The 144179-nt window shown below is 40.7% G+C and overlaps 2 protein-coding genes and 2 long non-coding RNA genes across 6 annotated transcripts; 1 reads left to right on the top strand and 3 right to left on the bottom strand.

Annotated features, from left to right (window-relative positions):
• Positions 1 to 31677: 31677 nt before the first annotated feature.
• On the bottom strand, positions 31678 to 35734 carry LOC114279833 (soluble inorganic pyrophosphatase 1). 2 transcript variants are annotated; one of them, XM_028222129.2, is made up of 10 exons: positions 35458 to 35734; positions 35280 to 35340; positions 34168 to 34279; positions 34034 to 34062; positions 33432 to 33497; positions 33109 to 33216; positions 32853 to 32918; positions 32620 to 32740; positions 32452 to 32533; positions 31678 to 31974 (listed from the first exon to the last, which is right to left on the bottom strand). In XM_028222129.2, exons 3-10 carry the CDS (start codon positions 34274 to 34276, stop codon positions 31932 to 31934), a joined length of 624 nt encoding a protein of 207 aa, XP_028077930.2. In that variant the 5' UTR covers positions 34277 to 34279; positions 35280 to 35340; positions 35458 to 35734; the 3' UTR covers positions 31678 to 31931. The 2 variants fall into 2 exon arrangements, with proteins under 2 accessions (XP_028077930.2, XP_082781351.1); XM_082925225.1 differs by having other exon boundaries at positions 35464 to 35626.
• Positions 35735 to 52944: 17210 nt separating this feature from the next.
• PRPL11 (plastid ribosomal protein l11) lies at positions 52945 to 59612 on the bottom strand. 2 transcript variants are annotated; one of them, XM_028222143.2, is made up of 4 exons: positions 59066 to 59612; positions 58797 to 58969; positions 58104 to 58167; positions 52945 to 53312 (listed from the first exon to the last, which is right to left on the bottom strand). In XM_028222143.2, the coding sequence occupies exons 1-4, from the start codon at positions 59310 to 59312 to the stop codon at positions 53104 to 53106; spliced, it is 693 nt and encodes a 230-aa protein (XP_028077944.1). In that variant the 5' UTR covers positions 59313 to 59612; the 3' UTR covers positions 52945 to 53103. The 2 variants fall into 2 exon arrangements, with proteins under 2 accessions (XP_028077944.1, XP_028077950.1); XM_028222149.2 differs by having other exon boundaries at positions 52945 to 53478; positions 59066 to 59419.
• Positions 59613 to 60362: 750 nt separating this feature from the next.
• LOC114279610 (uncharacterized) lies at positions 60363 to 63167 on the top strand. The gene is made up of 2 exons (XR_014365657.1): positions 60363 to 60757; positions 62809 to 63167. It is a non-coding gene; the product is annotated as an uncharacterized LOC114279610 (long non-coding RNA).
• A 46637-nt stretch (positions 63168 to 109804) lies between these two features.
• LOC114279864 (uncharacterized) lies at positions 109805 to 123104 on the bottom strand. Its single transcript, XR_003635411.2, has 3 exons — positions 121827 to 123104; positions 110194 to 110355; positions 109805 to 110107 (listed from the first exon to the last, which is right to left on the bottom strand). It is a non-coding gene; the product is annotated as an uncharacterized LOC114279864 (long non-coding RNA).
• Positions 123105 to 144179: the final 21075 nt, after the last annotated feature.

Genomic DNA, 144179 nt, shown 5'->3' with positions numbered 1-144179 from the left:
TGTTGCCATGACAGTATGCTTGCCATGCGGCTAAATGCTTATGTGATAAATTGTTTGAATGCCTGTGGGTTAAGGTTAGATTGTTTGAGTTGGAGAAACTCGTTGAAATCCATATTTTAGCCTACTTGCGAGTAGCAAATTCCAAAGTGTTTTCTAAAACAAACGGATATGCAATGCTTATTTCCAAATTAGGCAATCTAGTCTATACTTGTTTGTTGCGCGCATAACATAGTAATTCTAGGCTAATAAATGGAATAAGAACACATAACGTTTTCAAAATCGGATATCATGGTTAGTAGAGGCCGGTCTTCGGACCGGGCGAAAGGGGGTGCTCATAGCTGACCTTCCCCGATCGTACCCAAGCTCCCGAGCCGAGACAACTTCGGCGATGACAGACATGTGGCCTTCGGCACTGAGTCAGGGTTTCCTAAATTTCCCCATTAAAAAATATTTAGGTGGCGACTCTGTATCTAGCAAAGCAGTCCATGTTTGACACTTCTTTTCAAAAAATCCGTTTCTCAAAACGATTTGCCGGATTTGGACTCTTTGGTTCAAGATTAGGAACCGTGACAACAAATCGAGTCCGAACTGTAGTGAAGGCCCCACGCAGGCGCGTCTACACCTACAGCATCAGATAGAAATCAGCCATATTTAATATTAATATGGGACCAAATGTGGAAGTAGAATTTGAAATTTTGTCCAATGAGCCATGTATATATAGCATTACAAAACTTTACACATTATATTAATAACTGACACTATTCAGCCATTAATGACATACAAATATCCAAGATCATTAAAAAAAAGTCATATACAGGCTTGGTCCTATGGGACCTCAAAAGTAAACAAAAGAAAATTTATAAGCAAAGTCTTGCACATGAGACGTCCCTAGCAAACCTCACGTATCTGATATCCTTAACGGGTTCACTAGGGCTGAGGTTGGGCATCCTGCTGCTCACCTATATGCATATAAAACAAGAGTGAACTAATGCCCAATGAATAATTCCAAAGTAAAGGGGTTGAGTGACTGAGCCCCTTTTTAATAGATAAGCATATTGAATCAAATCAGTAAGCATTTTACATCAAAATGACCTGGGGTCCACTATGCAACAGAACGACCTTAGGTCCAACAGATAGCAGAATATACAATACAAGTTCAATCATTATTCAATAGAACGACCTTGGGCCCAACAGTGTACAGAATAACCTAAGGTCTAATAGTTAACAAACTCATTGATTGGATTCAGTTATCTCTTATCAGAATGCCCTTGGGTCCAATCATTTACAGTAGTATAATGGCCATTCACTTATTGCAATTGCATACCATTCATTCAGACTAGCTAGAGATTCATTCATATCATATCAGTCAATCATCATTCTTATCAGAGATCCAGAATAATCTTGGGTACACTTTATCAGATGCAGAAACAGCTTTAAGCCCAATTTAGATATATCGAGCAATCTCGCTGCATGATTTAGTAGTATATCGTTCAATCGGTTGGCAACTCATTCATATGTATCAAATCGTTGATTCAGAAAAACTTACCATATAAGGACAATCAGAAAATAAGGTATAAGTAAAATATCTTTACTGAGATATTACTCACAGTGTTCAATTGGCTGATTCATCCTCAAAGTTGACCCGACAAAATTCATAGCACATACGGAAATCAGGTCACAATACAATTCAATCTGTTTTTTAATTCAATTATCTTTCTTAGGCTTCTTTCTACCTCTTCAATTCGTTTAGAATGCTCAATGTATACCTAAGAGTGCTCAGAAATGTAAAAGAACGGAAAGTGAGAGATAAAACAACTTTTCAAAGTTTCCTGAAATAGGGCACTTTGCTCGAGCACAACATTGGTTGCTTGAGCGAACCCTTTGGTCTGCAAAAGTACTGGAAGCTTGAAATGTACGCTTGAGCAACAATTCCTTCGCTCGAGCAAACTGCTCAAATTCTAGAATTTTCATAAATCTGTTTGAGCTTGAAAATGCAACTCCAAGGCTCCAAACATGACATACTCTTGACTTCATAAACCTATTTATAAGCATAATTATTAGCTCAATTTACAAAATCAAAGCCTAAACTTGGGGAATTCACTATGCATGTCCCAAATCATTTCAAATTCTTTTTCATAACTTCAAAACTCATGCAATCAAGTTCCATAACTTCATGAATTATGCATTCATGTGAAATATAGTCTCTAATTTCATCTCAAATGGTATAAATGATACTCATATTCATGAGACTCGCCAAAATTATGCATGCATGTGTGATTCGATACCAAATTCTTCATGTTACGTTCATATCTTGCATTAAGTCACCAATTCTTCTTGAATTCTCACATTTTATGATTTCAATTTACAATTTGAGGTTCAATTGCTCTCCTAGAGCCTTCAACTCTTCCAATTAGCTAGAACTTGAGTGAATCTTCCAAATCTCCAAGCTTTGAGTTCAATCCCTCAAGCTTTCCCTTCTCTCCCTTGATTTCTCATTTTGTCTCTCTCTCTAGTGTGTAATCTCAATCAAGACTTGAAGATGAGCTCAAATATATGAGCTTAAACATTAATTAGTCCTATATATAGTGGGTGATTAGCTTAGACTAATCAATCTTGATTAAGGTTAAGCAATTACACTTATTTTAATCACTTTAATCTAATTATTTTGATCTGAATCAACTTTTAATTAAATTTTACTATAGGCTCCAAAAATTATGCTAATCATAATGATACCATCAGTTTCGGTTTATGCCGCTTCTATGGCCCTCAATTGCAGATTATAGCAGAATAGCAAATAGATTTTCCTACGATGGACAGATATAAATTTAAAAGTGCATATAATCACAGGCTTAGCATCCAAAATCATATTAAGCACATAATCACAAGTATAATTAAATATTAACGGCATAACAAAGAACGGGATTATCCCAAGCTGCTAGCTCAAAATATCAGAAAAGGGACTCTAGAAACACTAGGCTAAAAGTGAGCCACATTGCTTGTTCTGGACACTAGCAGCTTGTGCACCTACAATGGCCGCTTGAGCACCTGGTTTGGCCACCCAAGCGATGGCTGGTCTAACCTCTACTACATAACGGCCACTCGTGTGGCCCAATTCTACTGCTCATGTGGCCAGTTCTGGGACAATTTTGAGTTTTAAGGTGTTCGTAGGCTTCCGTTGTTCATTCTTACACCCAAGATAAAATTTATTAAAAGCGTTGAGCACTAAACAAGTGTGCTAATAGTTCAATCAACTAAACAATTATGTCAGGGCATCCGTATACATAGGCTCAAGTCGGGTTTTAAACCCGGGATGCTACTCTTATGTTAACATGTGTCCCTCCATGATCTTTCAACTTCTTCACTTCATGCTCCACGTTCTTTCATCTTCTCCATTCCATGCTCCATGTTCTTCCACTTTTTTATCACCTTTTCCACATATTTTTTCTCACTTTATAACTTCTTATAACCTCCAAATGAGCAGGAGAGTGTCATGTGTCCTTGTAGACACCCCATTTTTGACCGTCCTCAAGATTTGGTTGTGCTTGCAGGTACATCCAACCACAAGTTCGATTGCTCGTCGAGTACTCGACTTTCGCGGCGGAACGCCACAGGTTTGAGCTTTCTAAACCCTGTATCCTTTCTACCCTTTTTTTGGACCATGTGTTGGTCCTTTCAGCATGCTCCTCATGGTGCATTGCCGGCCACTCTCTACCACTGTCGGCCATGCATTTATCCCTGCCTGCCATTGATGATGCCTGCCGGCCATCAATAAGGCACTGCTGGCCACCACTGATGGCCGGCAGAATACCTTGTCTCAGCAGATTTCACGCCAGATCTTTTGAGCCAGCTGGTTTTCACTCATCCCTCCTCCATATGTATGGAGGGATGAATCCCTTTTCAAGCTTGTTTAACAAGCTTTGCATTGCATTCCTCTATATAAGGAGAGGCTCCTTCTCCCTTACAGAGGTTCAGCATTTTTTGAGAAGATATATCTCTCTCTATATTTCTCATTCTCTCTCTCTCTATTGTGTTTGTTTGTGCCTTAAAGTGCATTTTCCACCCACGTTTGCACTACAACACATAGTGATACACCACCATCTTTGAACTGAGGTTCTTGGGAGTGTTATTTGAGCTCTGAAAGTTGGTTTTTGGCCTCAGAGGTTGCTGGTTTCGAAGTTGAGCTTCAAGGGTGAGTGTTTTCCCCTTTTAAGCCTTTGTTTGAATACTATATTGGCCATCCTTTCATATTGTTTTAGGCCTTTCTTTCAACTAAAAAAAGTTCTGCATTTAAGTGCTTTTCGTGGTTGTTTAAGGCCTCTTTGGTGTTGAGGGTGTTCTTCCCTCTTGTGTGCCTTGTTTGGCCTTGTTTTGAACCATGTCTCAAGGCCTTTGAGTTAGTCTTTATTTGGCCTTTTAGCCACTGAAATCCAGTGGATTTTCAGTGGTAGACATGTGGTTTTGAGGCCTTAAATCAAAGGGGGTGATCCCCTCTCTTCTTGTTTTGTTTGCTTGTATTATTTGCCTATCAAATGAGCATGTATCTCTATACTCGTGAGGCATGGTGTAAGCTTGTTTTTGTGAGTTTTAGGTCTGACGTGACTCTGTTTTTGGCTGGTTTGGTTGTCTCTGGAGTGGCTCATGCACTTGTAGTGTAATTTTGCCTTGCTAGCCTAACATGCTCTATACTTTGATCCATTATTGTAGCATGTTTTGACTCTACTCCAGCAAGTTTTCACTCATGTTTTAGCTCTGTTTTGAGGCTTCTTGGTCGAATGATGCTTGTTATGCATGCTTGTGGTGCAATATCTTTGAGTTTTGAGGAATCTTGCATGCTTAACTTGAGGTATTTGCTTGTTTTGGCATCATTTAGAATGATATTTCAGAGAATATAGTGTTGTTGCACCACCATATTTTCCACTCTTTAAGTGCTCTTGAGAGTTATATCTTTATGCCTTATTTATGAGCCATTGCATGAGTCTCATTTCGTGCCTTTCAACCCATCATCTCAGTCCATTTTTACTACTGTTTTGGCCTGCATAGGGTCTGTTTGGGGTTGGCTTGGCCATTTGAGCATTGCCTTGCATGCCTCTAGTGTAATACACTTCACCAGCTTTGATGCTTAGGCCTTTCAACATGCATTACATGGTTTGTTTGCATGATTCGAAGTCATTTTGCATGTCATTTCAGTACTGGAACACACGCCATTATACTCCATGCTTCACTCTTGCAATGACTTTAGAGAGTTGTGTTTTGTGCCTTAAGCTTGGGCTAATATGCATGCATGTGTGTATAGTCCTTTGAGCTTCTGTCTTAACATGTTTTGCCACTGTTTTGGGCACGGTGTAACTCTGTTTTAAGCTGGTTTGGATGTTTGAGCAGTGTGATGCATGCTTGTGGTGTCATCTTCTTCACTAGCCTTCGTGTTCTTGGCCCCTTAACATGTTGTGCATGATTGCTTGCATGTTAGAATAGTGCATTTCATGTCAAGATTGGCATGTTGTTTGCATGTTTTGCATTGCGTTCAATCAGATGTCATATTGAACGCGAGGAAGATTGGTTCATTTCACACTTGAAGTGATGAAATGAGCCAATCTCCCTTAGTCTCCATTTCCTTTGATTCCTCATGATAAGGAGATGGTCTTGGTGTCTTATTTGTCATGCATTTATCGAAATTTGCACATGTTGGATCTTTGGCCATCATGCATCGAGATATATGATTGACGGTCTTGGATTCGATTATGCCTCCCCCTTGATGTTTCGAGGTGATATGGGGTGGCATAGTGCGTACATACCCTTGGGAGACCCTTCATTTTTTGTATTTTGTGTTCTGCTGCAGCTTGGTGTCACAGCACACCAGTGGCCGACACCCCTCTTATTGTTGGCCGGCAGTGCATTGTTGATGGCCGGCAGTGGCATCTCTGGCCGGCAGGAGGGTCGGCAGCAGCTCCTCATGGCCGGCAGGCCCCTGGTGCACTCAGCATGTTTTTGGTAAGATCCAGCAGCTAGTTCTCAAGGACACCCTACAGACAGAGCCTCTAAAGAGCATCCAGAGAGCTTTTCGAGACGGGAACCGAGCATGCATCTTCAACTTCTTCAAGGCAGAGCTGAGGCAGCCTAGTTTACATATTTTAATGCTTAGCATGAATTTGTAATTTAATTAATTCATTTGTTAATTAGTTAAAGTATTGTAATAATTAGCTTAGTGTTTGCTAGTTATTCAATTTGGTTGTGTAATAATTAGTCTAATTAGATTATTAGATTAGTTGTGTAGCTTAGTGTAGCTTTTATTTGGACCCTCCGTCGAGAGGGCGAATTTTGTAATAAGTGTGCGTGAGTGTGTGAATGTCTTCCAACCCCACGTTTTTCTCTCTTTTTCTTAATCGCTTACGATGGTTAGTTTTAGGTCATGTTTTGATTAGCATCCTTATGCTTGCATGTTTGCATACATTCATTCGTATTGCATTGTATTTCAATACTTACTTGAATACGTGTTCAACAGCATGTTATCAAGTTGCATTTCATATGTCATCTTAGAATAGCCGAGCCTATCTTAGTTTCATTTTGCATGTGTTGCCTTAGGCATTCTTGACATAGCTAGGATCATGCATTGATTACTAACTAGCTTTTGTTTTGGCTTGGAGTACACTGTAAGTCTTTATGCTTTAGCATCTTGCATGTGTGTAAGTGTTGCCATGATAGCATGATTGCCAAGAGGCTATTTTCTTAGATGATATAACTGCCTGAATGCCTATGGGTGAAGGTTGGATTACTTGAATTGGAACAATTCATCGAAATGCGAGTTTTAAGCCCACTTGATGGTGGCAAAATCATGTATTCTAAGCCCACTTGACAGTGGCAAATCCACTTCTTAGCCTACTTGCGAGTAGCATCTTCAAACCATTTTCAAACAAACAAACATGAGATGTTTTGTTCCAACTTAGGCGATCTAGTCTATACTTGTGTGTTGTGCGCATCACATAGTAATTCTACCTAATAACCGGAATAAGAACACATATGTTTTCAAAAAACAAGATATCATGTTAGTAAAGGCCGATCTTTAGATCGGGCAAGCGGGGGTGTTCATTGCATGACATTCCCCTCTAGTACCCAAGTTCCTGAGCCGAGGCAACTTTGGTGATGACGGACACATGGCCATAGGCACGAGTCAGGGTTTCCTAAATTCCCCAAAAATAAAACATTTAGGTGGCGACTCTGTATCTGGCAAAGTAGTTCATGTTTGGCACTTCTTTATAAAAATCAATTTTCCGAAACGATTTGCCGGATTTGGACTCTTTGGTGATTTATCGGTCTTGCATTGCACTTTGCGAGATTAGATTTAGAACCGTGACATTTAAGTCCGAACTGTAGTAGCTCAATGAACAAAACAGATTTTGCACCATTTTTTGCGCACGGAGCCTAGGACGTTCGGGCACGTCTACAGTCCTGAAAATGTTAATAATAATATAAATAAAAATAATAATTATTATTTTCATTTATGGTGCATACAAAATTGCAAAGTACCACCACTAGAAAATAAAGATAACATAAACATGTAATTTAATTTATGAAACTCCTATGTATGTGGTATGTGTTGCAAATCTAGAAATAATGTTCAACTGTAATGGAGCATAATTTCTTATGGTACAACTTCCTCTTATTTATATCCAAGAATATACAATCTCATGAAAGGTTTTCTTTGAGTTACCCGGCGCACGATGTCATCATGCTCTCAATCATGAAAATTAACGACACTAGTGACCAAACAGCCAACGGACAATGAATCTGACTTGGGATTGCAAGGGAAGCTATCTGCCCTTCTAATTTCTTTCACATATTGTTTTATCTTTATATAAGCGGAGCATGGATTTTTATTATTTACAGAGTATAGATTTTTATTATCTGAAAATGCATATTATGCATTATTATTCCGGGCATGAGAGATATTTTTATCATATATTATACCGGATCTTTATTATTTGCGGAATATAAGTTTTTGTGCATAACTATTATGGGCATGGAGATATTTTTATTATGTATTGTGCTAGATATTCATTATCTGCGGGTCATGAATTTTTCATGTTTAATTAATCTAAGAATGGAGATGTTTTATCATGTATTATGTCGAATCTTTGTTATCTGCATATCTCAAATTTTTATGTTTTATTATTCCGAACATGGAGATATTTTTATCATGTATTATGTCGGATTTTTATTACCTGTGAGCAAGAATTTTTAGTCATTATTTCGGGCATGGAGATATTGTTATCATGTATTGTGTTGTACCTTTTTTATCCACGGAGCATGAATTTTTATACCAGATTTGGATGGAGACCGTTACTTTAGTCAGATATGCAACCATACTTGGATGAAGACTATTATTTTGGTCACATATGTCACTAAACTTGGATGGAGACCATTATTTTTGTCAGATATGCTACTAGATTGAGATGAATTTTGCACTTCGTGGGTCATAAGGGCAAGATGAATTGCACTTCTGCCTGGTGATATGTGGAACTTGGGGGCAAAATGAATTGCTTTTCCCGTTGTTTTTTTGTGGATCACAAAGGTTAGACAAATTGCACTTCCCTTTGGTAATCAGTGACGAATTATGTTTTTCCTCGGCAATTCTTAGCTTGGCTAAGAAGCCCTAGCTTGGCTAGGCACTCTTTGGAATAAGTCCTAACCTCTTTGGAATAAGTCCTAAGGAGATTAGGCATTTCTGGAATAAGTCCTAATAAGGTTAGACGTTATCAGAATAAGCCCTAGATATATATCATTTTAGCCAAGCAACAATACACAGCTATTTTTGTTAGAATAATAACAAAAATCTTCCACTCTTTCACTAGCTCAAAGAGAATGAAAGCTTGGGGATAATTGAGAGGGAATAAAAATAACCACAAGAATTATGTGTGTCCCAACACCACCACGTGGTGTAGTTTTGGATTATCATATGTATGGCAGTTGTCAAATCCTGGTCAAACATTAGTGTTTTATATTGTGCAAAGCTCATCAAGAGGTAAGATCATATCGATATAGAAGTCCTAAATAACTAGAGATTGTTTAGGAAATGACTTTTGGAGCTCTCAAACTACTACCTAGGCACTAGTTATTATAAATAAACCGTACACCCAAGGGTCGAGGTACGTTGTACCTTCAATTTTTATTAATTTATATATTTTTAAAGCAACAAAATTACATAATATGGGATAGGGGCGGAGGACAACAAATCTGTTCCAAACTCACCTCATTGTTATCCCTACTCATCGTTATCGGCTACCATCACCAATGACTACCTCTGCCAATCACCTTTGGCCACCACTTCCCTCAACCGCTATCCACATCTCATTGGCAGTAACCGCCTTTGGCCATCACCTTTTCTTGAAAATCACTTTAGTCGGCCGATCGGCCATTATCTCTGACCATTGACAATCACTTTCGTCCAACATTTGTTGTCACCAATAAGTACCTCTACCCATTGCCAACTGCCTTTTACAGGTGGCAACAATTTTGCCACTACCTCCTGTGGCCAACAACCTCCTTTGACCACCATCTCCAACCATCAACAATCACCTCCTACAATTTCCATTTTCACTTGTTTTCAGAATAAATTTTAAAATATTGTGTGGAAGTGGATATGCAATACTCCTTCAATCCAAATGAGTCCTTGGGAATCACTCCAGTTGCGACCTAAAATATGAATAAAACTCTGGACAATGGTGTCGGAATTATCATTCCAGCGGTCTAATTAGTTTCAATAGAAGGGTTGGTCATTTATCATTGCTTGTGACTTGAGGTCTTAGCACATACCTTCTTCTCCAACCTCTCTCCTCCTTTTATTTAGTCACTCTTCTCGATCTTCACTCCATGCAGCTTAGCGCTTCATCGTCATCCTATCAGGGCCCATCCTCTTTTCCTTGAAAGAGACATTCTAGTCCCACTTGGTCGGTCCATGCTAACTTGCCCGACATATTTTACTCTTCTATTCATCATGGGTACTCTCAATTCAGCGTATCCTCTATATTGCCATGTATACTCGGAAAAGGTCCAACATCTGATGGGCTTGGGCTTTATTCAGCCCATCTGAGATGGGCTCGGATACTCTGTTGTCCATTCTTGATAATCATCATTCTCGGCCTCAACAACTGCCCCCCTAAACAGAGGGTCAACTTATATGCCAAGTGGTCTTCGTGCTCAGCTCCTGTTGGGCTGACTTCGTATAGATGTACTGCATTAATCATAATTTGTACCTAGAAATGCGAACGCATAGTGAACATGCTGTCACACCTGATACAATGGATGAGACCCGGTGGAGATAAGTAAAGCTTCATACCCCTTCTTCTTTTTCTGACTCTATTTATTATGATTCGAAAAATCTGCCGCCTTTGCCTTTTCACTTCCGAAAAGACTTTATTCTTCCACCTGTTCAATTTCAATCACTTTATTACAACTGCGACAACCCTCATTTGTTTAGACAATGTTCATTTTAATCTTGTAAGTCCTCTGAATCCTCATTTTTGTTTACTTTGTTCTTTTTCTGCTGATTTTTTTTTTTTTTTTATTTTGCTCCACCACCGGTCCATCCTTTTTGCCTTTGGTCTGTTCATCCTTCAACGTCTCCATGATAAACTATTTGAAAACCTTGCTTTCTGAGAGTTAATTTACCGGCTTCCACTGCCATTATTTTATTCCTAATGATGTTCAAATAGAGCTTATTGCAAACACAATGGTAGATATAGAGAGGGCGAACACCGATACCATAGGGTTTTCATTGCTAGATATTGCTAAGGGGGGAGTGCGATTTCTCCTACACCCGTTTCTTTGCACAGTTCTTCGATATTGGGGGTTGATTCCCTCATAGCCTAATGTCAATTTTTACTGAATAATCACGGGTATCATAGCACTTAACCACCGATTGTGAATCAATCTGGGCATTCCCTCTATAACGCACTACTACGCTCTTGCAAAATCATCTGGGCAACAAGGATGATTTTTTCTTAGGGCCAAGGATACAGATCAGCAACTGGTGACAATGCTTGCCAGCTTAAACATGGACGATGTCATGGTCCTGATGAGTCAAAATTGGGAATTTGGCCCAGAGGAGGACTGTTCAGACCCAATTCCTAGGCAAAAAGGAGAACCAAGTGGAAGAGTAACTTAACAGTTGTTTTCAATTCTATTTGGCTCTCAATGTATTAACAATTTTTACGTCCTTACTGGTAACAATCTAAAAAAGTTGATTGCCTCAGAAGTCAAACCTGTCTTGGCCCAAATCAAGACTGCTCTCGAATATATTGGTCCAAAAAATCTTGAAGGGCAAGGTCGTGCTACTCATATTCTCCTCAGATACGGCCCATCTTATTCTAGGTTTGTTGTTGCTGATCACATTCCCATTCCAGAAAGAGAACAACAGCTGACGGCTTTAGTTTTTGAAAGTTTCAATTTGAGGGACGTGGGAACCATTAAAGTAGCAGAAAGTGAGAGTAACAAATCAACTGCTGAAGCAGCCGATCAAGGTGCTGAAGCAAATGAAGGGGCAGATAATAGAGGTGCCGATCAAGCGTAGCAAGGCATTGATTCGACCATCGAGATCATCGAAGATGAAGAATCCAACCAACAACGTTTGGATTTAGTGTCTCCTACTCGAGCCGATTCGGTAGGCACTCAGAAAGAGGCTAATATATTCTTTGATTTTGATGATCTACCTGGGTCTAGAGCCAAAGAGATGGCAGGTGAGTCCCTTTTGCTTGCCCAATTTGCTTAGAAAAGAAATGCTGAGAAGATGGCGGCAAGAAGGAATGTGGGAGCCACTGGGAGCAATCAAGAGGTGCCCCTACCAGCGACGATTCAGACCGAAGAAATTACTCCTCTCCCCACTACTGTAGAGTCGGCACAACCAACTGAGCCACTAATCGAAGTAGCGGCCAATCAAAGGGGTGAGAAACACACTGCTGAGTTTACTTAGTCAGTTGAGTAGGCGATTGAGAAAAGACTAAGAGCCTCACCCACTTTGGATCTGGCGACACCGTTTACTATTTAACAGAAGATCAAGGGGTCGGCCCTCCCCATAGGCGCATCGATGGTGAAGGAGCTTGCCGTTGTGCTAAGTGTGGCTATAGCCATCACACTACCTTTGGACAAGATAGCGTTTCACATTGAGCTAGATGTCATTTCAATCGCTATGGCCACACAATCGGCCATTCTGGTGAGTTTGATCTCAACAAACATATCAGTCAATTTATTTATTATTCTTAACAAAAGCATTCTGTTTTGTAGACGAACAAGCGGATCGCGGAGATTGGCCGCCACCACCATAATGCCGTCGAGCTGATTAATCAACTCAAAGGTGAAGTGGCGGCCGAGCAGAGTAAAGCAAAGTTGGCAGCTGCTGAAGTGATGTAGAAAGTCAAGGTCGAAGCGAGAAGGGATGATGAAGAGTGTCTATGGCCGTCGCTAAAGAGGGAAAGGGGAAACATGTCGACTTGCTCCGATGCACCATCGAAGAAAGGGATAACCTTTTAGATGTTACTTTGAAAGAAACGAAGGCTAATCTGGAAAAGCTCGGAGCCAAGCTTCTGGCGGTGAAGATGGAAATGGAGGAGGCGTAGTCGGCGGGGACCAAAGCATTTGGAGATAGAGAATTGTCGACCATGGAGAAGAATGCCAACAACATCCCGAAGTTTGAGAATCGGGGCTTCAAACATGGTTGGCTCAAGGCACTGGCTGCCGCCCAGGTGACGTTAGACGTGTAGATTCCATTCAATCATGAAGTGTCAAGCCGTTATAGTCGAATCAGGAGTATATTCGACACCGAACACTTTTTAGACTAGGTTTTGGTTGTAATAGTCTTTTTGTTTATTTATTTTGTTCGTTTATTTTGTTTTATTTTTAGAATTGATATATTATGGTTGTTCTTGTAATGACTCAGATTCTAATTCATATCAAATTGGTATTGATTGGTTGGCAAATGAACTTCAAATCTTATAATTGAGGATTCTTGGGTGATGTTTGGAACCTTGATTGGAGCCTTAACAAAGTGTTTAGGCAAGATTAGATCAAAAGCCCCAAATTTGAGTTTTTGTTTTTGACCAGCCTTCACTCTTTTGCCCTTTTCTTTTTCCATACTTTGAATTTGGATGTAAGGCTAGAACCATTGGAAAGCTTGTTTCCAGGGCTTCGATTTAGACACTAGAATGACCTAAAATGGAGTCCGACTGAGACAGTTATACTTGTTTGAATTCTTAGTGCCTCTACTAGTTTTCTATAGGGTCGACACCAGTCTAGGAAGGGTCGACCCTCTTACGTTGCAGAATTTTTGTGTTGGTTGCTAGAAAATAGAGTCGACCCCCTCTTGTCGAAGGGTCGACACCCCCTGCTTGTCCCAGATTGTCTTTTCTACCTAAAGGGTCGACCCCCTTGCCCAAAGCGTCGACCCTTGCATTTTTTTTTTTCAGATTTTGGGGTTCAAATGGGCCCTACCTTTGGGGGGTTTCGGTCCTATTATTTTATTGACCTTAGGGATATTTCTTTACTACTATAAATAGGCTCCAAACATGGTTTCATTTCACTTTTCTCCTCTTTCCTCTCTCTCAAACCGTGAGCCTTTCTCATCTCTCTCTAAACCCAACTTTTTCCCACTTAGATTGCTAGATCTACTCATCTAGAAGCATCTTCTCACCTAGGTCTCTTGAGGAAGGTTGTAGAGCACGCCAACGGCTTTCAATCCATCTAAGCGGATCGTGTTTTCATTGAAGTTGAAACTTTGGGTTTCTCTCTCTCCTTGCTTAAGGTAGGGATTTTCCTTGCTTCTCTTCAATAATATTTTGTGGATAGATGTGTTATAATTTCTATTGCATAAAAACCTCATTTTGATGAGATTTTTATAAAAGACATGTGAAGGAAGCTAGGGTTTTTAATTTATGGAAGTTAAATTGATGATTTAAGTGAAATATAAAATGTTTGGGTTATGAGAATGTGGTTTTGTGTCAAATAGTAAAAAGCCCTAATTTATGTTTAACCCTAGTTATGAGATCAATATTGGGAATGAAGAAAGCTTCAATTGACATTTGATTTATGAAATTAAGTTTATGTTTTGTAGAGATGAAAATAGATAATGATGAATAATGGTTGGAAAATAACTATTGTACAGAAAAGGTTATTTTGAAGAAATTAAGATGTGAACTTAAATCAATTAATTGGGAATAATTTATGATGATTATTGTGTTGTGAAATTGAGTATGAAGATTTGATAATTTTGTGGAAAAGTTAAAAGACCATTGAAATATAAGAATTGAGAATGCTTCTAAAAATGCGCCAAATGCTCTTAGTGGATGAATTTTGTAATAAAAATAATGAATGTTATTGTTGGTTTTGTTGGGATTGTAACAACAAATGACTTGATGAATACTAGAGAATGGTGGAAAATAATGACTACATGTTCTTGAGCTAGTAAGTAATGGAAATGATGAATGAATGTGTTGGCTTTGCCCACAATTCATAACAAGCAATGACTTAAGAAATTGATGGATTGTAATGTTGCCGTGGGGTCTGTTTCCCGCCATATTTGAGCTGGCAAAGCGTAGCACTTAATAAAGGTTTCGTCTTCCTTCCGAAGTTGCGCCCAGTATAGAGTATGGGTTAATGAAATGTGTAAAGGTTCCGTGTTCCTTCCGGCTTGTAACCAGTAAAGCGTGAGGTTCCGCGTTCCTTCCGACTTGTGACCGATAAAGCATGAAGTTCTGCGTTCCTTCCGACTTGTGACCCGTAAAGTGTGAGGTTCCGCATTCCTTCCGGCTTGTGACCGGTAAAGCGTGTGGTACGATGTTAAGGCTTGGTAATGGAGCCGGTGGCCAATTTGGATTGTGTGAAATGATTATAATAAGATTTGTACATAGGTTTTTGAGATAATGGAAAGTGAATTATTTTGATTGGATAAAGTCGAATATATGGAATTGTATGGGTTCTTTTTGTGTGGATTAGAATGGGTTATAATGTGTTGTGACATGTAGGAGAATGACTCGTTTCTATGTTTGTAATTCTAGATAAAGTTAGCAAGGAATTCTTGAAAAGACTTTTTTATTTTGAATTATATATTTGATTGATACAGACACAAATGAAAGGGGTTTTTCTTTGAAAAGTTTTCATGAATTTCTTTATGAGAATGGTATTACCTATATGTATTGCAATTTGTGTATGAAAAGAACACAACGAATTTATGTTTATATCACTCTTTAGCATTTCATGATCACATATATCTAGGGATCTTATTGTTTAGAATCAGGGAAGGTTCCTACTGGACTTCGTGTTCATCCCAATTATTTTAACCATTTTTCAGGAGCGAAGTTTGGAACGCCGGATTAAGGATTGAAGAGTTTATTCTCTCTTATTTGTCATAGCGTAAATGAGAGATGTTTGTTGTAATGAGGGATTCTTGTGTAATTCAATGGGAACCTTGACTTGTATTATTGTTGTATTTATTCGAGGAGGAATAATATTATTGTTACTCCATGTGATGAGTAGTTGTAATTATAATTGTAGTTAATAAAATGGACTTGTACGGAAGGTTTTAGTTATATTTTCGAGTAATAAAACTTGCGGCGTAACAACTTGGTATCAGAGCATTAGGTTCGAATACCTTAGGCTCGTGGGAAGTGACTTTATGTCACAATGGGATTCCTAGGCTAGGATGGGAAGTTTACATGCCTTGTATGCCTTGTGTATATATGTGGTTATATGTGTATGGGATTAAGCTTCTAAGATATGACTAGTGACCATTGCACTCATCGAAATCCTTTTGGAACGACATCTGATCAATGGTTTTTCCACTTGGAGGTCCTTGAGCGCTATTGAACAAGTTGATATCTTAGTAGAATGATCCATATGTGCTCTATGTGCTTATGTGCTTAGGTGGTTTGTCATATATGGAAGTAGATACATGTATAGGCATATGTGTAACTCATGTATGGCGCGCGAGGTCTTGTGTAGAATATTTAAGTGTGGGTTAGACTTAATCTCTAACATCTTATGGGATCTAAGGATTGGAGTGACCCCAAATGGCGAAAAACTTTTGAAACTTAAAATCTTTGGCACAATGGGAATTGAGATGGGTGAGAATTTGGCTAGTTTGGAACTTAGTGGAAAATTTGTTTTAGAAAGTGAGTTAAATGAAGAGTTTTGAGGTAAATTAGACTGTGGATAGTAAGTGATAGAGGTTGTAATAATGGTGTTAAATCTATAGTGGTGGAGATAGTGACTTGAGGGTTGGTGATTTGTTATTAACGATTGAGATATTGAGTGCTAAAATTGCTTGCTCTCTAGAAATTATGGTGTGGTTATTTTATCACAGGTCTTGATGGCATAATAAATGCTCTTAGAAGAAGTTCTTGGAGTTAACTTGGGAGGCTATTATGGTTCAATGTAGCGTGTGACTAAAGTGTGTTGGATTGATTTGGTGAAGTCGGATCGGTGTTGGATTGATTGGTGAAGTCGGATTGGTGTGTCCTCATAGAAATCTGTGCTTGATAGTTTGAGAATCATTGATATTAATTCTAGTGGCTACTTTTGACTATGAATTAGAAGTTTGTAATGGTTGAGGGTATATATGAGTATTTTGGTTGGGCTTAGAAGGTGATTATGATAACATAGTTTCAAATATTGAGATGAAGATAAAATTTGGTTATTGTAGCTTGTTTATGAGGTTGATACATGTCAAATAAGTTGCCAATTGGGGTGTACATGTGGAGAGTTTCTCGAGTAAGAGTTATCTTAATTTTTTTTTATTTTGGGAGCTTAAGCTTTTGATTTAGTTTACCGTTGTACTATGAGTATGGAGGAGATCTCTGGTTGCTAGTGGGTCAGTGTAGCATTACCATTGCGCTTGGTTTTATGTTTGTCCAATCTTGAATGTTTGGAGTTAGCTCGGATTCATGGGTACTTGGTTTCCCTTAGTAAAAGAGGACGATTCCTTACCTGTGGGAATAAAATAAATTTGTGAGGTGCTTACTTGATAGGAGATAGGATCTATTAGTTGGTCTAAGGGATTGTATCGTTGTTTAGTACTATGTGGATGGTGTCAGTAGGTTATTGTTAAGTATAAGTTGGGCATTGTGAATCACGATAGTACCAATGTAGTGTTGTGTGATAATTTTAGGGTAAGCTCCATGGTGTGTTGGGTTTAAAGAATAGGTGTTGATGTGAGTTGGCTTGTCGACTTGGAGTGCTGAAATATGGTTTGATTGTATACCTAATTGTGAAAGAGCCCTGAATGGACTTAGAACATATTATTGAAAGTTTTTGGTGAATGCCACGTCAGAGAAAAACTAGTTGGGTTGGTGTTGAAAGGTTGTGTAGGGTGATGGTAATTATTAGTGGCAAGTTTATTAATTGTTGTGTGGAAAGGAATGGCGAACGAGTATTTGCTAGTGTACCCTTTCATCTTGGGTTGTATAGGCTTTTAATGAAAGGTTTGATATGATGGTTGGTGTTATTGTTTGGTGACTTGAGCAATTGTGAGAAGCAGATTTTAATTTCATTTAGTAAGCCGCAGTGATTGACCTTTTGAGTTAAATTATTTTTTAAGGGTGGAGCAGCTGTAGTAGAGATTGGATTGAAATACTGGAAGCACGATTTTGTTAGAATTTTAAACTGGAGGTGTAATACCATCATTAATGGTGAGAGTGTTTGTTATGGAGCAAGTATGTGCTATCAAAGGTGTTGAATGTGGGTTTGACCTCCTCGGACATCATAATCTTGGTATGGTTAAGAGTCGTGTTTTAACCTTGGAAGTAAATACCATGGCATTGACTTTAGAGAATGCGGTGTATTGTACAAGTATAGTCTGAGGATTTTTCTTTATGTGGTGTTAGTAATTGTGGTGTTAGTGAATGTGTGTGTCACTCAGGGGAGTGACAAGTCATGAAAATTGCTTGGTAATTGTTTTCAGTTGATTGTGTGTGATTCCCTAAAATAGGGTTCACGGTGAAAATTGTGATGCAAATGTAAAACAAATAAAGAGTAATTGGTGGATATTGGTAGAGGTTGTAAATGGGATCTGATTTCCCCAAACTCATAATGTTTAGTTTATTGGTGTTGTTATGTGTGGTTATAGCTTGAATAGCTATAGAGAGATTGTGGCATCACTATAGTGATGGGATTATTAGTTGGGTGACAGTTAAGAGTCACCGGTCGAAATATGCTTGAGAATAGAATTGGGAACAAAGTTCTCCCATTGAACATGATCTTGTTTTTATCAAAATTGGGAATATATTATGATGGATGAACCAGTTAGTAAATGTGAAACAATTATGAACAATGCATATGGAGTCTTATAGTGTGTAGCATTCTTAAAAACCTTAAAACAAATAAACATATCTTTTCTTAAAACCCAGTACTTTTACAAATCATTTGTATGTATTTGAAACATTTTCATATAAAGTCTTCTACCATGAATGATCTCTTTTAAAATTTGAAGGTTAGAAAATATATTTTCGGATGTTCTTTCCTTTTTGGTTATTAAATATTTTAAAATCACAAGTGAGTAATGAGAAGACATAATACCAGTTGTGTTGCAAGCACAAGGTTTGAGGTGCTTGGTTTCATAGAGTTGTGCTTTGTTGAAGGCCATGATTGGCGGATAAAACATTTATTAAAATCTTTTTCTCCTTATGAAGAGGGATTGAGGACTTGGGTTGTAATGTAAGGCAATTGTTTGGAAATTTGTTGCCGAGAGACCAATAGTTGTTTCTTGGGGTGTGAATGTAAGGTGAAAGCTCTATCTCCTAAGGTTCTACGTGGTTAGACAACTGAGAATTAATTCCTTGAGGTTAAGTTTGTTTGAGATACGACTATAAGGCATGTTAGGGAGGCCTTTGCTCGACTTCTTGTTTCATAGAATTGATGAATTCTTGTGGCTTGTTAAATATAATCACGTGAATAAAAAGGGGGTTTACCACTTGGGAATTGTCGTTCGTATTATTTGGGTGTTATTAGAATATCAGTGTGGGACCAAAATATGGAAGTTTTCTTTAATTTTCGAGTTAGATTTTGGTGTAATGAATGTAAACCAAATTGGGAGTTGTTCTTGTTCGACTCGTGAAATTCATTGCGTTGGAAGACTCTTCTAGAGACTTGTGATTGGGTAGAGATTGTTCATGATTAGCTGGAGTAAGTGTAAATTCCTATATCTGTTCCATTTTTGGTTGTTCGAAACTCTGATTCTTGAATTGTCTAATTTCGGGGACGAAATTTCCTAAGGTAGGGAGATTGTAATGACTCGGATTCTAATTCATATCAGATTGGTATTGATGGGTTGGCAAGTGAACTTTAAATCATATAATTGAGGATTCTTGGGTTATGTTTGGAACCTTGATTGAAGCCTTAACAAAGTGTTTAGGCAAGATTAGATCAAAAGCCCCAAATTTGAGGTTTTGTTTTTGACCAGACTTCACTCTTTTGCCCTTTTCTTTTCCCATACTTTGAATTTGGATGTGAGGCTAAAACAATTGGAAAGCTTGTTTCTTGGGCTTCAATTTGGACATAAGAGTTATCCCTGTTTGAATTCTTAATGCCTCTGCTGGTTTTCCATAGGGTCAACACCAGTCTAAGAAGGGTCGACCCTCTTATGTTGCAGAATTTTTGTGTTGGTTGCAAGAAAATAGGGTCAACCCCCCTTGCTTGTGCCAGATTGTCTTTCCTACCTAAAGGGTCGACCCCCTTGCCCGAAGGGTCGACCCCTGCGTGTTATTTTTTTTTCCAGATTTTGGGGTTCAAATGGGCCCTGCCTTTGGGGGGGTTTTGGGCCTATTATTTTATTGACCTTAGGGCTACTTCCCTACTACTATAAATAGGCTCCAAGCATGGTTTCATTTCACTTTTCTCCTCTTTCCTCTCTCTCAAACCGTGAGCTTTTCTCATCTCTCTCTAAACCTAACTTTTTTCCCACTTAGATTGCTAGATCGACTCATTTAGAAGCATCTTCTCACCTAGGTCTCTTGAGGAAGGTTGTAGAGCGCGCCAAGGGCTTTCAATCCATCCAAGCGGATCGTGTTTTCGTTGAAGTCAAAACTTCGGGTTTCTCTCTCTCCTTGCTTAAGGTAGGGATTTTCCTTGCTTCTCTTCAATAATATTTTTTGGATAGATGTGTGACAATTTCTATTGCATAAAACCCTCATTTTGAGGAGATTTTTATAAAAGACATGTGAAGGAAGCTAGGGTTTTTAATTTATGGAAGTTGAATTGATGATTTAAGTGAAATATAAAATGTTTGGGCTATGAGAATGTGGTTTTGTGTCAAATAGTAAAAAGCCCTAATTTATGTTTAACCCTAGTTATGAGATCTATATTGGGAATGAAGAAAGCTTCAATTGACATTTGATTTATGAAATTAAGTTTATGTTTTGTAGAGATGAGAATAGATAATGATGAATAATGGTTGGAAAATAACTATTGTATAGAAAGGTTATTTTGAAGAAATCAAGATGAGCATTTAAATCAATTAATTGGAAATAATTTATGATGATTATTGTGTTATGAAATTGAGTATGAAGATTTGATAATTTTGTGGAAACGTTAAAAGACCATTGAAATATAAGAATTGAGAATGCTTCTAAAAATGTGCCAAATGCTCTTAGTGGATGAATTTTGTAATAAAAATAATGAATATTATTGTTGGTTTTGTTGGGATTGTAACAATGAATGACTTGATGAATACTAGAGAATGGTGGAAAATAATGAGTACGTGTTCTTGAGCTAATAAGTAATGGAAATGATGAATGAATGTGTTGGCTTTGCCCATAATTCATAACGAGAAATGACTTAAGAAATTGATGGATTGTAATGTTGCCTTGGGGTCCGTTTCCCGCAGTATTTGAGCCGGCAAAGTGTGGCGCTTAATAAAGGTTTCGCCTTCCTTCCGGAGTAGCGCCCGGTAAAGCGTGTGGGTTGATGAAATGTGTAAAGGTTCCGCGTTGCTTTCGACTTCTGACTGGTAAAGCGTGAGGTTCCGCGCTCCTTCCGGCTTGTGACCGGTAAAGCGTGAGGTTCCGCATTCCTTCCGACTTGTGACCGGTAAAGCGTGTGGTATGATGTTAAGGCTGGGTAATGGAGCTAGTGGCCAATTTGGATTGTGTGAAATGATTATAATAAGATTTGTACATGGGTTTTTGAGATAATAGAAAGTGAATGATTTTGTTGTATGGGTTCTTTTTGTATGGATTACAATGGGTTATAATGTGTTGTGACATGTAGGAGAATGACTCGTTGCTATGTTTATAATTCTAGATAAAGTTAGCAAGGAATTTTTGAAAAGGCTCTTTTATTTTGAAATATATATTTGACTGATACAGAAACAAATGAAAGGGGTTTTTCTTTGAAAAGTTTTCATGAATTTCTTTATGAGAATGGTATTACCTATATGTATTGCAATTTGTGTATGAGAAGAACACAATGAATTTATGTTTATATCACTCTTTAGCATTTCATGATCACATGTATGTAGGGATCTTATTGTTTAGAATCAGGAAAGGTTCCTACTGGACTTCGTGTTCATCCCAATTATTTTAACCATTTTTCAGGAACAAAGTTTGGAACGCCGAATTGAGGATTGAAGAGTTTATTCTCTCTTATTTGTCATAGCGTAAATGAGAGATGTTTATTGTAATGAGGGATTCTTGTTTATTCGAGGTGGAATAATATTATTGTTACTCCATGTAATGAGTAGTTGTAATTATAATTATAGTTAATAAAATGGACATGTACGGAAGGTTTTAGTTATATTTTCGAGTAATAAAACTTGGGGCATTACAGTTTTCATATGTAAAGTGGCCAGTGCATGTATCAAGTCAGTTTATAAATGAAAACATTTTACTAAGCATAAAAATTGCTTTCTATGCCATTATACTTCAATTGTTGCTAAATCGATTTCACCTAATTGGCATAAATGTTGTGTTTATTTTTTTTTTTTGTGCGCATTTAATCAGCAGAACATTGTGCACTGCCTAATAATACGGCTGTAAGCCAACTAAACTATTCATTTGAGCTTTGTTCGCCGAATATGTTCACCCTTGTCGTATAGCCAATCAGTTGTATAACCGTGAGGTGAGGCATATCCTGTGCCGAATAGAATCTTATATCTACCCCTGCCCCTACCCCGGTTGCGAACGAAGGCAGATGTGATCGACACAAAGCGTCCTACCGAATTAGAAGCGGGGCAACGTATATGCCGAATAGATTCAAATATCTATCCCTGCCCCAGTTGGGAACGAAGGCAGATGAGATTTGCACAAATGTCTTGCCGAATTACAAGTGGGGCAGTGTATGTGCCAAAAAGATTCATATATCTGCCCTTGCCTCGGTTGGAAACGAAGACAAATGAGATTGGCACAAAGCGTTCTGTCGAATTACAAGCGAGACAGTGTATGTGTCAAATGGATTCATATATCTGCCCCTGCCCTGGTTGGGAACGAAGGCATATAAGATCGGCACAAAGTGTTAAATTACAGGTGGGGCAATGTATGTGCCGAACAGATTCATATTTCTGTCAATGGAGTGGAAAACGTCGGCAATGCATTCTCTATGTATTAAAGGGACAATTGACACGTGGTATTATTTAAGTGGCATAGGGAATGGCGTCTTTGTGGGTAATTTAAAGTTGTTTTGTTGGAATCGTATCCTTATAATTTTAGTACACTTGCTGGAGGAGATTTACCATTTCAAAGTGACGGTTTGTGCTCTCCACAAAAAAGTCCACTTAGTGTGCTCACTATAGGAAGAGGTAGCTCGGATTTCGTCATTGGTGAAGCGCAAAACGTAGCAGGAAGACTCACTTCCAGTGAAACTAAACAGAGCTTGTATGTCAAGTAAAGTGTTTTCCAACAACAGAGGGGATGAAAGAACATTGGGGAAACTAGACGAAGAGATGAACCATTGAGCGCCAAGCGATTCTGTGTGCAAAAATGCCAGTGAACTGAAAGGGCCAAACAGGTGTCGATCACCCAATCGACCTAGCAGATCACCCAAAACAGAGGAACGAAGCAAGTCTCCCAGAAATGAGACCCAAAGGAAAAGAGATAATAGAACAACTAGTGCTTATGGCTCAGTATGAAATGAGCCGAGTATACCTCTACGAAATGACTAAGGCCAACTCAATCGTTAATGATCCAAATGTGGCGGTTGAATTCACGCAGCAGATCTTCCCCCCCCTCCCCCCCGGAACCCCGAAGTGCATCAATCAGTCACCAATAGAGGCAACTATAAGGTCTTCAGTGAAGGAGTCCATAGGGCCATCAAAGGATTGTATAGTGCGTACGAAGTCGATACGTACTGCCCGAAAAGAAATTGAACATAAAGATGGGTGAGTTCGAAACTTAGAGTGCCTACTAAGAGAAGCCGAAGAGCAAGTCGAGAACCAGGCCCAAAAGGTGAAAATGGATAAGCTCAAGGTTGCAAGGACAACGGGGTCCATAGACAAATTAGCATAACCTCTTATGGACAGAGGAATAGCCGATCGAGATACGGCCAGCATCTTTGTTAGGGAGGCGATAGAGAGTCGAGCTTACAACAAGGGCTTCTTTGATGGGAGGAAGATCGGTATTGAAAAATCGAGGATGCAAACATGGGTGGATAAAGGCTCTACAAACGATGGGTGTAGACTCCACTTCGCCGCTATATCAGAGCTATATATTGTCATTTGAAACTTACGACATTGAAAAGAAAAATAATGAAGAAGAGGTCGTGAACCCCGAGCAGAGCTAGCCGGCGTAGTAAATAGTTCAATTTTATTTTATTCATGTAATTAGGATGCCAATCAACCTTAGAATAAAAAATGTTCTTGAAATGTAAGATAAGTGTCATAATTTTTATAAATAAAAATGTTTATTTCATTTGTGGAACTTTGCCAAGAGGTTTATGTCTCCAAATTTTGCTGGTAGATAATGCTTTACATGATGCTCAAAGGTTGGAGGCCATTCTGAGGGCGCTTCATGCTGAGCATGAAGAGCGCTCTGAATTCGGAGTCTTTGCCGATGGCTCTTTGTGTCGAGCACGAAGAATGCTCCAAATTAGGAGTCTTTTGTTGATGGCTCTTTGTGCCGAGTACGAAGAGCACTCCAACTTCGAAGGCTTAGATGATGGCGCTTTATACCGAGCATGAAAAACGCTCTGAATTCGGAGTCTTTTGCTGATGGCTCTTTGTGCCGAGCATGAAGAGTGCTCTAAATTTGGAGGCTTATAAGATGACGCTTATGAATAAAAGTAAAGCAATCAAAATTAAATAAATAAGCAAAATAACATCTTGTATCATTGATTCGGTACGTATACAAAGTAATATTATACACAAAAGCCAAGCAAAATAACCATTGATACTAATGATAAAATTTACAGAGATGAGTGGAATTCTAGGATCGAGGTAACTTTTTGTCATTCATGTCTGAGAGTCGATATGCCCTTGCCCCGGCGATGGAATCGATCTTTTATGGGCCATCTCAATTTTGGGTCGAGTTTACCGTGCACAAGATTCTTAGCAGTAGGGAGCACCTTTTTAAGGACGAACTCTCTAGGAGTATATCGGCCCAAATGCACTCGTTGATTATATGATTTGGCGGAATTCTTCAAATAAGTCCATATCCAAGGCCAATATTATATTATTCCGACCTATGTCAGTGGCTCAGGATCGAAGGGTTGGTAGGCCAATCTCTATAGGAATGATAACTTCATTTCCAAAACACAACACAAATGGGGTCTCCCCTATGGGACATCTCGACATAGTGCGATGGGCCCACAATACACTCGGCAACTCTTCAACCTACTTTTCCTGGGCTTTTTCCAAACACTTCTTGATGCCATCCAGTAGGGGTGGGCACAGGTCAGTTGCGGCCACAGAACCTCCAATCCACCATCCGTCCGCCAGATTGGCAGATTGGAGAAAATCAATCTGCATCCATCTGCCAATCCGGTGGATGTGGATTGAGCGGATTGGCGGTTTGGAGGATGGATGCGAATCAGTTTGGCGGTTTAAGATTTTATAAATTTTCAACGTAATTCAACTTATGCACTTCCTAAAAAAAAAAAAAAAAAGAAAGTATTACAATCAATGACTTAAAAAACTACTCCCTCCGTCCCATAATATTAGTCCCTTATTCCATTTTTCATTGTCCCAAAATATTAGTCCCTCTTAAAAAATCAAGTACAAAAATAATATAAATTTTCCATTTTGAACTTCTTTTAAATTCATAAATAATATAAAAAGTACAATTATGACATTGATATTCTCAAAAAAGTGTACTATCAAAGGGTAATTTTGGAAAACTAACTTTTTAAAAGTACAATAATTGTACTACCAAAAAAAGTTAGATTCCCCAAAAGGGACCATTATTTTGGGACGGAGGGAGTATTACAATCACTGTATGTCTCATCCAAAAAAGAAAGTTTGAAACTTTATAATATCACAATCACTGTATGGCTTATCCACATATTACAATCACAGCATGATTCATCCACATAAAGTATTACAATCTGTGGTTCTTAAAATATAATAACAATTCAAACCACCAAACTATGAACAGTGCAGTAGTAGAGATTGTATGTCTCTGTATTGTTACATCTATATATGTTTTTGAAAACAAAAACCAACCAACATATATCATATTTTATATTTATTATTTTTAGAATTAAATTTAAAAACCAAAAAATATAGATAAATAATACGTTTATTTTTTTCAATTCAAAAAATATATTCAAGTTGAAAACTTTTTTTCAACAGAATATTTAAACTCTTTTTCAATTGAAAACACAAACAAAATATTTAAACAAATTGAAAAGATAAAGTCTTATAAATTATTAGGGGTACTCGCGGTTTGACAGTTCGATTGAGGCCAAAGGAATCTCAAATTCGCCATCCGTCCGTCAAACTGGCGGATTGAAGAAAATCAATCCGCAACCGTCTGCTTGTCATCATGCATTCATCCAAAATGCGGCAGATCGGTTCGGTTCGGTCAGTTTTGACGAATCGGTATATCCGCTGCTCACCCCTACCATCCAGGACCACTTTGTTGGAAGCCTATGCTTATCCGTTACTTTGCGGGTAAGCTAGTGAGGAAAAATAGGGTCGAATGCCATACATGTCGCACAACTCTCGGTAAACGCTGCAGTCAAACTGAGTGTCGTTATCAGAAATAAGCACCCTAGGTATGCCGAATCGAGTGATGATATTCTTCCAAACAAATCGCCTGACATCTACATCTCGTATATGTGCCAATGGTTCCGCTTCAACCTATTTCATAAAATAATCGGTAGCGAAGATTAGAAATCTCTTATTGCCTGGAGCTTTCAGCAGTGGCCCTACTATGTCCAATCTTCATTGAGAAAAAAGCCAAAGGTTAGTCACAGTGTTCAGGTCCTCAGCGGGCAAATGTGTTAGTGAGGAGAACTTCTAGCATTGTTTGGATTTCTTAACATAATCCTTAACGTCAGTACGCATGGTTGGCCACCAATACCCCTGTGTGATAGCTCAATGAGCCAAGGACCTTCCCCTTAATTAAGCACCACAACTGCCATCATGAATCTCGGCCAAAAAGTCTTCAACCTTGTCTGGATGGACACATTCCAAATATAGCCCAGAGAGAGATTTTTTATAAAGTTTTCCCTGAGGATCTAGGTAGTATCTCAACGCCTTATTCTGCAGCTTGTGGGCTTCCTTCTTATCTTTTGGTAATCGATCCGAAGTAAGGAATGTAGCAGTGGGATCCATTCAACTCAGCCCTCTTTGAATGGTGTTTACAATAGGATATTCATGGACATTGATACTCAGCTTCGAAATGAAACCCATTTCAACGGTGAGCTTAACTTTTGAGTTTACCGCCGATGCTAAACAGACAAGGATGTCAGCGTGTGTTCTGGTCGCGAGTAATCCGGTTTAGTTCTTGGCTATCAAACTTCATCAGTAAGGAGTTGGCTACCTCACATAGGCCGCCGTGCGGTCATTCTTAGCGGCATACTTGCCTTTCAGCTGGTTTATGACCAATTTCGAGTCACAAAAGACTTGTAGCCGTTTAGCTCCCATTTGAAGCTGGCTTGTAAGACCGACCAGTAGGGCTTCGTATTTGGCCTCATTATTTGAGGCGTAGAATCCAAGTTTAACCGATTGTTCTACCACTGCTCATTCGAGGGTCTTAATGACTACTCATGCCCCACTGCCGCGTTCACTGGATGATCCATCGCAATATAACTTCCAAATGTCACTAACATACATTCTCCATTGTGGCTGTGGCTGGGAAGCCGGCTGACCCTGATTTAGCTCGGTTTGTGGTTTAGTGAACTCAGCAACAAAATTGGTGAGGACCTATCCCTTGATAGTCGTCCTTGGTGAAAATTGGAAATCATATTGACCGAGTTCCAATGCCTATTTGGAAACTCGCCCCAAAGATTCTGCTTTACGTAGGATTGAACGAATGAGGTGATCCGTTAGAACCTTAATGGTATACGCTTGAAAGTAACGCATCAGTTTTCTGGCGGCTACGACAAGGGCTAGGATCAACTTTTCCAGAGGTAAATATCAGGTTTCAGTGTCCACCATCGCCTTGCTAACATATAAGATAGGCTTTTGTTCGCTATGTTCCTCTTTAAGTAAGACGGCGCTTCCTGCTTGATCAAATACCGCTAGATACAAGACAAGCACGTTGCCTGGTGAGGAGGTAGCTAGAAACGGAACGAAACTGAGATAGGCTTTCAACCCTTCTAGAGTGACTTCGCATTTGGGAGTCCATTTAAATAGTTTGCCCTGCCGAAGTGTTTGGAAGAATGGCCTACACCGATCTGATGACTGACTGATAAATCTGTTCAATGCTGCAACCATTCCCATTATCTTCTAAACTTCTTTGGCCGACCCTGGTGAGCCAAGTTCCATGATGGCCTTTATTTGTTTCGGATTAGCTTCGATTCCACGATGATCGACAATATAGTTGAGGAATTTGCATGACCCGATACCGAATGCAAATTTTGAGGCATTAAGCTTCATTTTGTATTTCTGTAAAATATCGAAAGTGGTAGTAAGATTGGCTAGGTGTGCCTTCTTTTCCTTGGATTTCACCACCATATCATCGTGGAGCCATGTTCGGCCCATGATTATATTATATGGTGATGGGAGCATGACGACTAGGAATTCAACTTCTAGTGTCTTGGTGCCTACCCGCACTGGTAACACAATCTTTCCCATAAGGTATCCCAAAGTGGCATTGAAACCAAAGAGGGGGTAATTGGTCGGCCTGAGATTTGCATCCTTAAGGCCGGGTTTGATAAACGTTTTATAGTACATTATCTCGGAGATGCTCCCTTGGTCAACCAGGATACGCCCAACGGCAAACTTATTTACACGCAATTCAATCACGAGGATGTCGTCATGAGGCACAGTGACCCCTTCAAGATCAACGTTGGAGAAACTAATTTCATTTGACATTCACTGCCGTTTGGATGATATACTAGGTTCGGAACTGAGTTGGGCAGATCGCTGTGACTGGATCGTATTCACTCTATTCAGCAGAGGTAAGCTATATATCACATGGATCATCCCGAATGGAAGTGAATTAAGACATACAGTAAGTACACCTAGTGGGCTAGCTTTGTTTGGGAGGTATTCAGTTAGTCGGCCACTTCAGACGAGATCCTCCACATGATCCTTTAGGATGCTACATTTATCAATTGTATGCCCATGATTTTTGTGATAGTCGCATTTCCAATATTGCCGTCTCATTTCAGTGGGCCTGGCTATCTTGGTCGACCTTTTGAAGGAAGCCAGATGCTCAATTTTGGAAAAATCTTACTAATCAGCACCGTTAGCTCCATGTATTTCTTATCTAACCGCCTTAAGTTCCTGTTTTCTACCGGGTATTGCTTGTTTTGTCGGCGTGAATCTCGGCGATTTTTCCTTCTTGGTCGGCCTCTTGGCTCTAGGCTCTTCCTTGGTGGGGTTCTGTTTGGTGGTGCAATGGTGAGTGGCTATACCAAGATAGGTGTTGTCATTTCTGCAACTACCAATCCACCTTTAACGCGTATCGCATCGTCTTCCACTTTGCAATACTCTTTTACTTTCTTCATCAGAGCCCAGATTATATTGGGAGGTTTTCAAGTCAGCGAACTCCTAAGTGAGCTATCGGGATGCAACCCCATCTTGAAGGCTGTAATTGCCATGGAGTCGTTGCAATCGTCATCCACCAAATTAAAGCACTCCCAATAACGAACCGAATATTCGCGTAAGGTTTCATTAGTCTTGATTTTCATTGTCCACGGTGAGTCTAATTGTTTCCGCTAGGTCTCATTGGTGATGAACCTAGCCTTGAAGGATTTTTGAAGTTGATGGAAACGCTCAATTGAAGTTGGCTCAAGCTTGTAATACCACCTAACGACGAGCAGTCCCAGACTGCTAGGGAATATCCGACACATGAGTGTCTCACCGTCTGCATACAGCATCATTGCTTGCTTGTAATGACAAACGTGATCCGTGGGGTCCGATTTTCCATCATAGAGAATGAACGATGGTGCTTTAAACTTCTTAGGTAGGACAGCCTTGGCAATACGTCGTACAAAAGGATTTGGCGTATCTTCCGAGTCTGAATCATCATCTTTCTTTTTTCTTCTGTGATGCTCTTACGGAGGACTTTCCCCATCTAACGAACTAGATGCGTCTACTCGACAATGTTTTCTGGGTTTTTCCCATGAAGAATCTAACGTACTGCTGCCATGCCTCCGAGGCTAATGTTGTCGCCTCTTCTGCGCTCTTAGAGCCCGACCACGCTCACGGGGAAGTTGTAATTGTTGGGACTTTGCCAACTCTTGATGCAGGCGCTTGTTTTCCATTGCCATTTCTTTGAGACGCTGCTCACTACGTTGCATTCGACTCATCAACATTTGCATGGCATCCTCTGCGGATGTCAAAGGCTAAAATGGGGTTAGGGGATCAAAATTCAAGGACCTCCTTGTAGGGGTTTCTTCTGGACCAAAAATTACTCTTGCTATAGTGTTATCTACTGCTGGAGGATCTTGGTTTGGGCTTGTCTTGGATGAGTTTGAGTATTCTCACAGACAGCGCCAATTGTGTCGAAGTGAATATGGAATACCCCTTCAATCCAAATGAGTCCTTGGGAAATCACTCCAGTTGTGACCTGAAATAAAAATAAAACCCCGGACGGTAGTGCCATAATTAACACTCTGACGGTCTAGTTAATTTCAGTAGAAGGGTTGGCCTTTTATCATTTCTTGTGGTTTAAGGTTCTTAGCGCATACCTCCTTCTCCAGCCTCTCTCCTCCTTTTATATAATCACTCTCCTCGATCTTCACTCCATGCAGCTTAGCCCTTCATCATCATCCTGTCAGGGCCCATCCCTCTATCATATTTCCTTAAAAAGGAATTCTAGTCCCACTTGGTGGGTCCATGCCAACTCGCCCGACATATTCTGCTCTTCTATTCAGCATGGGTACTCTCAATTCAGCGTACCCTCTATATTGCCGTGTATACTCGGCAAAGGTCCAACATCTGATGGGCTTGGGCTTTATTTGGCCCATCTAAAGATGGGTTCAGATACTCTGTTTGTCATTCTTGATAATCATCATTCTCAGCCCCCACAAATACTTATATACCAAACATGATTTTTGTTTTTGTTTTTATCTAAAGTAAATATAAACATGTTTAATATTTATTGTAAACAAAAAATAGTAGACTGTAAACTTTGTGAAACGGCACCAGTGTTTAACTTTTTACTACAGTAAGCTAGACGTTGTTTATCTAGACTCAATCATGAAAAAAATTACATTTTTGAAAAAAAATAAATAGAAGGGGAAAAATTCTATATATCAGCTCACTTATCTGGGCACAATTATCGGATTTTTTTTTTTTTCCCCCTAAAAAAATATTCGTTATGCAAGCCCACTTCTCCTCAGCTACATGTCGCCTAAACCCCTTGCCACTCATTTTCTTTTATTGAAGAAATCATTAATCAGTCTAATATAAAGTCATGCAATTGAAGGATTTATGTGCCCAATCAGCCATTATTATTTTCAAGTTATGTTATAAAATCTGACTTTTTTTTTGATTTTCCCTGTATCCATCCATGAAATATTACAAAAAAATATTACTATGTGCACCCCCAAAAATAAAACATATGGTATGCACTTCATATAAAAAAAATATATAATTTTTATGATAAAATGTATAATTTTCATCACCAAAAATACAACTTTCTATAAAATATAATTTTTTGCTCATTATAAAAAGTGAAAAATGATTTGGAGCCCTAAAAAAGCCCCCCTAATCCCCCTAACGACGCCGTTTTGGAAAACCTTTTTTTTTTTTTTTTTTTTTTTGCCTTGGTTTGAAAATTCGGGAGATTAGGAGGGGAATTTCGGGAGACATAGCACAGTCCATAAAAAGTATAACTTTTTTCCACAAAAAATATAAAGTTATCATAATATAATTTCACCATTAATGAGAAAGATATCATGTGCACTGCAAAAGGGTGCTTTTATACAAAAGTACAATTTTATCATAGAAAGTATAATTTTTTGCTTACTATAAAAATATGACTTTTCATTTATTACTAACGTATAATTTTTACAATAAAAAAAACATAACTTTGTCATTCATAACTTTAGACGTGCGCCTTATAATTTTGTCATTTGTAACCACAAAAAAATTATAAATTTCACCACCAAAATAGTAATTTTTATTACGATGTACACCGTTTTAGGGATGCACATTACTACACAACTAAACTGAAAAGGGCTAATAGTTGAGTTGAAAATTTTAAAATTTAGTTGAAAACAAACAACATACAAGAAATAAAAGGAAATCACTCATTTTCTTACATAAGATTGTTTTAGCCAAACAAAGCAGCAACAGTTAAACAAGTATAGAAATCATCTCAGGTCTCCAATCTCTCATTTTTCCCATCCACTTATCTCCTCAAGGTTTGTAAGATGTACTCAGCATAAAGGTCCCTGCATAATAAATAAATAAAAAGGGGTAAAATCTAAAATAAAACTAATATTTGAGCCACTACAATTTGTATTTGTGATCACAAGAAGTAGTGGTACTATTTGTTCAACCTTCACAACAAAGTTGTGTAACTACGATATCTAGGTATCTTCATTTCAAAATTTGTGATATAAGTGGATCACTCAAGGAAAGAAGCTAAATACAGCTCTATTTCTCCTTCAGTTCACTAAAGCTATGTTTGAATCTTGGATTTGTAGAGGGTGAAAAAAAAAAAGTGAGTGAAATAGAAGCTAAATTTTTTCCACAAATCTCCACCCTTTTCTTTTTCCCGTACAAATCCCTTCACCAATCCAATATCCAAACACACGTCTTTCTCTCACATCCCTGAAATTGGGAAAAATTCTTTGCCATTTTAAGGTTCAGAAAATAATCGAGACGTATTTTTCCTTCACCGCCATGATCGCATATTTAAAGCTTACATTGAGTGCTGGATAGCTTCATGAGCTGTAGCTGAAGGCAGAAAATCATTAACTGCAACCTCTTTGTTCTCGTTCTTCTTGTCTAAATTAATTGTCAAGAAAAATATTCCGTCTCCATCTTAGTTTTCATAAATATCAAATACCTAGAGTGAAAGGTGTAAAGGATACAATCTTCAAAAAAGCGACGAATCTCAGCTAGTCGATGAGGAGGAAGCTCTTTAATGTCAGTGTAGTGGCGATACTCTGGATCATCAGCACAAACTGCAATAATTTTATCATCCTTTTCTCCCTGATTAAAATTTAAAATATATAAACCAAATAGAAAAATTAAAAATTTATTAGCATCAAAACATTGTCAAGAGATGAGAGCAAATAGGTTAGCTTTGAGGCATCAGCAGCACCTGATCAATCATTGGCATGAGCCCAATGGCCCTGGCACGAAGAAAACAACCAGGCAGAACAGGTTCCTGTTCCACAAGTTAATTGTAGTTGTAAGGTACGGACATTGAGATAAAAGTATTGGCTCGCCAAAAAGAGTTAATCTTCATGGTGGGTAGTGTTATATGAGTGTAATTTTCCACCGTTGTTAGGTTGTACAGAAACCAGAAGTGTCCTTCCTATTGATAAACAACTTACAAGTAATTTAGGTTGGCCTACCTGCATGAGAATTAATACATCCAGTGGGTCATTATCTTCACACAACGATCGAGGGATGAAGCCATAGTTATGTGGGTAAACCACTGACGAATACAAGATGCGATCAACCTGAGCATCCATTTGAGCAGTTAGAAGAATCACAACCAAGGAACAATAATCATATCAAAGACAAAAGCAATGGCAGGGAAGTAATTTATTTATTTATTTTGGAGTTTTGAAGGTAAATGGTGATTTGTAGAAAGTATCCATATGTTGGGGATTTGGTACTCACAAAATTCAAAGTATATGCGACATCATCCAAAAACTGGAGCATTGAGTATTACCTTAATTAGACCGGTTTTCTTGTCAAGTTCATATTTGACTTTACTTCCTTTCGTTATCTCAACAACCTGCTCCACAGCAGTATTCAGACAACAAAAGCAATCAATTTGGTCTACCATGCACAATATCACCGGTAGTAAATCAGTATTAGACAGTTAACAAGCAACATTGGAATAAAACAGCAATAGTGAATTTGATTCATAGTTAATTTTCTCTGTTAAATGTCAATGGCGAAGGCAGAGATAATCATGGAACCTGAAACATACTGTTACTTTTTAACCAGTTATAAAGGCCGTCTTCACCCAATCAGATAAGAAATCATGAGAAAAGAAAAAATGTATTAATGGTGCTCAATGAGGCATGCCATAATGGGGCTGGTAAAGCCAACCAATATTCTAGAATATTATGACATTGGGAGAAATGGATCTAGTATTTTCCTTTATATTGAACAGTAAATAGTAAAGACTTGTGAACGTGCATCGAGTTTTCAGTCTTGTTGCTCAACATACTAGTTTTTTTTGTTTTTTCTTGCAAAATTGCTTAGAACTTTGGTAGATAGCAACAAATAAACTCATGAACAAGCTTAAGAGTTATGATAACGTACACAGTTGACAATCTGCGGAGCTCCAGGTCCTGTGTGCAAAATCACAAAGATATCAGTTTCGTTATAAACTTTTCGTATGCACATTGAATCATGGAAAAAGTAGATGTTTTAATTTACATGAGTTACCTACATACCTATCTCAAGATCGTGCCAAGGATGAGCAGCAACTGACCTCCTCGACATGGATGAAAGAATCCTCTCATTCAAGCGAGGAGCAGGTTTTTGTTGTGCTTCTCCACTCATTTTCTGTTTAATAAAACCAACATAATCTTTTATAGGTGGTACTATGGAAGTTAAATCCCCATTTGGTTTAGCTTAGGGGGAGGTTTTTTTTTTTTTTTTTTTATATTATTTTGGGAGTCGAAGATTTGACTTAAATTCCAAAAATGTTAGAAATCTCAAAAAATTTATCAAAAATTCTACCAAATGTCTCACATGAGTGTGGAACCCACATTGCGTGATCCCACACCCATGTGAAACATTTAGTAAAACTTTTGGTAGATTTTTTAGAGTCTCTAACATTACTCCTTAAATTCAGCTTATAACTAAATTATGAGTCAAAAAAGACTGAAACAAGTTGAAACAAAAATTATACTATTGGGAAGTTGGGGAGATTTTTCACTTCAGCGTTTACATGATCGTTTTTTTCTTCTGGGCAAATAGATCATCATTTTTTAACTTTTCAAAAGCTACACCAAATGAGGCTTCTACCGCTGCAGAATAACTAGTTGTAACTCTGTCTAGCAACATTTAATGCATTTATGAAAAAATATATACATAATGTTTTAAAAAGCAGCTAAGGATCCTAAACAATGATGAAATGACTTAATAGATGTAAATCTTAATTGAAACATATGTAACAAATCTGGAAGTTATCAAGTAGCTAGCCTGATGAAGGCTTTCCTTATTTTAAGGATCTTGAAACTTTGATTAGGTTCATGTAGTTGCCTCATTGAATGAATTAGGAACATAAAAGATCAAATCTGTGAATAGTTTCAAAACGAAACAAATACTGTACTTATTCAAGAAATGTTTAAACAATTTTTTTTTTTTTTTTTTTTTTTAAAAAAAAAAAAGTTGAAAACCAAACTGGAAGCCACATTCAGAGAGAATCCAAACTTGGATATGCCATCATGGTCTAATCATCCATGCAAAAGTAACATTTTGTTCATATGTGGATTCATTCATGTATGAAAAATAAGAAGCGTAGGTTCAATCAACTTAAGATCACAAGAAAGAGAGATACCTAAGGTTTGGAGATAGACAAGCGAGGGCCGTCCAGTTTGATCTCACCGCAGAGGCAGAGGCTGCAGCAAAGTCAAATGTGAAATAAGATTCGATTAAAGTCTTTCACTCTTGTTTCATTTGATATATATACAAACTACAGAGAGTGTGTGTGTCTGTGGGTAGGGTTAATTTGGTACACGTGCGTGGTGACAGGAGAGGGAAACTAGAGAGCAGTTCGGCATGGATTGTTGAATTTCAAAACAAATTTTGGTTAGCAGTTGAATTGGTCTGTAAGCAAATTGCAATTCTTCTTCTTGCCCCATCATGCGGAGCAATTTATGCCTTATGTCAGGCTTTGATCGACCCAAATGGTCCTTTGTGGTTAAGCATTTTACAGGTGTGGCTATTTTTCTTCAAAAAGTTATTAAAAGGTTTAACAAATTAAAAGGTTTTAATTTAGGATACTCGGTGCATAAATTTAATTTTAAATTTCTTTGGTTAAAGGTTCACATTCTAAAATATTTTATCAATAAAATAAAATGACTAAACTATCAATGTATATATATTATTTCCCGAACCCTAATCAAACCATTTTCTCACTCTTTCTCTATCGTTTCTCTCTCTCTCACTGCTCCCTCCTCTGCCGATCTCCTCACCAACGACCTCCCTCCTCTGCCAATCTCCCTCCTCTCCTCTCTCTCTCTCTCTCTCTCTCTCTCTCACCGCCATTTGCCCATCGAGCACATCACAATCGCCACCGCCTCCTCTAACCTCCACTATTTCTCTCTCTCTCTCTCTCTCTCACCGCCATTTGCCCATCGAGCACATCACAATCGCCACCGCCTCCTCTAACTTCCACTATTTCTCTCCAATAATGGGTACTGGCTTCGGGACTCTCAATGCGCCGTCGTCCTTCTCGATTTAGCTTAGGCAGAAATCGACGAGACGAGTTTGCAACGGCGAATGCGATCATCCACACGCTCTACAACCACGTTGTTACCCAAAAGACAACCTAAGAGGTGGGCGAATTAGGTTTTTACAAATAAAATGCTAACAATTACCTAATAAAATTAATTAACAAGAGCAACAAATATAGTAAGTATAACAAATGGCAAGAAGAGTAGATTATGACAATGAGTAAATGTAATAGATTATATTTGATAAGTAAAAGAAGGTTGGATGATTAACACAACAAGATCAGACAGTTATTAAAAATGAATTGGTAATGAAATATCGGTTAGCTATAGTAGATAGGTGAAGAACTTGAGATGAAATCAACAACTGATAACAATGACAACTATAGCAATAAATGAAATGTAAAGAGATAAGGGAAGAGGAGACGAATAGATTTATAGTGGTTCAATTTTAATCAAGCCTACATCCACTCTTCAAGCTTCACTTGAGATTTTTTCACTATTTCTCTAGCTTCACAGGGGTGCTAGCAACCTCTTTTCAAATGGAGCAATCATTCACAAATTTTATATAGACTTCAGAACTTTGAAATCCTTAGATTATCTTTAATCACTCTCAATGTTTCAAGAACACTGTGTGTTATAGTTTTACAAATTGTAATGGCGTTTTTGCTTTCAAGGAAAAACTATAATGAAACTCTCTCAAGAAATATTGCAAAGAATGAAGTTCTGAGTTATATCAGTAAAGGGACCTCTCACAGGTGTACATGCTTAAAGCTAAAGCTCAAGACTAATTTCTGAAGAACAAGAAATACAGATGAAGAATTACTTCAGAGGGTTGAGAGAATGAGATTGATGAATGATCAAGAAGATTTTCTAGCTACTTGTCTTGTCTGTATGTACTTCACAAAGCTCTATATATAATATAGAGTTGAGTGCTCTATTCTTCTGACAGTTTCCATTATGTTCTTCTCATTGGAAGAGATGGGATGGTGATGGCTGAGGATGATATACATTCCATTGCTCAGAGAATCTCTGCTGCCTATGTGTATTTTGCATGTTGAATGATGGGTATATAATACAAAAAAAAAATTCTTTTTTGCTTTCAACATCTTTTTGATATATTGAATTTCTCTGCGCATTGGACGTCCACCCGGATATCCTCAGTAAGGCTTTGTGTCTATCCGTGAAGTCCCGATCGTCAAAGTTGTCATCCGCGGTCTTCGAGCATACTGCTTGTCTAACGTTGGGAGCGAAATAGAGCTGCATAGAATCAAAACTGGGACAAACTAACTTGCTCGGTCGTCCAGCCGAACGTCCGGCCCCTTTTAGGCTAGGTTGCTTAGCCGAACGTCCGGCCCCTTTTAGGCTAGGTTGCTTCGACTGCTACTCTCTTCTGCTGTTGTTCTGTTGTTTTGCTATTGTTCTGCTGCTGTTTTAAGCTTAATTCAATATCTGTTTGAGCTTTGTTTTTCAAAAACAACAAAATTTGAGTATTGACGCAGATTAATTTTGATCAATTAAACTTATTCAAATAAATAAATTTAAAAAAAAAACAAAAACAATCACAATCATCAAAATCAAATATGTCTAACAATCTCTCCCTTTTTGATAATGGCAGACCATGATGTTTTTGATTTGTTTAGGAATGAAGAAAACTCCGCCTTAGTGTTTGCTTAAATAGAATGTTAGCATATATGCGCTTAGAAAACTTAATTAAAACAAGAAAAATAACCAAGATCTGGAGAAAAACAACTTACTTAGATAATTGAGATTCACATACTGAAGTACCAACAAAGAATAGTCTAGGCTAGAGTTCATGTTCAAGTCATTTTAAAAAAATAATAATAAAACATAAGAACGAGAAAAACGAACAAAAACAAATGTTACCATTAGTTCTCCTCCTATGACATTATCAAAAACACATAAATAATTGCTCAGAATCAGGAGGAGGTGGAGGGAAATGGTATTGATAAATGGCATCTACTTGGATCTCAATGTGATCAACACGGGTGTTGAGCGCACCAAATTGTTGAATCAAAGAATTTTGAGCATCTCTGAATTGAGCCAGTTGAGTGGCCATTGGTTGTTCCCATTGAATACATTGATTATATCTTTCTTGTTCGAGTGCCATAAAGTCTGTCCAATAGGTAGACGATTGTTGTGGTGGTGGCATGGCAACTTGAGGATGGTCTTGAGGATCTTCCATGGGAACGTCAGGAGTAGCCATACTTCCTAGCAAAACATTACCCCCTCTAGTTCGGTTGATTGTTTACTCACTAATATCTGAACCAATAAGGGTTTCGAGCTCATTTGAAAATCTAACTCTGAAGTGCTTCAGTAGCTTGATCAACAAAGCTCTAAAGGCTAAAGATTTATCTCTTATGGGGGAAACAAGAGCCATTTCTCTCATAATAATATAGCTTAAGTCAATGGACTGACCAACTTTAAAACAATATAGCAGGTATGCATTAAAGGTAGGAATAACATCAAAATGGCCTGCTTTAGGAGTTACATTCTCTAGAAGAAAATGGTGAAGAATGCGAATGTGGGGTTTGAGGTGTTTGGCAACAAGATTTGAGCATTTCACCCTTATATCATTGTTAAGATTCATATACTATGTTGAATTATTTCAACTGGACTTTGGCTCACCCTATGTGGGTGTAGGCGTCCCCGAACGTCCTGGGAGGGAATCCCGTTTTGTCCATTGGGCTTATTACAGTTCGAACTCAATGTCACGGTTCTTAATCTGATCTCGCAAAGTGCAATACGAGATTGATAAATCACTAAAGAGTCCAAATCCGGTAAATCGTTTTGAAAAACTGATTTTTAGAAAGAAGTGCCAAACATGGACTGCTTTGCCAGACACAAAGTCGCCACCTAAATATTTCATTTTGGAGGAATTTAGGAAATCCTGACTCGTTGCCTAAGGCCACGTGTCCGTCATCACCAAAGTTGCCTCGACTTGGGAACTTGGGTACGATTGGGGAAGGTCATGCAATAAGCACCCCCGGTCACCCGATCAAAGATCGACCACTACTAAACATGATATCGAGTTTTTGAAAACACATGCGTTCTTATTTCAATTATTAGCCTAGAATTACTATGTGATGCGCACAGCATACAAGTATAGACTGGGTCGCCTGAATTGGAACAAAACATCTCATGTTCGTTTTGAAAAACGGTTTGAAGGTGCTACTCGCAAGTAGGCTAAGACGTGGATTTTGCCACCCTCGGGTGGGCTTAGAAAACATGATTTTGCCACTCTCAAGTGGACTTAAAACTCTCATTCAATGCATTGTTCCAATTCAAATAACCTAACCTCCACCCACAGGCACTTAGGCAGTTATATCACATAAGCAGTTAGCCTCATGGCAAGCATGCTATCATGGCAACACTCACACACATGCAAGGATACTAAAGCATAAAAGCTTACCTAGTACTCCGAGCCAAAACAACAACTAGTTAGTAATCAATGCATGATCCTAGTTCATGTTAAGATGGCTAATGCAACACATGCAAGATGCAACTAAGATAGGCTCGGCTATTCTAAGATGGCATATGAGATGCGACAATTCAATATATGTATTCAACTTAGAATTGAAATACAATGCAATTAGCATGATGCGCCGAGCCCGGTACATGCAATACAAATGAATGATGCAAACATGCGAGCATAAGTATGCTAATTGAAACATGCCCTAAACTAACCATCAAAAGCTAGTAAATAAAAGGGAGAAAGACGTGGGGTTGGAAAACATTCAGACCCTTAATTAATTAACAAATTAATTACAAAATAAACTAAGTATGAAATTAAAGAGGTCGCCGTAGCTCTGCCTCGAAATGATTGGATGATGCATGCTCGATTCGCCTTGCTCGGAAACCCATTGTCATGCCTCGGTTGCCTCTGTTTGCACTGTTCTGTACCTCTGATAATTGTGAAAATTCCTGGGAGGCTTATGAATTACTCCCTAATCGTTATTGGATATCACCGGCCAAGATATCTGACCACCGACTATGGGAATATGGTAACCGACCAGAAGTTGGTCCACCGGCTGAACTTTTATGGTCGGCCGGCACTGAAGATTGCCGACCGGCCATTTCTTCCTGCAGAATACTGGTTTTGCTCCAACAAAGGATAGACAGTGCATGGCAATGTATTTCTAAGGCAATGTGTGCAGAGCCACTCTCCCTATCATGCAATGAACTCAAGGGAGCATGGTTCTCGGTCCTCGGGCCACCAATCACGCATTTCGATGCATGATGGCCAAAGGTGCCAAGTTTGCAAATCAATGTAAAATGAATGCAACGAAAACAAATGAATGCTACACACTCTATCATGTTGGGATCAAGAGTGTCGGTGACCGAGGATTGAGGCGTATTTCATCACTTTAAGTACGAACACACCTCATATCTCATGTTTGGTTTGACACCCCAAACCAAGCATAATGCAATGCATGTATGCGATATGGCTCAAATATGAAAAATGGCTCAAGTATGCAATATGAGGCTAAGTTAGCAAAGCATGCCAAATGCAATGCAACCTACACATGCAAATGTACAATGTGCTAAGCATGCAAGATGCAATGCAATGCGATCTAACATGTAAGCTAAACTAATGTAACAAGAACATGCAAACATGATATGATGCAAGCATATGACGAGATGCAACATGATGCAACATACCAAACATGCAACTATGTACAAGGATAGACTTAAACCGAAATGGGAGGACCTCAACCAATCCCAAAACAGTGGCCAAAATACCAAAAATAAGGCACCAAAATGCGAGATAAACATGCACACATGTTGGTCCATCAATTAGGCCACAATGCACAACCTTCAAACATGAGCGAGATGTGATAAATATGAGGATATGGCATTACAATAAACTCTGAAATCACATGAAGAATGATGCCAAATCGACTACACAATGCAAACATGTTAATGGAGTTAAAGCTCGAAGCTAGCTACAAGACTTGAACCATGACTATGTCAACCAAGCCCAAATGGCCAAAGCGACTCAAAACAGTCCCGAGGCAGACCAAAATGAGGCTAAAACTCATATGGAACAAAGCCAAAACATGCTGTAAAGAAGGGCACAAAACAAGACGCATACAAGGCCCAAAAGGGCAAGTGCACTACACCTCTTATAACCGAACATGACATGACTTAGGCAAATAAAATCAGAGTTATAATACACCAAAACAAACCCCAAAACCCAATGAGAAGGTCTTCCAAAGACCAAATCATGGAGGCACATGCAATGGTCCAAATAAGGAGCATGAAACAACAACTCTCCAAAGCATAGAATAGGTGATACATGCAAGTGTGTGGCCACGAAACATGGACTGAAATATGATGACAAGTGATGCCAAATCACTGAAATAGCTCCAATGAAACATGCTAATGACTCACACACCCGAAGCCAACAAGCTAGAATGCAAAGAGACTATATAAAACATGGCAAGCATAACCAAATTGACACCAAACAGAACTTAAACATGTTAAAACATGACTAAAAACTTCACAAAGCTAAGTCAAAACATGCAAGCATGGTGGTCTAAATGCATGATGCATTTCTAAGCAAAATAGAGGAATGCAAGGCAAGTGTATGGTGCATGCAAGGGGTCAACAAACCAACCTAAAACAGAGGTAAACCATGACCAAATATCACTAAATACCCACTGAGATGGAGCCAAAACTGACTAAGCATGCATGCTACCCTTATGAGCCAAAAACACAAGCATATGTGACATAAAGGGAGAGGGGTGTCCCTCCCCTATACAAGACCTCAAAACTACTTCACCACCACTAGAAATCCTCTAGATTTCAGTGGTGAGAAGGCCAATACACGAAAGTTCCAAAGCTCAACAAAGAAGGCACAAAAAGAGGCCAAACAAGGCCTAAGAGGGGGAGGACGACCCCCAACACCAAAATGACCTTAAACAAACATCTTAATCATGAAAATACAAAACTTTTATCAATTATACACTAAGCTCAAAACAGCATGCAAGATAGGATAAAAGTTAGTGCAAAAATGGGAAATATAAAGCAATAGTGCTCACCCTTGAAGAACACTTCAAGAACAGCAACTCCAGCCTCCTCCTTCTGATCAAAACCAACTCAAAACTCAAAGAACAACCTCTCAACACCTCAATCACCAAGGTATAGTGTAACACTAGGTGCTTTAGTGCAAAAATAAGAACAAAACACACTTTTGAACACTAATACACACAATCTAGAGAGAGTGGGAGATATAGAGAGAGAATGGCACGTGTGATACATATCTCTGATATATATCTCTGATCTTTTGTTTACCCCTCTAAAGGAGGAGGGAGTCCCTCTTTTATAGAACAAAAAGGGCCTAAGCTTCTTGGAGAAGCCAAGACAAAAGGGTTAAGCTTCCTCAAGAAGCTAGAACAAAGGTTCAAGCTTCTTGGGGAAGCTAAGGCAAAGGTCCAAGCTTCTTGAGGAAGCTAAGGCAAAGGGTTCAAGCTTCCTCAAGAAGCTAGAGCAAAAGGGTGCAAAGGGTGCAAACCCTCTATAAGTGTGCTCCAGCTGGCACAACTGGCATGCAAAATGCTTGAAAAAGGCAAAAAAGAAGTCCCAGCCAGAAAATATGGCCGATTGACCAAACAAACGGCCGACCGACCAAAAACAATGCCAACCGGCCTCACCAATGGCCGGTAGCAACAAAACAGGGCCGGTGGCCTCAAGCCAAGGCCGGTGAGGTATGAGGATGACCAACAAGCCATTCTTTACCCTCAGAAGCAAAAACAAACAAGTTCTTGGTCCACAACCAAGCACGGAACAGGCAAGTTAAGAGATCCTGAGGCAAGGCGCGCGGCCGAGACCTTCGGGAACTCAAAATGAACACGAACATGGATGATCATCGAGTGTTCAGATGATAACGTCCAAGTCTTGAGGACGGTCAAAAATGGGGTGTCTACAGTGGGAAAACTATTTTCAGGTGCTAATAATATGCCTCCGCCAAGGCAATAGCTTGGGAGGACTTGGAATCAAGAGCTTCATTTTGTTTATTTTTGTTGTATTTATTTGTATAAGCCTAGGGCTTTAACTGTATTGGATTTCCATCCATTTTGTTATAACCAAGCACTGTCTTTGAAAACTGTAAGCCTTTAGGACATTTCTTTTGCTTGAAGTTTATTCTATCATGTAACATATGCTATAGATTCAGGGATAGGCTTTTGAATGTATATCCGCATATGTTACTCTTTTATAAACTTAATTGGAACTTAATGGAATATGATTACCTTCTTGTTGTTGTTATTTATTAATATTGGAGTTAGGTTATTGTATTTATTTCAGGGCGTTGCAAGTTGGTATCAGAGCGTACCGAGTTTAAATATTTTGGATACGTGGGAAGTGGTTCTTACCACAATGGGTTTGTCTCGCTTAATAGAGATAGTTACACGTATGGTGTGCTATGCGATAACATGCTTATGTGACTATGTGGGTATGGAACTTAATTTCCAAGATGTTGATTGGGTCTACGGGTTTCTAGAAGTCCTGTTAGAAAAGCACTTGATCACTGCTATTTCTAATTAGAACTCTGGTAGCGCCGCAGAACAATAATTATCTAGAAAGGAAGTTCGTATGTGTTTAGGTGATTATGTGCTTATGTGGAGTGAATTATTTGTTGTCCGCCGCATTAGAACACGAGTGAGTTAGCTTTGATACATTTATAAATGTGCTAATCTCTGGTATTACTTTTATTAGGATGCCAGGACGTGGGTGTGGTGGTAGTAGGCGTGGCAGGCCTAGACGGCAAGAGGTGCTGTTACTGGATGATATTCCGGCGCAAGAGGAAGGGGTTGGTCAGGCCAATGTGGCCAAACCGGTTGGTCAGCAAGCCATGGGCGCTTTGGCCCGAGAAATAGCCAAAGCTTTGTAGGAATCCATGAATATTCTCAGGGCTGAGAATCAAGTCCAAGCCCAAGTAGCAGAGACAGGGCCATCTTTTCTGAAAAGAAAATTCTTCCGGTCTAATTTGGACAAGTTATAGGGGATCTGAAAGAACCCTTGAAAAAGGATGAATGGCTCGAGCATATGGTGAAGACGTTTGAGATGCTTGGAATCGAAGACGATGGGTTAAGGGTGACCTTGGCATCTTTCCAGTTAAAGGGAGATGCTTGTCAACGTCTTCCAGGACAAGTTCTTGCCTCTCACCACTAGAGACAAGTTGAGAGATCAGTTTCTGAAGTTCAAGCAGCTTAACTTACCTGTAACCGAGTTTGAGGCATCTTTCACTAGCCTCTCTACATTTGCATCATAGCTTGTGGCAACAGAGGAACGCTGTTTTATCGAGTTCGAGAAGAGGTTGAGGACCATGCTTCTTTTCAAAGTAGCTGGGTCAATGATTAGGGATTATAGATGCCTTATTGAGGTGGCGATTTATCTAGAGACCATGGTTCAGGAGAAGGAAGAGCAGATGAGGGGCTCCACGAGGAGTCAGGAGGTCCAGAATGAGAATCGAGACAATAAGAGACAAAGGGGTTCCAATCCATAGCAGTCCTAGAGAGCGCAATCTAGGTCCACATTTCTTGTACCAGGTTCCGGGTCAAGGAAAGGTGGTTAGTGAGGGATCACCTATTTCAAGTGTGGCCAGCTGGGTCACAAGTCTATTGTTTGCTCGAAGAATGGAGGAGGGCAGCAGTCTGCACCATCGGTGGCTTGTTCTCAAAGCCAGAGTCAGGGAAGAGGGCAGCCGCCTATTTGTTATCAATATGGGCAGTCGAGGCACGTGAGAAAGTTTTGTCCTCGGTTGGGTGGCACATCTGGTACATCTGGCTAGAGGCAGACATAGAGCCTTCAGTTGACACTGTCAGCTTAGGCCTCAAGGGCCAATCAGGGGGCCTCTTCGGCTCAATCTATACATCAAACTTATGCTCCGAGGGGTGAGCAGGTGGAGCAGAGACCTACAGGGCGTGTGTATGCTGTTACCATGCCAGATTTAGCGTTAGCACCTTCAGTAGTGAGAGGTAACTTCTTATTAGATAATTTTATTGCCAATGTGTTGATTGATATGGATGCATCACATTCTTTTATCTCGTCTACATTTGCATTGACATTGGGGTTAGAAGTGGCTCGGTTAGCATCTCCACTCAGGATAGAGTCACCAGTTAGTGGTGAGGTTGTGTTGGACCATTGGTGTCGGGGTTGTGAGATAGAGGTTGCCGGTTGCCGGTCGCCGACTTCCTTTTGCATTTGTGTTAATTGATATGTTAAGCTTTGATGTCATCTTGGGTATGGATTGGTTGTCATCTTATCGAGCTATTATAGACTGTTACCATCGGAGGGTTACTGTATATACCTCGAGTGGTGATTGTTTTTACTTCTTAGGGGATAGAGTTGATAAAGCCTTGTTGCAAGTATGTGATCCATGTGGTCAAGGCGAGCTTAGTCCCTTACTTACCACATTCTTGGGTGTGGAGAGTGTGATATGGTTATAATTGAATTGCCAAGGGTAGTTTGTGAGTACCCGTATGTCTTTCCTAAAGATCTCACTAGTTTACTACCTCACCGTGAGATTGAGTTCTCTATTGACTTAGTGCCTAGCATAGTACCGATTTTGATGGCACCGTATAGATTTGGCCCTGTTGAGTTAAGTGATTTGAAGATTCAACTCTAGAAATTGTTAGATAAGGGCTTTATTCGCCCTAGTACATCCCCTTGGGGAGCACCAGCTTTTTTTGCCAAGAAAAAGGATGACGCATTACGACTTTGTATTGACTATCAGAAACTAAACCAGGTAACTGTTAAGATTAAATACCTAATGCCTTGTATAGATGATTTGTTTGATCAGTTGAAATGGTTTTGTTGCTTTTCTAAGATAGACTTAAGATCGAGTTATCACCAATTGAGAGTAAAGGAAGAGAATATCTAGAAGACAACATTCCATACGCGGTATGACCATTATGAGTTCCTAGTGATGCCTTTTGGGTTAACTAACACACCGGCCGTGTTTATAGATTTGATGAATCGAATCTTCCGTGAATTCCTAGTTCATTTTGGTTTACTCACCTTCTGAGAAGGAACATGAGGAACATCTACGAGTTGTACTTGAGTTGCTTAGGGCCCACAAACTATATGCCAAGTTCAGGAAGTTTGAATTTTGGTTAAAAGAAATCAAGTTCTTAGGCCATGTGGTGTCCAGGGAAGGGATAACTGCAGATTCCTCCAAGATAAAAGCAGTACAAGATTGGGAACAACCTAAGAACGCCTTTGAAATTCGTAGTTTCTTGGGGTTGGCCAGTTATTACCGTCGGTTTGTGAAGGATTTCTCTAAATTAGCCTCACCATTGAGACTTGCGAGAAGTCATTCCAAGAGCTTAAGGTTAGACTTTCCATTGCTCTAGTGGTGATCATCCCAGAGAGGGGTTTGGGCTATTCTATATATTGTGATGCATCTTGGGAAGATTTGGGTTGTGTCTTGATGCAGGAAGGAAAGGTTGTAGTGTATGGTTCGCGGCAATTGAAAACACACGAGAGAAACTATCCTACTTAGGACTTAGAACTAGCAGTTGTGATTTTTGCTTTGAAGATTTGGAGACATTACCTATATGGTAAGAGATTTGAGGTCTTTTTCGACCATAAGAGTTTGAAGTATTTTTTTTCACAAAAAGATTTGAATCTAATGCAGGTGAAATGGATGGAATTTATGGGAGATTATGATTTTGAGTTGCACTATCATCCGAAAAAAGCCAATGTAGTGGCCAATGTCCTGAGTAGAAAACCATTAGCAATATAGCGAGCATTCCCATTCGGGAATGGGAGATGTTGGGTGCGATTGGCAAGTTTGACTTGCATCTTGGCGAGTCCGTTGAGTCGGCAGCTTTGTCTTCGGTAGTTGCACAACCTACACTTGTGAGCGTAGTTATAGAAGCACAATGGAGTGATCATAAGGTAAAAACCCTCAAGGAGAAGATATCTAGCGGAAAGGTAGAGAAGGGCTTGAACGTGTATTCTAACTCGAGTGTTAGATACCGTGATTGTCTTTTTGTGCTGGAGTCTTGTCGAGAGATGGTACTCCGGGAGTTTCACCATTCACGTATTGCGGTACATCCAAGAGCCATGAAAATGTATCATGATCTTAGCTGTCAATTTTGGTAGAGGAGAATGAAAAAGGACGTGGCCGTATTATTTGTCAACAAGTGAACACCGAACATCAGAGACCAACGAGTTTATTACAACCCTTACCTATAGCCAAGTGGAAGTGGGAGCACGTTATAATGGATTTTGTTGTAGGTCTTTTGAGGACTCAACGGACTAATGATGCCATTTGGGTGATATTTGACCAATTGACTAAGTCAGCGTACTTTGTACCTAGGCACACGAGTGACTTGGTAGATTATCTTGCCGACTTTTATACTAGGTACATTGTTCGACTTCATGAGGTCCCTGTGATTATTGTTTCAAATAGAGATCCGCATTTTATGGCTCGGTTGTGGCAGAGCCTACAAAATGCCTTAGGCCCAAAGTTAACTTTTAGCACCGCTTACCATCCTCAGACTGACGGACAGTCAGAGCATACCATCTAGATCCTTGAGGATATGCTTCAAAGTTGTGTTCTTGACTTTAAGAGGTCGTGGGAGAGGCACTTGCCTTTAGTGGAGTTTTCCTATAACAATAGCTTTCAGGCAAGCATTGGCATGGCACCTTTTGAGGCCTTGTATGGCTAACCATGTAGATCTTCTGTGTGTTGGGCCGAGGTGGGTGAACCTATAATAGGTCCTAAGTTAGTCTGAAAAACGATGGAGAAGGTTGCACTTATTCATAAAAGGTTGGCTACGGCCCAGAGTTGTCAAAAGAGCTATACTAACCGTAGGAGAAGACCGTTGTCCTTTGAGGTAGGAGATCACGTCTTCTTGAAGATATCACCTGGATCGGGTTTGATGAGGTTTGGGAAGAGTGAAAAGTTGTCTCCTAGGTTTATTGGGCATTTTTGAGATCCTAGAGTGGATTGGGGAGGTAGCTTACCATTTGGCCTTGTCACCATAGCTCTCCAAGGTTCATGACATGTTTCATATCTATATGGTTCGAATGTATGAGCTGGATCCATCACATGTGTTGGATTGGACTGAACTAGAGGTAGACAAGGATGCCTCGTATGAGGAGAGACCAATTAGAGTTTTAGATGCACGAGACTAAGTCTTGCGTGGCAAGACAATTCCTTTGGTGAAGGTCTTGTGCAAACATCACGGGATTGAGGAAGTAACTTGGGAACATGAGACGGAAGTCCGTGAGAAATATCCGGACCTATTTGTCGGTGTTTTAACTTGTATTGAAAATCTCGTCATGTTAATATAATATGAACATTGTATATGTTTTGGAAATTTGAATTGTATATTCAGATATGGGGACGCGTTTATCACAGTGATGGGAATGAATGACCAATGGATGGGTTATGTTGACAAAATTGAATTGTTATTATTGTTGTAATAGATTTAAATATGATTTTGTTATTGATTTAAAATTTCGGGGACAAAATTCCTTAAGGAGAGGGAGGTTATAACGATCCGGGCTTAGACCCGGACCCATTTATTGCCTTTGAATCCAGGAACCATATTCATAGTAGTTGTCCTTCCCTCTTCTCTTGTTGAGTTTTGACTTGAGGGTCAACACCATCCTTGGTGATGTCGACACTGCCTTCTTTCTTGTGTTATGTTCGGCTCATAGGGTCGACACCAGCCTTGGCGGTATCAACACCACCTCGTTGTTGTGCCCCTAGGGTGGCTATTGAAATTTGGGGTCGACACTAGACTTAGAGGTGTCGACACTTACCCCATTATTGGCCTCTGGGGTTGACACCAGTCTTGATGAGGCCAACCCTTCCATCGCTACTTTGTCTTGGGTCACATACTGAAATATAGGGTCGACACCACTGTCTCCTACGGTCAACCCTTGTCTGTTGCAAAACATTAGTGTCTCAACTTTCTTCTTGAGGGTCGATACCACTATTGCGAGGTTCGACCCTTGTGACTCTTTTTCCAGATTTGGTTCGGCTTGGGCCCTACTTTTTGAGAATTTTGACTTGTTCTTTTCACTTGACTTTGGAGCTATTTTTCTATTAATACCTAGCCACTATAAATAGACCCAAAGACATTTCTCTCTCCTAGTTGTTTTACGTTTTCCTCTCTCACCCGTGACTATCACTTTTTCTCTTAAAACTCACATTTTCTCACTTAAGATCTTGAGATCTACTCACCTAGAGGTATCTTCTCATCTTGGTCCTTTGAAATAGGTTGTAGATCAGGTCAAGAGCTTCCTTTTGATCCAAGTGGATCGTGACTTTGTTGACATTGGCTTTTTCCAAGTTCTTCACTTCCACCCTTCTAAGCTTGAGGTAGGGATTCTCCACACTATGAGTTTTAACTTAGCTATTTGCTTTTATATAATCACTTGTGAAATAAATGGATTTTTGAATAATCTTGGGTTTTGATTTGAAATCAAAATGTGGGGTTTTCAAATGGTTTATTAGGAATGGTTATGGTTAGATGTGTATATATATGATATGATGAAATGATGGGTTTTTATCTAGAAAAATGGTTTATAAAGGAAAGGGGATTTTTACACTAGAAATCTCAAATGTTAATTTTGTATTGATAAATGGAAATGATGATTAAAATTGTGAAATTGGATTAATGTTGATGAGAATTGTGGAGTCGAGTATGTATTACCACTCACATCTTAGAATTTGGAAAGTTTATTTTTATGAAAATTTATTATTGTCTAAAGATATTTGTTTTGGGCTATCGGTAGAGGATAACTATGATTGTTGTAGAAATTGCATGAGAACTAAATAAATTAGAACTATTTTCTCATCCATTTGTATTAGGCATTTTTGCATCTTATCACATTGAAAATGTATATTGTTTTGAAAAAAATGGTAAATACTTGGTGAATCTGGGTAGGGGTGTAGTTACAATGTTAAGTTGGCCTGTGTGTCCTTGGTGAAAGACCAGAACCCCGTGATGATAGGTGTCGAGCCTTCCGATTAATACCGGTAAAAATGACAAATTGATAGGACTTGTATAGTCTACTTGCAGACACGTACCTAGAGATTCACAAAGTATATTCACAATCCGATTTTCTATTAAAAGGAAAATGTTTCATGAATGGTGATATAAACCTGGCATTGCACAATTTGGGAAAAGATATGGCAAAAAAAAGTTTTTTTCACGAGTATTGCATATGCTGTGTTGAATTATTTCTATTGGGTTTTGGTTCACTCTGTGTGGGAAAACTATTTTCAGGTATTGGTGATATGCCTCCACTAAGACAACAGCTTGGGAGGACTTGAAAGCAAGAGCTTTATTTTCTTTATTTTTGTTGTATTTATTTGTACAAGCTTAGGGCTTTAACTATATTGGATTTTCCATCCATTTTGTTTTAACCAAGCACTGTCTTGGAAAACTGTAAGCCTTTAGGGCATTTCTTTTGCTTGAAGTTCATTTCATCATGTAACATATGCTATGGATTCAGGAATAGGCTTTTGAATGTATATCCGCATATGTTACTCTTTTGTAAACTTAATGGAATATGATTACCTTCTTATTGTTGTCATTTATTAATATTGGAGTTAGGTTATTGTATTTATTTCAGGGCGTTACAATCACTGAACCTGGCAAGAACATCTGAAAGAGAACAAGAAAGAAGAAGAACATAGCAACTGTGCAAATTCATTGAAGATAATCAATCTTCTTGAACAAGGCCAAACGAATCTCGATCTGAGTCTTTGACCAAATGGGTTTCTCTCATTCCTGCTCGTTGATGATGAAGAAGAGCGACGCAGAGTTTGATCTGTCTTCAACGAAAAGCCACTTTCAAGAGAATCTATTTACAGTCCTATCAACAAAAACTCATAGAAATTGACAAAACATGTTTGTATATATATGTGTGTGGAGAGCAATATAGAAATACAGAGATGGAAGTCAAGATTGAAAGGAGAGAGAAAGAGAAAAGTATTGTTTTTTGCTGTTTTGAGAAATGGGTTTTAGTTACAGAACAAAGGTACACTGTTTTTCAATTTTTGGATTGAACATATTTTGTTTTTTTGTTTTTGTTTTTGTTTTTTGATGACTTTTGTTTAATTGAACAATTCCCAGAACAGAACAATGGTGTGGACAGTCAACAGACTGGTGATTTTTTTTTTTTTCATTTGCTCTTGTCGGTCGACCAGCCAGTCATCTCCCCAGATAACATGTGTTTTGATGACAGTTACAAATTCACCGTTGGAGTGACTGATATCATATAGAAAAATTCGTATTTTTTTATTCATATTTAATAAAAATATTTGGTAAACCTTTGAAAATTCCCTCAGACCCATCATGTTAAAAGGCGCGGTTTTGCTGCTGTCTCTGAATGTGCGGTCACGTGCGGTTATGATTTATCTCCACTCACAACTCATCACATGAATGGCTAGCCACCTAATTAAATGTTTCAATAAACAGAGAAAACAGACGTTAAATCTTTTAATGTTTTTTTCTCGTCTCTCTCCCCGTTTTTCTCTCTCCTTTTGTCCAACTTCGTTCTCTTTCAGCACTTACCCAGATCCAACCAAAAAGATAAAAATACGGAGTTGGAGTGCCGGTTGTGCGGCCCTATAGGTTTATTTCGGGGTTCATTTTGATAATCTGAACTGTTCACATTTTAGAGTATATTGAGTAAAATATACCTATAAAAAATTAGGTTAATCGGATATCGTTAACCTTTTCATCCACTTACATTTGTATTCATTTTAATATTTTAAATTGCAATATCATTTGTTTTTGAAGATACAAATGTGAGTGGATAAAATGATTAACGATATCCGATTAACTTAATTTTTTACAGGTATGTTTTACTTGATGTACTCTAAAATGTGAACGGTTCGGATTATCAAAACGGATCCCGAAAATAAGTCCATAAGGCAGCACAACAGTGATCTTTTTTTAATCGTCTTTCGTATAAAAATTTAAAAGCAACCCTTGAAATATCATAGCAACAACCATGGTTCTAAAATTTTCAAATTTTAACATTTAATTTTACAGAGCCGTTGCATATGCAGGCAGGCATGGATCATTGAAAATTTTGACAAGTCCATTTAGAAGCAAACAAAGACGTACGAAAAATCTATGCAATCTATTGTAAAACGATGACAACGATGTCACGCCCGCTGGAAAAAAGAAAAACCTAAACCCTTAATAAAGTCATTATCCGCATAAACTCCACCCTTAGGATTTGAGTTTTGCTTATTCATCATCTCGAATTTCTTGCAAGAAGAGCATAGAGTAGAGTTTGGTTGCCATTGATGCACACAGTGAAAACTGAGCAAAAATTGTTTTCATATATATGTATAGATGTATAATTCAAAAAATATTGTTGGTAAAAAAAAGGTTTAATGTCGGTTTTCTTCCTTCTATTCTAATGAAACAATTGATTAGGTGGCGAGCCAGACATGTGGTGAGCTATGAGACGAGACAAATCATCAACCAGACTGCACATTAGGAGACAGCAGCAAAACCGAGCCCCATGTAAACGGTAAAAACTCATTGATTTGACAAGCAGTGAACTCGTGTCAAATAATAGCTCTCTCTCTCTCGCTCTCTAAATGAAAGAACTTTCATTTATGTAATTGTTCTTATTGCAATGTAATTGTTAGCACTCCAAGGCAGTCAATAATATCTAATTGTAAAACCCTCGTAAGATTAATACACGCAATCAGTCACTCATCTAAAAATGCACAATCAAGCAATGAATAGCCGCCACTAAAGTAAGCTCGACCCAACATTGGATGCTAGTACATTTACCATTAAGGCCTAACTTGGAAACCTAAAATGTTACAACATAAATATAACACATTTCTTTGGGGCAAAGGCTTCTAAATAGAGTCCTAATCAATTTGCAGCAAAATAAGAAACAAAATGACTACACAAGTTCCTTCTTCTTTGGTTCAAGAACAGGAGGGTCAACATCAATACCCATATTAGCTGCGGTGCCTGCAATAATTCTCATTGCAGATTCTATACTCGAACAATTCAAATCCGGCAACTTTTCATTTGCAATTGTACGTAATTGGTCAATCGTGATCTTTCCAACTTTCTGTAACTGCGGGTCTTTTGAACCTTTCTCCACTCCTGAAAACCCACTCAACATAATTAACAGCTAGTTTAAGTAACAATAGGCACACATTGAAAGCTCAACTTTTTGAAACAAGTAAGCTATTAGTAACTTCATTTTCTTTTCACTTAATTTTCCAAGGTTGCCCTTCAGAAGGTGAGTTAGAGCTCTTCTGCGCCTATACTGCAGTTTGAAAATTGCAATATAAAAATAGATTAAGGTCATAAACCAAAAGCTTTTATACCATAAGTTACTAGGCTTAAAGCCCAGCTTTCAATGACACATCTACATTGATAACATACTCAAATAATGATAATGCAAACCAAGTTATTATTTTCCAGGATTAAAAGCAATAACATAATACCTCTAGGATTACTATATTAGAGATAACTAACATTTAGATTAAAACATAGTCGTCAGTTCCTTCAGTAGCCACCACAAGTTCATCCATTCAAGGTTAGATGTTATAACCCACTAGATGAATATAAATGGCAGTCACAGAGTTCACAAATCACTAAGCAGACAAAAGAAATGATTAGGAACTCAAAGGCAGAGCTATATACTTCAGCTCAGCTGAGGTAAAGACTTCATGGTGACAGAAGAAGCTCATAAAAGAATCAAATGGAGTATGGAATGAAAGATATATCATGAATCCAAAGGCAAGCATGATCAAATATATCAATGCACTGAAGGATGACAACTTATCACATATTCGAAACCAAATTAATTGAAGTAGGGATGTTACATAAGTACACACAGAAAACAAAAAAAAAAGTGCAATGTGTAACTTGCATCCCTTGAGCATCTCTATTTCATGAAGTCACTAATGCATTCCCCAATAATATAATATATCACATCATCTCATACATAATATATCAGGTAATCATATTCCATCATATGAGCATATCCAAAAGTGCAATGAACTTTAAAGATATCAGCTGGAAGAAATATATACCTACATATCTCGGATGTGTACACAGATTTGTTACACTTTGTACCTTAATGATAGCACCCACAAATTGCAAGCACAAGTATATAACTAAAATTGTCTATTGTTCATTATTCACTTCCCCATCAGTAACATTATTTACTAAGACATTACCTTAGAAACCCAACAAAAAGATAAAGAACGTATCCCCGCATGTTCACCAAAAATGTCAACTTGAACTCTATGCTTTGACATGATTAAAACCAGTGCATTCTGCAGCTATAAATGTGAGAATCCCCATCACGTATTATGCTTTTAATCCTTTAATTTTGTATGTGCTTATGTGCTTAGTGTGAATTTGAATGTTAATTATGTGTTTAATATGATTCTTGGATTCAAATCTATTAATCGTAGGAATATCTGTTGTGATTTCTATTATAATATGAAATTGAAGGCCTTCATAGCGTCAAAAACCGATATTGGTTAGTTTATTATGAATGGCATAATTTTTAGAGCCTAACGGGAAGTTTGATTAAAATTGGATTCAGTTTAAAATTAATTAGATCAACTCAATTTAATTAAGTTTGTTTGATTAGCCTTAAGCTCTCTAATTAATTAGCTTAACCCTTGATTAGTGTATTAAGTTAATTAAGCCTTATATATATGTTACGAATGAGATTAGGCTCATTATTTTGCACTCAAAAATCTGAGAAAAAGAATTTTAGAGAGAGAGAGTTCAATCTAGAGAGAGGAAGAGCTTGGAAGCTTGGAATTGCTTGTAAGATTGAAGAATTGTGAAAGGGAATTCAAGTTCTTGCTAGAATTTGCTTGATTGAAGACCTTAGGTAAGCTTCTGAACCTTAATTTATGAGTTTAGGTCATCAAAGATGTGAATTCAAGAAATATATGATTAAATATAAGAAATGAGTTAAGGATGATGCATTTGAAGCTAAATCACACATGCATACATAGTTTTGCTGAGTTTCATCATTTTGAGTATGATTTTTGTCATCCATGTTAGAATTGAGGATCATATTATACATGCATTCAAGAATTAAGTTGTTTTGAAGCTAATCTCCATGTTTCGTAAGCTTTGGAAAGGAATTTGAAATTAAATGTTACATGCATGATCATTTGAGTTTGAATTCATGAAGTTTGACCATGAGGTTTGAGAATTGGTTTTGTATCCATGTGTTATAGAAGAGTTTTTAAGTGTTTGAGAGGTTGTGTACAAGCTATGCAAGCTTTTGATTTGAAAATATATGCTTTGAAGTTCTATTCAGTTTTGCAAAACCCGGATTTCGACCTAATCGCTCGAATGAACAAGCCATCGCTCAAGCACACATATCATGCATCCAGTTTTGCAGAGTTTTGTTGTAGGCTCGAGTGACCAAGTTAATGCTCGAGCGAGTTCATTTTGCACCTTGGCTCGAACGACCATCGAGCTTAGATTCGGACCATCCAATACTTTGCAGACCATGTGATCCGCTCGAGCGACTAATGTTGCGCTCGAGCGAAGTGCCTTGTTTTAGCATATATTTTGAAAAGTCATAGGTTGTTCACAATTCCGTTCCCATTCCTTTTTGAGCACTCTTAGGCATAAATTGAGTATTCTAAATGAATTAAAGAGTTAGAAGCCTAAGAGAATTGAATAAGTTAATGAACGGTTTAAATAAGTAATGTGATCCGATATGTTTGTGTTATGAATTGTGTAGGTTCATCCGCGAGGCCGTATTAACAACCAAATCATTGTGAGTCATATCTTAGTAAAGATATTTTGTTATATGCTACTTTCTTAAATGCTTTTATGGTAAGTCTCGGAGCTTATGATTTTTGAAATACGAATGAGACTTCGAATGTTTCAATGCGACTTTTGAATTTGATTTGATAAAGATTAAAGTATGATGGACCTAAGGTCATTTTGCATATAATGGACCTAAGGTCAATTTGCATATGAGTTGGACCATGATCGCTTTGTATATTTGTCTCAATGGACCCAAGATTGTTTTGTATATTTGTCTCAATGGATCAAAGGTCGTTTTGAATAAGAACACATTGGACCAAAGGTCGTTTTGAATAAGAATACATTGGACCAAAGGTCGTTTTGAATATGAATATGTTGGACCCAAAGTCGTTTTGTTCCTTTGATATGTTTTAAGTATAATGGACTGGACCCGAGGTCGTTTTGCTTCGTTATGATTTGCATAAAGTCTATTATGAATGGGAATAATATTCCACATGTAATAAGTGTAAGTATGATTTATTTATATACGAATCTCATTCATTAACCTCTTTACTTTGATGTTATTCTCTGGATTTTCGCTTACTCTTTATATATATATATATATATATGTATGTAGGTGAGCAACCGGCTGTGAGATGTCAACTTGGAGTGCCTCTTCTTCGAGGCTTTTGATTATTTTGTTTTCATCTTTTACTTTCTTTTGTCATGTTTGACCATATCTATATATAAGTTTTGGTTTTTGTATGGTTGTGATATATGTAGGATGTTGGACATGTGAGATCTCTTTATATATGTATGGGTGTGAGTTATTAATGTACAAAATGTTTTCGTTCATGCCATTTATGCACAAGCTCATTAGACAAATTTTATATTTCTATTTCTATTTCTATTTCTGCTTCTGCCTCTGCTCCTAGCCCCAGATAATTAATTATGATTTGATTTCTATTTGAGGCCGTAGATAATCTCATGATTACTGGTCAGTTATGATCCAAACCTCTAGGAGCGGGGTTTGGGTCATAACAATAAACATCATCTAATCCCCACCCACCCCAACTAACCTGACAGAATGAAAGAAAGAAAGAAAGAAAGAACACCATTATTGCACAGATACCTGCAGTTTGAAAAATACACCTGATTCGGCAACCAACACAACTAGCCTTGGGATGTCATTCATAAAAAATTATTTGGCTCATTAAAGATAATAAATTTCTATGATCCAAGTGTTATGTCAACCAAAGTGAGGGATAGAAACATTCAGGGCTTGTTTGGTTTGTTTTTGGGAGAGTTGTTTTTGAAAAAAAATTTCCAAAATTTTGTTTGGTTTGTGATTTTTCTCAAAAAATTTCCAAAATCACTATCTCTCTCTTACACATCAATCAATCACTTTTTCTCTCTCATTTCTTCTTCTCAATCACTTTTTCTCTTACACACAACTACTCAATTACAACAAAATATCAAATCATTCCAAACTCCAAAACTACTTTCAAAATATACAACCAAACAAACCAAAAAAATTTCTAAACTTTCTCTCCAATTTTTTTTTTTTTTTTTTTTTTTTTTTTGTTTTGAAAATCACTCTCCCAAAACAAACCAAACACACCCTCAGTTTCCAAAATGTCTCCAAACGCATCATTTTCCAAAGTTCTTCCTTCTAATTACATTTTCTAACCTTATCAAATTTAAATAACATGGAAATAAAGCAGGATACTATCTACTAGCTGTGCCAAAGGTCACCATCTTCCTCCACAACTTAAGCTATAGTTCTGGCAAAGAGGAACCTTAACATTTTGATCACTGTTAATTCTTAATCACAAGAATTCCAGTAACCTCAGGGATTTGCATAATTGAGAATTTATCCCTCAATTTGATTTTAATTATAAGAGAGATCAATGCTAAAAGTACCATTCATTCCATTTAATATATATATGTATATACACATATCAAATTAGCGAATAGGGTCATCATAAACGAAAATAACTGAACATACATTGCAGGCATTTCAAAGCAACACAAATGCACCACATCAACAATGAAACCTCTTGCACGAACACTGATGGGAACTGGGAACAATTGAAATGGTAGTAGAAAAGAAAAGCATTAAACATTAGGTCAAAATAAATAAATTGAGGAAGATACCTGCAGCCTTAAGGAGAAGAACTGAAGCAGGTGGAGTTTTTAAGATAAAAGTGAAGCTTCTATCCTGCAGTGGGGGGAAAAAAAAAAGGATACATTTCAGAATGAATGAATTATACATTTCAGAAATTTAAAAGCAAAGGGGTTGAAGACCATCTCCAACCCTTCATCAATTTTTTTCATCAAATTTGATTCAAAATTTTAGTAAAAAGCTTGATTTGATATGAACTACTCCAATCGTGTCATCAAATTGTCATCATTTTTTCTTTTTTTAATTCCTCTCTTATCCCAAATTCCCTTTTCAGCAAATTCGATGAAAAAAAAAAATCATCTCCAATGCTTCATCTTTTTAAATTTTCATCAAATTCAAATTTGATGAAGGATTTGATGCATTCTCAGTTTGATGAAAAAAATGACTCCGTTGATTTGATGAAGTGATTTGGAGATGATTTTTTAATACTTTTTCATCAGATTTAAATTTGATGAAAGAAAAAGTGAAGGATTGTAGATGCTCAGTAATCAAAACACCAGCACTAGAACAAAATGAACACAAAAAGTCTAGAAAACCAAAGTTTCTACTTAGGGACAGAACAGAAGCCCTCCAATGAAGCTAACAAATTCATAACAGAAATTTGCACAAAATGATGAATTTAGAAATGAGGAAGGGAATTTCAGAGAAAAATAAGACTAACATACGTCGAAGACAGTAATTTCAACAGGGATGACATAACCAGCTTTGTCGGCAGTCCTTGCATTGTAGTCTTTGCAGAATGCCATAATATTGACACCTTTAGCACCGAGAGCTGGACCAACAGGGGGTGCAGGTGTGGCTTTCCCAGCCTCCAGAGCCAGCTTAACTACCCCTGTCACTGCAACCACCCATATATACATATATATAAACATTAGAAAGATAAGATAAGATAAGGGAATGTTTGTAAAATAAGCAATTGTTTGATTGAAATTACCTTTCTTGGGTTTACCACCAGAAGATTTAGGGGGTGCCATGGAGATGACAGTGAGAGGCCTTGGAGTGGAAGTGAGTTGTGGTAGGGATTGCTTGACATGGCTCTGACTGCTTTTACCAAGGAATTGCAGAGAGATGTTTGGGTTTGAAGACAAGCTCACTGAGGAGAGACTGCTACTACCGTTCTTCTTCCATGGAAAACGAGAAGAAGCTGCAAGCCCATTACAAGCTGAGAGCGAAGACGCCATGAGAGAGAGAGAGAGAGAGACGACAGTGGGGAGAGGGATTTGATTTAAGGGAGTTATACAGCGATGGACCAACAACGAACCAAAACCCCAAACCAAATGAATGGATAAATGCAAAAGTAAAATACCTAGTTAAAACCCTATTTAAAATAAATTTTAGTTAAATTATTATTAAAAAATAATTTTTTGTGATAATTTTTTATGTATGTTGTTAAAAATTAATAATTAGTAATATTTTTTATCACGAATTTTATAAATTATCACTAAAATTTATAAATTTTATCTTATTTCCAAAACATCACTATGGCAAAGTCTATTTTTTTGGCTTTTTGAGCTAAAATCTACAAAAACATAAAATATCTTAAAATAGTCAATAAAATAAAATATCACATTAAACCTATAATCATTTCATTTTTCACACAAATATCATATCTAACTATAAAAAAATCTAACTATCTTCTAAAACACAAAAATTTTAGCCTATTAAAATTATAAAAAACCAAAATAGCAATTTTCCAAACACCTACTATATATTATGCAAACGCTTGATGATTATTTAAAATTATTCTTCAATCAACTAACAAATTCAAACTACTCAACTTGCAATTTAATTATTTATCGATTCACCATTTATGATTTAGTTTATAATTTTAGCTTCAAACCCCATGTGTTGGTTTATAATTTTACCTTCAAGCCACACCAAATAGCATTGCATATACCACTACTTTTTAAGTATTTTATCCTAACCTTTAGAGGTGGATAAATACAAAACAGGTTGGGTTTGGCCGAACTGACATTACAAAATAAGAAACTTCATGTCTATCCAAATATAGCCCATACATCGGGCTTATATGATCAATCCATACCTAATCCAAAAAAAAAAAAAAATACAATTCCTATGCCCTCCTACTTAACCCATATATAACTTTAAAAAAAAATTAATTATAATTAAAAAAAATTAATCATAATTAAATAAAAAAAATAACATAACTAAAATTATATATGATAAGAGAGGCATACAATAAAATTCTTCTCAAATTATAGATAAATAGGAAAATGATCCGTAGCTTGAATATCTTGGGCTCGACTAACTCGAAAGTACAAGTTTCTCTCTTCTCTCAATCTCTTGTTGCTTTCCTCTTCACCTCAGGTCACTATATTCTCCAAACAAAAAAAGAACTCTAAGCACTCATCTTTCTCAGCACTCTCACCTCTCTCTCGCTCTCGTCTCTCCCACCTGTCTCTCTACTCATCCCTCTCATTCGATATATCTCTCTCAAGAACTTCCTATCTGTCTCTGGTTGCGAAAGGAGTACGAATGACAACAAAGTAAGACGAACAACGACGATGAAAACGAAGCAAGATGAACGATAACAGAGGACGAACGACGACAAAGCAAGACGAATGACGGCGGAGGACGAACAACAACCTGCGATAGCGAATCTGAGGTAAACCTAAAATCGCAAAGTTAGGGTTTACAATTACCCTCAATTTTTGTAGAAATTAGTTGGTTGGGACTGTTTGGGTTTGGATTTTGCTTGCAATTTATGTTAGGGTTTGGGATTTGGCTTTAATTTGTGATGTGTTAGGGTTTGGGATTTGCCTTTTAATTTGTTATCCTCTGCTTACATCTGTTTGGTTTTGCTTGAAATATACATCTGCGTGGTAAAATACACATCTGCTTTCAGATTTTCTTTAATTGGTTTTGGCTTTAATTTGGTTGTGCTTGAATAGTTATCCAACTAATGCATCTGTTTGATGATAAAATACATGGGTATGGTTTCAAGTTCATACATCTTTGTTCAGATTTGCTTGAAATATGTAAAATTATAAACAATAAAATCTGTCTTAAAATTATAAACAATCAAATCTGTCTTCAAATATGTGTTGAAATCTGGCTTGAAATTTGTAAATCTGTTATAATAAGTTATAAATTTGTGTTGAAATCTATTAAAAATTTACTTGAATAATTATCCAACTAATACATCTGTTTGATGGTAAAATACACATGGGTTTAGTTTCAAGTGCATACATCTATGTGCAAATTTGCTTGAAATATGTAAAATTATAAACAATCAAATCTGCCTTCAAATATGTGTTGAAATCTGGCTTGAAATTTGTAAATCTGTTATAATAAGTTATAAATCTATGTTGAAATCTATTAGAAATCTGCCTGAATAGTTATCCAACTAATACATCTGTTTGATGGTAAAATACACATGGGTTTGGTTTCAAGTTCATACATCTATGTGTAGATTTGCTTGAAATATGTAAAATTATAAACAATAAAATTTGTCTTAAAATTATAAACAATCAAATCTGTTTTCAAATATGTGTTGAAATCTGGCTTGAAATTTGTAAATCTATTATAATAAGTTATAAGTCTGTGTTGAAATCTGTTAGAAATCTGCTTGAATAGTTATTCAACTTAGGGCTGTGCAAAATACCGCCCGATTCGCTAAAACCGTACCGATCCACATCAATCTGCACCGTTCTAACCGCTAACTACAGTTTAAACTTTAAAATTTATAATCCGCCAACCGAACCGCTCGGCTCCGCTATAGTTAATACATATATATTTTTTAACTTCTAATGAAATATCAATGTGAAAATTAGTGTGCGAGAGATTTAAGATATAAAATTTATTACAAATTAGTGGTTATATATATGAAACATATTATGTAAAATTATTTTGTATTATATATCTACAAAATATTATACAAATTAGTGTTATATATTATGCAAATGTATGATAATTAGTTAAAATGTTCTTCAATCCGCCAATCTGCCAAAAACCGCCCTAACCGCAATTTGTCAATCCGCTAATCCGCTAACCCGCCATTCGGTTTGTAATTTTACTCTCCAACCGCCCGAACCGCACCGCGCACACCACTAATACATCTGTTTGATGGTAAAATACACATGGGTTTGGTTTTGAGTTCATACATCTGTGTGTAGATTTGCTTGAAATATGTAAAATTATGAACAATAAAATACGTCCTAAAATTATAAACAATCAAATCTGTTTTCAAATGTGTTGAAATATGGCTTGAAATTTGTAAATCTGTTATAATAAGTTATAAATCTACGTTGAAATCTATTCGAAATCTGTGTTGAAATCTATTAGAAATCTGTAAATCTGTTACAAAGCTATTATAAATCTATTACATAAATCTGATTTGGAATATGTGTTAAAAACTGGTTGTTGTTGGCTGCTTCATGGGACAACTGATGGCTTCTTCTTCTACTAATAATAGTAGATTAGAGAACTATGGCTTCTTCTTCTACTAATAATAGTAACATAAGATTAAAACCACGATTGTGTGATTGTGGGAGAACTGCGGCGATGTATATTGTACGCACGAATGACAATGGAAACCAAGGACGTTTGTTCTTTGTTTGCTTGTCGAAATATGTAAGTATCGATTATAGAATTTTATGTTTGATTGTGTACAAAGTTATTTATGTGATTTGATTAACCAATTCTTGTGCATTGTAGAGTCATAAGGAACACTGTAATTACTTCAAATTCGCAGATGAGGATGATGACGACAGTAGGTCCACAGTCCGTTCCAATGTTGGACCTCGGAAAGCTATAAGAACAGAAGAATTAAACGATATAAAGACAAGGCTTTGTGAGATGGACAATGAAATTCTGCAGTATGGTACAAGGCTTAAAATGATGGAGAAGAACTTCAAAATTATGATATATGTCATTATTTTTTGTGTCATTTTGTACTTTATCATGTAAATCTCAGAGTCTCTAACGTTCTGACGAATTTCATGAATGTAATCGTAAACTTCTTTCGTATTTTGTATCTTTTTGTACATAATGATGTAAATGACCGAGTTGTTCAATTTTGAAAATTTTCATGAATACTTAATGATGTAAACTACTTTGTGTTGTGTATATAGATGAGTTTGGTCATGCAAAATGTACCTCAGGTGCCTTTGCTCAATCAAAATATGAATATTACCATAAAGAAGAGATACTATTGATTTTGCTTTTAGCAGGTATGGAATCTGCTTCAAAACCATTGTATTAGGGCAAGCCCATGTTTTTCTTTCGAGCATTGAATCAGCTAAGGCAATCCTAAACAATGATTCAAGAAGATTCCCAAAGACATTAATTAAGTCAATGGCAAAGATAATGGGACAAAAAAGCATGTTCAGTGCCTCTAAACAACACAAGTTGATCCACAACCATCTTGTGTCAAAACATCTACACCGTCCAGATCTGTCAAATTTTAACAACAATTTAAGAAGTCTCATTGAAACTTAAGAAGTCCTATTCAAATTTCAACAGCAATCTACAGTAATTGTCTACAATAACTATGCACACAAATAGAATCCAAATTAAAGGACTTCAAAAATAACAACCTGTCAAATTGTTTTGAAACTTAAGAAGTTCCATTCAAATTTCAACAGCAATCTACGGCAATTGTCTATAACAACCATGCACATAAATAGAATCCAAATTAAAGGACTTCAAAAATAACAACCTGTCGGATTGTTCAACCCATATATCAAAAATAAATGCCGAATGGGACCAAATGACATGAAAAATAACATTCTAAAAGAGGCAGCACTATCAAATCTTTAGCAAATCACAAATTTAGCAAACCACTATTCAAATATTCTTACAAAGGAGGCAGCACTCTCAGAATTCATACAAGTTTAGCAAGCCACAAATTACAAATCTTCCACGATTAACCAAAAACACAAAGGGTCAGACAATGGCCAACAATTACTAGTGCAAAACTAAAAATAAAATGGGACATTTGGATCCACATCTATATTCAAGTCAACAAATTTTGATGGCACTGTAGAACTTTAATTGCTTATATTGTTAACCATTCCTGATGTGCTTCCAATATTGTTTAGTGTTTCCATTGTACTAACCCTGTGCCTATAAAAACAAAGTACATATTACAAATTTTGTTCAAAAAAATATTGACTGATAAAAAAAATTAATTCATCATTAAAATATGTGTACTCATATATTGAACATGTACCAGTACATACATACTGTCTTTTGTGCCCACCATTGAAGGAAAATAGTAAGATTGATTGTGCGGCTGTAGACACCCCATTTTGGACCAACCTTAAGACTCAGACATCATCGCTTGTGCGCGCGATGATTGTGCTTGTTTGTGCTCGTTTTGAGTGCCCGAGGTTCTCGGCTGGATACCGTGTCTTTGAGCCTCTAAACCCTCTGTGTTTTGGCCTTGTTTTTGGGCCAAACCTTGGTGCCTCTTGCCTGGAGGGGAGAAGGGCCATGCCGGCCACTTTTGGCATTTGCCGGCCATTTTTTCTCCTTGCCAGCCACTTGAAGTGGCCGGTCGGCTAGTTGAAGTGGCCGACCGGCCAGTTGAAGTGGCTGGCTGCCAATTCTCTCATTTTTCAGATCTTTTGAGCCAGTTGTTGCACACTGACTGTATCCTCCATACACGTGTATGGATGGATTCAAACAAGCTTCTAGCTTGTCAATGAAGCTTTGGCTTGCTTGTTCAATATAAGGAGGGTCCCTCTCCCTTATTTGGGGTTCAGAAAATTTAAAGTCTAAATTGAACTCTCTCTAGAATTCTCTCCCTCTCTCTCTATATTGTGCTTGAAAATGAGTGTTCTTCACATATTTTGCCTACAACCCTTAGCCAAACATCTTGAACTTGGAGCTAAGATTCCCTAAGGCCTGTTTGGACTTCCTAAAGCTGGTCTTGGCTCAGAAAAGCTATTGTCTTGTTGCTGTCCTTCATGGGTGAGTGTACACGCGCCCGTGGGCCTCGCTACAATTCGAACTCAATTTGTGTCACGGTCCTTAATCTGAACCAAAGAGTCCAAATCCGGTAAATCGCTTTGAGAAACAGATTTTTGAAAAGAAGTGCCAAACATTGACTGCTTTGCCAGATACAGAGTCGCCACCTAAATATTTTTATGGGGGAATTTAGGAAACCCTGACTCGGTGCCAAAGGCCACGTGTCCGTCATCACCAAAGTTACCTCGGCTCGGGAGCTTGGGTACGATTGGGGAAGGCCAGCTATGAGAACCCCCTCTTGCCCGATCCGAAGATCGGCCTCTACTAACCGTGATATCCGTTTTTGAAAACGTTATGTGTTCTTATTCCATTTATTAGCCTAAAATTACTATGTTATGCGCAGCAAACAAATATAGACCAAATCGCCTAAATTGGAACAAAACATTGCATATTCGTTTGTTTGGAAAACGCTTTGGAATTTGCTACTCACAAGTAGGCTAAAATACGGATTTCAACGAGTTATCCCAACTCAAACAATCCAACCTTCACCCACGGGCATTCAAGCAGTTTATATCACATAAGCATCTAGCCTCATGGTAATCATGCTATCATGTTAACGTTCACACTCATGTGAGATGCTAAAGCATAAAGAGCTCACCTAGTACTCCGTGCCAAAACAAGAACATGTTAGCAATCATGCATGATCCAAGTCCATGTTTAAATGCCTAATGCAACGCATACGGAATGTCACTAGAGTAGGCTCGGCTAGTCTATAAATGACATGTGAAAATGCACAAGTAGCACGTATTCAAGTTAGATTTGAAAAACTTATGCAGTTGGTATGATACGCCGAGCCTGGTGCATGCAAGACTAATGAATGATGCACGCATGTATAGCATAAGGTATGCTAAAGTAAACATGTCCTAGTACTAACCATCAAAACAAGCAAGTAAAAAGGAGAAAGAAGTGGGGGTTGGAAGACAAGCACACACGCACCCACATTTATTACAAATTCACCCTCACTCGGAGGGACCAAAAGAATAATACAAATTAATTAACCTACAAACTAATTAATTATTACAGACCACCTAATTAATTAAGAAAATTAACCAAGCTAAGAAAGTAGTAAAGGCCTCGGGAAGAGGATCCAATGCGCGCGTGCTCGGGTTTGCTCGGAAATCCAACGCCATGCACAAGTTTGCCTCTGCTTTGACTGTTCTGCTTCTCTGAAAATTGCACAACTCCCAAGGTTGCTTCTCTGAGTGTTTTAGAACACCACCGGCTGAGTGGGATCATCACCGGCCATTTTGAAGTGGTCGTCGACCATAAATTGAACTCTCGGCCAAACATTCTTTGCCGATCGGCACTCAAAACTGCCGGCCGGCCAATTCTTCCTGCTGAATCTGTTTTGACAGCAGCAGAGGACAAAACTTGAAATGGCAATGTATGTCAAGCAATGTATGCACCAATCACACCCCTTATCATATTTATGACTCAAAGGGATATGATTCTCGATTCTCGGACCAACAATCGCGTATTTCCATGCATGATGGCCCAAAGCATCAAGTGTGCATTTTGATTTCAAATGAAATGCAATGCACATAAACAAATCAAGGGGCTTTCAACCTCTATCATGGCTTGATCAAGAGGTGAAGCATGCATGCAAATGCAATGCAACCTAAGCATGTGAACTAGCATACAACATGGCAATGCAATGCGAATATGCAAGTATGCAAGCAAACATACAGGGTGAGCACACAATCAAGCAAAGGGGATGGACTTAAACTAATTTAGGATGGTTCGCAAGCATGCCAAAATCAGTGGCCGAAGTGCTCAAACATGAGGGCCAACACACACACACACATGCACATGTTAATGGGCCGACACTTAAACATCAAAAGGCAACTCTCAAGCACACTTGGAAGAGACTAAACATGGACTAAGGGCATGCAATGTAAGCTCTGAAAACCATGCTAATGATGGTGCCAAACCAACTTAACCAAGACAAACATAGCGTGCAATTGGTCCGAGTACTTGAAGCTAGTCAAGGAGACTTGAACCATGGCCAAGCCAACCAAGTCTCACAAGGCCAACAGGGCTTAAAACAGGTTCGAGGTAGGACTAGACCATGCAAAGGGAACACCTAGATGGTATCCAGGTGGCTTAAACATGGAAGCATGCAAAAGAGACTAAACATGGAGCATACAACACAAGCTTTTAAGGCATCAAAGAGGCATCAAAGGCATGCATGCAAGCATGTTATGAGAGCTGAAATAGCATGGTAAGTGGTTCCAAACCACTGAAAATGATGCAAGCAACACACACTACACACTCACACACTTGAGGCTAACAATCCAAAATGCAAAAGGACTATGCAATGCATGTCTTGGTCGACCAAAACAGCCAAGGAAAGACCTTAAGCATGGCAAGACAAACATAAAAGCTTCACAAAGCTAGGCCTAAACATGCTTGAATAAGGGCTCAAAGCATAGGACATATTAAGGCTAAAACAAGGCATTACAAGGCATGTATGCTAAGCAAGCATGGTGTACCAAAACCAACATACAACAATGCTATATTATGACATAATAAGCATGAAAATCAGTCAAGGCATGGTCAATACACACTCAAATTATATGCTCCCTCAAGAGGCTAAAAATGGCCCTTTTCAAGGACAACAAGGAGAGGGGATGGCCCTCTCCTTCCTAGGACCTCAAGGCACCATCCTCATCACTGAAATCTCTCAAGATTTCAGTGGTGAGGAGGTCCAAACACAATGGTCCCGGAGCTTAACCGAAATGGCACAAAATAAAGGCCAAACAAGCCTTAAGAGGTGTCAAACAACCCCAAAGCTTAAAACACCCTTAACAAACTATTTAGAGCACTCAAAAACAAGACTTTTCTATGTTATATGTTAAGCTCAAAAATAGTTGCAAATATGGAAAAACAAGCTATGAAAACAAGGCTTAAAAGAGGTAAAAGCTCACCCTTGAAGCACAGAAGCAAATCAGCAACTTTTGGACCAAACAAAGGCTTCAAATCACCCCAAAAATCACCTTCAAGGACCTCAGCTCGATAAAGGGATAGAAAACTAGGTGTTTGTATGCAAAAGTGCAAAGAAAATGCACTTTTGAGCACAAACAAGCCCTAAACCTCAGAGAGAGAGAGGCAGAAAATGTCGAGAGAGAAAGAGATTTTTTTTGCTCCAAGTTCTATATCTCTTTTCCCTCTTGTTCCTCTTGTATATCTCTCCCTTTTGAGAGAGCTTGATTGATATAGATATATCAATCTACAGCCCCCTCAGAAGTCCCACGTCCAGGCATGGGCTGGGGTATGGCCTGGAATGACAGCTGCCAGCTATCTACAGAAATATCTGTTGAAAACCACATTTGGCCAGCCGGCCATAAAAGTGGCCGACCGGCAGTCAAATTGGTCGGCCGGCCATCACATTTGGCCGATGGCAACATAACATAGCCGGTGGCCTTAAACCATGGCCGGTGGAGTGTGGGGATGTCCCAAAAGCCATTCCCTGCCCTCCAAAGCAAAAACACAAGTGTTTGGTGCAAAACTAGACACAAAACGGTTGAGTCGAGAGATCTTGAGGCAAGGCGCGTAGCCGAGGCCTCCGGGAACTCAAGACGAAGACAAACATGGATGATCACCGAGTGTTCAAGCGGTGACGTCCAAGTCTTGAGGACGGTCAAAAATGGAGTGTCTACAGTTGCCCCTCTTTGACAGAACTCGAAAGTTATAACAATGACGGGAGTGAATGTCAAAGCCCAGAGACGACCCATTTTTGACAAGGCCGAAGACTTAGACAAACATGCAAGACAGACAAGATATGTGCCCGAAGGCAGGGGCAAAATGCAAGACAATGCACAAAGCCGGGCATAACTTATGATCATGCAAAGAAAGCTGTAACGAAGCATAACATGCGACAGTTTTAAGCTAGCATACACCAAACTACACTACGATGCAGAAAGGATGTAAGAGAATTATGTAATTCTCGATACGTCTCACTCGGAGAATACAATACCTGCGTGGTTGGTCTGGTTGCACCAGCCTCAAATGAACCGTACATACAATATCGTGCCTGGAAAGAAAACGAACTTAATAGGTACAGATATCGTTAGCAATATGCAAAATGAATGCAAAATGATATGCGATATACAAAACTATGTATAGTAATGCAGATGAAAATGCAATGCAATTGAATCATAATCAAATCATGAGCAGTTCAAAACCACACAAATGTCAAATAGATTGATGGAAGTAACAAGTCCGTCTACCGTAAAAAGGTGCCGCAACCCTCAAACCAACATACCAACGTGGAATAGGCGCGTACACATGCAGAACTATGAGTGATGTAGACGGACACAAGAACAAGTAATTGGGTGGAATGACATAGGTGGGGAAATGACCCGTTGAAGAAAGACCAATGATCCTAATGTTGGATGCAAAAATTACACTATAATGTAATATATATAATGGATATGGCAAGTAGCCAAACCAAATCTTACCGAGGAAAGGCATGGACACACACAAACCATGTCTAACATAGAACGGTCATTCAGAACTATGAGTGTATAGACGTAAAAAGTATGGGCACATACCAGACCAAGCTCAACGTGGAAAGGCGCAAGCCCTAGATGGAAATGATGCGGTGAATGCATGCAAGCTACAATGCAATATATACAAATATGCAATGGAATGGAATATTTATAATGGATAAGGCACGCGGGCAAAACCAGATCTTGCCTAGGAAAGGCATGTACTCAAACAAACCGCATCTAACACAGAAACGGTGCCGCAACCCTCAAACCAACATACCAGCGTGGAATAGGCACGTACACATGCAGAACTGTGCTTTGATGTGAAAAGTGTGGGCACATATCAGACCAAGCTCAACATGGAAAGGCGCAAGCCATAGGTGGGGGTGATGTAGTGAATGCATGCAAGCTACAATGCACTATTTACAAATATGCAATGGATGGGCGTAAATGCAATAGTTACAGTAAGATGCATGACATATGCATTATTTACAGTGGTATGCATGACATATGCACTATTTACAATGATGCATGACATATGCATTTTTTGCAATGATGCATGACATATGCACTATTTACAATGATGCATGACATATGCACTTTTTACAAATATGCACTTTTTACAATGATGCATGATATATGCACTTTTTGTTTTGTTTTGTTTTTGAAATGCAAATGCGTGATGAAGCATGATTTTGAAATGCGCGACAACGTGCGGCTTTTGAGATACATGACAATGCAGATGATGTAAGTGCCTGACAACGCACGTCTTTTGATATGCAAGACAATGCATATGAATCCGAATGCGCAATCACGCGGGTCGTTTGAAATGCATGACAATGCAACCGAGCGAGTTTAAGGTCTCGCCAGACCGGGCAAATACATGAATTTTGTTATTTTGAATGCATGATTATGCATGTGCATGACAATGCGAGGTGTGTGCGCAATGACGTGACAGAAATGACGTAAAATCAGCGTGCGTTTATGATAGAGCGTTGTAATGTAACCCACGTGGGGCAACTTTCGAACCTTGTAAGAGATAAAAAAGGATACCAAAAGGATACACCTTGCACAAATTCGAGTGCCACGCACAAAAGACACGGTCCGAGGTTTGAAACAGAGGCTGGTTGAGCTTCGGAAATGCACTGTTCTTGCACTGACTTGAGCAATGAAGGTCCAAAACCACTAATTTGACCCGAACAAGGCTGTAGGAGGCTCACCGGCCAAAAGGGGCAGTCACCGGCTGTCCACCGGCCGCAAAAACACATCACCGGCCAAAAATGTGGCCAGCCAGCCAAAAATATAGCTGACCAGCCAAAAATGCCTGATTCGGGGCAGTTTTGACTTTTCTTCTTGGGTCTTTTAAAATAGGGTTTCACACCCTATTTCTTTCATTCCCCCCTAGTCGAAATTACATTCCCTCTCTCTCTAGAAGATTTCCCCCCCTTTCTTTGTCCGTTTTCTCGCGTTTTACGCCCGTTCCATCGTTTGATTCGTGAAGTTTATCGCGTTTCGAACACTTTCACCCGATCGAAACTTCATTTTGGTGCTTCCTTTGCTATTTCCTCTTTTTGGGGTTTGTTCCCCTCGAGTTTTCCTTGATTTTCCCACATTTTCCACGTTTCGATTTTTCCGGCCATTTTCCACCCTCCCGGGGGTTGACTTTTCGTTGACCCTTCGCATTCTAGCTTTATTTTCCTTTTTCGACCAGTTTCCTCATCACTTTTGATATGGCCGATGATATTCCACAGGGCGGGACTCCCCCGGACCACGAGATGGACCCCGGGGCCGAGCTCCTCCCCTTGAGCGTCTGCCCGTTCGACCCGGCGACCTACCGGCCGGCGATTCACGTGCTTTCTCCAGACGGACTTCGTCAGTTTCGGGATTTTGCGAGAGGTGTGCCACCAGAGCTGCTTTTGCGTGAGCCCGAGACGCACTTTTCGTATGGCGCTTCCGAGGTATATTCTCCCCCGTTTCATTTTTCGCAATGTAGAACACTTAACTGCCATAGTTGATTCTGCTCTTTAACTGCTTAACTCAGATACACTGATGCACTGTATACTGTAGTTAACTGTGAACACACCTGCAATTGATATCTGTTTGAATCCGAACACGTGCACACACACTACATTTGCCCTGAACCACTCAAACACACTGGCACATCACATGCTGTAGTTCCCTGCTAGCACATCGGCACGCGGCACTTATTTGAATCTAAAAATGTGCACACACGCTATACCTGTACTGAACCATTTAAACACACTGACACGTCACATGTTGTAGTTCTCTACTAGCACACCGGCACGCGATGTTTGTTTGAACCTGAAAACGTGCACATACGTTATATTGTCACCAATTCTGAATACTTCTTCAAAACCGTACATTTTATATTCTTCACAACTATTTTGCTTTTGAACAGGGAGATTCTCATACTGTCCGCGGGTATGGGAATGTTGCCGCCCGGGATTGGTACACGGAGTTACCGGACGTAGTCCGTCGTATTGTTGACCAGGCCGAATTTGGCGCATTCTGCAGGGGACTCTCGCGCCTTACGGTGAGCAGGCCTCTTCTTGCCGCTCTGGTGGAGAGGTGGTGGGACACCACCGACTCTTTCCACTTCTCCGTCGCGGGAGACATGACGATGACTCCCTATGATTTCTCGATGCTCACAGGCATCGGGGTAGGGGGTGATCCGATCCGCTTCGACACCGACTTGGACGAGAGGGAGGCTGCTCAGATCTTCCTGCTCGGTGAGGTGCCGTCTCTGGCACATCCCGGCTTCGTTCGATATTCATGGTTCGAGGTCCAGTTTAGAGTCCAACCAGCCTTAGTCGAGGAGGCTCCGATGACTCAGGAGGCGGTGGAGCGATATGAGCGCGGCTTTTTCATGTTCTTGCTGGGGACAACTATTTTCGCCGACCGGGCGAACACTGTGCCCCTCTGCCTGCTCAGCGCTCTCGTGGACGCCACCCGGATCTTGCGCTATGACTGGGGTGGCGCTGCCTTGGCCATTCTGTACGGGTACATGAGCTCAGCCTCCCGTTGCAACGGACAGTGGCTCGGGGGCTACTGGCGAGCTTGGGAGGTATGTTTTCTCCTCTGCTTTTCATTCCTGCTTTACATTTTCTGTACTCTATACACTGCACACACTGTGGTCTGCTTCATACTGATCGTATACTGCACACACGGCACACATATACTCTGCTTTACACTGACTATACACTGCACACACTGTACACTCTACTCAATACACTGCACAATACATGGTCCTGCAATTTCTGCTTTATTTTGTGTTCTGCTTTATCTGATAACCCTTCTGGTATTGGCTCTGCAGTTGTGGGTCTACGCCTACTTCCCAAGACTCGCCCCAGTGCCCGATGTAGAGACCTCTCTCGTTGTCCCATTTTTACGTCGTTTTGACGTGAGGTGCGTGCGGAGGCCCCGGGAGACATTCATCTTTTTCCGCCGCTACTTCGACACTATTACCCTCGCAGAGGTATGTTTTACTTGCAATTCATTTAAGCTTCACTTTACACTGTATTGTCAATAATAGTAGATAACAATTTGTATTTCATTTTCAGATCACCTGGCAGCCTTGAGCTCCATTGCCAGCCGTGACTCGGGATCAGTTTGCCGGTGCAGAGGAGACTGCACGTTTCCGGATTTTGTTGGAGGGCCCAGTCTGTCGGGCTTGGTACTTGGGTGAGCGTTTCTTATGCCAGACCCTGGGCTTTCCAGAGCAGATAGTTTCGGGTCCGCCTCCTATCCACATGAGGGACACCGAGAGGTTCACCGCCCAACAGATGGCCGATTACACGATTGACTGGGACGCGGAGGACTTCAGGGGCGAGGGCGACTACAGAGAGTACGTCTAGACCTACATTATGCGGCCTCTGAGCAGTGGCCGTCGAGCTGAGAGAGGGAGACCGGTGGCGCCAGCAGCTGGAGTTGGAGCTGGGGCAGGGACGTCGAGGACAGCTCATGTTCGTGGCAGAGGCGGAGCTCGGAGGGGTCAGGGGGTTAGCTGGCCAGCGCTACCCACGATGATGACATGCCGAGGGCAGGGTGGGGCGACGTACCAGATCCCCTTTGCTCCTCCTCCGGCTGACCATGAGTTGGTCAGTTTCTATGACTTGCCTCCGGTATGTATTACTACATTTTATGCATCTTGTATTGGCATTTCATTTCAGTTTATTTTGATATTCCGTAGAATACTGATGCATTTGATACTTTTGCAGGCTTCTTCCGAGTATACCCGGCAGTCCTTGGAGCTGAATGCCTCCATGATGGGGATGTTGCAGCGGACTTTCGACCTCCTGGCCCTCTACAGCATTCCGGTATGTTCTTCTGATCACGGCCTCAAACCATTCTCATAAGCTGCTTCACATAATCTAGTGCACAACACAACACTTGATAAGCTGCTCACGTCATTCATACACTGTACTCATACACTGTATTCTGCACTGATAAACTGCTCACGGCATTCGCACACTGTACTCATACACTGCATTTTATATTGACAAACTGCTCACGGCATTCGCACACTGTACTCGTACACTGTATTCCGCACTGATAAACTGCTCATGGCATTCGCACACTGTACTCATACACTGCATTCCGTACTGATAAACTACTCACGGCATACTGATGCGTTTGCCTCTTATACTTTTCAACCTCCTTTCCAGATTCCCACCGTGGGAGGTGTTCCAGCTGGACCTTCTATTCCTACCGGAGGAGATGGCAGAGCATATCCCCGCACCAAGGCGGGGCGCACCCATGTTGGGAGTAGCTCACGGGCACCTGTCCCTGATGATGATGATGAGGAGTCGGAGGCGGAGGCGGAGGCGGAGGCGGAGGCGGAGGTAGAGTCGTTATCGGAGGAGACCGGAGACGGCTCGGACTCGGACTCAGATGACAACGCTGATGATGTTCCTGGACCTTCGTCCAGGAAGAGGACAATGACGGACCCCTAGACCTACGGCCTTTTGTCATTGATCCAGACTTTTGTTGTTTTTCTTTTTTCTTTTTCTTTTGTACTTTTTGCTGGTAGTTAGAGTACCTTGTACTGCCGCAGGCAGATTTTTATTTCCAAAACTATGTACTTAAAAAAAATGATGAAATGAAACAAACCTTTTTCTGAAAAAGTGTTGCATTTGTACATTTCCTATATTGTATCGCATTGTATCATGTTGTACCTCAATGTAAATGAAATTGATCTGTTGTCTAAAAATTGAACACTTGCATTGTAATAATCAGATAACGAACCAGCCAACAGCAAAACAAACCATACCAACCACTGCACATTCTGAACACTCGGCTCATACTCTACTGGGGATTAATCTGCATAAAACTCATAACACAGTGCTTGGTTCATTTTGCACACAGCGGATCCTGAACAAACAGTCCAAATCTGACAAGACGGACCATGAAGGTTGAATCTACTGAAGTTGAAGCATACTCATATGCGATCTGAAATCCAGAAGCTTCAAAGAGGCCCAGGTTTTCCTGTTCACACTTATCGGGGGTGGACCTTGTAGTTGTATGAAAGAACCAAATCATGTTTTTGCACAAATGTGGAGAATGACACAGCATTCTGAGCACAAAATGATTAATTTTTGAAATTGAAGATGGTTTCTTCAAACCGGGGTATTGAGCCTACAACTGAACTTAGCGAGAAAGACTCAACAGCGAAGACAAAAGGATAAACAACCTAAACACAACGAGACACACTCGGAAAATACTTAAAACAAAGGTTAAGGTAAACAAAACAGAAGACACGACATACAGACGCGTTAACGGAGACGGGGGACCTCAGATCATGAGGAGCCAGTTTCTCTGGCTATTGTTTCCCACCCTTTCCTCATTTGTGATTCTCACATCACTCTGGCACTCAAGTTCGGTTTTTCTCTCAAAACCCCTTTTTGCTTACTCTTTTTCTCAACTTACACCTCTCTATTCTTTATTATCTCATTTTTTTATCCCTTCCCGGGGGTGTTTAATGGATGAATGGGAAGTTGTGGGCTCATGCCCAACATGGTTAGCTCACGGCTGTTTCTTCCGGTGGCGCTTGGTTGATGCCCCAGGTAAGGGAACGGAGTACCTTGATCCCTTCAGATTCGTGCTTCACACTTGGTTCGATAACTCGTTGCTCGGAGGTTGAGAGAGCTTTTAGCCCTTTAATAACAGCTCGAGTTGTGCCTTGCTTGGCAAGTATGTTGGCGATGGGGGAAAAACAGGAAGCCCGACTCAACTGTGCCCCTAGTTCATCATTATGACCATTTTTTGTTTTGGTTTTCTACTAAAACAATTTTGACCAATATGAGAGTTAGATTAACACACTTGTTCGATTTTTGATTTGAAAATCATGCAAGTCAGGCTATGAGCACTGAAAATTCTCCTTTTTGGGTCCAAGAAAATGGTCCAGTTTTGGAAAATAAAAATGGTCAACCTCAGTAAAAATTTTCAAAAACTATTTTTGCAAATGGCCAATGCTCAACGAGCACGAAACCTATGCTTGAGATGCACAACCTCGAATCCGAAGGAAAATGGAAAATTGCCCCTTGTTCGAAGGATGCTGTATGGTAATGGAAAGTTGCCCCTGGTTTGAATGGCAACTCATGGCAACGGAAAGTTGCCCCTTGTCTGGATAACGCTGCAGCATACTGTAGTCAGTCCTCATTAGTGATGATCGCAACTGAACTCTCGGATACAGAGAAGACGAAGATGGTCAAAACCAATATATGGACACAGTCACTTTGAAAGTGTTGGTAGCTGGACTTCAGGATGAACTTGCCTACGTATCCCAAACATGGGAATCAAGCCTTACGTAGTTCGGGTTAAGGTACACTCGGGTATTTTAACCTTCACTTTTTAGGCTCTAACTTTTGCCAAGGCGCCCGATGCGGGTTTTTTTTCTTTTGTATATTTTATTTTTTCTTTTTTGTATTTTTCTCTCTTTTGTATATTTTTTCTTCTTTTTTTTTGTATATATTTTCTTTTGCTCTAACTTTTGCCTGGGTCGCCTTTCTGGGTTTTCGACCCAGCGAGCCGCTCAAAGGGTAAAAGTGTAACAAGTCCATGCCAAATGGTTTTAGGGTTTTGAAGCCATCCGTATCCAGGAGAGTGGCTGTTGCATTGACTTACTGAAGGACCCATCTTCGGCTCTTCGAGCAAATCGGACATTTTTGCCCCTAGTTTGGAGGGGTGCTTCTGTTCTAGCTTTACAGGCTTCTTTTGATGAGATCTAATCTTCTTGATCTAGCTTTGGTGCCTCTTGTTCGAGGGCTGCTTCCAATCTGGCCACACAGGCCTTTCTTGATGGTCGATCGTTGAACACTCCGAATTGTGGTTCAAGACTTTAAAACAAGGGCTCGAGTCTTGAGGCTGAGAGTGATCCTAAGCTGCACAATCTCAAGAGCGATTCAACACAGGTCTTCGCAGGACTGCGCAAAACATTTTGTTTTTGAAAGTTTTTAAAGAAGCGACGAATCGCTCGCGCTGAAGATAGTGTGGAACCAATCTGGATCAAGCCAGAGTCCTTCTCAGTACTCACGCTGACAAGCATGATTTCAATCATTAAGGGCTTAGCACGCCTCTCTTTCTCTCAATTTGATCGTAGTTTGCAAAACCCGAAGAATTCCTTCCTCTTTGTTTTCACCGCAGTGTTCAAAAAGTTTTGAAAAACTTAGGTCAATGCAATGATTTTCAAGGCACAAGAGAACAGGTGGAATGTACTGCTGTTCCATTCAAGTCCCATGGCACAACTAATTCAGAATAGTAGTAAGCATGGAAACATGATAGCCGCAGCTGTTTCACTCAGATTCCCTGGTTGCAACTGGCTCCACGATAGAGACAGACTCAAAAGAAAAGTAAAAGGATAATTACAAAACAAAACGGTGTTTGAGGCAACAGTTCCGGAATCACCCGACATTCTATACAAAGGGAACTGACTCGCTACAACAAGATAGACCCATAAGCAAAAGGACTGACTCAAGACAATGAGACAGACTCAAAACAAAACAAAAGACTGACTCGACACGCAAGCCAAGATTTACAAAACTAGCATTCACAGATGCTCCAAAAATGCGTGCCAGACGCCACATCCAAAATACACCGAGTGCCGCCCGCAGGTGGTCCAACCCCTGATCACAAATTTGCAGTATCCTCGAAGTCCAATAGCTTAGTAGTAATAGACTTTGCTGAGGTAGGCGGGAGGATGACCTCATTGTCGATCAAATCTTGCACTTCATGACGAAGGTGGAAACAACCATTGGTACTGTGACCGGACTATTGGTGGTACGCGCAGTACAAGGTAGCATCATGCGAGAGAGGGAGATTCTTCGGAAGGGGCCGAGGCTCAAGGGGTTTAAGATGCCCCCTTTTTAGCCAATATTTGAAATGCCCTAGACAGAGGCATGTAGAGGGCATGAAAGGCTCTGCGCCCTCGAGGCAGGTACTTTGAAGTTTGAGGGTTCTTGCTAGACGCACTAGCGAAAGGGTCGGCAGGCACTGCCTTGGCTTTCTGATCTTTTCCTGGTATAGGGTTAGGGATGACAGGGACTGTCTTGGCATGACAGGGCCCATCCCGATTTTTCGCCCGGCTCGAACCGCCTTCGGTTGAAGCAGGGAAAGCATCATCCACAGCTTTAGTCATGACTGTGAATACTTGTTGCTTATTCATCCCCCTGGCTTTCAAAGCCTCGGCTGCCCATAGCAGTTGTTCAATGGGATCGGCATCTGCCTTCATTTTATTCGTGTCTCTGGCCTCAGCCTGATCGGGGGTTTGGGTTACTACATCAGAGCGAAGCCCGGTTGTTGCGGACACGCCGTTGCTGTAGCTGGAAGCAACCTCTGGTTGGCTGAGCTCGATCACAATCCGCCCCAGTAGCGGGGGCTCTTGTGGTATGAAATTCCCGACATACGGTGCCGCTGGTGGCGAAGTCGACATTTCATAGGCCAGATCGGCCACGGGTCTCTGGAGGTCGCCTATCATTCCCATTAATTCAAACGTGGTGGGCTCACGAGCCTGATACAACTGGGGGGTCCAGACCGGGTGCGCGACAGGCGACCTGGGTAGATGTGGTACATCGACATTGGTCTCACTTTGCAGAGTGATTCCTTGGTCTGATGCGGCCGTCATAACCACAATCTCCTCTAAATTCTGCATCATGATAAGTTTGCTGTACTGAATGGTGACTGACGAATCAGATATCTGTCTTGCCTCAGCAAGGAGGAACACTAGCTATTCTGTATCAACTCTCTGAACCTTGAAAGAGAAAACACGCAGCATTTGGGACCAATCAGAACAGACGCTAGTATAGCTGAATAACTGTACTCTACTACTGATCACTTTTGCCCGAAATCACTGCTCCCAAAATACTGAATCGGATACCCACAGATATAACTGATTCTCATAAACTGATACTGGTGCCCTCAGGTCTGATACTCAAACTTGCAAACTGATACGTACGTTCCCTGTAGAGATGCACTCTAAAAGCACATAGCGAGTAAAGAGAGCCAAAACACCCCTATGGAGGGGTAGGGTTTCCCTGTCCTATTTTTGTCAGGAGCTAGGGTTTCACTATGCACGCAACAGTTTTCAAACAACCTAACATCGGGTAAGCAACCTGTCCTAGTTTGGAATAGTCACTATGGATTTCGATATGCACTAGGTCGAATGGTCGAAAAGGGTGCCTCGGTAAAATCGGGGTTTGTGTTCCCATACCGTCAGAGCCCACAACCGGTCAGCCTTATGGCATGCTTTGACAAAGTCAAGCCTTCAGCAAACCGTTCAGGAATGGCAGATGGAAAACACGGTGTCCTAGGCGCACCAATGCACATGCAATGCAAAGAGACACATAAATGAAATCAAAACATGATATCACGAGTTCGAGTCAAGCTCTCTAAATCCCCAGCAGAGTCGCCAGAAACTGTAGACGCGCCCATGGGCCTCGCTATAGTTCGGACTCAATTTGTGTCACGGTCCTTAATCTGAACCAAAGAGTCCAAATTCGGCAAATCGCTTTGAGAAACAGATTTTTGAAAAGAAGTGCCAAACATGGACTGTTTTGCCAGATACAGAGTCGCCACCTAAATATTTTTTATGGGGGAATTTAGGAAACCCTGACTCGGTGCCAAAGGCCACGTGTCCGTCATCACCAAAGTTGCCTCGGCTCGGGAGCTTGGATATGATTGGGGAAGGTCAGCTATGAGCACCCCCTCTCGCCCGATCCGAAGATCGGCCTCTACTAACCGTGATATCCGTTTTTGAAAACGTTATGTGTTTTTATTCCATTTATTAGCCTAGAATTACTATGTTATGCGCGCAACAAACAAATATAGACCAAATCGCCTAAATTGGAACAAAACATTGCATATCCGTTTGTTTGGAAAACGCTTTGGAATTTGCTACTCACAAGTAGGCTAAAATACGGATTTCAACGAGTTATCCCAACTCAAACAATCTAACCTTCACCCACGGGCATTCAAGCAGTTTATATCCCATAAGCATCTAGCCTCATGGTAATCATGCTATCATGTTAACGTTCACACTCATGTGAGATGCTAAAGCATAAAGAGCTCACATAGTACTCCGTGCCAAAACAAGAGCATATTAGCAATCATGCATGATCCAAGTCCATGTTTAAATGCCTAATGCAACGCATACGGAATGTCACTAGAGTAGGCTCGGCTAGTCTATAAATGACATGTGAAAATGCACAAGTAGCACGTATTCAAGTTAGATTTGAAATACTTATGCAGTTAGTATGATGCGCCGAGCCTGGTGCATGCAAGACTAATGAATGATGCACGCATGTATAGCATAAGGTATGCTAAAGTAAACATGTCCTAGTACTAACCATCAAAACAGGCAAGTAAAAAGGAGAAAGAAGTGGGGGTTGGAAGACAAGCACACACGCACCCACACTTATTACAAATTCACCCTAGCTTGAAGGGATCAAAAGAATAATACAAATTAATTAACCTACAAGCTAATTAATTATTACAGACCACATAATTAATTAAGCAAATTAACCAAGCTAAGAAAGCAGTAAAGGCCTCGGGAAGAGGATCCACTGCGCACGTGCTTGGGTTTGCTCGGAAATCCAACGCCATGCACAAGTTTGCCTCTGCTTTGACTGTTCTGCTTCTTTGAAAATTGCACAACTCCCAAGGTTGCTTCTCTGAGTGTTTTAGAACACCACCGGCAGAGTGGGATCATCACCGGCCATTTTGAAGTGGTCATCGACCATAAATTGAACTCTCGGCCAAACATTCTTTGTCGATCGGCACTCAAAACTGCCGGCCGGTCAATTCTTCCTGCTGAATCTGTTTTGACAGCAGCAGAGGACAGAACTTGACATGGCAATGTATTTCAAGCAATGTATGCACCAATCACACCCCTTATCATATTTATGACTCAAAGGGATATGATTTTCGATTCTCGGACCACCAATCGCGCATTTCCATGCATGGTGGCCCAAAGCATCAAGTGTGCATTTTGATTTCAAATGAAATGCAATGCACATAAACAAATCAAGGGGCTTTCAACCTCTATCGTGGCTTGATCAAGAGGTGAAGCATGCATGAAAATGCAATGCAACCTAAGCATGTGAACTAGCATACAACATGGCAATGCAATGCGAATATGCAAGTATGCAAGCAAACATACAGGGTGAGCACACAATCAAGCAAAGGGGATGGACTTAAACTAATTTCGGATGGTTCGCAAGCATGCCAAAATCAGTGGCCGAAGTGCTCAAACATGAGGGCCAACACACACACACACATGCACATGTTAATGGGCCGACACTTAAACATCAAAAGGCAACTCTCAAGCACACTTGGAAGAGACTAAACATGGACTAAGGGCATGCAATGTAAGCTCTGAAAACCATTCTAATGATGGTGCCAAACCAACTTAACCAAGACAAACATAGCTTGCAATTGCTTAACCAAGACAAACATAGCTTGCAATTGGTCCGAGTACTTGAAGCTAGTCAAGGAGACTTGAAGCTAGTCAAGGAGACTTGAACCATGGCCAAGCCAACCAAGCCTCACAAGGCCAAGAGGGCTTAAAACAGGTTCAAGGTAGGCCTAGACCATGCAAAGGGAACACCTAGATAGTATCCAGGTGGCTTAAACATGGAAGCATGCAAAAGAGGCTAAACATGGAGCATACAACACAAGCTTTTAAGGCATCAAAGAGGCATTAAAGGAATGCATTCAAGCATGTTATGAGAGCTGAAATAGTATGGTAAGCGGTTCCAAACCACTAAAAATGATGCATGCTACACACACTACACACTCACACACTTGAGGCTAACAATCCAAAATGTAAAGGGACTATGCAATGCATGTCTTGGTCGACCAAAACAGCCAAGGACAGACCTTAAGCATGACAAGACAAACATAAAAGCTTCACAAAGCTAGGCCTAAACATGCTTGAATAAGGGCTCAAAGCATAGGACATGTTAAGGCTAAAACAAGGCATTACAAGGCATTTATGCTAAGCAAGCATGGTGTACCAAAACCAACATACAACAATGCTATATTATGACATAATAAGCATGAAAATCAGTCAAGGCATGGTCAATACACACTCAAACTATATGCTCCCTCAAGAGGCTAAAAATGGCCCTTTTCAGGGACAACAAGGAGAGGGGATGACCCTCTCCTTCCTAGGACCTCAAGGCACCATCCTCATCACTGAAATCTTGATAGATTTCAGTGTGAGGAGGTCAAAACACAATGGTCCCGGAGCTCAACCGAAATGGCACAAAACAAAGGCCAAACAAGCCTTAAGAGGGGTCAAACAACCCCAAAGCTTAAAACACCCTTAACAAACTATTTAGAGCACTCAAAAAAAAGACTTTTCTATGTTATATGTTAAGCTCAAAAATAGTTGCAAATATGGCAAAACAAGCTATGAAAACAAGGCTTAAAAGAGGTAAGAGCTCACCCTTGAAGCACAGCAGCAAATTAGCAACTTTTGGACCAAGAAAAGGCTTCAAATCACCCCAAAAATCACCTTCAAGGACCTCAGCTCAATAAAGGGAGTAGAGAACTAGGTGTTTGTATAAAAAAGTGCAAAGAAAATGCACTTTTGAGCACAAACAAGCCCTAAACCTCGGAGAGAGAGGCAGAAAATGTAGAGAGAGAGAGAGAGAGCTTTTTTGCTCCAAGTTCTATATCTCTTTTCCCTCTTGTTCCTCTTGTATATCTCTCCCTTTTGAGAGAGCTTGATTGATATAGATATATCAATCTGCAGCCCCCTCAGAAGTCTCGCGTCCAGACATGGGCTGGGGTATGGCCTGGAATGACAGCTGTCAGCTGTCTACAGAAATATCTGTTGAAAATCACATTTGGCCGGCCGGCCATAAAAGTGGCCGACTGGTAGTGAAATTGGCCGGCCGGCCATCACATTTGGTCGATGGCAACATAACACAGCCGGTGGCCTCAAGCCATGGCCGGTGGAGTGTGGAGATGTCCCAAAAGCCATTCCCTGCCCTCTAAAACAAAAACACAAGTGTTTGGTGCAAAACTAGACACAAAACGGTCGAGTCGAGAGATCCTGAGGCAAGGCGCGTAGCTGAGGCCTCCGGGAACTCAAGACGAACACAAACATGGATGATCACCGAGTGTTCAAGCGGTGACGTCCAAGTCTTGAGGACGGTCAAAAGTGGGGTGTCTACAGTGAGCATATCCCCTTTTTAAGCTTTGTTTTGTTTAAGTGCTTGACTACCTTTGCATGCCATTTTAAGGCTGCTTTTAACCTCTTAAAAACTATGATTTCAAGGCTTTAAAATGTGGGTTTAAGTCTTGCTTGATTAGGAGATGTTTCCCCTCTTTTGCTCTTTGGCTTATAAAGCCTCTTGAGCCATCTTTCTTAGCCTTTGTAATGACCCTTGTTTGGCCTTTCTACCACTGAAAATCAGAGGAATTTCAGTGGTAGAAAATTGGTTTTGAGGCTTAAAATAGGAGGGTGTCACCCCCTCTCCTTGTATCTTGTTTGCTTGTGTTGACGGCCTCATACTTGAGCATGCTTTTCTACTTTTTGGTGACTTAGTTCAAGCATGTTTTTGGCTTTGTTTTGTCATGCTTTAACTCTGTTTTTGGGTGTTTCGGTCACCTCTTGCTTGTTTTTTGGTACTTGTAGTGCAATCATGCTTGTTGGCCTAACATGCTTCATGCTTGAGCCTGTCATTTTAGCTAGTGTTTTTTTGGGTGAATATTTTAGCTAGTGTTAGCTCATTCTCAGCATGTTTTTGTTCATATTTCAACATGATTTAGCTCTGTTTTGAGTGGGCCTGGCCATGTGAGACTTGTTGTGCATGGTTGTAGCGTAAAGGCCCTTGACTAGCTTTGTGTTTCAATGTTCCTAGCATGCTTTGCTTGAGTTGTTTGCATGCCTTAGCCTCATTTCTCACATGATTTCAGTGCATATAGCATCGTCACATTCTCACATATTCTACTCTTTCATAGCTTTTGTGAGTTGTGCCCTATGCCTTGTTTGCGAGCCAATACTTGAGCATGATTTTATTGCCTCATGGACTTCCATTTCAGCATGTTTTGGCCTCTATTTTGACATATTCGAGGTCTGTCCAGAGTTGGTTTGGTCCTTTGAGTTTGATATTGCATGCTTCTAGAGTGATGCTCTTCACTAGCTTAATGTATTTGGCTTCTTGAGCATGCATTACATAAGTTGTTCGCATTGTTTTTTTAGTCACTTAGCATGCTATCTCAATGCTGAAATATGTGTCATTGCACTCCATTGTTTTAAACTTTCATTCACCTTGAAAGTGGCCGTAAGTCCCTTGTTTGGTTGAGCATGAACTTGAGGCATTCATGTCTAATGGTTTTAATCCTCCCTTGAGGATTTCTGCTAACCAACAGCGTGATACTTTCTTCATGCTCAAGGCACTCGAAGCTTAGGTCATCTTTCAAACTAGAGGACTTTGCGCATTGAACTTAACCGGTTAATGGACTAATTGGTAAGCTAAAATGAGTAAACAAGAATTGAGCCAAGTAAAACATATGAAAGATAAGCATGTTGTTTGCATTGCATTGTGTTTGGATCGGACGTTAATCCAAACACAAGAAATGTGAGACATTTCATACTCAAAGTGATGAAACGTGTCACATTTCTTGGTCGCCGTCCCCCTTGATTGTGCATGATAGGGTGGAGGCCTCTTGAGTCTTATGTGTGCATTCATAATGCTTGTACAAGCTTGGTTTTTGGGCCATCATGCATTGAGATGCTTGGTTGGTGGCTTGAAAGTCGAGTGCCACCCTCTTTTGAACATGAGACATGATAAGGAGAGTGGAGGTACACACATTACCTGCAAAATACATTGTTGTGCCTCTGTTGTTCTCTGTTGCAGCAAAACCAGGAGCCTGAAAAAGCAGGTGGCCAACCGGTCAGTTCAAGTAGCCGACCGGCCACTTTCACTAGCCGACTGGCCAGTTAAGGTGGCCGACAGCCACTTTTTGTGGCTGACCGGCCACCAGTCCAATTTGTGCAGAAAACGTTCTATTTTGGAGCAGAAGTAGTGAGGAGGTTGGTTCGATATTCAGTAACCAAGGCGAGTTCAAACAGAGGCAATTAACGACAAAGCAATGGATTTTCGGGACGATGCCAACCGAGCATGCATGTCTTCCTCGCCCGCGAGGCCACTTTATCGCTTTAATTAGTTAGTGTAGCTAATTATTCGAGTGTTGTAATATTTTAGCTAATTTGTGTAATTAGTTATTTCATTCGGTTTGTTGTAATTAACTAGCTAGAATTAGTTAATTAATTGATTTGTAATAAGTAGCTTAGCTTAGTATAGCTTAGCTTATTTATTCGGACCCTCATTCGAGAGGATGCAATGTTGTAATAAGGGTGTGTGTGTGTGTGCATGTCTTCCAACTCCACGTCTTTCTTCCTTTTATTTAACCGCTTTCGATGGTTAGTTTAGGGCATATTTTGATTAGCATACCTTATGCTTGCATGCGTACATCGTTCATTTGTCTTGCATGTACCGGGCTCAGCGCATCATTCAAACTGCATTGTATTTCAATACCTACTTGAATACGTGTTTCGAAGCATGTTATCAAGTGTTGCATTCATATGCCATTTAGATAGCCGAGCCTATTTAGTTGTATATTGCATGTGTTGCTTAGGGATCTTAACATAAACTAGGATCATGCATGATTTCTAACGAGTTTTCTGTTTTGGCTCGGCGTACATTGTAAGTGTTTATGCTTTAGCATCCTTGCATGAGTGTGAGTGTTGCCATGTTAGCATGCTTGCCATGAGGCTATTTGCTTAATTGATAAACTGCATGAATGCCTGTGGATGAAGGCTTGATTTCCTGAATTGGAACAATTCATCAAATGTATGTTTTAAGCCCACTTTGCGAAGTGGAAAATCATCATGTTTTAAGCCCACTTGAGAGTGGCAAATCTGCGCTTTAGTCTACTTGCGACTAGCACTTTCAAACCATTTTCAAAAACAAACATGAGTTATTTTGTTCCAATTCTCATGATCGAGTCTATACTTGTATGCTGTACGCATCACACAGTAAATTAGATTAATAATCGGAATAAGAACACATGGGTTTATAAAACAACATATCATGTTTAGTAGAGGCCGATCTTTGATCGGGCAAGCGAGGGTGCTCATTTCAGAACCTTCCCCTCTCGTACCCAAGTTCCCGAGCCGAGGTAACTTTTGTGATGACGGACACGTGGCCTTTGGCACGAGTCAGGGTTTCCTAAATTTCCCAAAAATAAAACATTTAGGTGGCGATTCTGTAATCTAGTAAAGCAATCCATGCTTGGTGTTTTTTGATTCAAAATCGATTTTTCAAAACCAATTGCCAGATTTGGACTCTTTGGTGTTTATCAGTCTCACATTGCACTTCGTGAGATTAGATTCAGAACAGTGACAGGAGTTCGAACTGTAGTAAGACCAATTCGCGCATTCTCCAAAAGGGGGGCCCGCGAAGAAAGTCGGGTGCTACAATTTCTGGCGACTCTACTGGGGACTTAGAGAACTCAACTCGAAACTCATGATATGTTGTTTTATCTACACTTATGTGTTTCTTTGCATTGCATTTGCATTGGTGCGGTTAAGTCACAACGTTTGCCATCTGCTATTCCTAAACGGTTTACCGGAGGCTTGCTTGAAAAAGCATGCTGTAAGGCTGACCGGTTACGGGCTCTGCCACAATGGAAACACAAACCTTGGATCAGGATCACCGCGAAGGCACCCTTTTTGACCAATCGACCTTGTTGCATATCGGAAGCCATAGAGACCATTCCAAACTAGGCCAGGTTACTTACCTGAATGTAGGTTGTTTGAAACCGTTTGCTTGCGTAGCGACTCCCTAGTTCCTGACAAAATAGGACAGGGAAACCCTACCCCACCATAGGGTGTTTTTGGCTCTCACTTGCTTGCTATGTGTTGTTAGGGTGTGTCTCTATAGGAATGCATGTATCAGTTGCAAGTTTGGGTATCAGTCTAAGGACATCAGTGTTTGAGGGTATCAGTTTTGAGGCAGAAATTTGGGGGACAGAAATCAGCGTTTGTGAACAGATTATCTAGCTTATGATTTTCAACTGTGTGTTGTTTCTATGTAAGTCGGGATGTTGTCCATTTCCTAATTGTTGTTTCTTTTCTTTTTTTTGCTTTATTTTCTTTTTGCAAGGTAGTGTTGCCGAATTGCTTCCAACAAGGCAGATACCCCCTGAGCACTCTGAACTAGAGGTAGAAGGCTTTCTAGATCTGAGGATCTTATTGATGGACAATCAGTGTTTGTTTCATTACCTCCGGTTATAAGACGGAGGGCAGTTAGGCATAGGGCACCAGTACAACAGTCGCCAGCTCAGCGGTCGCTATCTGATTCACCTGTGCGCAGTAGGGTACAGTTTTCCGATTCCACCACTGAGAGAGAATATCCACCTGTTCAGTCAGATTAGCATTTCACAGTCAGTATAGTGGACATGATGCGTCAACTCCAAGAGACCATGCAGGCCATGCAGCGTGATACTGCTCGCCAAGTGGAGATTACCGCTTGTCAGATCAAGGTTGTGGCCCAGTAGGGAGAACTAATTTCTAGGCTTCAACAACAGCAGCAACCATAACAAGCCGGAGCATCTGTTTCGCATCCACCTCCACCCCCACCTAGGGTTCCAACACCCGGGGATACAACTAACATCCAGGAGAATACGGACGTGCCAACAGGGCCAGTCCCGCCACCAGTCCTACCACAGATTTCAAAAGCACCAGCCTTCTCAACTGACCCGCCGTTCGAATTTGAGGTTGATCCTACTGCCTTGAAAGTTAGTAAGCTTGAAAAGCTGTTTAAACGAGCACAATGAGTCAACTTGTTCCGAGACATAGAGGATGGCTACACTGATTCGGCGGTGACATTGCTGGACATGTTCAAAATGCCTCATATCGATCGCTTTGACGGCTCGGGCGATCCTATGGTTCATCTAAGGCTGTTCTCGGATATTTTGCGGCCGGTGGGCTTGACGAGACTCCAAAAATTATCTCTGTTCGGTCGGACCCTGTCAGGTATTGCGGCCATCTAGTACGCCAAACTGGAGGACTCAGTGAATAGGAGTTGGGAGAAGATAGCCGAGGCCTTCATCGCCCAATATGCTTACAACACCTAAATCAAGGTCACGACTTGTGATCTCGAGGTGACTAGGCAAGTGCCAAAAGTGGGCTTTTCTGACTTCGTCACTCGATGGAGGGCCAAGGCCTCCATGATGACGACTCGGCCAGCCAAAAAAGATCAGATAAGGATGGTAGTGCGTAACCTGTAACCCAAGCTAATGCAGAAAATGATCGTCTTACCCCTCCCCACCTTTGCTGATTTGCACGAGATTGGGGTACAGATTGAAGATGTTATGAAGCAAGGTCTGATCGATCGGGAAAGGGAGAAGCCCAATAGGGCGTTTACATGCGGTCCAAATGCAGCTACAAGTAGTAGTGCGGCCGCCAGAACTTCTGATGTCAGCATGGTCACCACCACGCAAAAGACAGCCACACCCTTTACCGGTACATCTGGAGCCACCACACAACCAGCAAAGTACCCGCCTAGGGGCCAGAGGACCTTCACCCTACTTTACATGCCTTTGTCCAAAGTCCTGGGGTTCTGATAAAAAAAGAGCACCTGAAGCCCCTGGAACCACGCCCACAGCCAAATCCCCTCCCCCAAGCACATAACCCGGCCAAATATTGTGCCTTTCACCAGCAGCACGGTCATGACATCGACCTCTGCTTCAGACTGCATCATGAGATCCAGGATCTCATCGACAACAAGGTGATTGCACCTCCCGAGAAGCCAAATGTCACCACTAACCCTCTCCCACCACATAACAACCCCCCTCCTCCACCCAGGCAAATAAACCTGATCCAAACCACGGCCATCCCATATGACCCTAGCATATATACATCACTCCCTCCCACCTACCTAAGCCTAAGGTGTTCATCCCAGACAGCACAGACCTATGCATGATAAGCACCTCCCTCACCCAGCCCAAACTAGTGGTGGTGACTGTCGAAGACAAGACTAGGGTGACCTTGAAGGAGAATGAGAATGTTGGTTCGGAACCTGAGGGATCTGAGGGCTTAACGGAGGGAGCATACAACCTGTGCGATTACATTGTGTCAACAGATCAGGATTGCCAACTGGGATGGAGGTACATGTCGTCCGGGAGGATGGGCCGAGTCAGGGGCTAGATGACCTTGCCGAGCTGGAGGAAGATATTGCTAATCTGCAGTTCTTTAGCGAGCAGGATTCGGGGGATGTAAGCATCAATTGGTTTGACCTGAATGGAGCAACAGATGTTACAGGGTAGCTTAGTGACGAGCCTGATATCGATGAAGGATCTCTACCTAGACAGGAACTGTCAGAAACAGGAACATCTGCAGTGACCGAAATGGCCAAGAATAGGGAAGAATTGCCGGAGAGCACCGGTGCGAAGAATTTTGCTTCGGATTTGGGCAGCTTGAGTACAACAGACACTGAAGGAAGTTGCATTGAAGTGGATCGAACAAGAGAAAATCGAGAATGATAACAGGGCTAGAAAAGCCAAGGCACCTGAGGGGGCAGAATGTGTGGAGAACACAGGAACAGTTACAGCGGGACTGAATAGTTGTTTATCGGTCGCTGATGGGATGTGGTGGGAAGACGACTACTTACGTCTTGTCCACACGGATGATGACTGGGGGCAGAACCAACCAGACGACACTTGGTACACCGAGGAGGTTGACCATATGACCCGGAGTGGGCGGTACTTCAAGCCCCCACATTTGGACCAACCGGAGGCGTCCAAGAAAGACAAGGAGGTAGAAAAACAGAAAGACTGACTGTTGGAGGAGGAAGCTGGGCTGAAGCAGCTAAAGAAAATTTAGGCAGACAACTCCATCTAGGGACTGCTTATGGCCTCGATGGTTCATAGACAAGCTGTCCTTTCGGCCATGGACAAAGCTAAACTTTCAATAGATACAACTCCGAAGCAGTTGGTAGGATTGGTATTCCCGGGTGGAGCTTCCCCAACCCTAACCTTCACAGACAAAGAACTACTGCCTGAGGGCTCTGATCATAACAAGTCATTGTATATCTCTGTGGGGTGCAAAGAGAAATGGATACCGGTTGTCCTAGTTGATACGGGATCTACAATCAATGTATGTTCGTCGCGAACGGTGTATGCTATCGGGTTGAAGCCCGCAGATTTCACACCAATAGCCCAGGGGATACGGGCGTATGATAACACTAGTCCAAAGGTAATGGGGATAGTACGTGTCAAAACTCAGGTTGGCCCGGGGCAGCACAACATTGAGTTCCATGTCTTAGATGTTCCAGGCACCTTCAATCTACTCCTTGGGCGGCCGTGGCTGCACCAGGTAAGAGCTGTCTCTTCCATCTTACACTAGATGCTGAAGTACCCCCACGGGAAGGGGGTGACAATAGTTTTTGGGAACTCATCCATACATCCGCCGGCAGAGGTTTCTACACCAATTTTGGAGATTGAACACGGCGTGGAGGATGTGTTTTTGTCGGGATTCACCTTAGCTGAGGCTCGGGTAGTACAGGATATGCTGGTTGTTGATGAGGGACTGTATGTCAGCGCACAATCTGTATACCTCATGAACAAGCTTCAACACATGCTTGGGATGGGACTGGGACGGAGTGGCCGGAAGGGCAACGCCGCATTGGCCGAAGTGCCACACAACCCGTATACCTTTGGCTTAGGTTACTCCCCTACCAAAGAGGATTGGGCAAGGAAAGGAAGGGAAATGGCCGGAAGAGCCAAGGCCAAACAAGCCAGGAAGCACTACGAGTTGGTGCACAGACCTATCCAAGGAACCTTGAACGAACGCTTTGTCCGAGAAAGGGAAGACTTCCCGTTTTGCGGCTTTCCAGAGCCATGGTCGAATTCAGAGAAACAGCATTTGCCGGGCTTCGAGATGTTTTTTGACCTACAGTTGTCAGGGGATGAAGTTGTGGAAAAGCAGACTTGTCATGACTCGAACCCGCTCCTATAGATTAAGGTCATAATCGGCCAGTAATCATGGGATTACCTACGGCCTCAAACCTGATATCAATTAATAATTAATAATATGGGGCCAGATGTGGAAGCAAACTTAAAAATTTTGTCCAATAAGCTATGCTTACATGGCATACCAAAACATTTCACATATAGCAATTATAATAACTCACACCACATATTGGTAGTTAACATCTTGCATACCTAGGATCAGTCAAACACATAGTCAGCCAAAACTGCTTATACACATAAACGGTCTATCATGACCAATAGAAATAGCAAAAGACATACAAAGGATCATAAACAAAGCCTCTTGTGTGAGGCACTTGGGCTGACTTCATAAAAATCGGGTTCCAATCTTAAATTCCACTAGGGCTGGGGTTGAACGTCCCTTTGCTCACCTACATACATATAAATAAGAGTGAGCTAACGCCTAGTGAATAATATCAAAATAAAGAGGTTAATGAATGAGATTCGTTCATAAATGAGTCATACTTTTAATGTAGACATTTGAACCACTATTCTCATACACATCAGATTTACAAATCTTAACAAAGCAAAACGACCTTGGGTCCAACACATCATATCCGTATGCAAAACGACCTCAGGTCCAAATCTTATATAAAACGAGATGACCTTGGGTCCATCTATACAAAACAACCTTTGGTCCAATTTAAACATATCAAACGGCCTCGAGCCCAATTCAAATATATCAAATGGCCTCAGGCCCAATTCAAACATATTAGGTGTATCAAACGGCCTCGGGCCCATTCTCTTTATATTCATATCCATGCATATTTCATATTCATGATCATGATCCCTTTCATTCAAATGGACTTTGGCCCATCACAGTATTCAAACATATCAAATGACATATTCAAACGGCCTTTGGCCCATCTTTGCTTTCGTGTCCAATGGCCTTTGGCCCAATCGTTCATATCTGACGTCCTTTGGCCCAATCATTCATGTCCGACGGCCTCTGGCCCAATCATTCATGTCCGACGGCCTCTGGCCCAATCATTCATAACCGACGGCCTTTCGCCTCATCATTCATATCCGACGCATCAAACGGTCTTATACAAAATTAGACATATAGAATACTCATTCATTTTTCAAATCAACAAATCCATGAAGCTTATACATAAGTAGCATTTTGAAAGTAACATATTTGAAAATATCTTTACTAAGACATTACTCACAGTGTTCTACTGGTGGATTTGCCCTTGTGCTTGACCCTACACGTTTCAGAAACATAATGGGTCGCAAACGATTCAATCCATTCTTAACTTATACATTCCTCTTAGGCCTTTTCCTTATCTTCTTAATTTATTTGCAATGTTCAATGCATGCCTAAGAGTGCTTAGAAATGAAAGAGAATGGAAAATGAAACACAAAACGTCTTTTCAAAATTTTAGAAACAGGGCTCGCCGCTCGAGCATGGCTTCCGCCGCTCGAGCGGACCTCTTTGGTCTGCAAAAGTACTGGTTGCCTTATTTTTACGCTCGAGCGTGATTGTGGGCGCTCGAGCTGAAAGTCAAACTACATGGCTTGGCGCTCGAGCGTGAATCTCCCCGCTCGAGCGGACATCAATGTCTGCAAACGTTCTGGGAACTAGCATTGAAATCTGGGTTTTCCAGCAGGCTGTTTGAGCGTCAAACTTGATGTTTAAAGGTTCAAAAGTCATGTTTTTGATACAAAAGCATGGAAGGACATCATATAACACAAGAACATGAATAATTGGGAACCAATTGACCAAAATCATGGTCCATCTCACAATTTATCTTGAATTCTTTTCATAACTTCCAAAACTCATGCACTCAACTTCATACAAATTCCATATCATTATCTATCATGGATGCATGTAAATTATTGACCTCATCTCTATTTCAAATGACATAATTAACACTTAATATCATGAAGCTCATGAAAATCATGCATGCATGTGAGATTTTGTGCTCAATTCTACTTGTTCTACATAGTTCATGCTCAAATATGCAAATACATAGCAATCCTATGCATGCATGTACCTATAAGCTTTCAATTCTTCAATTTCATCTCCAGTTATGTTCTTGATTACCCATCTAGCTTGAATACACAAATTTACAAACTTATACACATGAATTTATACTCAAATGCTTACCTATGAGCTCTAATCACCCAAATTATGGTTAATTCTTGAATTGATCTTCAAGATCTTCAAGCCTCTTGATTAATTCTTCAACCTGAGCTTCCTCTCTCTCTCTAACCGGCACACACTCTCTCTCTAGAGTGTAATCTCAGCAAAATGAACTCAAAAGGGAGGAATTAAGTATATATAGAGGCCAACTTATAGGCTCTCTTGATCAAATTGATTAAGGCTAAGTAATTGTGCTTAATTAACCGTTCTGAATATAATTATTTTGATCCAAATAATTTTTCAATTAAATTTCACCATAGGCTCTAAAAATTACGCCAATCACAACGGCGTAGTCAATTTCAGTTTCTGTGGCCAATAAGGCCTTCAATTTTCAGTTCAAAGCACAGATTTTAATAGATTTTCTTACGGTGAACAGATACTGTCACGACCCGTACCTGCCCCCAAAAGTCTAGGTCATGACCGGCCTGAATTCATGCCTCAAACATAATCCTAAAATAATATCTATAATGTTTAAATCATGTTGGGGCCTAAAGCAGAAGCAAAATTAATGATAACGTCCATTGAGCTTGTGCATATATGATATTGGAATAACCAAAACGATGAAAACATACAATTATACATATATTCATATCTCACGCATAAACATAAACTTAAATAATTACGAACTCCAATAATACAAGGTTAAAGCCTCAACACAGAGGCGCATCTTGGGAGGCTTGACTTAGCAGGTTCACAAAAGAACTCCTGAGGTTGACTTAAGGATGGTCTCCGGTTGATCACCTACACAGATAAAATACGGAGTGAGCGAAGCTCAATGAGTAATAATAAAGTGAAGCGAATCAAGCAAGTAATCTAGATTTAAAAGAAGCATAGCACAAGACTGTCCCACATTTATGTCACTCATAACATTGTTCTTAATCGCATTTACGATGGCCCTTAGTCCCCCATATAACAAAACAGTTTTGGGCTCAATCATATAACAAAACGACCTCAGGCCCAATCACATAGCAAAACGGCCTCAGGTCCAATCACATAGCAAAACGGCCTTGGGCCCAATCATAGAGCAAAATGGCCTCGGGCCCAACATAGTACAGAATGGCCTTGGGCCCAATATAATACAGAACGACCTTAGGCCCAACATAGTACAGAACGACCTTAGGCCCAATATAATATAGAACGGCCTTAGGCCCAACATAATACAAAATGGCCTCGAGCCCATTCATATAGCAAAACAACCTTAGGTCCAAGTCAATACCATTGTTTAATCATCTTCATCAAAATATAATTCACAAATCGTACACTATTGCAATAAATACAATTTGTATTCAGGTAAAATACATGAATCCTGGTACTAGTCATTCCAAATATGCCAATCACAACCATAATATGTAACCCGTAGAATAATGATTCCAACATGCCAAGTGAAATCAAGATATAACAACTCATAGGTAGAAATACAGGAATAACCATGGCATTACACTATTATTACTTACAGTGATGCAGGTGAATGCTGGCTCCCTCATGTGGATGCCCCACACACAGTACATAAACCGTAAGCACATCATTATGCTTAGTTTCCTTTTAATTTCCAATTATTCGATTTGTTACATTGCCTATAATTAAATACATTATAGGATCATCGAACGAGCACAATAATGCATTTAGAGGGTCGAGAAGAGCGAAAGAAGGTTTCAGAATTTTCTGACTTGGGCCGCACGTGCGGGAAGGTGGGCCGCACGTGCCTTTTTAGCAGAATGGTTTGAGCCTCCTTCCCTGTTTTCCGCACGTGCGGTTGTGCCTTCCACACGTACGGCCAAGGGCCCCGCACGTGCGGTCATTACCCTATTTTTTTCTGTTCGAAGCTTCATCACTTTAAGGTCACAAGGGGAAAGGCACATAGCTAGAATCAAGATAAATTTGCCCTAAGAATGGAACATAGAAACATGTAAACATGTAGTTTTAGCCAATTAAGATCAAGATTGTCTACTAGGGCTTGTATACACCCAATTTTCCATAATTCCTCATTTTCACCTTGAAGACACATGTATAGACATACATGTATATATATCATACAAAAGAAGGAGATTTAGCATATCATAGAGATTAAGTTTCCAATTATTCATACCCAAGAGATACACAATGTTTTCAGACATTAATTACACAATCAAACCCTAGTTCTATGGAGAATACCTTATTTCAAAGGTTATTTCAAGGCATATAGGGAATTAACTAGTTAGTCAGACTTACTTGAAGTTGGATTCTTCAAATTTTCTTAGCAAGGTCTTCAACCTCCAACAATCCCCAAATCTTGTTGATCTCCTCATTCTCTCTTTTCTTTCTCTCTCTCGTCAAGTTTCTCTAGCTTTTTCCTCAACATCTCTTAAGAGATGAGTGCAAAAAGGGACTTATATAACATTAGCGTCTTTAGTTCCTATGTTTTCGAAACAGGCCTTAACGAATCGAACGAAATAAGTTTTCAATTGAACCTCGCAAAAGGCTCTAAAAATTCTCATTAACGTATCTATGTACCCAATTTTGATTTCTAAACCCATAAAGGTCATCAATTTTAGTTTTAAAGTCGTAGCTCAACAGATAATTCTTCAATTAGACCAGATATCATTAATTAAAGTACATTAACTCACAATCAGTTAAAGATAATTTTCGATTCGTATTTTGGGGTCGTTACACTCTCTCCACCTTAAGAAGTTTGGTCCTCCAAACTTGATTTACCTTGTTATAAGTCCAGTTCATAAATCTCAGTCTCCTACTATAGTCTAGTTTGTCTCAGGTTTACAACTTCCCTTAATCATGGAATTGTTCACAATCCTATACAATCAATCACAATGATGTTTGTTCCCAGAATCACAATTAATTCGTCAGTATTAGCTAATAGGTAACTCAATTAATGATAATGTTCAAGAACATCAAATTATGATATATTTTTTTTATTCACAACACTCGTATAATTTACTTTATTGATTCGTAAATCATAAGTCCTATACTCGAAATGGCAAAACAGCCCCTAGGGTGTTCATGAATGAATTATCTTCAGGTATTCGAGCATAGACAACTTATAAGATGTCAATCTTGATTCAAAGCCCTTAGTTTCATAAACAATCCCAAGTATCATAATTCTTCAAAGAATAAAGAAATTCTTACTACTTAATAGTTTTTCAAATGGCACATGCATTTTATAACAATTAATCCCAAAATACCAAATGAGTTCTACCTTAACGACTTTACAACTCTTAATGACTTTATAACTCGTGCTCACTAATAGGTTAAGTCTCCACAACAATAGTTTGGTAATTCGAAATATTTCTAGTCCATTTATTTTCATAATAGATGAGATAAACGAGGTCAGCAACCAAATTTAAGTTATAGTCCTCTTGTCTCCACTCAATATAAATATAATTATCAATTTCTTTTACCACAAAATGTCCTTTCACGGTCCTTCTCAATTTCATACTTACCTTTTCTACTTACGGTTCTTACCAGTTAATTTTCTTATTACCAGAGTTTAACTCATTATCATATGTGTACCGAGTAGTAACCCAAATTGATTCAGTCATCGAAAATTATCTTGCAATATCGTAATGATCACAAAGTCAATTTCATAAGAGAAAAACACATAACATATTGTCTATAAGCTCATAAAATTTGTGCCACTATCCACATATTTCCAATTCACTAAATTGCCAATAATCACAACTCCACCTCCAATCTCTTTCGTTTCCCATAACTTCAAAAGAGACTAAGAATACCAAATGCAACACTTGATCCACGAATTTCTTTACCAAATTAGTCCAAATAATAGCTTCCATACAACTTGTGCACCTCATTGATAATAATTAGGTGGATTCTAAAGACGAAAGTTACAAATAACTTACGTAAGCATATTAATAATATTACTCATCATTTATTTCAATAGTTTACATAAAGGTATTAGCTCAAGTCCGTATAACATTTCCCATAAAATAAATCCTTCGAGTAATAAAGAAACTTTTAACATATGCCATTAGCCTGATGATCAACTAATTCTATAACTAAATGAATCACATAAACGAATGGATTCTAAACTGACATTTTACTTACAACTCTAAGTTCAATTATTTACTCAAAGGAATTTAAACTCTCCAATAGGTGTTCGAGCACACATAGGAACACCGTTTCTAACGTAACACTTCCTGGCACACTCTTTATGTCTTTTATTGAATTCACATTTAACTTCTTCTTCTAAGGTCACAAGCTATAATCCGATGACATGTGGGGTATCATTTACTAACTACAATACAGGACATAGTGTCACATATTTAATCATGAAACATAGAATTATATGATCATACTAAAAGATAGGTGGAACAATTTCTTCATCTCATATCAAACCATTTCCTACCTCGCATTCGCATAGTCCCATACTCGTTATCAATCATCAGGTCCCTCAATCGCCATAGTTCCTTACTCTTTGTTGACGAGCAATAATCTTAGCTTCTTGAAATTTCTCATAGTCTAATTTTGTGTATAACTCATATAAAAGATGAAATTAAATCTCTCTCACATCATGTTTCTACAAACAAACTGATACAACCCACCTTAATATTCTTGATGACGCTAATATTCCTTGTCTTTCACAACCTTAGCCTCAATAGCATGTGCAACACACAAACCCATTCTCAAAATTCTACACATGGAGTATTCCACATTACACAAGTCAAGTTTATAAGTCTAATAAACTTCTAAGTTCAGTCAGTAAGTTCCCAAGTGTTGTCGAATATTCAATTCCCATTCTAATTACTACATAACCATTGTGCTCGTGATCTATGTCACTTGTGTCATTTATACTCCTAGTTATATCAATAGGCATCATAACAACTTGTCAATTACAGTGTGAGGGTTAACCAACCTATTCGGTATACCGACGAGGTTAAACATGAAAGTTACCAATTAGTAAAGGTTCAAAAGTGTACAATTCTAATGTCATCTCGCATCAGGAATACCAAAATGCCAACGTAAATTCAATCATCCTGTTACCGTCACATTTCTTGCCAAGGGATATACGTAATACCCCCCTCCCCCCCCTTTTTTTTTTTTTTTTTTTATACGCATCGCATATAACAAGAGGTCAATCCTATGGCTAACCAATCTTATACACATGACACAGATATCCGTATCCAATATTATCCCACGCAAAAATACACAGATGCACTAGCCCAGAATCAATCTATACATAGGCATTTAATTATGAACAGTATAAATACGTAGGGAAATGGATTCAGTACTCTAAGTGTTTTCTAACATAAACATAGTCACTCTATCCTGATTAGTAATCCTAGGACAATCCCTCACCATCTGATCCATAGCATCACATTTATAACAAGCCCCTTAATGTTCTTACCACATTCATCACACAGTGCTGTATTTCTTGTAGAGGTTAAAGTGTTTAATGATTTCACTTTTTGTCTTTTAAATAGTCTTTTCCTCGTGACGTTCAACATATTCACTTGGTAACCTTATAGTGATGGCGACGAAGATTCTTGTCGTAATGGTAACTAATGTCGTTGCTTTAAATCTTTTCCATTTCTCGTATTATACCTTCCAATCTATCAATTCGAGCTATGGAAGAGTCCTCTAACTCAATTGCACTTGTTTCCTTCAGGAACTAGACAAGTTCGTGTCACACCATACCAAGTACAGAAATAACGCAGCTACACATCGGCATATTTGCACATAGCTACATACTTTACATACTGACAAGACATAATAAGCACATGCATAATAGATAATTACACATTTAGGAGATATCGCATGCCGATTACGTATGAGATAGGTGCTCACCTAACCGTATTCATAATCCACATATTCATCTGATTACAAAACCAAAATGCATATACACGACCAATTATACTTCATAAGTTCCTATACTTGCATTATCAGCATAGCACAGATGCTCAATTTCAATCATACAGAAGTCGAGATCACCTCCATATGTTCATCTCACTGGATCATATACAAAATAAGGTAAGACGGTAGTAGACAAAATCATATATCCTTAGTAGGCATAGCTCGTGTTCACAACATTTGCTGTCGCGAATTTCATAGCATGGCAGCAATCATTCTTTCATACGCATAATACGAATAATCTTACATCATAAATCAACTTTTATCATAAGTAATGTACATTCCCAGCTATGTTTATATCCATATCTGGATCGAGTATTAACAGTTATAATCCGATTATCGGAAATAATCATATCCAATCAGGTACCAGTGCATATAACTTTTATGCAATATCAGCATATCACAATCGCACATAACTTTCTTTCCCATAGTTTCCATTCTCATTTCATTTTCCAATATCTTCACACACACACACATGTCAATGCAATGTCTCTAAGTCTTTTTAGGACACCCTACAGCTCAAATGGACTTGTGTGTGTGGAAGTAACTCGTGCTCTGATACCAACTGTCACGACCCGTACCTGCCCCCAAAAGTCTAGGTCATGACTGGCCTGAATTCAGGCCTCAAACTTAATCCTAAAATAATATCTATAATGGTTAAATCATGTTGGGGCCTAAAGCAGAAGCAAAATTAATGATAATGTCCATTGAGCTTGTGCATATATGATATTGGAATAACCAAAATGATGAAAACACACAATTATACATATATTCATATCTCACGCATAAACATAAACTTAAATGATTGTCAACTCCAATAATACAAGGTTAAAGCCTCAACACAGAGGCGCATCTTGGGAGGCTTGACTTAGCAGGTTCACAAAAGAACTCTTGAGGTTGACCTAAGGATGGTCTCTGGTTAATCACCTACACAGATAAAATACGGAGTGAGCGAAGCTCAATGAGTAATAATAAAGTGAAGCGAATCAAGCAAATAATCTAGATTTAAAAGAAGCATAGCACAAGACTGTCCCACATTTATGTCACTCATAACATTGTTCTTAATCGCATTTATGACGGCCCTTAGTCCCCCATATAACAAAACGGTTTCGGGCTCAATCACATAACAAAACGGTCTCAGGCCCAATCACATAGAAAAACGGCCTCGGGTCCAATCATATAGCAAAACGGCCTGAGGCCCAATCATATAAAAAAAAGGCCTCGGGCCGAACATAGTACAGAACAACCTTGGGCCTAATATAATACAGAACGACCTTAGTACAGAATAGCCTTGGGCCCAACATAGTACAAAACGGCCTTGGGCCCAATATAATACAGAACGGCCTTAGGCCCAACATGATACAAAACGGCCTTGGGCCCATTCATATAGCAAAACAACCTTAGGTCCAAGTCAATGCCATTGTTTAATCATCTCCATCAAAATATAATTCACATATCGTACACTATTGCAATTAATACAATTCATATTCAGGTGAAATACATGAATCCTGGCACTACTCATTCCAAATATGCCAATCACAACCATAATATGTAACCCGCAGAATAATGATTCCAACATGCCAAGTGAAATCAAGATATAATAACTCATAGGCAGAAATACAGGAATAACCATGGCATTACACTATTATTACTCACAGTGATGCAGGTGAATGCTGGCCCCCTCCTGTGGATGCCCTACACACAGTACATAAACCGTAAGCACATCATTATGCTTAGTTTCCTTTTAATTTCCAATTATTCGATTCGTTACATTGCCTATAATTAAATACATTATAGGATCATCGAACGAGCACAATAATGCATTTAGAGGGTCGAGAAGAGCGAAAGAAGGTTTCAGAAGTTTCCGACTTGGGCCGTATGTGCAGGAGTCCCCGCCGCACGTGCGGGAAGGTGGGCCGCACGTGCCTTTTTAGCAGAGTGGTTTGATCCTCCTTCCCTGTTTTTCGTATGTACGGCTGTGCCTCCCGCACGTGCGGCCAAGGGCCCCGCATGTGCGGTTGTTACCCTATTTTTTTCTGCCCGAAACATCATCACTTTAAGGTCACAAGGGGAAAGGCACATAGCTAGAATCAAGATAAATTTGCCCTAAGAATGGAACATAGAAACATGTAAACATATAGTTTTAGCCAATTAAGATCAAGAATGCCAACTAGGGCTTGTATACACCCAATTTTCCATAATTCCTCATTTTCACCTTGAAGACACATGTATAGACATACATGTATATATATCATACAAAAGAAGGAGATTTAGCATATCATAGAGATTAAGTTTCCAATTATTCATACCCAAGAGATACATAATGTTTTCAGACATTAATTACACAATCAAACCCTAGTTCTATGGAGAATACCTTATTTCAAAGGTTATTTCAAGGGATATAGGGAATTAACTAGTTAGTCAGACTTACTTGAAGTTGGATTCTTCAAATTTTCTTAGCAAGGTCTTCAACCTCCAACAATCCCCAATTCTTGTTGATCTCCTCTTTCTCTCTTTTCTTTCTCTCCCTCGTCAAGTTTCTCTAGCTTTTTCCTCAACATCTCTTAAGAGATAAGTGCAAAAAGGGACTTATATAACATTAGCATAAGTCTTTAGTTCCTAGGTTTTCCAAACAGGCCTTAACGAATCGAGCGAAATAAGATTTCAATTGAACCTCGCAAAAGGCTCTAAAAATTCTCATTAATGTATCTATGTACCCAATTTTGATTTCTAAACCCATAAAGGTCATCAATTTCAGTTTTACAGTCGTAGCTCAATAGATAATTCTTCAATTCGACCAGATATCATTAATTAAAGTACATTAGCTCACAATTAGTTAAAGATAATTTCTGATTTGTATTTTGGGGTCGGTACAGATACAAAGCCAAAATCACATATAATCGTGCAATTAACACCCAAATTTAAATTCAGCACATAATTACAAACATAATCATGATTAATTAACATAGTACAGGGCAGGGTTATTACAAGACTGACCCACCAGCTGAGGCTGAGCATTGCAAGGAAGATGAGTTTGAGGGCACCAAAATTGAGATGCTGGTAGCACTAGCTTGTCTCCTTTCAGATCCTCAGATCACACCGGAGTGCTCAGGGGGTGATTTCTCAGTTTCCATGATTAGGGATCAAACGGTTGCAGGCCCTTCTTTTGGCATTCTTGATGCATCCATCGCACCTTCCCTCGTTTGGCAGTACGAGGAAGGCTTTTTATCGAGCAGTTACGGGTCAGGTAGTGAGCCAGAATCTGATTCCATAGAGTCTGTGGAGTCGGAATCAGATTCCAACTCCTCTGAGTCTAAGTTAGGTATTCCTGGGGTTGATAACCCAGATGCCACTATCCTGTCCAGGTTGTCTTTTTCTTTTTCTTTTGAGTCTGTTGTAACCGAAGGATTAGACGAACTGGATGTTGTTAATGAGAATGGTACAAATGTGGCTTCCGAGTACTTTTCTGTGCCTTTATTTTGTTGCATTAATCAGGACTTTCAAAACTTTGATGAAAACGACGAGGAAGAAATTCCTCCGGTTTTGAAACATTTGATTAATCAATAGCAGGAAAGGTTTGTAAAACCTTTGGTTGATGAAATCACCTCAATTAATGTTGGTACTGAGAAGGACCCGCGGCTGGTCCAGATCGGGTCCACGTTGTCTTCTGAGGAACGCGAGCGCTTAGTCTCTTTATTAAAAGATTTCAAAGATGTTTTCGTGTGGTCTTACGAAGATATGCCTGGAATCGATCCTGAGATTGTATAGCACCGGATCTCTCTCGACCCAGAGGCCTGACCTGTTAAGCAGATGCTCCGAAGGATCCGCCCGGACTGGGCTTTGAAAATCAAAGAAGAGGTCACCAAGCAGATTGATGCAGGCTTCCTGTTAGTATCTGAGTATCCGACTTAGTTGGCCAATATAGTTCCGGTGCCGAAGAAAAACGGCAGAATTCGGGTGTGTGTGGACTTCAGAGATTTGAACAAAGCCAGTCTGAAGGATGACTTTCCTTTGTCGCATATCGACGAATTAGTGGACTTCACTACTGGGCATGTGCTGCTCTCATTTACGGATGGGTTTTCAGGTTACAATCGGATTTTGATGGCACCCGAAGATAGGGAGAAAATTGCTTTCACTACCCCGTAGGGAACTTACTGTTATAGGGTGATACCATTCGGTTTGAAGAATGCTGGGGCTATATATCAACAGGCTGCAACCACGATTTTGCATGACATGATCCATAAAGAGGTCGAGGTGTACGTGGACGACATGATTGTCAAGTCCAAAGAAAGAGAGGGCCACTACATCGCCTTGAAGAAGTTTTTCCAATAGATCAGAGAGTATCGGTTGTGGCTGAATCCTCAGAAATGTACTTTTGGCTGTTGGGGTTCTTGATCACACAAAGGGGCATCGAGGTCGATCCTTCCAAAAGCAAGGCCATCTTAGAAATGCCACCACCAAGGACTGAAAGGGAGGTGCGAGGCTTTCTGGGTAAAGTTCAATTCATAAGATGGTTTATTGCAAAATTAACCTTGACTTGTGAACCACTGCTTGGTCTCCTGAAGAAAGGAAAGAAGTTCCAATGGGATGATCGATGCCAAGTTTCTTTCGAATAGATCAAGCAATATTTACAAAACCCACCGGTGTTGTCGCCGCCAAAGTCGGGGAAATCGTTGATTCTGTACCTATCAGTGACCGACACGACAATGGGTTGCATGCTTGCGCAAGAATCCGAGGATAAGGTGGAGAAGGCTATCTACTACCTGAGCAAGAAAATGCCAGATTATGATGCCCGCTATACTCCGCTGGGGAAGGCTTGTCTGGCCTTGGTATGTGCTACCAGGAAGTTAAGGCACTACCTGTTAGCTCACTCTGTAATACTGGTTTTGAGATTAGATCCCATCAAATATCTCTTTGAGAAACCAGCACTTATGGGTAGGCTAGCTCGTTGGTTGCTTCTCCTCTCCGAATTTGATCTGAAGTACATGATGCACAAGTCTGTGAAGGGGAGAGCGGTAGTAGAGTTCCTAGCTGATCATCCAGTGGAAGGAGATGAAGCAGTAAAGTATCTGTTCTCGAATGAGGCCATTTTGCAGCTTGAAGAAAAGGTCTGGACTATGTACTTTGACGGAGTGTGTAACCAGTATGGGTATGGAATAGGGGTGTTGCTGATAGCACCAGACAATTCCCACATACCCTTAGCTTTCAGACTTCGGTTCAAAGTATCGAACAATGAGGTAGAGTATAAGGCATGTATCGCTGGCTTAGAAGCCACCCTGGAACTAGGGGCAAAAAGGTTGGACATCATTGGGGGACTCGAACCTAGTTATGTCTCAAACTAAAGGAGACTGGAAGGTGAAGGAGGAAAGGATAAAAATCTTTCGCCAAACTCTAGATGTTCTAATTCCCAGGTTTGAGAAGTTAACCATCACCCGTCTGTTGAGAGAGAGCAACCGGTTTGTAGACGCTTTATCAACTCTATCTTCTATGATAGATATCCCTTTCGGAGTTCGGATGTGTCCAATCATCATTGAACATCGGTATGTGCCGGCCTAGGAGCTGATTGCCGCCATAGATGAAGTACAAGATCAAAACCCCTAGTTTCATGACATCTGGAACTTCTTGGAAAAGGAGACTTATCTACCAGAGGCAAACGCCAAAGACAAGAGGGCAATTTGAAGAATGGCTGCTCAGTTCATCACCTGTAGGGGTAAACTATCCAAGCGAGGACATCTTGGGATGCATAAACTATTTGTTGATGCTGAAGAATCCAAGGCCTGATGGAAGCCATCCATGGAGAAGAGTGTGAAGCGCACACGAGTGGGGTAATGTTGTGGCTCGAAAGATTCTCAGACAGGATTATCCCTGGTCAACCATGGAGGAGGATTGTATTGGCTTTGTTCGGCAATGCCACAAATGCTAGATCCATGCAAACCGCATGAACATTCCGTTGTCGAAGCTGTACAACATGATTTTGCCATGGCCATTTTCAGTCTGGGGGATTGATGTGATTGGGGCAGTTACTCCGAAGGGGTCGAACGGGCATGAGTATATCTTGGTGGCGATAGACTACTTTACAAAGTGGGTTGAGGCCCAATCTTACGCAGTGCTGAAGGCATCGCACGTCGCAAAGTTCATCAGGAACAATATTATCTGTCTCTATGGGATCTCGAATGAGATTATTTCGGATAATGGTTCCCACTTCAAGAAGGAGGTGATCGACTTGTTAGAGAAGTACAACGTGGCTTTCCATAAGTCATCTACATATCGGCCTCAAACCAACGGAGTTGTTGAGGCCGCCAGCAAGAACATCAAGCACATTCTGCAGAAGATGGTGGAAACCTACAGGAACTGGCCAGATAAGTTGCCATTTGCTCTTTGGGGTTACCGGATTTCAATTCGAACTTCTACTGGGGCAACTCCGTATTCCTTGGTCTGTGGAATGGAGGTTGTTCTGCCTATCGAAGTTGAGGTTCCATTATTGCGGGTAATGGCTGAGTGCCAGATAGTTGAGGCAGATTGGCAGCAGGGCAGATTCGAAGAACTCATGCTATTTGACGAGAGAAAATTGAAAGCACTATATCACGTCCAAGGTTATCAACGAAGAATTGCCAGGGCTTTCAATAAGAAGTTTAAGTCCAGGAATTTGAAAGAAGGGGATTTGGTGCTCAAAGACAACCGGGCTCCCATCCACAATCCTAGGGGCAAGTTCAAATCTAATTGGACTAGTCCTTACATCATCAAGTCTATCTGGTCGGGTGGAGTTGTCGTTCTTATGGACCTAGATGGCCTTGAGTTCTCTTAGCCAATCAACATGGACAAGTTAAAGAAATACTATCCCTAAGTGGCTCGCTAGGCCGAAAACTTGAAAGGGCGACCTAGGCAAAAATTAGAGCACAAAAAATTTGAAATAATAAAAACTAAGCTCGCAAGGTTGAAAACCCAGAAAGGGCGGCCTTGGCAAAAGTTAGAGCGCAAAAGGAGAGTGTTAATACATGAGTGAACCTGAACTGAACTACGTAAGGCTTGATTCCCATCTTTGGGATACGTAGGCAACTTCATTCTGAAGTCCAGCCATAAACACTTCCAAATCAACTTTGCCCATGTGTTCGTTCTGGCCATCTTTGTCCCCTTTGCATCCAAGAGTTCGATTGTGATCTCTAGTATAGTGCTATTCAGACTAGGGGCAACTTTTTAGTTGCTGGATCTGGGCTTGTACATCTCAGTGATAGATCTCGGGCGTGTCTAGTTGTGATCCATATCGAAAATGGTTTTGAAAAGTTTTAATAAAAGTTGATTTTGTTCAAATTAATCTTTTTGTAACTTAGACCATTTTTAGACCAAACGAAAAATTTTCAGTACCGACAACCTTTAATTTCATTGATTTCAATACAGAGTTCTCCTACTCTTGATATAAATTGAAGTTGCTTTTTATTACATTCGAAAGAAAACTTGAAAGTACAAATTAAAGCAATAAACTTGGGGGCATAGTCTAGTCAGGTGTTCTTGTGCCCCCTCCCAAAGCTTGTGGAAGCCTCTGATGCCAAAGTAGGCCCGATTTGTGCCTCGCCTTCAAGCCAAGCTATGCATTCTCCAGAAAGGGCACAACTGAAAGTGGGAGCGGGGGCTAGGAGTTCTCTTATTCTCCATGTTGTGGCATACCGAGCTAGTTGTGAGCCTTGGATCAGAAATGAAGCTGGGTACTGAATCCCCTATTCCGGGCAAGTCTGGTCATGGCCAAACTGACGCTTGAATCGGAATGGGAAGTAAAAGACACAGTGCGTCAGGCTAATCAACTAAATCCCGGGTTGGCGAGACATGCTGTAGCTCATCGCCGACAGATTAAACCAGGGGCAGCGCCAAGCAATGTCGACAGCAAATAGGCTACACATCCATTCACACCACCATCCCTCATCTGCGGCATCAACTAGTCGTTGTTAGAAGAAATAACCGCGTGCTGAATATGCTGGGCATGAGTCCACTACTTTCAACTTATCCATAAGCCACATCTGGGGAGGGATGAAAAATAAGAGAGATTAAAGAATAGAGAGGTGTACGTGGAGAGAAAAGTGAGAAAGGGTTTTGAGAGAAAAACAGACCTTGAGAGTCGAGTGATGTAAGAAATACACATGTGAGAAGGGCGGGAAACATTACCTGTAAGAGTAGTGGACTCCTTACGAATCTGGTTGTCTCCCAGCGACGGGAAGTATCCAAACCCATCAGAGTCTCAGCTAGTGTCATGCCAATGCAACTCTTGCCCTCTTTCAAGCCTTGGGCAACCTCAATCAAATGGACGCTAGACCCTCCGGAGCTTGGGGCAAGCAAGAAATTAGACAACATGCACAAGCAGAGGGCGTGTCGCCAAAAACTCTGCCAAAGATGGTCGCCGCGGTCACCAGCGTCAGAAAACCAATAAATCAAGCTCGGAATATCTAGCTCCCCGTCGTGAATCAAAGACCGAGCGTCATGCAAAGTAAGCCCACCCATCTGTCCTAAAGCTTAGATGTGGCCAAAACGGAAGTGGGGCAAGATCTCTTCATTGCACCGAGATTCCATCAAAGGCTGGAAATCTTCAAAAGTGGAACATATCTCTTGTCCGCCAAAGCTAAAAACATGAGTTACCAGATTCCAACACCTAGCCGCAGCATGGAGGAACAGAAAACGCAGCGGGGTACGGCTCAGCGTGAATAGTGCATTTATTTCGAAACTCCAGAAATTCAACTTTTCCGAGCCATCCAAAGTTGTAAGCCAATCAGAGAGGTTTTAGGCAAGCAATGCTTCCATTTGAGGCAAAAATGGAGTTAAAATGAGGAAACCACGAAGCTGGAACCTTTATAGAAGATAAGGCACTGAGTGGAGGACAGGTGGTAGCAATCTGGAGGTTCTCAAAATTTCTGGCCGACCGGTCAGTTAAAGTAGCTGACTGGCCACCTTTATTGGCCGACCGGCCACTTTACTGGCCAACAGTGAGAATAAGTGGCCGGCAGAAATAAAAAGTGGCTGACAGCCTCTTTCTGCCCCTAGCAAAGGATTTTGGGTCTTCCTGTGTGATGAGGATGCTGAAAACCTATGCTCTGTTTTACCCTGGATGTGTCTGGCTCTTTTGTTCAGTAGTTTAGTTGAGTTATTTCAATTCAATTTCTCTACTGAGTTGTTGCAATTTGTTTATTGAATTGTATTTGTTTCTTTCATTGAGTTGTTGTTTTACTTATCGAGTCGTTGCACTTTGTTTATTGAGTTGTGATTACATTGTTTGGCCTGTAAAGGCCTTGTGTTGTTTATCGAGTTGTTTCATTTTTTCAGTTGTTGTGTCAGTTCACTACCTGACTTTGTAATGCACAAATGTTTGCTTTTCATCAAATCCCGTTTTTGTACAAAATGGTGTGATGCGATGCTTAGAATAGAAAAGTACAACACTTTTTAATATCAAAAAGCTGTTTTCATTCCATCGTGGTTTCTCTTTACAAAAAGTACAAGTTTTAAAGAAAGTAAAACTGCCTAAGGCTGTGTAAGGTGCTAACACTACTAGCAAAAAGAGAAACAAATCAAAAACAAAGGAAAAAAAGAAAAGAAAAGAAAATGAAGGCATCTAAATCGGTGCCACCCAGCTCAGGATTCAGAGGCCCTTTTCATCCTCTTCCTCGGCTGAGCATACTTTGCACCATCGCCATCGGCGCCACCATCTGGATCTGAGCCAGAACCAAAACCAGAGTCACCTCCGCTCCCATCCTCAGAGCCCTCCTCAGCATCGCTGCCACCCTCAGAACCTGAGCCGGTGCCGTCGCCCCCACCCGCAGATGACTCTGACTGGGGACTCCCTAGCTCCTCGCCCTTGCTGGACTCATCGTCATCATCGCGTGCGGCAGGCTCCCGACGTCTCCTTTAGCTGGGTGCCAGAATCTCTCTCCCTACTACTGGAGGAGGCTCAGATGGTCCTATCTGAAGGGGTGTGACCTGAAAAAGGTAGTTTGAATACATCAGGTACAATATTTGTATCAGATGCAAGTATGTTATGCAAAGTGAGTACGTGCAAAAATCCGATACAGTATGTGAATGCAATGTGTCAGATGTGATCTATACATGCAGTGCATCAGTGCAATGAGGTGTCAGTTTCTGTGTATCAGCAGAAGTATGATAAATGCAAGAAAATTGAAAAATTATCGGAATCACATGGGAGCTCAGCATCATCTCTCTCCTAGAGACCATGCTCTCTAATGAGGCCATCTCCTGGAGTAACCCCTCGACATACTCTACAGAAGGCTGCAAATGCAAGTTGAGATCATGAGTGCATGAATGAATAAGGATCTAAGTGAAATTGAAATGCATAAAAGCTGTAAAATATACCTGTGGTGCGCTGGATGTCCTAACATATCAATGATCTAGCAATGGAGGCTCGAGCGGAATCCGATAAGGCACTCCAGAGATCCGCCAACTGGTTAGCTCAGTCGGGGGATCAGGTCATCCAACACACTGCCTAGTAGAAGGCATCCCTCCAGTCTCATCCCTCGGTGCGCAAGCCTTGCTCGTCGAAGGGGCATCCGCTGCCCGGGCCCTACTCGTCGAGGGAGAGCCACCTGTCCGAGCCCTACTCGACGATGCAAGGCATGAGGTACGTCTGGATATAGGTCATGTAGTCCCCATCCTTAATGAATCGGTCTGCGTCTGCGCCTCGTATGATGTCAATAAGCTCCTGAGGACAGAAACTCTATGTGTCCCGTATAGACGGTAGAGGTGGCAAAGGAACTAACTATAATGGCAAGCCCAATGTCTGGTGCATGAAGCACTCACCCAAGAACCAGGCTCGGCCTACGGGTCCCTCGAGCAGGATCTGGTATCGGGAGGCACCCCGAGCTCCGGCAAAATGAAATTGAGCGAACTCTGGCATCACCGCCCAGGGCTGCCATGTAATCTGCAGACAGCAAGTGCATTAGTTGCTAGTAGATACGCAAAATGAAGTGAAGCTGCAAATAGGAAAAACTGTACGTTTTGAGTTACCTCAGTCACCCTTATGGTGTCAAAATATTGGCGCAGATATGGGAGGGTCTCCCGCGCTCTCGGCTGGTACCTACCGTCGTATCGACATAAATAGGGGACCTGGGGTGGCGTCTTAACCTCGGGCTCAAGAACAAGTGTCGGGAAATAGGCATATACCCATAGCTGTGAAAAAGCAAGACAGCGGTAGTGAGAATACAGAATACAGAAAATGCAGAAAGCAGAGTATGGCACAGTGCATAGAAAGTACAGGTGCAAAGTAGAAAGCAGATTATGCAATGTGCAGTATGCAGTGTACAAAAAATGCAAAGCAGAAAGCATAGCAGAAAATGTAAAGTTGAACAGTAAAGTGTACCTCCCAGGCTCTCCAGTAGCCGTCCACTATGTTTCCGCTCCTGCGGGAGGTCCAGCTCGTATAACAGTAGAGGGTAGCAAGACTGGTGCCCCCCCCCAATCATAGTGTCGCACTTGAGACAGATCCACGAAGGCACTCAACAAATATAGCCCTCTTGTGTTCCCTCTGTCGGCAAACAAGGAAGTGCCGAAGAGGAACATGAGGAAGCCTCGGGCGTATTGCTCTGTCTCCTCGATCGTCGTGGGCTCCATCCCTCTGAAATGGTCGGTAAACCAGGTGTACCGAACCAAGCCTGATGAGTGATAAATAGATGGGTGCGCCCCCAGTAGATGAGTCCAAGCTGCCTCCTACTCACCCATATCGGAGTCATATGGGATCGGCTGGCCTCCCACCTTAAGGCCGGTCAGCATCGTGAAATCATACGGGGTTCATCGTCATGTCCCCGGCGGTAGAGAAATGAAAGAAGTTGGTGGTGTCCCACAATCTCTCTACTAACGTGCCTAAGACGATTCTACTCGCGAAAAGATGCGAGAGCCCCGAGCAGAATAAGCCAAACTCTGCCTCGTCAATAATCTACTGAACGCTGTCAAAAAGCTCCGAGTACCAGTCTCTCGCTGTGGTTGACCCATATCCACGGGTGAAACGGGAGTCAACCTGTGTGGATGAGCAGAAATACAGTGTGTGACTATGTTCAGAATGAGTAGGAATACAGTGTGTGAATGTGTTCATAATGAGCAGGAATACAGTATGTACGTGTGTTCAGAACGAGCAGATGAAATATAGTGCGAGAAGTGCGAACTATGCGAAAAATGTAAAGTACATCGCAGAAAATGTAAAAGTGCGGTGTGTACCTCTGGGGCATCATGGGACAAATGGGACTCCAGCTCCCTTAGTAGTAGGTCCGCAGGTGCACGCCGCGCAAAGCCAGTGAAATGGCGGACTGTACTGAGTGGTAGCACATGTGCCTCGGGATAATACGTCGTGGGGTCGAATGGCCGAACTCTGGGCAGTAATGGAATGTGCTCGGGCTCCCCCTCCATCCTTGGAGAACCTCCGCCATGTGGCGCGTTGTTTGCCATCTGAAAAGAAGGCAAAAATTAGCAAAATGGGGCGAAAATGCCAAAAGTCAACAAAAGTCAACTCTCGGGAAGGGAAAAAGTCAAAAAAAGTCAAAGCTCGAGAAAAGGGTGCCAAACTCAAGCCAAAATTGGGGGAAACAAACATCAAATGGTGAAAATAGATGAAAAGACTCCTAAAACAACTTTCGTTCGGTTCAAAACGAAGAGAATCAAAAGTATTTTGCGAATCAACTTCGCAAGAGGCGTTGGAAAACGCGTGTGGGGCACGAATCTGAGGAGGAAAAGTGTTTGGGAGCAAGGAGGAGGGGATTTCGGCTTTGTATGTGTGACGAAAAGTGATTTGGATATGAGTTTTTAAAGATCCGAATGCAAAAGGACCGAACTGCCCCGAATCTGTTGCAACTAGCCGACCGGCCAGTTTTTCTGGCCTACCGACCACTTATGTGGCCGATAGATATGGCAAGTGGCCGGCATGCTTCCAGGGTGACTGGCAGGATTCCAGTGTACTCCCTGTGTGTTTTCAGGCTGTTAGGAGTCCTTGGTTCTTGAGAAAGTGCAAGAAAAGACCACTTTTCAGCTCACAATGTCTCCCAAAAGTTCGACTCATGCCTTCGATGCGTGACTTATCATCAGCCCGCATGCACGGCGTGTATCCTTTTTGAAATACATTGTGACTCCTCTGAGAGGTAAATCGGAGTTTGCAACTGAATTGGTCTTTTTCAGACACGCATTTCTTTATTCGATGTTTCACATTGAGCATGCTATCGATGTTGCATTGCATGTGCATCGTCGTCATTGAGCACAGAATACGTAAGATGCAACGCATTGCATTACCCATGTTTCTATGCTGCATAGAATATGCCTATCATGTTGTATTGCATTGCGCATGCCGTTACATTCATATAGAAGTTGCCCGTGCTTGTTGCATTGTGCATGCATTCGGTATTGCATAGAATGTGCTCCATGTTTTGTCACATAAAATATGCTTTCGTTTCATTCTTTGCATGATGTGCATGAAACATGCCTCGCTAAGCATTGTGTCATGCTGTCAATCTCGCATAGAACATGCATTTTATTGCATTATACCTGTAAAGTTTCTTTCTTATGCAGGCAAGATATTGTATGTATGGTTCATTTGAAGCTGGCGCAACCAGACGATATTGTATGTATGGTTCATTCAGAGGGATCCCGAGTAAAACCATTCCTCTCTCGCATTTTGTTAGTTAGAAGCGTTTGGGGCGTGTGCCTGACGCTTATACCTCTCTACTTTGGTTAGAAGCGTTTGGGGTGTGTGCCTGATGCTTATACCTCTCTGCTTTGGTTAGAAGTGTTTGGGGTGTATGTCTAATGCTTATACCTCTCTGCTTTGGTTAGAAGCTTTTGGGGTGTGTGCCCGACGCTTATATCTCTCTGCTTTGGTTAGAAGCTTTGGGGCGTATGCCCGACGCTTATACCTCTCTGCTTTGGTTAGAAGCATTTGGGGCGTGTGCTCGACGCTTATACCTCCTTGTTTTGGTTAGAAGCATTTGAACCGTGTGTCCGACACTTATACCACCTTGTCGGTTAGAGACATTGGGTCGTGCGCTCGATGTTTATACTCCCTTGGTTAGAAACACTTGGGTACGCCCGGTGTTTATACCACCCCTTTGGTTAGAAGCATTGGGTTGCGGACCCGATGTTTATACTGCCCTTTCGATTAGAAGTGTTTGGACCGTGTGCCCGACGCTTATGCCGCCTTGCAGGTTAGAGACATTAGGTCGTGTGCCCGATGTCTATACCACCTTGCCCCATTTGGTTAGAAGCATTTGGGTTGTGTCCTGGTGCTTGTATCACCACTTTGGTTGGAAGCGTTTGGGGCGTGTGCCCGACGCTTATACCTTGCTTTGGTTGGAAGCGTTTGGGACGTGTGTTCGACGCTTATACCTTGTTTCGGTTGGAAGCGGTTGGACTGTGTGCCCGACGCTTATACCACCTTGATGGTTAAGAAACATTAGGATGTGCTCCAATGTTTATACCACCCTCATGTGCTTGCACCGCCCCCCCTTTCCCTCTCGCGTGTGGTGCATTAGGATGCTTTGGTTAAATGCATCCGGACTAACTCAGATGCTTATACTGCTCTTTACTTTGATCGCATCATATTTGAATGTGTTTCACGTGTTATCATTGCTTCATTCCCCATGTGCGCCACGCGTTGGGATCTTGTTCACCGTCTGTGGTGCACTCGACGGTTGTTGCTTTTTGCCTTTCCTGCGTGAGGCGCAGTTAAGTTTGCATAATTTTCTTACATCCTTTCTGTGTGAAATGTGATTCGACTTGTGATTCTCGCTTGTGCCGTGTTTATTTACTTACTTCTTCTCATGAGTGAGATGGTTGTACTTGGTTCGCTTAAAATGTCTTGTTTTCTTTGCATAATTCTTGCATTCAAATGCTTCGTTACAGCCCTTTTTGCATGATCATAAGTTATGTTCTGCATTGTGCATGCCTTTTGCATTTCGTCCCTGCCTGCGGGCGCATCTTTTTTTGTTATCTTGCTTGTTTGTCTAAGTCTTCGGCCTTGCCAAAAATGGGTCGTATCTGGGCTTTGACATTCACTCCCGTCATTTTATGACTTCCGAGTTCTGTCAAAAAGGGGCAACTGTAGACACCCCAGTTTTGACCGACCTTAAGACTCAGACGTCATCGTTTGTGCGCGCGATGATTGTGCTTGTTTGTGTTCGTTTTGAGTGCCCGAGGTTCTCGGCTGGGTACCGTGTCTTTGAGCCTCTAAACCCTCTGTGTTTTGGCCTTGTTTTTGGGCAGACCTTGGTGCCTCTTGCTTGGAGGGGAGAAGGGCCATGCCGGCCACTTTTGGCATTTGTCAGCCACTTTTTCTCCTTGCCAGCCACTTAAAGTGTCCGGTCGGCTAGTTGAAATGACCTACCGGCCATTTGAAGTGGCCGACGGCCAATTCTCTCTTTTTTCAGATATTTTCAGATCTTTTGAGCCAGCTGTTGCACACTGAGTGTTTCGTCCATACACATGTATGGATGGATTCAAACAAGCTTCTAGCTTGTCAAGAAAGCTTTGGCTTGCTTGTTCTATATAAGGAGGGGTCCCTCCCCCTTGTTTGGGGTTCAGAAAATTTAAAGTCTAAATTGCACTCACTCTTTAGAATTCTCTCCCTTTCTCTCTATATTGTGCTGGAAAGTGAGTGTTCTTCACATATTTTGCCTACAACCCCTTAGCCAAACATCTTGACCTTGGAGCTGAGATTTCTTAAGGCTTGTTTGGAGTTCCTAAAGCTGGTCTTGGCTCAGAAAAGCTGCTGTCTTGATACAGTCCTTCAAGGGTGAGCATATTCCCTTTTTAAGCTTTGTTTTGTTTAAGTGCTTGACCACCTTTGCATGCTATTTCAAGGCTACTTTTAACCTCTTAAAAACTCTGATTTTAAGGCTTTAAAATGTGGGTTTAAGTGTTGCTTGGTTAGGGGATGTTTTCCCTCTTTTGCTCTTTGGCTTGTAAAGCCTCTTAAGCCATCTTTTTTAGCCTTTGTAATGACCCTTGTTTGGCCTTTCTACCACTGAAACTCAGAGGAATTTTAGTGGTAGAAAGTTGGTTTTGAGGCTTAAAATAGGAGGGGGTCATCCCCTCTCCTTGTATCTTGTTTGCTTGTATTGATGGCCTCATACTTGAGCATGCTTTTCTACTCTTTGGTGACTTAGCTCAAGCATGTTTTTGGCTTTATTTTGTCATGCTTTAACTCTATTTTTTGGTGTTTCGGTCACCTCTTGCTTGTTTTTGGTACTTGTAGTGCAATCATGTTTGTTGGCCTAACATGCTTCATGCTTGAGCCAATCATTTTAGCTAGTGTTAGCTCCTTCTCAGCGTGTTTTTGTTCATATTTTAGCATGCTTTAGCTCCATTTTGAGTGGTCTTGGCCATGTGAGACTTGTTGTGCATGGTTGTAGTTTAAAGGCCCTTGACTAGCTTTGAGTTTCAATGTTCCTAGCATGCTTTGCTTGAGTTGTTTGCATGCCTTAGCCTCATTTCTCACATGATTTCAGCACATATAGCATAGTCACGTTCTCACATATTCTACTCGTTCATAGCTTTTGTGAGTTGTGCCTTATGCCTTGTTTGCGAGCCAATACTTAAGCATGATTTTATTGCCTCATGGACTTCCATTTCAGCATGTTTTGGCCTCTGTTTTGACATATTCGAGGTTTGTCCAGAGTTGGTTTGGTCCTTTGAGTTTGATATTGCATGCTTCTAGAGTGATGCTCATTACTAGCTTAATATATTTGGCTTCTTGAGCATGCATTACATAAGTTGTTCGCATTGTTTTTTTAGTCACTTAGTATGGTATCTCAGTGCTGAAATATGTGTCATTGCACTCCATTGTTTTAAACTTTCATTGACCTTGAAAGTGGCCTTAAGCCCCTTGTTGGCTTGAGCATGAACTTGAGGCATTCATGTCTACTGGTTTTAATCCTCCCTTGAGGATTTCTACTAACCAACAGCGTGATACTTTCTTCATGCTCAAGGTACTCGAAGCTTAGGTCGTCTTTCAAACTAGAGGACTTTGCACATTGAACTTAATCGGTTAATGGACTAATTGGTAAGCTAAAATGAGTAAACAAGAATACAAGTAAAACATGTGAAAGATAAGCATGTTGTTTGCATTGCATTGTGTTTGGATTAGACGTTAATCTAAACACAAGAAATGTGAGACGTTTCATATTGAAAGTGATTAAACGTGTCACATTTCTTGGTCGTCGTCCCCCTTGATTGTGCATGATAGGGTGGAGGCCTCTTGAGTCTTGTGTGTGCATTCATAAAGCTTGTACAAGCTTGGTTTTTGGGCCATCATGCATTGAGATGCTTGGTTGGTGGCTTGAAAGCCGAGTGCCACCCTCTTTTGAGCTTGAGACATGATAAGGAGAGTGAAGCTACACACATTACCTACAAAATACATTGCAGTGCCTCTGTTGTTCTCTGTTGCAACAAAACCAGGAGCCTGGAAAAGCAGGTGGCCGACCGGCCAGTTCAAGTAGCCAACCGGCCACTTTCACTAGCCGACTGGCCAGTTAAGGTGGCCCGCAGCCACTTTTTGTGGCCAACCGGCCACCAGTCCAATTTTGTGTAGAAAATGTTCTGCTTTGGAGTAGAAGCAGTAAGGAGGTTGGTTCAATATTCAGTAACCAAGGCGAGTGAAAACAGAGGCAATTGACGACAAAGCAATAGATTTCCGGGACGACACCAACCGAGCTTGCATGTCTCCCTCACCTGCGAGGCCATTTTATCGCTTTAATTAGTTAGCGTAGCTAATTATTCGAGTGTTGTAATATTTTAGCTAATTTGTGTAATTAGTTATTTTATTTGGTTTGTTGTAATTAATTAGCTAGAATTAGTTAATTAATTGATTTGTAATAAGTAGCTTAGCTTATTTATTCGGACCCTCCTTCGAGAGGGCGCAATGTTGTAATAAGGTTGCGTGCGTGTGTGTGTGTGTGCATGTCTTCCAACCCCACGTCTTTCTCCCTTTTATTTAACCACTTTCGATGGTTAGTTTAGGGCATATTTTGATTAGCATATCTTATGCTTGCATGCGTGCATCATTCATTTGTCTTGCATGCACCGGGTCGACACATCATTCAAACTGCATTGTATTTCAATACCTACTTGAATACGTGTTTCGAAGCATGTTATCAAGTGTTGCATTCGTATGCCATTTAGATAGCCGAGCCTATTTAGTTGCATATTGCATGTGTTGCATTAGGCATCTTAACATAAACTAGGATCATGCATGATTTCTAAGTAGTTTTCCGTTTTGGCTCGGAGTACACTGTAAGTGTTTACGCTTTAGCATCCTTGCATGAGTGTGAGTGTTGCCATGTTAGCATGCTTACCATGAGGCTATTTTCTTAACTGATAAACTGCATGAATGCCTGTGGATGAAGGCTTGATTGCATGAATTGGAACAATTCATCAAATGTATGTTTTAAGCCCACTTTGTGAAGTGGCAAAATCATCATGTTTTAAGCCCACTTGAGGGTGGCAAATCTGTGCTTTAGCCTACTTGTGAGTAGCACTTTCAAACCATTTTCAAAAACAAACATGAGTTGTTTTGTTCAAATTCTCATGATCGAGTCTATACTTGTATGTTGTGCGCATCACATAGTAAGTTAGATTAATAACCGGAATAAGAACACATGGGTTTATAAAACAACATATCATCTTTAGTAGAGGCCGATCTTTGATTGGGTGAGGAGGGGTGCTCATTTCAGGACCTTCCCCTCTCGTACCCAAGTTCCCGAGCCGAGGCAACTTTGGTGATGACGGACACGTGGCCTTTGGCACGAGTCATGGTTTCCTAAATTTCTCAAAAATAAAACATTTAGGTGGCAACTCTGTAATCTAACAAAGCAGTCCATGTTTAGTGCTTTTTGATTCAAAATCGATTTTTCAAAACCAATTGCCAAATTTGGACTCTTTGGTGTTTATCAGTCTCACGTTGCACTTTGTGAGATCAGATTCAAAACTGTGACAGGAGTCCGAACTGTAGTAAGACGAATTCGCGCATTCTCCGAAAGGGGGTGCACAAAGAAAGTCGGGTGCTACAGCGACACCTTATCATTATATAGTAAGACAATGTTATTAATAATTTGAAGCCTTCTAATAAAACCCAACAACAAACAAAGTGCAATATATTAAGTCCATTCAACACATACCGGTACATACATATTGTCTTGTGTGCCAACGACAGAAGGAAAATAGTAAGGTTAATCTTGCGGCACCTATCATCAAATAGTAACAAAATTTCATTACTAATTTCAAGCATTAAACTATAAATCCACAAAAACCTTATGAAACAACCTACGCCAAGCATTTACCTGTGCGGAAGTAGTCTTCTTATTCTTTCCCTTCAACCGATTCACTATTTTATCAGCCTCTTCAGCGAGCAACCAAAGGATTGAGTACCTTGCGAGTGTTGCTTGCTTTTGTAGTATTGAGACCAGGCGGACTTTTCGGTGAAGTATGGGAATGTGGGTACAATACTAGTAAAAGGTGGTACATTACTAGTACATGGCACATTACTCGCAGTACCTGATTCAGTTGTTCTCACTTGATCCTTGATCTCCCTCAACCCAAGTTGAATCACTTTGTGTTTACCATCATCATTGGTGGCACGTTCTAGGATCTTATCCAACGTCTTGTGATAGGAATCATGCAACTTTGGATTTATAGTAGCCCCAAATTTTGTATATGTGGTTGGAATGCATGTATACCCTCTTTCCAAATCTTTTCTCCATCTCGAAACAATATATTTATTTGGCACCTCATATATGGACCTCTCAATGAGTACACTAAGTAAATGGGCGCACATAATACCTCTAAACTCAAACAACCGACACATACATTGGAGCTCACATTCAGTTGAATTACAGTACACAATAAATTCTACTTTCTTCATACCCTCACCTAGAAGAATAGCCTCCCTCACATGATAGGTACAAATTGATCCCTCCTCTTTTGCAAGATTTGGATGATAGTACACTAGACACTTCATTTCTTCTTGAACTTTATTAAATTTTGCATTTGTGTACTTTGCACGAAATTGCTTCTCAAAATTATGCACCGTTAAGCAATCATCCACTTGGTTACGAGATTTGAAATCTGCTTTTGTCTCCTTTTCCACCTTACTTCTCAAGGCATTGTCATATTACTCAACAAATTACTTTAAGGTAGTCTTCGAGTTCATATATCCATCAAAAAATGTATTCATGCTCTCACTTCTACCGGTAGTTGATATGTTAGCCCAAAATATGTCTTTAACATAGATAGAAATCCACTTATGTCGCTCATGGTACAATACCACCAACCACTCATTATCATTCAGATTTTGCAACCATTGCAAGCAAATTTTCCTCAAATTCATCTTTTGTAAATGAATCATAAACTGCATTTTGCAAAGCAACCTTTATGCCTTCATATTGTGAATATCCTCTTAGTTTCTCCGGAATTTTCTTCATTACATGCCATAAGCAACAACACTGTCGAGCCTGTGGGAAGACAATTTCTATGGCATTTTGCATAGCTTTACACTAGTCGGTTATTATAGCTTTTGGAGGAGCATCTAACATGCAACTTAACCATTCTTTAAATAGCCAAACAAATGTCTCAATGCTCTCATTAGATAACAACCCACAACCAAACAAAATTGACTGCCCATGGTGATTAACTCCTACAAACAGAGCAAATGGCATATCATGTTTGTTTGTCAAATAGGTTGTGGCAAATAAGACAACATCCCCAAATGCTTTATAAGCCGCCCTACTACTTGCATTTGTCCAAAACAAGTTTCGCATGAGACTATCTTCATCAAGGTCAATTGCCGAATAGAAGTTTGAATTTTGTTGTTGCATTTTATGGAAATAAAGTGTAACTGATTTGGAGTCTCCTAGCCCAAATCTCAATCTTCTAGCATTCTCAATATAATTCCTTGCACCTTGTTCATCAAACGTTAATGCCTTATATCCCCCTGCTTCAACGACTATGGAATGAAAATTCCTCACCACCCCAATCCCTGCTGCATCGTTCACTTCTAGTCTCCTCTTCACCGAAGTAAGAATCCTCTTATTCATTGCAAAATGTCGTGAGTCAGTAGGAATCAAATCACGAGTGTGCTCAAGCACAACTGTGGTTAACTTATATCTTCTATTGTTTTGTAGATTGGCTCTTATCCTTGCTTTACAATCAATTTTTGATGACAAAGAAGGTTCTAAGGGATTTACCTTTAATCTTTTTGTTATGATCCGCGTCCGAGTACATTCAATTCCAAAGTACTTCACGTCCCCATCACTTGTTAGATTTTGTGATCTAAAAGCTATAGCAAATCCATAGTGTTTCACATATTTTACATAAAATGCGTACACTTCTTGTTTTGAGGTAAAATACATCCCCTTCTTAGGTTCTTTAACTTCACCATTTTGTTAAATGAAAGATTGTTATCCTGTTCTTCAACTTCCTCACTCCTATTCAATGAATTATTGTTTGAATCAATATCCATTGTAGCTTCAAAGTCAAATAGAATAGACATCGTTAGTTGCAATTTCAAAGCAAGTAGAAATTGTCTGGGGTAATAGCTACTAACCACATTCATAAATCTAAATTGTGAAGGATTTGCGTAATGAACAAATTACATTCTTCAAAGATGAATCAGAACAATGATGTTAAGCTAGTGAGCTACAAAACAAGATAGAAGAAATGATTAAACTACTGTTAAAATGATTAAAATGTTAAGATGTTAAAATCGTTAAAATTGCTATTATACTGTTATAATTGGTATTTGTGGATGATTTTCTATCAAATTTTGCTGAGACAAAAATGATATTATGCATGTGAATAAATAAATAAATAAATCCATTTTTTTTTTTTAATAATAGTAGAGAATGACTTTGAAACAAAGGCTCTAGTAAGGGCAGCCATGCCATGGATGAGCAGCTACATCTCAATCTGCTAATTTTTCACATTCATCTTAACAATAATCTTATTTTCACATTCATCTTAAGAATAATCTTATAGACCAATCGAAGAGCAGCCATGGTAGGCACATTGAAACTTAGCTAGTAGCCACGACAGTTCACTTACTTAGTTTGATCAAGCTAATAGTTTACTTAATTGGGGTATAGTTCAATTTGGGTCTACTCAACCAAAAATGAGATACAATTCTAACTAGCCACATTGAAACTTAGCTAGCAGCCATGGCAGTTTACTTAATTAGTTTGATCAAGCTAATAGTTTACTTAATTGGCAAAAATGAGGTACAATTTAATTTGGGTCTACTCAACAAAAAATGAGATACAATTCTAGCTAGAAAAGCATATTTCTTCGTTTTCTGTTCTTTTTCTGTTAAATTATTACTGTTGTATTATTATTATAAATATTCTATTATAAGTCCTTTTTAACTTTTGTCTAACCAGTATGCATAGGCAACCAGAGCATGTTACGACATTCTTGCTGGCTGAAATGGGGACGAGTGGATCACTTAATGGACAGTAAAATAATTTATTTTCACAATTATCTTAAGAATAATCTTCTAATAGAGCAATAGAAGAGCAGTCATGGCAGCCACATTGAAATTTAGCTACCAGCCATGGCAGCCACAATGACAAGGCAATGGAAGAGGACACAAGGGGAAATAAAACGTCAAAGGGAAATACCTTATCCACAACTCAGTGAAGACTCTGATTACTCTGCGACACACAAACTTCCTCCTCTCCTACCCCGATCAAACAACAGTAGTGGCGGCACAAAGAGACGGTTCCACTAGGTTACGAACAGACCGGTTCCAAGTCAGTGAAGACTCCGATTACTCTGCGGCACACAAACTTCCTCCTCTCCTACTCCGATCAAACAGCAGCAGCAGCGACCAGACTCCTCCACTAGGTTACGATGAGACGGTGCTTCTCTCTCTTTCTCTCTCTCTCTACTCTCTGTTCTGTTCTCTTTTCTTTTTTTTCTTTTTTTTGAAATGAAATGAATTATGGGTGTATCAGGCGTATACAGAAGTAACAAGTTCAATACAAACATAAATTTAAGCCACTCGAGCCATCGTCTTTCGAGCTACATAGCAGAACCGATATAAATATATAATAATTTTTGGAGTACACAAAATCCTTAGCCTAAGTATGCCCGAATTATGTGGCACCCTTCAAACCAAAAAAAGATCCACGCTCTTCTCTCTTTCCTCAGACTCACACTCTTTTCTCTCTCTCTTCTCTCTGCCCAAAACAAACCCCCTCCCTCTCTCTCTTTTTCCTAATAGTGCTCTCTCTCTTTGGTCTTCGCTTTGACGACAATGACACCATCGACGACATGAGAACCGATCACCACACCACTAATGACAATGAGATCTGACCATCTCTTCTCTTCTCTCACCTTCCTCTCTCCTCGCACGACCACCGATGATGAGATTCGACCACCAATCCCTCTCGCTCTCCTCTTCTCTCTCCTCTCATACCCAGAACAACTAAAGCCATGAGCAATGCAGCAGTCTAGTGTATATGTATGAATTCGATCGTCGATATGGCAATGAATTCAATGGCAAAAGCAATGAGAGAATCACCGATGAGGACATTCAACAGCCTCGGCGAGGGCTTTGTTGATGGAATTAGCTTTGAGAACCATGTATCCATTGAAATCGAGTCGGATGATTTGTTGATTCGAACTCTCAGTTTCTTCTTTAATGAGAATAGCAGAAACGGTGGAGGATGAGATAAGTCGTTGGGTTTGTCTGAGAGCAAAAAATAGTTTTGAAATTGGGTGTGTTCTTGATTGGATTTTAGATGAATCTGATCAGAGATCTGTATCGGCTTGGTTGATTAAACATTGAACAGGTTTAGACTCATGAATCTACCAGATTCATAAATCTCATCTTTTTCCGTTGAGAGAGAGAGAGAGAGAGAGAGAGAGAGTAAAGCTTGGGCACGTGAAACACATTGGGGCCTTGTTTGGTTTGTTTTTGAGAAATAAATTTTGGAGAAAATTTTTAAATTTTTTTTTTGTTTAGTGATTTTAGAAAAAAAAAATTTCCTAAATCACTTTCTATCTCCTATACATCAATCAATCACTTTTTCTGTATCTCATTCTCAATTACGTTTTCTTTTACACACATCTACTCAACTATAACAAAATATCAAATCATCCCAAACACCCACACTCTAAAACTATTTTCAAAATATACAACCAAACAAATCAAAAAAAATTTTTAACTCTTTTCCTAAGATTTTTTTAAAAAAATTTATCTCTCAAAATCAAATCAAACACAGCCTGTATGTTTAGAGCAACTGGGATAAACAATCCCCCAAACCCATCTAGCTCATACGGACGATTCAGGTGGGCAAAATCTCGGTAGAACTAGAAGAATTGATAAATATAAAGATACAAAGCATCATTATATAGAGTCTTACCATAAGAGACTTTTGTACATCATAGATTTTATACAAGGACAAGTTTCCTTATGCATTAGAACAAAAGCTTTAACATATGGAGAATGGGTTACTGTTGTGCCTTGAAGGCATAGTAGCTTGTTGTGCTTCTCTTCTGGAATCAATATTGAGATTATTTTGATGATTCGAACCATTATATTGTAAAGTTCACCAAATAGAATGTCCATGACAAAAACCAAGTTAATCTAACATTCGTAACTAAATGATCAAAGCCTTAAAATATATAATTTATTATCAAAATTATGTTCAGGTAAACCAGCAAGTAAACCTCTTTCTTTTATTTATTTCAGTACCTTTTTCTAGTTTATTTTCACTACACAATCATGGTGGGTTTTTAGCATAACATGGTCATTGTGTAGGGTGTTAGTTTTGTTTAACTTTCGCCTTGCATTCGCATGTCTTGTTTATTTTATTTAAACAACATGTTTTAGTTAATTTCATGTAATATTCATGCGTATAGACTAATTTGATCATCATCTAATTTAGCATATTTTTCTCTTTTTATTTGTTGAGTGTTGCATTTGCATGAAATCATAATCAGTACCCTCAAATCGGCCTTAGGTTTATATTTGTATGATTAGTTGTATATTTAGGATCATATTTATTTTATAAAAATACATGTAAGATGCTAGCAAGGGAATCAGGGTAAGTTTCTTTGTTCTTTATAGTATATACATGTTCTTGGTTGCATTGTTTTCAATAAATTAAGTCTATATGCCTTTTTGTGCAAAATTGGAGGTTTTGGATGCTTTTCTTAATATTGTTTATTTTAGTTCAAGTTTATAGCCATACTATGTCAAATATCTCTTTTTCTTTTCTTTTCTTTTCTTTTCTTTCTGTTTTTTTTTTTTTTTTGGTTGTTGTTGTTGTTGTTGAAAAATCATTAGTTTTGAAAAATATGACTTTATAATTTGAATAGAAAATAAATGGTATTTATTTTATTCAAATCACCTAGTTTTAGTATTAATAAAGGTTTTAAGGTTAATAATGAATTTTATATGAAATACTTAGTCATTAAAATCATAAAGTAGAATATTAGTAGAGCTCAATCTTCGGATTGGGCAAAAGAGTGGTTGTGGGATGCCTTTGGAGGTTACCAAGCGTTCTCAACAGCTCAAACTCCTAATCTCCTGATGTAGTCTCACTAGTACAACGTGAAACAAAAGATGAGAGTCCAAATCAAACAATTTTTTGGTAAAAAACAATTTTATTACGAATATTTTGCTACAAATGGACTACATCACCAGATCTCAGAGGCACCACCTAATCTTTTGAGAAAATTAAGAAACTTGTGACTCGTGCCAAAGGCCACTATCCGTCATAACCAAAGTGTCTTCACTCAGGAACTTAGGTATGAGGGGGGGAAGGTCATTAATTGAGTACCCCCACTCACCTGATCAAAAAATTGGCGTTTACTAAGTTATGATGTTGTTTTTATAATCAATATATATTCATATTCTAGTTATTATTAATGTTAACATTACTATCTAAGGCAATCAAGTATAGATTGTCACTGATTTTGACTATGTTTTGATTTCATGTATTTTTGAAAAGCCTTTTTGTACAAACTGAGAAGTATAAAAATCAATTAAATTCTAATACAAGTAACACAACCTCCATCTACTGGCATTCATACAAATAATTCAATTAAGCATCCAGCCTCATGGTATAACAATGCATACGGTAGATAACATGCACATGCAATATGCTAAAGCAAAGAATTGCTTACTTAGCACTCGCTGGAGTGGGCCAAAGAAATAGTTTAATATATGCATGATCATATATGCAATCAACTAATGCAATACATACGCAATATGTACCTAGAGTGTGATATCCCTGTCTTGTGTTAAGTTAATTAATCACGATTATGTTGTGATTATGTGATTAATTTGAATTTGGGTATTAATTGCATGATTATATGTGGCTTTGGTCATGTATCTGTTCAACTTACTGTTGTAAACTGAAAATTGAAGGCCTTATTGACCACAGAAATCGAAATTGACTACGCCATTGTGATTAGCGTAATTTGTAGAGCCTATGTGTAGACGTCCCCCGAACGCCCCGGGAGGGAATCCTCGTTTTGTTCGTTTTGGGCTCACTACAGTTCAGGACTCAAATTGTCACGGTTCTAAATCTGAACCAAACAGTCTAAATCCGACAAATCATTTTTGAAAATAGATTTTTTTGTAAAGAAGTGCCAAGCATGGGCGGCTTTGCCAGATACAGAGTCGCTACCTAAATATTTTTTATGGGAGAATTTAGGAAACCCTGACTTGTTTGCCTAAGGCCATGTGTCCGTCATCACCAAAGTTGCTTCGGCTCGGGAACTTGGGTACGATTGGGGAAGGTTAGCTATGAGCACCCCCGCTCGCCCGATCCGAAGATCGGCCTCTACTAACCATGATATCTTGTTTTGAAAACCTTATGCGTTCTTAAACCGGTTATTAGTCTAGATTTACTACATGATGCGCACAACATACAAGTATAGACTGAATTCCCTGAATTGGAACAAAACATCGCATATCCGTTTGTTTTGAAAATGGATTGAAATTTGCTACTCGCAAGTAGGCTAAAACACGGGTTTCGACGAATTATTCCAACTCAAGCAACCCAGCCTTCACCCATAGGCATTCAGGCAGTTATAACACATAAGCACATAGCCTCATGGCAAGTATGCTATCATGGCAACACTTACACTCATGCAAGGATGCTAAAACATAAATGCTTACTGAGTACTCCAAGCCAAAACAGAAACTAGTTAATAATCATATGCATGATCCTAGTTCATGTTAAGATGGCTAATGCAACAAATGCAAGATGCAACTACAATAGGCCTGGCTATTCAAAGATGGCATATGATGATGCTACAACTAACACGTATTCAACTTGGAATTGAAATACAATGCAGTTAGTATGATGCGTCGAACCCGTTGTATGCAAGACAAATGTATGGATACACGCGTGCATATCATAAGGTATGCTAATTTAAATATGCCCTAATACTAACTATTGAAAGAAGGTAAGTAAAAGTGAGAAAGAAGTGGGGGTTGGAAGACATACACACACTCACACACACTCACACACACTTATTACATAATTACCCTCGTTCAGAGGGTCCGAATAAATATTACAAAACAAATAGATAATTAAGTCTTCTAACTAATTAAGTATTACATATCTTTTATTTAATTAACAAATTAAATGCGGAAAGAGGATGGCCGCAGCCCCACCTCGAAATGCTAGGATGATGTATTTCTTCCTGCAGAAACCTGTTTTTGACAGCAACAGAGGGCAAGCAATGCATGGCATGGAATTTTCAAGCAAATGTGTGCATGGCCACTCTCCCAATCACGTTATGGACTCAAGGGAGTGTGGCCCTTGGTACTCGGGCCACCAATCACGCATTTCGATGCATGATGGCCAAAGGTACCAAGTTTGCAATTTAATGTAAATGCATGCAACAAACCAATGAAAGCCAATGCCCTATCATGTTGAGATCAAGGGTATCGGCGACCGAGGATTGAGACGTGTTTCGTCACTTTAAGTACGAACGCCCCTCAATCCTCATGCTTGGTTTGACACCCCAAACCAAGCAAAATGTAGTGCACGTATGCAATGTGGCTCAAATATGCAACATGAGACTAAGTTACAAGACATGCAAAATGCAAGGTAACCTATCATGCAAGTATGTAATGTGCCAAATGCAAGTGTGTAATGTGCCACGTATGCAATGCTACAATGTGATGCAACCTAACATGTGATGCAAACATGGTATAATGTAAGCATGTAATTAGAGGCAATATGTCAAACATGCAATTATACACAAGGAGGGACTTAAACTGAAATGGGAGGCCTCAGCCACACCCCAAAACAGTGGCCAGAGCAATGGGTGAAGGCAACTAAATGCAAAGTATTCAAGCATGCTAATTGGGCCACTACCTAGACCGCAATGTCTAACTTTCAAATATGAGTGAGGGGTGGTAAGTATGAGAACATGGCTTTATAATAGGCTCTGAAATCACATGAAGAATGATGCCAAATCTAACAAAATATGCAAGCAAGGCATGCAATAGGGCCCAAATCTTGAAGCTAGCAAAGGGTTCCAAATCATAGCTATACTAACCAAACCCCACCAGACCAAAATGGCTTAAAACAGTCCCTTAGCATTCCAAAACAAGACTAAAGTATGCATAGATCATGGTCAAATCATGCTAAGGAATGGATGCAAAACAAAGGTGGATTCAAGACCAACAAGAGGGCATTGTACCACAACCACCTCAACCACTCATGGCATGGGCTACACAACCAAAAACAGAGTTTCAACATGCAAAATAAGCCCCCAAAACCCACTGATATGGCAGCCTAAAGCCTTAAACCAAGAGGCATGCAATAAGACCTATTTCAAGGCATAAAAGAACAACACTTCAAGGCATGAAAGGGATGATGAATGCAGGCATACAAGCATGGATTAGGGGCTGAAATGACATGAGAAATGGCTCCAAATCATTGAAACAACCCAACTAAAGCATGCTAATGACTCACACACTCAAGGCTCACAAGCCAAAATACAAAGGGGCTATACCAAACATGGTAAATATGATCAAATAAGCTCCCAACAGACCTTAAGCATGGTAAGACATGGCTAAGAAATTCACAAAGTTAGGCCAAAACATGAGAGCATAGTAGGCTAAATGCATGATGCATTTCTAGGCAAAACGGGGGAATACAAAGCAAGTATATTATGCATGCAAGGGACCTTTAATCCGACCAAAAAAAGAGGTAAGATATGCCCAAATAACACCCAAAAACTTCTGAAATGGAGTCAAGAACAGCTAATCATGCATGCTGCCCTTATGAGCCAAAAATGTAAACAAAAGAGAGACAAAGGGAGATGGGTGTCCCTCCCCTATACAAGACTTAAAAACCCTTTCTTCACCACTGAAAATCCACTGGATTTCAGTGGTGAGAAGGCCAATACACAAAAGTCCCCAAAGCTTATCAAAGAGAGCACAAAAGGACCAAACAAGGCCTAAGAGGGGGAGGTCGACCCCCAACACCAAAAGGACCTTAATGAAAAATCTTAAGCATGCAAATGCAAGACTTTTTTTAGTTATACACAAAGCTTGAATCAGTATGCAAGATAGGTTAAAGACTAGTGCAAGATTGGGAAATATAAAGTAAATAGTGTTACCCTTGAAGAATACTTAAAGAACAGCAAGCTCAGGCCTCTTCTTCTGATCAAAACTAACCCAAAGCTCCAAGAACAAACCCTCAAGACCTCCAAAGTCGAAGTATGGTGTAATAGTAGGTGACTTAGTGCAAAACTAAGAACTAAATACACTTTTAGGCCCTCAAACACACACAAATGAAGAGAGAGAGAGAGGGAGATATAGAGAGAGAGAGTGATATATATCAAATATATATCATATATGGTCTGGTTTTGCTGAACCTCTCTAATGGAGAAGAGAGGTCTCCTTATATAGACCATGGAAAAGGCTAAGCTTCTAAGAGAAGTTATCCTAAAGGGGTCAAGTCTTCCAAGGAAAGCTAAGCTAAGGGTGCAAGCTTCTTCAAGAAGCTTGAGAAAAGGGTTCAATCTTTTAGAAGAAGTTTGGATCAAAAAGGGTGCAAAGGGGCCAAAACAGCCACACACGTGTGTGGGGTTAGGGTCTGTGCGTCCCAACTGGCACAGCTGGCATGCACCATGCCTGCAAGAGGCAAAAGTGTGGTACCGGCCAGAAAAGGAGGCCATCAGCCAACTAAATGGTCGGTCGACCACACAAAGTGCCGACCGGCCATCACCAATGGTCGGTGGCAAGAAGACACGGCTGATGGCCTTAAGCCATGGCCGGTGAGGAGTGGGGATGGCCAACAAGGCATTCCCTGCCCTCCAAACAAAAACACAAGTGTTTGGTGCAAAACCAAACACAACACAGTCGAGTCGAGAGGTCCTAAGGCAAGGCACGTAGCCGAGACCTCCGGGAACTCAAGACGAACACAAACATGGATGATCGCCGAGTGTTCAAACGGTGATGTCCAAGTCTTGAGGACGGTCAAAAATGGGGTGTCTACAGTTGCCCTCTTTGACAAAACTTGAAAGTCATAACAATGACGGGAGTGAGTGTTAAAGCCCTGAGACGGCCCATTTTTGACAAGGCCGAAGACTTGGACAATTCATACATGCTTCAAACAAAGATATGCGCCCGAAGGCAGGGGCAAAATGTAACTAATAATGCAAGAAGCTGAGCATAACTTATGATCCTGCAAAGAAAGCTGCAACGAAGCATATACATACAATAAATGCAACAGTTTTAAGCAGTCTAACATGAATCCAACTACACTATAATGCAGAAAGGATGTAAGAGAATTATGTAATTCTCGCTACATTTCACGCGGAGAATACAATACCTGTCCGGTTCGTCTGGTTGCACCAGCCTCAAATGAACCGTACGTACAATATCGTGTCAGTAAAAGAGAGAAACTTAACAGGTACAATATCGTTAGCAGTATGCATAACAATGCAATTGAAAGTGCGTGACAACGCAAATCGAGTGGGAAGCATAACAATGCGACTAAAGGCAAGCATAACAATGCTATGAAGGCCTAAACACATGTAAGTAAAGAACACGTGACAACGTGCACAATGTGTGAAGATATAGACACATGTAAGTAAAGCGTACGCGACAATGCATGCAATGTGTATAGAAAGGGATTCGAACACATATAAGTAAAGCATAACGCGACAACGCATGCAATGTGTATAAAAAGAAACTTGAACACATGTAAGTAAAGCATAACGCGACAACGCATGCAATGTGTATAAAAAGGAACTTGAGCACATGTAAGTAAAGCATAACGCGACAACGCATGCAATGTGCATAAAAAGGAACTTGAACACATGTAAGTAAAGCATAATGCGACAACGCATGCAATGTGTATTGAAAGGAACTTGAACACATGTAAGTAAAGCATAACGCGACAACGCATGCAATGTGTATAGCGGGAATTCGAATGCATGTACTGCATAAGTATAGTAAAGGCATGCTACTCGCATTTGTTGAGATGCAACCAAATCAGGACGAGGCATTTGTTAAAAGCAGGACGCATAACGAGCGTGTTAATCATAGTCATATCAAAGCAATGTAATACAACATGTTTAAAGCGATTTGCGAACTCCGCGAGGTATAAAAGGATACGGGAAAGGATGCTCCTTGCACGCACCGAACATCGCACACAGGAGACATGGCTCGAGGTCAACACGAAGACCAGTTAACATTCCAAAGCGCACTTTCTTGCACTTTCTCGAGTAATAAAGGTGCCAAACCGTATAATTGACCCAAACGAAGGCGCGGGAGGTGCATCTATCATAGGGGAAGGCCACCGGTGTTAATCCAAACACTCTGCTACCGTGCTCTCCCTTTGCTTTACTTTCTTTTTCTACTGTTAGTTTTAAGCACATTGCAGTGCCTTAGGCAGGTTTTACTTTCTTCAAAACTATGCATCTTTTTGCAAAAGACATGATGGAAGTGAAACAACTATTTTGTTCAAAAAGGTGTTACATTTGTTGTTCTATGCATCGCATCGTATGGCATCTCATAATAACGTGAATGAAATTGAAATTTTGTTTGGAAATTAAGCATTAGTCTCGTAATAATCAGGTAGTGAGCTGACCAACGACAAAATAACTCGATAAGCAACAACAAAGAACCCGATGAGCTGACTAGGTGTAAATACAACTCGATTAGGCAAATGCAAAGATTTGAGGAATGTGGCATACAACTCGATAAGCAAATGCAAGGACTTGAGGAACGTAACATACAACTTGATAAGCAAATGTGCAGCAACTCGATAAACAAATAGACGTGACTTCGCAAGATCACCACCGGAAGGCATCGGGGGAGGTTCCGACCACAATTCTTCAGCATGTTCAACTCATAAATAGCGTATGGAATAAGGGGGAGGGCCATCGGCCAGAGGGAAAGGCCATCGGCCATGAGAGATGGTTATCGGCCAAAAGTGGTGGACGGTCGGCACTACATTTGGCCGGCCGGCCATAAATGGTAAAGACCACCAGAATGCTGACACCTGTCCTCCACTCACACCTTATCCCCTACAAAGGGTCTCAGCTTCGTAGTTTTCCTCAATTCAACACTGATTTGCTCCAAATGGAAGAGTTTCTTGCCCAAAATCTCATAGCTTGGATTGCCAACTTGGATGGTTCAGAAAAGTTGAATTTCCGGGGCTTTGGCGTAAATGCACTATTCACGCTAAGTCGCACTCCGCTACACTTTCCGTTTCTCCATGCCGTGGCAAGGTTTTGGAATCCGGTAACACATGTCTTTAGCTTTGGCGGGCAAGAGGTGTGTCCTACCTTCAAAGATTTCCAAGCTTTGATGGAATCCGAGCGCAATGAGGAAATCTTGCCTCAGCTTCGCTTTGGCCACGCCCAAGCCTTAGGGCGAATGTGTGGACTTACTATGCACGACGCTCGATCTATGATTTGTGACGGAATGCTGGATATTCCGAGTTTGATTTGTCGGTTTTCTGATGCCGGTGACCGCAGTGACCATCATTGGCAAGGCTTTCGGCGACATGCCCTTTGTTAGTGCGCGTTATCTCATTTCCTGTTTGTCTCGAGCTCCGGAGGGTCTAGCCTCCTGTTGATCGAGGTTGCCCAAGGTTTGAAGGAGGGCAAGAGCTGCATTGTCATGATATTGGCTGAAACATTGATGGGCTTGGATGCTTTCCATCGCCGAGAGACGACCAGATTTGCGGGGAGTCCACTATTGTTGCAGGTAATGTTTCCCACCCAATCTCATATATGCATTGCTCACATCACTCGGCCCTCAGGCTCGTTTTTTTTTTTCTCACAAAACCCTTTTCTCACTTTTCTCTCAACGTACATCTCTCTATTCTTTATTCTCTCATTTTCCATCCCTTCTCAGGTGTGGTTGATGGATAAGTTGCAGATTGTGGACTCTTGCCCAACGTACTCAGCTCATGGTTACTTCTTCCGACAGTGCCTAGTCAATGCCCTTGATGAGGGATAGTGGTTCGATTGGATGTGCCACTTGTCCGCAGACCGCATTGCTTGGCGATGCCCCTGGCTCAATCTACCGACAATGAGTTACAGCATGTCCCGGTAGACTGGGATTCAGTTGATTGGCTTAACTCACTGTGTGTTCTACTTCCTGTTCCAGTTCCAGTGCCAGTTCGGCCATGACCAAATTTGCCAGCCAGAGGGGATAGAGTACCCAACTGCATTCCAAGTCCGAGGTGCGCAGCTTGCTCGGTACGCCACAGCATGGAGGACTAGAGAACTCCTGGCCCCCGCTCCCACTTTCAGTTGCACTTTGTCTGATGAGTGCATAGATTGGCTCAATGAAGAGGCACAGATTGGGCCCAGCTTGGCATCAGAGGCTTCGACCAACTCTGGAAGGGGGCGCAGGAACACCTGACTTATCCATGCCCTGAATTTATTTGCTTTCATCAGAACTTTCAAGTTTTCTTTATGATTGTAATAAAAAGCGACTTCAATTTGTATGCAAGAGCAGGAGAACTCTGCATTGAAATCAATGAAATTAAGGGTTGTGGGTACTGAAATTTTTTTCGCTTTGGTCCAAAAATGGTCTAAGTTGTAGAGAGATTAATTTGAACAAAGTCAACTTTTATCAAAACTTTTCAAAACCACTTTCGATATGGATCAGAACTGGACACGCCTGAAATCTGTCACTGAGATGCACAACCTCGGATCCTTGCAACTGGAAAGTTGCCCCTAGTCTAAAAAGCACTGCACCAGAGATCATAACCGAACTCTTGAATGTTGAATAGACAAAGATAGCCGAGATGACCAAATGGACAAAGTTGATCGGGGAAGTGTTTATGGTTGAACTTCAGGATGAAGTTGCCTACGTATCCCAAAGATGGGAATCAAGCCTTACGTAGTTCAGGCTTGGGTTCACTCGAGTATTTTCACTCTCCTTTTGCGCTCTAACTTTTGCCAAGGCCGCCCTTTGCAGGTTTTCAACCTTGCGACCTCAATTTTTATAATTTCAAATTTTTCAATGCTCTAATTTTGCCTAGGTTGCCCTTCTGGGTTTTCGGCCTAGCGAGCCTCTCAGGGGTAATATTTCTTCAACTTGTCCTTATTGATCGGCAGGGAGAATTCTAGGCCATCTAGGTCCATCAGAACGACAGCTCCACCCGACCAGATGGACTTGATGATATAAGGGCCAGTCCAATTGGGTCTGAACTTGCCCCTAGGGTCGTGGATGGGAGTTCAGTTGTCTTTGAGTACCAAATCTCCTTCTTTTAGATTCCTGGGCTTAACTTTGTTGTTAAAAGCCCGGGCAATTCTGCACTGATAACCTTGAACATGGTACAGTACTTTCAGTCTGCGCTCGTCGAAGAGCATGAGTTTCTCAAATCGGCTTTGCTGCCAATCTGCCTCGGCTATCTGACACTCGGCCAGCACTCTCAAAGACGGAACCTCAATTTCAATAGGTAGAACGGCCTTCATCCCATAAACCAATGAATATGGCGTCGCCCCAGTAGAAGTTCTAATTGAAGTCTGGTAGCCCCACAGAGCAAACGGCAGCTTATCTGGCCAGTCCCATTAGGTTTCCACCATCTTCTTCAATATGTGTTTGATATTCTTGTTGGCGGCCTCAACCGCTCCATTGGTTTGCGGCCGGTATATGGATGACTTATGAAAAGCCACGTTATATTTCTCCAACAAGTCAATCACTTCTTTCTTGAAGTGGGAACCGTTATCTGAAATGATCTCGTTCGGGACCCCATAGTGACAGATGATGTTGTTCCTAATAAACTTTGCAACGTGCGAGGCCTTCAACACCGCATAAGATTGGGCTTCAACCCACTTCGTGAAATAATCTATCGCGACTAGGATGAACTCATGCCCATTCGACCCTTTTGGAGTGACAGCCCCGATCACATCGATTCCCCTTCAGGTGCCATCACTATCTAATTGTATCCTAAGAAGCCATCCATGAACGAAAGCAAAACATGCCCCGCTGTGAAGTCCACCAACTCATCGATATGCGGTAAGGAAAAGTCGTCCTTCGGACTAGCTCTGTTCAAATCCCTGAAATCCACGCATACCCTGATCCTACCATCCTTTTTCGGCACCGGAACGATGTTGGCCAACCAAGTCGGGTATTCAAAAACCAGCAAGAACCCTGCATCAATTTGCTTGGTGACCTCTTCCTTAATCTTGAGGGCCCAGTCCGAGCGGATCCTTCGGAGTTTCTGTTTGATGGGTCGGGCCTCGGGGTCAAGAGGGATTCGGTGCTGTACAATCTCAGGATCGATTCCAGGCATGTCTTCGTAGGACCACGTGAAAACATCTTTGAAATCTTTTAATAAAGCGACTAAGTGCTCGCGTTCCTCTGAAGACAACGTGGACCCGATCTGGACCAGCCGCGGGCACAGAAAAGTACTCAGAAACCAAATCGGAGGAATTTCTTCCTCGTCGTTTTTATCAAAATTTTGAAAGTTTGAGTTAATGCAATAAATCAAGGGCATAGAAAAGTACTCAGAAACCACAGCCACATCATTCTCACTAAGCACATCCAAATCGTCCCATTTTTCGGTTACAACAGACTCAAAAAAGAAAGAAAAAGACGACCTGGACAGGACTGTGGCATCCGGGTTGTCACTCCCAGGAATACCGAACTCAGACTTAGTCGAGCAGGAACCTGATTCTGACTCACAAGACTTGGTGGAATCAGATTCTGGCTCACTACCTGACCCGGTGCTGCTTGACAAAAATCCCTCCTCGTACTGCCAAATGAGAGAAGGTGCGATGGATGCATCCAAAATGTTTACTGGTAGGCCTGCAGCCGTTTCATTCCCCATCATGGACACCGAGAAGTTATCCCCCAAGCACTTCTGTTCGATTGGAGGATCTAAAAGTAGACAAGCCAGTGCTACCCCCATTTCAATTTCAACGTCCTTAGGCTCCACTTTCTTGCTCTGCTCAGCCTCAGCTAATGGGTCTGTCTGCTCTTTGGCAACGTCAGCCCCGAATAACTGTAGGTCGAAGAAGATCTCAAACCCCGGCACGCGCTTCCTCTCCACATTCAACCATGGCTCTGGGAAGCCACAAAATGGAAAGTCCTCCCCCTCCCGGACGAAGCGTCCGTTTAGGGTACCCTGAATGGGTCGGTGCATTAACTCAAAAGGCTTCCCTGCCTACTTTGGTCTGGCTCTCCCAGCCATCTCCTTGCCTTTCCTTATCCAATCATCTTTGGTGGGTAGTTAACCCAAGCCAAAGGTATGTGGGTTGTGTGGCACTTCGGCTAATGCTGCGACGCCCTGCTGGCCAATCTTTCCTAATCCCATCCCGGGGATGTGTTGAAGCTTGTTCATGAGGTATACTGATTGAGCACTGACATACACCCCCTCATTAACAGCCAAAATGTTCTGCACGACCTGGGCCTCAGCCAGAGTGAAACCGGATAAGAACACATCCTTCATACCGTGCTCAATTTCTAGGACTGGTGTAGACACCTCCGACGGTGGATGGATCGATGAATTCCCAAAAAATAATGGCTATGGGGCTATTTCACTATCTGATGCAAAGTGGACGAAACTGCCTTTACTTGGTGCAACCACGGCCGCCCCAAAAGTAGATTGAAGGTCGCAGGAACCTCTAAGATGTGAAAGTCTACCTCATGCTGTCCCGGCCCAACCTTGGTCTGAATTTGCACGGTCCCCTTCACCTCTCTACTTGTATTATCATACGCCCTTATCACCTGGGTGGTTGGCACAAAGTCTGCGGGTTTCAACCCGATTGCATAGCCGGTCCTTGTTGGGCACACATTGATGGCGAACCCTGTGTCGACAAGCACCACGGGTATCCATTTGTTTCTGCACTCCACAGAGATGTAGAGTGGCTTGTTATGGTTTGCACCCTCAGGTGGTAGTTCTTTGTCGGAGAAAGTCAACATCGGGGTAGCTCCTCCTGGAAAAACTAAGCCCACCAGCTATTCGGGCGTGGTGTCTATTGAGAGCTTGGCCTTGTCCATGGCCGATAAGACAGCTTGTCGATGCACTTATGATGCCATAAGCAGTCCCCAGATGGAGATGTCTGCCTATATCTTTTTCAACTGCTTCTGTACAGCTTCTTCTTCGAGTTGCCTCTCTTTCTATTTCTCTGTCTCCTTATCTTTCCCAGACGCCTCTGGCTGATCTAGATGTGGGGGCTTAAAATATCGCCTGCTTCTAGTCATGTGATCGACTTCGCCGATGTACCAGGTATCGTCTGGTTGATTGCTCTCCCAATCTTCATCCGTGTGGGCAAGACATAAATCATCGTCCTCCCACCACATTCTGTCAGCAGTCGACAGACACCTGTCCAGCTCCAGTATGATTGTTCTCGTACTCGCAGTACCTCCCGTCCATATGCTTGCAGCACTCACTGTTCTCGCATATACAACACTTTCATTCCCCTCATGGGCTTTAGCTTTCCGGATTCTCTCAGACTCTTCACTTCTTCCCTGTTCTAGCTACGTCAATGCAATCTGCTGTACAAAATTCCCTGTATCCAAAATGCCCAGATCCTGAGCAAAATTCTTGGCATCGGCGCTCTCTGGCAACATCCTCTGATCTTCGGCCCTTCCAGCCACAACTGATATCCTTGCCCCTGTCGGGCCCTATTCCAACTGAGATTCTTCAACAACGTCTGGTAGGTGATCAAGCCACCCGGTAACCTCTACTGACTCTTCAAAGTCAGACCAGTTGACCGCCACACCATCTAGGTCTTGTTCATTGAAAAACTGGAGGTCAGCAAAGTCCCTTTCCACAACCGCTAAGTCCTCTGATCTTTGATCAAATCTATCCCCATGTATCACACAAAGCTCTGCCCTTGCCGGCAATTCCATATTTGGTCCAACCTGGCCTACTGACAGAATGTAATCGCTCGGACTGTATACCTTCTCAGAAAAATCCCCAGATTCCTCAGATTCTGACTCAGCAATACCATTCTCCACTGAAGTCTCCCCTGTTCTGTCTTCGACAGTCACCACCGTTAGCTCGGGTTGGGTTCTGGAGATGTCCAACATGCACAAGTCAGTGCAGTCAGGAAGGAGCACCTCCGGCTTGGGTAGATGGGAAGGGGTGATGTATATGTTGGGGTCGTATGACGTAACCCCGGTTTGGATAAAGTTGATTCTTTTGGGAGGTGGAGCTTTGTTGTGTGGTGGGAGAGGGTTGGTTGTGACGTTGGGCTTTTCTGGAGGCACAATCACGCCATTATCAATAAGATCTTGAATCTTATGATGTAATCGGAAGCATTGGTCGGTGTCATGACCGTGTTGCTGGTGAAATGCGCAATGCTTGGCTGGGTTGTGGGTAGGGGGGAGTTTTTCTGGTAATGGCCGCGGCTCTAGGGGCTTCAAGTGCCCTTTTTTGATTAAAACCCCCAGAGCTTTGGACAGGGGCATATATAGTGAAGCGAAGGTTCTTTGATTTTTGGGCGGGTATTTGGCTGTTTGTGTGTTACTTCCGGATGCACCGGAGAATGGCGTAGCTGCCATGGTTCCTGGAGGGGGAATGGTGGTGACCATGCTCACTTTTGAGGCTCTTGTAGTTGTAGCGCCGCTCGGGCCTGCATTAGTGTTGCGGTTAAAAGTTCTCCTGGGTTGCTCTCTATCATTGTCAATCAAGCCCTGCTTCAAGGCATCCTCAATCTGTACTCTCATCTCATGCAGATCTGAAAAGGTAGGGAAGGGGAGCACGATCATTTTCTGCATCAGCTTAGGCTGGAGATTGCACACAATCATCCGAATTTGATCTTTATCGGTAGGCCTTAGGGTCATCATGGATGCCTTGGCCCTCCATCTGGTTACGAACTCCGAAAAGCTCTCCTTAGGCTCCTGCCTTGTTGTCTCAAGATCACGGGTCATAATCTCGATTTGCGTATTTAAGAGTACTGTGTGATGAACGCCTCGGCCATCTCATCCTAGTTTCTCTTGACATCATCTTCTAATTTTGCATACCAGATGGCCGCCACACCCGACAGGGTCCGGCCGAACAAAGATAGCTTCTGTAGTCTAGTGAGGCCCGTCGGCCTTAAGATATCTAAAAACACCCTCGGGTGCACCATGGGGTCCCCGGACCCATCAAATCGGTCAATGTGTGGCATCTTAAATCGGTCCGACAGCATTACGGCTGCGTCAGTATACCCGTCCTCAATATCAGGGATGGACTTTACCCCTTGGGACTTCTTGAACAACTTCTCAAGCTTGCTCAATGTAGACACCCCATTTTTGACCGACCTTAAGACTTAGACGTCACCAATTGAGCGCTTGGTGATATTGCGTAATGTGCTCGTTCAGAAGTTTCAGAGTCGCGGCCGTGAGCCCTGCCTCCGGACTTCCGAACCCTCTTCTGTGCCATGCATCGGTTTGCGAACCAGACTCAGTTTTCTCTGTTTCTTTTCCTGAGGGGAGGGAGAGGTCCTGTAGACCATCTCTTAGTGGCCGCGGGCTACATTTTGTGGCCATAGGCCATTTTGCCCATTTCGGAGCCCGGTTTCCGATTTTTCGGAACCGTTGGCCATGTGCCTCGGTTCGGGACCGCTTAACCATCTCCGTTTGATCTAAATTTTGGCATACATCTTATTTTCTCCCTTTTGAGGGACATTGAGGTCTGAGAGACCCACTTCGTGGTCGAACACCACTCCCGGTGCCTAACAGCCAGTTTTCGGGGCCTCGGGCTGCGCGTTTCGGCCCCCGAACCTTCATTTTGCATCGGTTTGGGCTCATTTTTGGTGGAGACCTTATTTTCACTGTTAGAAAGCTTGTAGGAGGGTGGGAGGCCAGCAATTTTTCTGAAAATCCAACTTCTTTTTTGGTCAAAAGTGGTTCAGCATGAATCCGGGAAGGAGAAAAATTTGCGCGACTTCACCGAAACGGGCGTAACTCTTTGCACAAGAGGAATTGAGATATGAGGCCACCACCATTGGAAAGCTTACTTCCGGGGCTTTATTTTTCACTCAAGAATCTCCCAAGTCCATGTCCGGGGGGGGGGGAGATGTGGTTGGTTGAAGTCTGGTTAGACCAAATCTGTGCGGCTTCACGAAAAAGGGCATATCTTTTTCTACAGGAGGAATTTTAATGCAAGGTTTGCGCAATTGGAAAGCTAACTTCTGGGGCTTCATCCTAGGGGGTGGCCGGCCACTTTTTCCCTTTGACCTAGCCGGCCGGCTAGGGGAAGTGGCCGGCCGGCCACCTGCAGCAAAAATGTCAGGCCGGCCTGCTTCTTCACTGTGTGTGCTTTCCAGCTGTGTCTTGGTTTTCCCCCAAAAATATCTATATCCGGGGGACCCTTTTGGAGGGAAAAGAAGGCTCATTTCCCTCCACTTTTTCCTAGACTCTTCTCTCCCTCTCTTGCATATATTGCTGGCCTCCCAACTCAAGAGGGAAGGTTAGAAGAATTGGTTGGAGCATATACATACATATCACCCCATTTCCTTCAAGTTTTGGGCTCCATTTCTTCATCATCTTCAAGCTCTACCATCACCACTCCATTCCAACAGCAAGGGGATGAATTCCAGCAGCTTAGAGTTATCAAAGTTGGTCCAAGAAGCAACAAAAGCATTGGCCTTCAAGGGTAAGTCCACTTTCCCTCTTTTCTAGCTCATTTTTGCACCATTCCTCCAGCCATCTTGCTTACGGTTTTAGGCTCCGACCTTAACTCAAACTAGGTCTATTTTGAGCTATTCTACATGTTTGTTGAAGGGTTCAACCCTATTTGAGAACCCCACCTCACACTTGTTTCAATACCTCTTTGTATGTCAATATTTTGCATGCTTCACTAGCCTATCATTTTTCTATTTTTGGACCATGATCAGAACTTAAAGTGGCCTTATTTTGATCTTATTAACATGTTTTATTAAGGGTATTTTCTCGTTTGGTGAATGATTTGCATACCTCATGTTATAGCCACTTTTGAGCCTCATTTTGCATTGCATTTCTAGCATGTTTGTATACTGATATCAGGGCTGCCATAAACTGTAAATGTGCATATTTTTGGTCCCTATTAAATGTTGTAGAAGGACATTTTTCAGTTTGGGCTTTTCATATACTACTTGCCTCTTTGGCCACCTTTTGGCCCATTTTCTTGCATAAGAGCTTAGCCATACCTATGTTTGTTTTTGGGGATTTTACAGTTCTGTAAAGTGGCTTATTTTGGGCCCCTCTTCAATGTTGTTGAAGGGCCCTAACCTTTTTGAGGTCAGCATCTGTGAGTTGCTTCATAACCTCACATTTAGGGCCATTTTTGCATGCTAGTTTTGCCCTGTTTCTGTTAGCTGTTTGGCCATACTTTGAACTGTAAAAATGCTTATTTTGGGGCTGCCTTGCTACTGTCTATTCATTGCATATCCATATTGTGCATGTTTGGCATAGCTATAGGCCATTTCGGGTCCCAAAATTCATGTTTTGGGACTATTCCATGCATCGGGTGTGTTTTCGCCTCATTTCGGGGCTGTTTTTCCCCACTTTTCAGTGCTGAAATCCCATTAGCATGTTTGCATATCATTTTCCATGCCATTGCATTGCATATGCCATTGCCTCGATTTGCGTGCTCGTGTGCACGCATTTCGAGGCACTTCATTTTCATCCATCGGCGTCTTATGTGAGTGTGGCTGAGGCTCTCTCATGTTAGTGTAAGTCCATGTTGCATTCTATATGCCATTTTAGCCATATTGCATTGCGTATGCCATTGCCTCGATTTGCGTGCCCGTGTGCACGCATTTCGAGGCACTTCATTTTCATCCATCGGCCTCTTATGTGAGTGTGGCTAAGGCTCTCTATTGTAAGTGTAAGTCCATGTTGCATTCTATATGCCATTTTAGCCATATTGCACTGCGTATGCCATTGCCTCGATTTGCGTGCCCGTGTGCACGCGTTTCGAGGCACTTCATTTTCATCCATCGGCCTCTTATGTGAGTGTGGCTGAGGCTCTCTCATGTTAGTGTAAGTCCATGTTGCATTCTATATGCCATTTTAGCCATATTGCATTGCGTATGCCATTGCCTCGATTTGCGTGCCCGTGTGCACGCGTTTCGAGGCACTTCATTTTCATCCATCGGCCTCTTATGTGAGTGTGCCTGAGGCTCTCTCATGTTAGTGTAAGTCCATGTTGCATTCTATATGCCATTTTAGCCATATTGCATTGCTTATGCCATTGCCTCGATTTGCGTGCCCGTGTGCACGCGTTTCGAGGCACTTTATTTTCATCCATCGGCCTCTTATGTGAGTGTGGCTGAGGCTCTCTCATGTTAGTGTAAGCCCATATCACATTTCCATGTCATTTGCATTGCGTATGTCAGTTTTTCGTTTTGCGTGCCCATGTGCACGCATTTCGAGGCATCTCTTTTTTACAGCATAGTGCGTACTAGGTTGTATCTTAGATCGCATTCAGTCATTTTCCTCGATTTGCGTGCCCATGTGCACGTATTTCGAGACATCTCATTTTCATAGCATTGTGCATGCTAGGCTGCTTCTTAGTTGCATTCATGCATATCATGCATATTGCATCGTGTTCGGGATAGGAGTTAGCCCGGGCACGGGAAACGAGGTACGTTTCGTACTCCGAGTGACGGAACGTGTCTCAATTCCCCAGTCACCGACACTGCGGATTACCCATGATGGAGTTAGGGTTTGTTGTGTTTATACGTGCATTCATTCTATATTGAGTTGCACATTTCAACCTCTCTGCCATCATGCATCGATATGCGTGATTGGTGGCACGAGGATCGAGGCATGCATATATCTGTGAAAATACATTGCCATGCCCCTTTCCTGCTCTCTGTTGCAGCAAAATGAAGAATCAGCAACTTTTCGGAGTCTGGCATGCTTTACAAGAATAACTGCTAAACAGAGGGTAATTGGGGCATCCCAGTGGATTTCCGCGCAAGGCAGCCCAGACATATATCATTCATCAGGAGCAAGGCAGTCCCTGGCTTGCACGCTAGTTTTACAGTTTTCTTAGTTAATTTGTTAATTAATTAGGAATTTGTACATTATTCGGACTGTAATATTTGGACTGTACTATTCTTTTATTCGGGACTGTATATTTATTTCGACCCTCTGCGCGAGGGCATAATTGTAATAAGTGTGCGTGAGTGTGATGTATGTCTTCCAACTCCACGTCTTTCTCCCTTTTATTTACCTGCTTATGATGGTTAGATTAGGGCATATTTCAATTAGCATACAGTATGACAGCATGTTTGCATCATTCATCTGTTTTGCACGCACCGGGCTCGGCGCATCATACTAACTGCATTGTATTTCAATTTCAAAGTTGAATACGTGTTAACTGTAGCATTCCATATGCCATGTTTAGAATAGCCGAGCCTGCTATATTTGCATTTTTGCATGTGTTGCATTAGGCATTTCTGTATACTTAGGATCATGCACGATTTCAAATGTAGTCTCTTTTTTTGGCTTGGAGTACCGGGTGAGTTTTATGCTTTAGCATCCTTGCATGCGTGTGAGTGCTGCCATGAATAGCATGCTTACCATGAGGCTATATGCTTATGTGATATAACTGCCTGAATGCCTGCGGATGAAGGTTGGGTTACTTGGATTGGAATAAATCATCAACTGTTTGTTTTAAAGCCCACTAGATAGTGGCAAAACTATCTTTTCTAAGCCCACCTGAGGGTGGCAAAATCTGCATTTTAAGCCTACCTGCGGGTAGCACCATCAAACCATTTTCAAACAAACAAACATGAAATGTTTTGTTCCAATTCAGGCAACTCAGTCTATATTTGTATGCTGTGCGCGTCACATAATAACCTAGGCTAATAACCGGAATAAGAACACACAAAGTTTTCAAAAATAGATATCACGGTTAGTAGAGGCCGATCTTTGATCGGGCGAGCGGGGGTGCTCACGAAGTGACCTTCCCCAATCGTACCCAAGTTCCCGAGCCGAGGCAACTTTGGTGATGACGGACACGTGGCCTTTGGCACCGAGTCAGGGTTTCCTAAATTTCCCATTAAAAAACATTTAGGTGGCGACTCTGTATCTAGCAAAGCAGTCCATGTTTGGCACTTCTTTCAAAAATCTGTTTTCTCAAAACGATTTGCCGGATTTGGACTCTTTGGTTCAGACTTAGAACCGTGACAAATTTGAGAGTCCTCAGCTGTAGTGACCCCAAAATGAACAGAACGGGAGCTCGTTCCTCCCGGGGCGTTCGGGGACGTCTACAGTTTCTGGCGACTCTGCTGGGGATTTAGAGAACTTGACTCGAACTCGTGATATCTGTTTTTGACTACACTTGTGTGATTCTTTGCATTGCATTTGCATTGGTGCGCCTAGGACACCGTGTTTGCCATCTGCTATTCCTGAACGGTTTGCCGGAGGCTTGTCTTGTCAAGGCATGACCATAAGGCTGACCGGTTGTGGGCTCTGCCAGTATGGGAACACAAACCCCGGTTTTACCGGGGCACCCTCTTTGACCATTCGACCTAGTGCATATTCGGATCCATAGTGACCATTCCAAACTAGGACAGGTTGCTTACCCGTTTAT

The sequence above is a fragment of the Camellia sinensis genome, chromosome 4, assembly GCF_055761805.1.
Source record: "Camellia sinensis isolate YWXY chromosome 4, ASM5576180v1, whole genome shotgun sequence".
Classification (NCBI taxonomy): Eukaryota; Viridiplantae; Streptophyta; class Magnoliopsida; order Ericales; family Theaceae; genus Camellia; species Camellia sinensis.
This window is presented reverse-complemented; position numbering and strand designations above follow the sequence as displayed.

What these genes read in the sequence shown, in the direction of transcription:
- LOC114279833 (XM_028222129.2), bottom strand. Translation starts at nt 34,276, where the DNA reads ATGAGTGGAGAAGCACAACAAAAACCTGCTCCTCGCTTGAATGAGAGG. An exon ending in TTGGCACGATCTTGAGATAG is followed by an intron (nt 34,063 to 34,167) that starts GTATGTAGGTAA and finishes TTTTGCACACAG; the next exon opens with GACCTGGAGCTCCGCAGATT. An exon ending in TCATGCCAATGATTGATCAG is followed by an intron (nt 32,741 to 32,852) that starts GTGCTGCTGATG and finishes AATTTTAATCAG; the next exon opens with GGAGAAAAGGATGATAAAAT.
- PRPL11 (XM_028222143.2), bottom strand. Translation starts at nt 59,312, where the DNA reads ATGGCGTCTTCGCTCTCAGCTTGTAATGGGCTTGCAGCTTCTTCTCGT. An exon ending in TTGAAATTACTGTCTTCGAC is followed by an intron (nt 58,168 to 58,796) that starts GTATGTTAGTCT and finishes CCCCCACTGCAG; the next exon opens with GATAGAAGCTTCACTTTTAT. An exon ending in TCTTCTCCTTAAGGCTGCAG is followed by an intron (nt 53,313 to 58,103) that starts GTATCTTCCTCA and finishes GTGGGTTTTCAG; the next exon opens with GAGTGGAGAAAGGTTCAAAA.